Consider the following 121,896-nt stretch of genomic DNA (forward strand, 5'->3'; position numbering starts at 1 on the left):
ATGTCTCATTTTCCTCAATAAATTGTGCCTTTGACCTTATTTTTGCAGCGGTTGTTTGATTTTCATAAAATTGTTTTATTTGAGTCTTTAGATTTTCTATTTCGGGATCATTTGTGTCACTATTTTCTTCTTCTGGGATTGAAGTTAAAAGTGTGAACAATTTAAAACTGGTCATTTTACTCATGAAAATCAGTTTATATCACATTGTCATTTCTGTCATAATTATAACCATAAAACCTAAGACCTTGTGTGGAATTGTTTTAATGTTTAAATTGCTGTGGGTGATTAAATAAGACTGCAAAATGTAAAGACTGTGGTTAGTTCCAAATTGAGAGTCCGGAAGGTCATAAGATAAGATTTATTTTGAATCGGCAAGACAGTTACAAGTAACATAAGCTCTGATGAGCTTTTTTTAACAGACTATATAACAAAATATGTAGGTTAACAAAAGTAAATAGGCTACAAATTTAAATAAGAAAGGATTATTTACAATAACATCTATGAGAAGCATGCTAATCATACCAACTTAGGTTTAAAACTGCTTACAAGAAGAATTTATGACAGTGTGACCAGGATTATGGGGCAAAAGTGCCATACTTGAAAAATATCTTACAACATCAGAATATCACTCAAGTCAGAAAGACAGAAATGTTACACTGTGTTAGTCAATTGAAAGAGTGTTTTCAAATTTTGGTATTATTCAGACAAAACTCAGAAACAGACTTGGGGATAAAAAAACTGCAAAACTTGAGTTCAGTTGCATAATAAAGAACTAGACTGGTAGACTATCACAATTATGTTAAGCAAAATCTAGTTGTGACTTAGAGAGATCTAACTATAAATGTTGAAAAGTGTTTACTTTCACATAAAAAAAATGTTTTGTTTGTTTGTTTTGGGTTTAACGCCATTTTTCAACAGTATTTCAGTTATGTAACGGCGGGCAGTTAACATAACCAGTTTTCCTGGATTCTGTACCAGTACAAACCTGTTCTCCGCAAGTAACTGCCAACTTCCCCACATGAATCAGAGGTGGAGGACTAATGATGTCAGACACAATGTCGTCTATCAAATAGTCACGGAGAACATACGCCCCGCCCGAGGATCGAACTCACGACCCCGCGATCCGTAGACCAACGCTCTTACCTACTGAGCTAAGCGGGAAAAAAATGTTGTGTAAATAAACCCTAATTCTGTTAATGAAACTGTTTTGTCAGCTACCTATCACTTCACCGATGGTTTCAAAGTAAGTAAAACTTAATGTAAGAATTAGCTTACACTTTATAACACATAAACTCAATTGTTTTGGTAAAAAAAAAAATAGACAAACTTTTTATTGCCCAGTATTGCCCACTTCATTCATTTTAACGAGTATTGCCCAACCCGGGAAAACCCGGGTTTTCCCGGGCGGATAATTGCCAACCCTGAAAATGAGTACTTTTACCTGCAAGTATATCACAAACCGATATACCTGATATTGCGTATCTCTTAATGCTGCCAGTTGTTTTCTATTCACATAAGTCTTCTCGTACACACTCGAGAGCTCAGTTACAGCATTGGGAACATAATCTGGTGTAGCCAGTTTGTCAAAAAATTCACATTAGCAGGTGTGTCAGACTCATCTTTGACTGCTAGAGTTCTGACAGGTAAGAAACCTTCTTGCTTGAACCGCAGAGAGGAAACCTGTAAATAGTGATTGCATTAGTTAAAATTTTGATTTTCTTTCCTTTAAAATTTCACTTTTTTTTAAATGACAGGGAATGGGTCAGGAGGGTCTGAGTAACAAACGAGCTGTCACTAACGGTGACAAATGCCCCCGCAGCGCCTTGACCTTTGACCTGGTGACCTTGACCTTGGACCCGGTGACTTCAAAGTCAGTAGGGGTCGTGTACTCAATAAGTACTATCAGCATGTGAAGTTTGAAGGTCCTGGGTGCAGTGGTTCGCGAGTAAAGTGCCTTCATGCAAAAAGTTAACGTTGTGACGAACGAATGAACTTAACGAACGGACGGACAGTTGAAAACTAATATGCCTCCCTTCGGGGGCATAAAAAAGTCAACAAATTTTGGCATTAAAGCAGACAATGATAATTGGCCTGCCTTGGCTACTGGTAAAAAAACCAGAACAGACAACATAAAGCTGTGCTAACACATTGGCTGCTACATTACAATTATCTAAAGAAGTACAATAGGTCAATAGACTGAAATTACTTTTTCTTTGACCTAAGGTAAAAATGTTAAAAAAATTATTTTGCGAAGTTGGGTGCTACCAACCCAATACAACCATTCGTGGTGCCGCAATACATGTATCTGAATTGTACCACAATGTATTACAATACATTATCATCATATTGCATTATGTACCACAACATATTGCTTCATGAACTAGAGCAGGTTCTTTTATTACTGTAAAGCCTTAATCACTTCTATACTCTTGAAATAAGTTGTTGAAAGTAAACATAAGCTAAAACAACATACAACAACTTGAACAAGCTAAAAAAAAAGGCTTATGTTTAATTTCTACAACTTCTTTGAAGACTATGGATATGTGTCCTTCTTTCGGATTCACTCTTGGATGATGTTGGCAAATATGCATTTTCAACTTTATGGGCCGGCTACTGTATTTTATGACATCACTGCACAACAGACGGAATGCAATATCATTGACAATTAATTTACTTAGTCTTCAGGTTGCATTTCAACATGAAAAATGAGACCTAAGATTTCTCCCTTTGCCACTTTAGTATGAGACAATTTTAAAGCTGGCACATTTATGTGCAATGTTGTTTATATTTAATCACTGCCATAGGAAGATTAGATCCATGCAGTAATCAATTGCTATAAGCACCTGCATGACTCTGAACGTTTATCTACCCAAGTAATGTTTCTGGCTCTAACAATAAAATGCAACGAACCATGGAAAAATGGCAGTCTACGTTATCATTGTTACGCTAACATTTTGAAGATCACATTGAAAAAAACGCTAATAAAGCTATAACTGCTACTGCCGTGCATTGCATGCAATTGAAAGGTTGAAAGACACCTCATCCTTGATGAAAGTTGCCCAAAACCCCTCTTTAATATCATTTTTAGGCTGGCGATATTCGCCAGACTATTATAACCATATACCGAGTTTCCACAAAGTTAAACAGGTGCTGAGACTGACAACACAAAATATAATTTCATGCGCAATTCAAATTGTCCGCCACGTTTACCAGTTTTGCCATAGAGTTGTATAAATATTGTTAAATTTACCTGTTTCAATAGATCAATTTGTTCAAACATGTTATAATAATGTTTTATTTTTCTAACGGTAAATACTTGAAAGATAACATTAGAAAATATTACATAATGATGGTAAATTAATTCGCCTCTATGAATGAAATGTTCGTATGAATGAAACTTTTTCGTAACTCAACACTTTTGACCGCTTCATTATAGATTATGACCCCGGTCTATAAATGCTAATAAAACAAACGATGAGTTATACTGCGCATTATTCGACAAGAAATATGAAATATCAAATAAAATGAGCTTATAGTGGTTTGAGTTATATCAGGTCTTATATTGAGGGCTTTAAGAATCATTTGCTATAGGTACTACGGGACGAAATCGCTGCGTGGAATTGCCACAGTAACGTGAGAACAAACAAATGACCACATTCTACGTGTTATATACCTAAACAGCGTACATGCTATATTTTGCTACAGAAATAATGTTTATATTTACTATAGAAACTATAACATTACTTGATTTAACAGCAGTTTTTAAGGCTATTTTTATACTAAATTCGTTTTAAACATTCTGACGAATACTGAAAGATATAATGTAAAAAGTACTTTATCACCAATTTGCTTAAAGGGTGGGAGCCTAGATGTAAGCGAGTTTTGTTTAAACACACGTTTTAAACTGTTTTCAGGTTATATTAAGATAGTGAACCCGTGTTGGTAATGTTTAACAATTGCATTAACTTGGTACAGTCCTGAAGGTAATATATTTTGCACTGTGATTCATCTTTAAACGACTTTTATCGTGTCGTTGTTTTTCATTTCTTTTTTTTTTTCATTTGTTAATTTTGTATAAATTATGTTGCTTTTTCCTCCAGCTGAAACCGAGACAAATTTAGGGTGAGACCTAGATGTAAGTGAGTTTTGTTTAAACACACGTTTTCAACTGTTTTCAGGTTATATTAAGATAGTGGACTCGTATTGGTATGTTAAACTATTGCATTAACTTGATACAGTCCTGAAGTTAACATATTTTCGCACTGTGATTCATCTTTAAACGACTTTTATCGTGTCGTTGTTTTTCATTTTTTTTTTTTTTTTTTTCATTTGTTAATTTTGTATAAATTATGTTGCTTTTTCCTCCAGCTGAAACCGAGACAAATTTAGGGTGAGGGCCTAGATGTAAGTGAGTTTTGTTTAAACACGTTTTCAACTGTTTTCAGGTTACATTAAGATAGTGGACTCGTATTGGTATGTTAAACTATTGCATTAACTTGATACAGTCCTGAAGTTAACATATTTTCGTACTGTGATTCATCTTTAAACGACTTTTACCGTGTCGTTGTTGTTATTATTATTTTTATTTATTAGTTTTGCATAAATTATGTCTTTTTCCTCCATTTGAAACAGAGACAATCTTAAAGTGATAGCCATTGCGCAAAATGATTGTTACCAAATATTTTTCAAAATGAAACCAACAATTATAAGACACAAAATAAAATTGTCGATAACAATTTTTCTAGGGAGCCTCGAGTAAAAGGATTTAAGCGGACAGAAATTAAGCTCCAACTCTTAAAAATTATGGCCTTGCGCTCTGCATTCATAAAGAACTATAGGGCAGAAGTAAAACCTACCTACCCACATTTCTTCCAAACTCTGTAAACTAAAGAATAAATGTAAAATTAAGAACTGTTACAAATGTAACTAAGTATTTTCAAAGATGTCTAAACATTCACCCTTCAGTTAAAATTCATTTTAAACAGCAAGAAATGGCTAGTCAAATAAAACATTTCCGCTTTTGTACGACAGATAAATGATAATTAATCTTAAAAAAAAAAACAGTTTATCTTACTTGAAAAAAAAATTATAATGAACAAAGTTTGGTCCTAGTGGGGCTTGAACCTACGCCCTCCTGAAAAATTAGTTAAAGTAATCTCATTCTAGGAATTGAATACTCTTCAAAAAGGAGTTCATTATTACGGGTACGTCAATTTTCCTAACCATCGTATTAGGGAAGGAACATGACTAGACAATAATCATTAACAATCCGGTTGGTAGCGGGATTCGAGCCCAAAATTTCTCTCATACAGACAAGAAAATCGCCCCATCTTATCAGTGTTCATACATTCATACAGGATGTGTGTCGTGGAGGGGAGTGGGGATTGCATATCGAAATATAGATGTTGTGTTTGTTACCTGTATATTTTATCTGATATTATCTCAATGTTTATTACCGCTTCTTTAGAAACCTATATAAACGGTTATGGCACGCGAATTGTCCAATAATAACGTGAACCCAGGTTCACGGTTGAAAACCTAGGATTAACAAGCGATAAACTAGGTTTTTCGAACGTAAAACCGGGTTTTTCTTATACTTACCCATATTTTCGAGCGAAAACACGCCCAGGTTTCAACTAGGTTTTTCAATTGAACTCTGAATTTCGTCCGTTATTTTAAATTCACGAGCGTGAACCTATGTTTACGGGAGTTAACCAGGGTTCACGAGTGTAAAGCAAAGTTTACGAACGTGAATATATGTTAACGATCGAGAACTTAGGTTAACGACCGTGAACATGGGTTTACGACCGTAAACATAGGTTCACACTCGTGAACATAGGATAATGACCAAAATTCATAATTTTGTTCGAGAAACCAGGTTTATCGAACGTAAACCTAGGTTCACGTTCGTAAACTATGGTTAACGCTAGTAAACCCAAGTTTATGGTCGTAAACATAGGTTCACGTCCGTAAACAATGGTTTCAGCAATCAAATTATCCAATAATTACATTCTTTGGAGAAAAACTAGGATAATTGAATACTAACATATATTTTCGAGATAACACACAGGATAACGGGCGTAAACTATAGTTTACTCTCCTGAACCCATGTTTACGTCCGATAAACTAGGTTTCTCGATTGAACTTTAACTTGGGTGTAGAACGTGAACCTACACTTACAAGCATGAACTATGGTTTACGAAGTAATCCTATGTTTTTGCTCGAAAGAATAGGTTTACATGCTTCTACGTTCGAAAAACCTAGTTTATCCATCGTTAAACCTAGTTTTTCGACTGTCAAGCTGGGTTCATGTTATAATTGGACAATTTCCATACATGTCACGTCCGTAAACTATGGTTCACGATCATAAACCTAGGCCCAAAGTCGTAAACAGGGGTTCATGTTCGTAAACTCGTAAATATAGGTTCACGGCCGTAAACAAAAGTTGATTTTTTAATTCTAATATATCGACCGTACACAATGGTTAACATTTGAAAAACTAGGTTTTTCGAATAAACAATGAATTTTGCTCGTTATCCTATGTGGTTTGATTGGATTACGTTCTCGGAACATGATTTTTGTAAGATTTTAATTTTTGCGGTTTCAGCTTCCCAAGTGAGAATTATGTGCCGTTTTTATCACTAATGAAGCAAACACAATGTATTTTTTCACCATCTATAGTCTGTAATATCCTTACACTACCTTCACAAGTTAGCCAAGATGGTTCATCACAACAATACCCTGTGCTCCCTTAGTTGAAATGGAGAATCCATAATATCTAAGATTTTGCAAACATCTTTCCCGCACAGTTTTCATTCAGTGTTTAGTGGTAGCCAGCCTTTCTGTACTTTCAGTACTTTGATTTCTTTGTGTTTACAAACAAAGCCAGGCCTCGTTCTGAAAACCGCGCGCAACATAATCACGAATAAGAACGAAAGTGAACGGAAGTCTACGACGGCATATATTTCACATTTTCAAACAATAAAAATATGCAAAAGTTTTCTTATAGCCGAAACATTCCGACAACTAATATATCTTCTAACGAAAGGCCTATACTTGAAAAATAAAAGTGGTAAATAAATCACGAAATTTAATGATATTCATAGGGATAAGTTCTTATATTATTTTTTTTTCCTTTTTGTTTTAAAAAGCTATCTTTTGAGATAATAGATTTCAATTGCACTTTTCAGCTTCTAATACCTCTATGTAGGCACCGTGTAAAATATGGAGTGGAGTCGTGGAGTGGAGTGGTGGAGTGGAGTCTGGAGTCGATTTTGGATGGAGTCAATTTTGAAGTCAAATTTGGAGTGGAGTCGATTTTGGAGTCAATTTTGGAGTCAGTTTTGGAGTCAATTTTAGAGTTGAGTTACTGGAGTGGAGTCTCTGTAATAGAGCCAATTTTGGAGCGAAGACCCTAATTTAGTAAAAAGTGCTCTCTTAACACTTTGATTGATAAAACGGGTCTTACGACAAATGTCAATGGTCTCTAAATACTAAAGTAGGAAACTGAAACTGAATAATTTGATTAAACGCCTTTTTTATACAATGGTATATTAAATGGCGTTGTAAATAATGATGATAATAATAATAATAATTGTAACAATATTAATAATGACAATAATAACAGCCTTATTGTAACAGTCATGACCGCACCCCTCCCCTTGAGGTCATTTTTACCCCTATTGCGAATACCAGTGCTTAAAGCATCACATGGTACGCCCAGACGAGCTGCAAATAGAGGTTCAACCCTCCCTTCCCTTCCCCCCCACCCCCCACCTCCCCCCGTTAATGGTGTCGTCATATACTATTTAAGATAGAAATACTACACACTACCCTACCCATAGAGCCTTGCCAACAAGTGCGTTTAATTAAACAAACCTTGGAAATATAAATGTTGAAATTTAAAACCTTTTACAAAATTTTAAGAACTATCACCTGCTGTTTTCGCATAATAATCAGTTATCAAAACATTTAAAACAATGCCGCGAAATCTCTGAAATACAGTGTCTTAAGTGTCTAGTGATTTACTTTGCGACTAGCTCCTAGACTATGAAATATCTTTTACATTTTTATGATGGAATGTAGTGAACTGAGCCTGTCTATATCCTATGTCCAATATCATAGTCGTGCGACAATCCAAAAGTTCACATTAAATTTTGTTATCAATCAGTGTCATGACGAACTGACCACAACAGCCAGTGGTTTACTGCCATATGTTTATGCATCTGATAGCTGGAATTCACAACTACAGGGGTCAGTTGAGTTGAAATTTGTATCAGAAATGAATTTCATTTCTCTGTACTAGAATGGAGAATCTGAAAGATACACATTTCCTATGGCTTGTCATAAAATGGACATAAGGAATTAAACCGTAATTGAACAATAAAGGAGTAGAAAAGATGCGTTTTCTCCCTGAAAGTTGTTTTATCAAAGTTTTCTCACGACAAGGCACAAAATTGCAAAAATCAACAGTAATTGAACAATAAAGGAATAGAAAAGATGCGTTTTTTTATCCCCCGACGAAAGTCGGAGGAATATAGTTTTGGCGTTGTCCGTCCGTCCGTCCGTCCAGAGCCATATCTAGAAAATGGTTGAGAATATTTAAATAAAACTTCATATACATGTTCACCACTATGAGTTTTTGCGGCCCGCCAAGTTTCAGTCAGATTGCCCTAGTAACACTAGAGTTATGGCCCTTAGAAATTTCTAGTGTTAAATATATAGAGTACTATTAATATGGCAATTTCTGCATCATAACTTTTGATATATTTGACCTAGAACTATGAAACTTAAACATACTTTAGATCACCATAATGTGGTTGTGTACACACAATTTCGTTCAGATTTATTATGTAAATTAAGAGTTATTGCCCTTTAATTGTATAAAAATCCACATATTTGTACATAACAAACTTACATGTACCATTTGGTAGAATTTCATTAAATTTCTTTCATTCTTTTCCGTGGGAATACCAATTCATCAAATTTGCTTGTTTCCCCTGAACTGGTAGTGGAAAAGGTTAGTTTTTGCGATATTTGTTTTAAAGCCTTGAATGTAAAATGACAATGTACATATAATAGTGGTATCACCTCTTGGTGCATTAATGAATGTCGTGGTTCAGGGGCTGAATAAATGCATATTAAAATGGTGTATTTGAAGGACAGTGAAACTCAAGTACAGACATAGCAAGTTACAATAACCTACCATATACGTTTTAAGTCATTTCAGGATCTAGTTTCTTACATTCAAATAATTAGGCTCAAAATTTGTAAAAACAAAATGGCATGAATTATCGCCTGATGTTTTTTATTAAATATAGAAAGTTTCATCAAACAAGTTCAAGCTATTGCATTAATTTTTTGCACACTTACTGAAATAATCAGACGGGCGTTCTGGCGGACGGACTTTAAGCCGCCTAACAGAAGTTTTAGCCACATAATAAGAATTAGGGAATTAACTGAATTTACTGTTATGTATTGTCTCCTGTAGCAACAAAAGTACCGATTTGTATTAAAGCATGGACAGACAGACGGATGAAAGTAGTAAAACCATAATTCCCTCTGTTGAAACAGGTAGAGACTAATATTTTCTTAGTTTTATTGTATATTAATTTTTAAAAAAAAACTTCATCGAAAATAACTGTACTGTCAATTGTTTAACCAGACACATTTTGTTTTAAGAATATAATTGATAAATACAAAATATATATATATAATTACCCACCTGTTAGAAATAAAATAAAACACAATATAAATCTTCTATAAAATATTGGATCCTGTTTCTGCTATGATTAGTAAAAAGGCATAAAGCATGAGGTCAGTAATTAATGTAAGATAAGGTCAAACAGCAGGCAATTAATGTGAAGGTGTCGCTCAACACAGCAGGCAATAAAGATTTATGGGATATTATTTGAAAAACCTCCACTAGATTTTAGTAACCCTCTTTGACATTTTGGTAGAACTGTTTATTTGTCTTAAGACCCATTTTATCAATCAAGACCGTTTCATTAACATATACAACTGTTAAGTGACTCCAGTCATGAGAAATCACTTTAATGACCACTCCAAAATTGACTCCACTCCAAAACATACTCCAAAATTGACTCCAAAATAATAGACTCCACTCCAAATTTGACTCCAAAAGTGACTCCAGACTCCACTCCACGACTCCACTCCACGACTCCACTCCATATTTTACACGGTGCCCTCTATGTAAGCCTTTCACTTACTCCTTCATTTTTCTTCTACTTGCAGCAACATTTCTATTGGTGCATTTTTTTTTTATTTTATTTTATTTACAACAACAGGTAACATAACATGACATGCAAATTATGAAGGGTTTTACGTTCAGCAATGCATCATATATCATATATAGATTACAATGAAATGTCTTACTACCCGTACATATGGATAACATTATATTGTGTATTGTTTTTGAAAAACACACAAAAAAATCAACAACAAAAAATCCTTTCCCTAACATAGAGTTCAAACAAGTTCGAAACAGATCTCTGTGTTTAAGATAGTTTTAAAAAAGTATATTGACCTGGTGCGTTTTAAAGCACCGATCTTACAAATACATATACTCGAAAGAATGCAAGATCAACATAAAATACGGATCTTACAAGTTAGATACATGTGTATATATACCCGAAAGAATGCAAGATCAACATAGCACGCACTCGTCAAGCTGTTTGGGTTGTTCCCCTTTAATCATATCAACTTGATTCTATTGAGAACTTTTATATCTTCTTTGTTTAAAGTCTGAAATTTAAATAAATCTTTTACATTTGATATGATTTTTTTTTCCATCACAGCACTTCCATGCTTAACATTTGAAAATTTTAATTCGTTTCTGTGTTTCCAGATAGTAAATTTCGTTTCAAAAATGAAAGTATTTAAAACGTTAGAGTTTTTCGAATAAATTGTACTTATACCTAGTGCTATCTTGGAATAATCGAGAGTAATGTGCTCCTCGGGCAGAATTAAATGGAATATTTCGTTTACAAAAATCCATAATCGTTTAATATCACAGCATTCCCAAAAAAGATGTTTTAATGTTTCCATCTTCGTTTTACATATGTTGCATAACCCGTTAGATGTGTTCATTAAGAATAATTTGTGTTCCGTAAAAATAACATTGTGAACAAATCTCCATTGAAAATATTTCGTGCTCGAAGGGCAATATGATTTGTAAATGTTCATCCAAATTTTGTCCCAACTGTGAGAGGAAAGACTTAAATTTTGTTCCCATTTCAATTCAACTTTTGATGGTGATTTATTATCACAGTATACTAACTGTTTCATTATATCACATACATGCAAGTTCGAGTAATGTACCAATTTACACCCATTTGTCAAAAGTTCAAGATTTTTAAACTTAAAAAAGGGCTTATTTGCTGTTTTTGAGTCTTCATTTGACTTTAAAATAGATAAATACTTTGCTGGAATACTACTTCTTACAACTGACCATTCAGATATCCAATTTACCCTTCTTTTTAGCTTTTGAAAAATCTGATTACTTGATATAAATTGCTTTTTTTCCAGATCCCATATATGTCTAATGCTTGTAATACCGCTTTCTAAAAAGGATTTAATGAGAATAGGATTCATATGAAAAAGTATATTTCTATTATTAAACAAGGAAGTATCTAAAATATCTTCTACCGTCACTGGTGTTATTTTTTTATGTAGTTTACTCCAGTGCTTTATTGCCAGTGCATAATACGAAGACATTCTTCTTTCATAATCGATATTACTTAAATATGAACATCTGCAAAGAAAGAATGTCTGTGAATAGATGTTATCTAACGACTGTAAATAATATTTACCAATTGAGTTCCAGTTATCTAACTTTGAGTGTATGATTTTATAAATCATTTTAATGTTAAGTGATTCTCGTATATCTGAAATATTATATAAATTTATTGGTGCATTTTAATAACTTCTCTTTAGGGATAAATTCTTATAAGTTCTGATTATTTTTTTCCTATTTGTTTTAATAACCTATCTTTTCAGATAATAGCTCTCTTTTTTCACTTTTCAGCTTCTACGAGGATTGTTCAAATATGAATGCATCTAGAACGTTATCTCGCTAAATAATGCGAAAATCAGGAGAGAATTAAGATTATTGGGTAGATAAACATGTTAGCTTTACATTGATACCACGCCCATTAAAATCATGTTTATTTTAGCTGTGTCTACCGCTCACTAAACATTGCCTACTCGTGTATATTAAACTAATACGAAAATGGTTGGAAGAAGGTCAGCGTACGCCGTTGAAATACGGATCTATATTAAGAATCGTTGTATTCTTGGCATAGGGTGTAAAGACATTTTTGATTATTTGTTCTGTTTATGGGCATAATGAAATGTCTTTTTCGACAGTTATTCGTTGGTTTAAGAAATTCAAATGTGGGTTAGTTTTAACAGAAGATGCCTAGAAAAGACTATGAAAATGCCTGCAAGGATTGGATTAGAAGACTGAAACTTTGCATATCTGTTGGAGGTGAATTCTTCGAGGGGACCAAGTAAAAATTTCATTGAAATCTGTCAAGGATACATTTTTATGTGATTAGATGCATTCATATTTGAACAGTCCTCGTAATACCTGTATGTAAGCCTTTTACATACTCTTTCATTTTTCTTTTATTTGCAGCAAAATTTTTATTGTTGCATTTTAATGACTTATCTTAACCAGTGGCAAAATCCTAAAGCGTATCAAATATAGTCGCCGGTTTCATACCGGCGACTAATAACTTGGTCATTTGAAAAGCAATTTTGCACTTAGTCTAAATAAACGGATATTGTTAGCTATTGGACACACCATTCATTGACAAGTGAAATGAAGCGTTCAATAATACCTTGGATAAAACTACGGAAGCCTTTTACTGACAGAACTTTTTGCAGGGCCCTGGCGTATTAAAGAGTTAACAGAAGATAATATATAAAATATTCTACAATGCCAATTATGTCTCTTTTCGGGTACTATTGTACGGTATGGTATACAGAACAGAAAAGATCATTTAATAAGATATTTACACTTCCAGAAGGAGTGAAAGATGCGGGTACCATGCTAGAGACAGGGTATGTATACCTACAAAACGTCCTTTATATTTTGCACATCCTGTTTTGTGATATTTTCAGCAATGAAATGGCACACAATGATAATGTTATTTCTAAATGTCGCACATTTATTGGCATTACCACATAACATTCTATAAAAATATCCGTTATGTGTCCTCAAAAACAAATATAAACAATCTTAACCAACCGCTCTTCATCTTTTGTTGCCTTTTTTTCTATTTATCACAATGTGCTGATATTTCTGTGAATTGATAAAAATATATTGTTTACTACAAAATTTAAATGGGCCTTTGTCAAGTTTGAATATATATAACGTTAAATTACCTTTTAAAAATTACAGGTGAGAAGTGATATATGTTCACGAGTGGAGCAGACCAAATGAAAATGTAAGGCCAGTTGTCATGAGTGAACGATATTTCGTTCTAAAATGTAGAACACTTTATTGCATGCTGTTTGCTCGCTCAGTGTCAACGTTGAACATTATTTTTAGAAATTCCGTAGTTCACAGACAAATTAACCATGAATTGCACTAGGGCGAAACAACAACATTTTTGTATGTGTCGTTGTGTCGGGGATAAATTTAACAGAATGACATAAAGAGAAAAAAAAGTAAACTGTCAAACTTGCAGGTATAAGCCGCCATAAATTAAAAAATAGCCAAATCTTGTATTGCGTAGCCAGTCACGGGAATCACACAGTGTGGAAGTAAGAACAAATTGTCAGTTTTGGAAGTGAGCTGACTGGTCACTTAATACAAGTGACTGCTTAAGACAAGTGGAGGTAAGAACAAATTGTCAGTTTTGGAAGTGAGCTGACTGGTCACTTAATACAAGTGACTGCTTAAGACAAGTGGAGGTAAGAACAAATTGTCAGTTTTGGAAGTGAGCTGACTGGTCACTTAATACAAGTGACTGCTTAAGACAAGTGGCGGTAAGAACAAATTGTCAGTTTTGGAAGTGAGCTGACTGGTCACTTAATACAAGTGACTGCTTAAGACAAGTGGAGGTAAGAACAAATTGTCAGTTTTGGAAGTGAGCTGACTGCTCACTTAATACAAGTGACTGCTTAAGACAAGTGGAAGTAAGAACAAATTGTCAGTTTTGGAAGTGAGCTGACTGCTCACTTAATACAAGTGACTGCTTAAGACAAGTGGAAGTATATATACACTCGGGCGATAATACGTCGTATAAATAATTTTACTCCGGCTGCGCCCTCGTGAAATTATTACTCCCGACGTATAACCGCCCATCGTGCATGAATAGTGTTAAATCACTCTTTTGCTATAAATTATTTCTTAATTGATAGCACGATTTATAGCTTTGCCGATCCTATTCTGTCGTTCATTTTACATGAACACCGAAAAAAATATTTCATTTCTTAAAATTAATGATTTCCAAGTCTCTACGTTTTACCTCAACAGTTCTGTTTATTCAGCGGAAAAGCCTCATCAACAGTTGGTAAAAACATTTTCAAAGTAAAATGATTAGAACAGAAATAGTAGTAGTCTGACAAGCCCCTGTGGTATATGTGTATACATGCACCAAGTAAACATAAACCGGTTTTGTTTTCAGAAAAGCGGTACACAGGGATATAACACACGGGTTAGTTAGTTTTTTAAACAAGGACTTTCTTTTTTAGCCATGATTTGTATTTTATTTGAAGTAATGGTCATTACGTTTTACGTTAGTGTTCATGTTAAAGTTTTGAAATTCCGAGGGTAATATCAATTTATCATTTCATTCGTTTGTTTGTACAAAACGACAAAGAATCCTTCAATAAATAAATATTTGCGGATATGCAAAAAGGATGTATTGATCGCTCGTTCGTCCGTCCGTCCGTCCTTCCTCAGATGGTCAGTCAGGTTTCAGCAGTTCAATTCCAGTTTACTGAATTTAGTTTATGTCGGTATACATATACAGGTGTATGACCGGCGGTACATAATTTATAGGTATTTCAATGACCTTGACCCCTATTGTCAGCAAAGCTTTTTAAAGTGAAAAGTGTCTTTAGCTTAGTCAGGAATCAATAAATTCATCCAAAACACTTTGCTTATTAATCTTAATAATATTCTGAATTGGGTGATACAATTTTGCAGAAATTCTTTTTATCCAAAATAAGTTAAAAATTAGAAAAAATGTGGCCACTTCCAATAATTCCTTCTTCATCTAGAGATATGAAAATTTCTGAGAAACTTCTAACTCTTGGAATGATAAACCAATGCTCAATATCTAAACACATAATTAGAGGAAAAATACAAGAATTATAATATTTGCTGCTGAAATTAATTAGTTACAACATATTTTATAAAAATAGTGACCTACAAAATATGGGAGGCGAAAGTTGAAAGTGCTGTAGTTTTTTTGTAAAACAATTTATGTGCTAAAACACTGTATTATTATGAAAGATATAATGTTAATGAACACATCTGCATCATTTTTTAAATGAAAAGTCTTTATCTTAAAAAGACACTGAAATACCTAACATAATTGCAAAATGTTGTAGTTTTATGAAATAAAAAATGACAAAAGATGTAATATATTGAACTGAATAGAAACATTTCTGAATTAATAAGTTATTAAATACGCTGTATTATTTTCAGCCTATGCAAGACGTCTTCTTTTTCTAAGACCACAAAATATGGCACAGTACTTCAACATCAATATGTACAAAGTTCTTTTACTGATGATATTGTTGTTGATTGGAAATAAAACCGTTGAAGGTAAGCGTTTTTCATCAGTTGTCTGCCAGTTTCAATAGCATTAAAATCATACATTTGATAAAATTAACATTACGTGCGCTAGAGATATAAAATTATTTCAGGTGAGTTGGCATTCCTCTGCTTTGCATTTACAGGGACCGGAAGTCGATACCCGTCTGTGTCTGAGATAATGCCCGCGGGGCACCAGGGAAATTCCCCCACAACCGAAAGCTAGAATGTCGCTCTCTATATGACTGGTGTAATAATGATATTGTATGAATATGTACATGATCAGGTCGGAGACTTTCCCTGGATTAAGAGACATTCTCTCGATCTAAACATTGTCTCTCGTTCGAAGTACAAAATGTCTTTCGATCGAAAGACTCAAATTAGCATAAGCAATGAAAACCAATGAAAGAGTAATTAAAACTCTCTTTTTAGAATGCGCAAATTTATTTCATATATAGAATATCAAATTTTCTAAATCAAAGTTATTTTGGGAATTATAATGCTTAAACAAACTTCTATGACAATGTGTTTCTTGTAAAGTTTACTTGAAATAACAAGTTGTTTCAATGAATAAATAATGGGACTGTAATGAAATGATTGTTTTAATAATGATTTCATGTTTCTTCAACACTTAAGCTAAATACAGTCTTTCGATCGAAAGACATTTTGTCTTTCAAACGAGAGAGAGTGTTTAGATCGAAAGACTGTCTCTTAATCCAGGGGAAGTCTCCGACCTGATGATGTAAGGATTGTAAAATGTTGAATTTATTCTTCTGCCTGTATAATTTGTATACATATATATCAAGGACATTAAAATTGACACAGACAAATGCTTTGATAGGATCATGTATATAATTCTGCTTAAAAGTAATCACAAAATATACTTTAAAATACATTTTGAACACTTTAAATTTTACGAAATCTATTCATTACAGAAATTAAGACTTTCAAATTACAGTGAGGCGATTCATTGTTTAAAGACATCTTTTGGACCTGTCTGATATTTCGTAAAGAAAACAAATATTTCTAAAACAAAGAAACATTGTTTATGTCTTTTTGAGAGTGAGTAGACAAAGTTCCATTACTTTGTATTGTTCATTTTCAGGGACACCTGGTCATTTTAATCGGACATGTAATTTTGGTTAACGTTTGTGTTTAGCCTCCACTTTTCTTGAACAATCAGAACTGTACTTAAGTACTTGGGATACAAATTGAGTTCGTAGGCCATAAAACACTTTTTTCTTAATGTTGTCAAAACTATGATTTGCTCACAAATAAGCTTTTTAGATTTTGTCTGAATAATTAACACACCCTATAAATGACTGTACAACCCCTCTTCCTCTTTCGATTGATCAAAACAATAAAGTGACAGGTAAAAGTTGAAAAACACCATTTTAAAGTGACGGATATGCTTTGATGGTACGTCTGTTAATATTTTATTTGAAGCTGAACATGATTTGTTTCTGTATACAATGTGTTAGTTTGATTACAGGTTAAATTATGGCAAAAACCTCGGTTGATCACTGATTTTGTCCAGAAATTGTACATTGTCGGCGTCAAAAGTACATATTTTCTTGCTTGAAGAACGATCTACATGTAAATTCCACTCACGGTTTCATGGATAAAGGATTAATACTAGTTTGGTAAAATAAAATAAAATTATTGCTAAAATCAGCTCCAATTTGTTTATAACCGTCAATGAAAGAAGATTCGGTGTGATTTCCTGACTGTATGAATGTTTGCTTGAGAACTTTACGAGTGTTTGCGACTTTAAAAAAAAAAAAAAAAAAAAAAAGACTGTATGCCTGTTTGCAACTGACTTACTTATAAAATATCGGCGTTTCCTATGTTCCTGTAGTATTTCTTCATAATTATAACCCGCAAACGAAGTTCGAAGGAGGGTTGTATATAGGAGTCACCATGCGGTCTGTCTGTTTGGTCTGTTTGTATATGTGTCCTCATAAATTTGGTCATGCAATTACTTGAATACTATTACATCTACCTCTCTCAGAGTTTACACACAAACATCGGCAATATATAGTTAATGCCCGTCTTACTCTTTCCCTTTTCTCTTTAATGTGACACTTAAATGTAAAACAGGGTCTGTTTTTCGTGTTCGTGCCATAACTTCTTTATGCATTAAGAGATTCTGAAATAACTTGGCACAAATGTTCACCATCAAGAGACGATGCGTCGCGCACAAGACTGTACTTTCTAGAATTTCAACCCATTGAAACCGATATATCATCGGAAACTACAATTAACAAGAGCCATGTCAGACATGGCTAATCCCCCCACCGGGCATATCATAATTGAAGGATGTGGTCCGCATCAGGGGTTTTAAGATGTGGAAGAAAGAATAAGTCAGTAGTGAGGTGGTTTACTGCTAAATTTTATTAATTTTCATGAAGAGTATAGCTATGATGTTTTTCTATATGGCTACTGTAAAAAGAAGGAATGGAAAGCTAACAGGGAACAAGAGTGCCAGAATGTCACAATATATGCCCGTCAAAGCAAATTTCTTTACTCTAGCAGCTGTATTTGCAAATGGAATGTTAATTTTGTGGTTGTTTAGTAATCATTGTAAGTCTTTTGTTTTTTAAAGTCCACAAAAAAACTCCTTACTAGGTAGAGATACCTTATATAATAAAATTAATAAAATACACCTAAAACTGGAGAGTAACATCTATGCTGTACCACAGAAAAGTGGTCTTGTTTTTTCCCTAGGGTCAATTATAAAAATGTTACAATATAAGTTATTTATAGTAACAACTAAGGGAAGTTAATCTTTAAAAAAAAATAAAAAAAAATTGCAAGTCCACACAAAAATCTTTATCAGGAAGAGACTGGTCAAAATACACCTCAAAATTGGATTTAGCATGTTTGTTGTACTACAGAAAAGTGGTCTCGATTTTTCCCTACGACTAGTAATGAAAAAGTTACAATAAAAGCTATAACAAAGTAACAACAAAGGGAAGTAATTCTAAAGAAGGGAACTGCGCATGACACTTAGTCTCATGATGGTGTATAATTGTGCCAAGTTACATCAAAATCCCTCTATGCATGAAGAAGAAATGCTTCGGACAAAGTCATTCTTGTATCTGACCTTTGGCCTCTAAGTGTGACCTTGACCTTAGGCCTAGTGACCTGGATCTTGCGCATGACACTCCGTCTCGTGGTGGTGAACATTTGTGCCAAGTTATATCAAAATCCCTCCATGCATGAAGAAGAAATGCTCCGGACAAATTTTTTTAAGAAAATATGATAAAGGGGAATAACTCAAAAAATAGGCAAGGTAGAGTTATTGTTCTTGCACACTGCACTTCCTCCCAATGTGTTCTATCAGTGTATGAAGTTTGAAGAAAATCCCTCCAGTACTTTTGGGGTTATGCTCCGGACAAAATGTTTTAAGAAAATATGATAAAGGGGAATAACTCAAAAAATAGGCAAGGTAGAGTTATTGTTCTTGCACACTGCACTTTCTCCCAATGTGTTCTATCAGTGTATGAAGTTTGAAGAAAATCCCTCCAGTACTTTTGGAGTTATGCTCCGGACAAAATTTTTTAAGAAAATAAGATAAAGGGGAATAACTCAAAAAATAGGCAAGGTAGAGTTATTGTTCTTGCACATTGCACTTCCTCCTAATGTGTTCTATCAGTGTATGAAGCTTGAAGAAAATCCCTCGAGTACTTTTGGAGTTATGGTCCGGACAAAGATCGTTGCGGACGCACGGACGGACAGACGGACGCACGGACGGAGAGCATTTCTAATATCCCCTTCACCTTTGGTGGGGGGATAAATAAGCTGTGAAAATATTAACCGTAAATGGGGTGATTTGTAGTGAAACGGCGCCAGATTGAATCCACTAACCCTTTGTGGATCGCTTTCTTGACATCGTCGCAGTGTAAATAGGTCTATTTTAGTTTTGTCTCTGTATTTGCCATAAACACACGAAATTTAACATGAAACTTGTCTTATTTTACTGAAAATACATTCTGCGAAAGAAATAAGCCCCCATTTTACAAGCAGAAGTGCCATAAAAGGAAAACAATGAGGGTTTATTAGATCACCTGAGAACGAAGTGCTCAAGGTGAGCTTTTGTGAACACCCTGTGTCCGTCGTCGTCGTCCGTCGTCAACAATTTGACTGTTAAAAACACTCTAGAGGTCACAATTTTGGTCCAGTCTTAATGAAACTTGGTCAGAATGTTACCCTCAATAGAATCTTGGACGAGTTTGATATTGGGTCATCTGGGCTGAAAACCTAGGTCACCAGGTCAAACAAAAGGAAAAGCTTGTTAACACTAGAGGTCATAATTTTGACCCAGTCTTAATGAAACTTGGTCAGAATGTTACCCTCAATAGAATCTTGGACGAGTTTGATATTGGGTCATCTGGGCTGAAAACCTAGGTCACCAGATCAAACAAAAGGAAAAGCTTGTTAACACTAGAGGTCATAATTTTGACCCAGTCTTAATGAAACTTGGTCAGAATGTTACCCTCAATAAACTCTTGGACGGCTTCGATATTGGGTCATCTGGGGTAAAAACTAGGTCACCGGGTCAAATTAGACTAGCCTAGAGAGAAAATGGTTTTCTGAGAAAATATCAGTGTCAGTATGAAGAAAGAATAAACTTTATTAGAGATTACTTGATCTCAACAGACTTTGTAAGTTGAGGTCAAATCAAAGGAAAAACTTGTTAACACTCTAGAGGTCACAATTTTGCCCCAATCTTAATGAAACTTGGTCAGAATGTTACCCTCAATAAAATCTTGGACGAGTTTGATATTGGGTCATCTGGGTTCAAAAACTAGGTCAACAGGTCAAATCAAAGGAAAAACTTTTTAACCCTCTAGAGGCCACATTTATAGCAATATCTCTATGAAACTTGGTCAGAATGTTAATCTTGATGCTCTTTAGGGTAAAATCAAATCTGGGTCAAGTGGGGTAAAACACTAGGTTACCAGGTTAAAAGAATCAAAGGAAAAACTTATTAACACTCTAGAGGCCACATTTATGACTGTATCTTCATGAATCTTGGTCAGAAGGTTAACCTTGATGATCTTTAGGTCAGGTTCAAATCTAGGTCACGTGGGGTCAAAACTAGGTCACCAGGTCAAATCAAAGAAAAAAAACTAGTCAACTCTTTAGAGGCCACATTTATTACATTATCTTAATGAAAGTTGGTCAGAATGTTAATCTTAATGATTTGATCTTTAGGTCAATAGGTCAGGTGAGCGATACAGGACCTTCAGGGCCTTCTTCTTTCTAATGTACTTCTTTCAAAGGAGGCAATTACGATGAATTACTACATTATAACCTACATGGGTCCATTTCCTAAAATCTTTTGGAAGCGTATTTTGTGCTGCTCATACTAATTTATGTTTTTACTATTATTAATACTTTTACTGTACTTCATGTGTATTTTAAAGGGGTCTGTGATACAATCTGACGAAAGTGCACAGTCTTCTTGCTACGCGATGATTTAGGATATGATTTTTAAGCGAATTGCAGGGGGTATCTGTATCATAACTTGAACAATCTTGGTAGAGGACCACTAGATTATGCTACATACCAAATATAAAAGCCCTAAGACCTGTGGTTTTGCACAAGAAGATTTTTAAAGTTTTTTCTTTCGGTTACCATGGCAACCAGAGTTCTATATGGAATTAAATTCTTTGAATAAATTTTAAAGAAGACTATCCAAGGAACATCCGTGTGAAGTCTCAACAAAATTGGCCTAATGGTTTTGGAGGAGATGTTGTTTAAAGGAAAGTGTGGACGGACGGACGACGGACGGACGGACGCCGAACGGTGAGCGATCACAATAACTCTCATACATTTATACTTACTAAATAACACACAGCTTTCGATTTAAATGTCTGAATTTGCCGATGATATTAAAACAAAGCGGTAGAACTCACGCCATTTTTATACCAACGGAAGTGAATTGAGCCAGGCTTAGCAATGAAAACGACTAAATCCGCAAGGACAGATTCCCGGCGTGTGCTAGCGTTATCACTATCAAATGTAAATTATTTCAAACATGAGAAATAACGGTTTTAAATCTCGACAGGTAGTAAACACGACGGCCATTCGCAGGGTACATGTAGGTGCAGTTTTGGGGGTTTTTTTAAATCAGAGGATCATTTTGTTGGCAGACGGACAGACAGACGGGGGTCAACCTATAGTCCCCTCCTGTCTCATCTCATCCACATTTTGAAGCCGTCAGGTAACATTTCGTCGCGTGACTTCCATAGGGAATCGACAGACAAGTTGATTTCATGCATGACATAGTAGGGACTCTGTGTATACTTTCAGTTTCTAATTCTGTATTTTATGATAGTTTATGTCTGTAAAACTAACACGGAATACTTGCATGTAAACGATTCTGAAGCATTTAACTCTATATAATTAAGTAGGCTAGCGAGTCACAGACCCTCCATCCCCACCCCCAATGGATTAGTACATGCACAGCACGAGGGGTTCGGCATTAAATGACATTATATACATGACCACTGATAAATAGAGACAATTTGGTACGTATTTTTATTTTATTTACGCCTTTAAAGGACATAAATCACCTACTGTAGTCGCAAAATTGAATACAGTCTCAGTCGCAAATACGCGTTCAGATCAAATATCAAAATTGGCAAGTCGGCATACAGTGAATGTTTTTTACCGACTAGATAAAAATTAATTTCTTTCAAAAACGCAACAGATATGCAACATCTATATACAAATATTTATGGAGTATGCATGCTTATTTCAGAAAACATCATGGATTATTGGATTACCAATCAATTTGACGAGTTATTCACCAGTTTCGTGACTTGGTCCAGTGAATTTTCATGCAATGAGTGTGATCAGTCAACATTTTGTCAGCATTTTGTAAACATTACCTGTCAGTTTCATCTATTATATCACCATATACACATATTTATGTTAGACTTATCGTTAAACTTAAATACACATACAGTGTAAAGCAAAATAATTAATTTCAAGACGATTTCTTACCTTCCGGGTGTCTGTTTATTGTTTTGATCAGTCGCAAGGGGAAGAGGTGGGTACAGTCGTTTATAGGGTGTGATTAAATGTCTTGCTGTTTACAGGTTGCGCAGAAGGCTGGGAATTAAACAATGGAAAATGTTATCTATTCTCAATGAAATATTATGGATGGGAGGATGCTAAGGTAAGTAAAGGTTGCTTGATACTAATTTATTTCCTTCTTTCTTAAATATATACAGATTAAATTACAGGAATCCTGGTAGGGCTAACGTAACGTCATGTTACTGACTAAAGTATCGCATGTCGTACCGTCGAGTATTTTACCATCGCTTAAAAATCGTATCATACGTTCGCGCGTCGCGAACTAAGATCTCGTGCGTCGTATCGTAGAAACGAGCGTGGCGTTTGACTCCTTTTTAATACAGAATCGGAAAACAATAAACGATAAAGGATGACCGATATATTATTGTGTTTACAAACCTTAACGACTGAGATTCTTACTTGCCTACAATTGTACACTTTGTAGAATAGAAGTTATCAAAACAAGAAAAGTGCACAGTTTCTTTTGCGTTTAAGTATACTATAATATATCGATATTTTCTTTTTCTGCGTATGTGATATTAAATTTTTTTCTGCTCATGCGATATTAGTTTTCATGTCTCCCGTTGGGTGATACGATACTTTTGCATTGATTAAAAGACTGCAGCAATCGATTTCGACAAGACGATTATATATATAAGAAATAATATACTCCAAACAGTGATTTGTCGTTATATAAACTCATTGGAGTTTAGATGCGAAGGAATTATATCACGAGGGCGCAGCCCAAGTGATATAATAATACGCATCTAAACGACAATGATTTTATTCAAGAGCAAATCACTGTTTGAGAGATATTATTTCAATTCTAACACGTTATCAAGTATTATTGTGTACATCCTTGACGACATCCATCAAATATTTGCCTGATTTCTGTTGATTTCTTTTCCGGCGCGCCGTATGTCGTCTGACGCTATGACGTAATAATTGCGACGTCAGAAAAACGAATTGTTTAAGAAATAATGTATAGAAAAAACCGTGTTTTAACGTTATTAATACACGGAAAGAGATTATTCTGGCGACGTATAATCGATTTCGAGTGTATTAATTTAAGTAAAACTCGATTTTGCTATGCATTATTTCGATTCTAATATGCCCTTTGTCTAAAACAGTACATAAAATATAGAAGCGCTCTTTCTTGGTCGCAACAAAAAACATTGACGTCATCGCACGTAAGCGTGTTTTAACAGAAACAGGCATATTAGAATGAAGAAATAATATATCCCAAACTGTGATCTGTCGTTGAATAAAATCATTGTTTGGAGTTTAGATGCGAAGGAATTATATCACGACGGCGCAGCCCGAGTGATATAATAGTACGCATCTAAACGACAATGATTTTACTCAAGAGCAAATCACTGTTTGAGATATATTATTTCGATTCTAACAGTTATCAAGGATTTTTATGTACATCTTTGATGGCATCCATTAAATATTTGCCTGTTTTCTGTTGGTTTCTTTTCCAGCGCGCCGCTTTGCCGTTTGACGCTGTGACGTAATAAATGTGACATCAGAAAAATGAATTGTTTAACAAATAATCAAGGCCTTCGAGTAAAGCTATCGTTTAAGTTACCACGGTTCAGAGTTCAGATGCGTAGGAATAGAAGCCGGAGTGGTGAAATACTAAAGCATCTGAACGATGAACCGTGGTAAATTAGACAATAAATCACAAGAAGGTCTTAATTGTTTCTGACATGCCCATTGGCATATTTCGATAAATATTATGCTGGACTTCATTTACCCGAGGAGTAATGTATCGGGCGTCATGCGGCAATTTGACGTCATAATTAACGTCATAATGATCTCTTACCGGTCCGCGCGTCAACCATTGTTTATTGCAGAATATACAGAGATTGATTTCCTTCTTTGTTAATCCCCGCCACGAGTGGTGGGTGGTTATAGGAATGGTTTCCGTCCGTCCTTCCGTCTTCCGTCCTTCTGTCCTTCCGTTTTCCGTCCTTCCGTCCTTCCGTAACATTTTGTGTCCGCTCTGTATCTCCTAAACTCCTTGAAGGATTTTCATGAAACTTGGGTCAGATGATCACCTTATCAAGACGATGTGCAGAACCAATGAGTTAGCTATGTCGGCTCAAGGTAAAGGTCACAACTCAATGTCAAATGTTTGAGCCTTCCATTTCGTGTCCGCTCTGTATCTCCTAAACCCCTTGAAGGATAATCATGAAACTTGGGTCAAATGATCACCTCATCAGCACGATGTGCAGAACCCATGAGTCAGCCATGTCGGCTTGAGGCCAAGGTCACAACTCGAGGTCAAATATTTGAGCCTTCCATTTCGTGTCCGCTCTGTATCTCCTAAACCCGTTGAAGTATAATCATGAAACTTGGGTCAAATGATCACCTTATCAGCATGATGTTTAGAACCTATGAGTCTGCCATGTTGGCTTAAGGTCAAGGTCACAACTCAAGGTCAAATGTTTGAGCCACTATCCATAACAGCGGCGGGGGATATAGCTGTCTTTCAGACTGCCTTGTTTAATTTGAAATCAAATCGAGCCATGTTAAAATGTATGATAATACAAAATCTTCAGCCTTCTTTGATTAATAGGAAAACAAATTTAGTCATGTTAAAACACCGGTTTTCGAATGTTACCGCTGTCGGTTTCGGCATTTGGCGCAGCACTTGAATAAGCGCTTATCGATATTTGAACGTTTCGGCTAAACCAATCATATTGCTTTAAGAAAGGTCTTACATAATTTCGGAGTGCTCTCTAGTAAAGACTCCTACTGTCTTTATTTTTTAGCTCACCAGAGCACAAAGTGCTCAGGGTGAGCTATTGTGATCGCTCACCGTCCGGCGTCCGTCCGTCCGTCCGTCCGTCCACACTTTCCTTCAAACATCATCTCCTCCTAAACCAACAGGCCAATTTTGATGAAACTTCACAGGGATGTTCCTTGGATGGTCTTCTCTAAAAATTCTTCAAAGAATTGAATTCCATGCAGAACTCTGGTTGCCATGGCAACCGAAAGGAAAAACTTTAAAAATCTTCTTCTCAAAAACCAGAAGCCCTAGAGCTTAGATATTTGGTATGAAGCATTGCCTAGTGGACCTCTACCAAATTTGTTCAAATCATGACCCCGGGGTCAAAATTGACCCCGCCCCAGGGGTCACTTGATTTTACATAGAAAAATCTTAAAAAATCTTCTTCTTGAAAACCAGAAGCCCTAGACCTTAGATATTTGACATGTAGCATTGCCTAATGGACCTCTACTAAAGTTGTTCAAATCATGACCCCGGGGTCAAAATTGACCCCGCCCCAGGGGTCACTTGATTTTACATAGGAAAATCTTCAAAAAATTTCCAAAAATAAAGCAGAAGGCCTAGGTCTTAGATATTTCACATGTAGCATTGCCTAGTGGACCTCTACAAAATTTGTTCAAATCAGACCCCCGGGGTCAAAATTGACTCCGCCCCAGGGGTCACTTGATTTTACATAGGAAAACCTTAAAAAATCTTCTTCTCAAAAAGCAGAAGCCCCAGAGCTTAGATATTTGACATGTAGCATTGCCTAGTAGACCTCTACTAAAGTTGTTCAATCATGACCCCCGGGGTCAAAATTGACCCCGCCCTAGGGGTCGCTTGATTTTACATATGAAAATCTTCAAAAATTTTCTTAAAATAAACCAGAAGGCCTAGAGCTTAGATATTTCACATGTAGCATTGCCTAGTGGACCTCTACAACATTAATTCAAATCATGACCCCAGGGTCAAAATTGACCCCGCCCCAGGGGTCACTTGATTTTACATAGGAAAATCTTCAAAAAATTTCTAAAAATAAACCGGAAGGCCTCGGTTTAGATATTTGACATGTAGCATTGCCTTAGTAGACCTCTACAAAATTTCTTCAAATCATGACCCCCGGGGTCAAATTGGCCCCGCCCCATGGGGTTACTTGATTGTACATAGAAAAATCTTCAATATTTTCTGAAAATAAACCAGAAGGCCTAGATCTTAGATATTCGATATGTAACATTGCCTAGTCGACTTCTATAAACTTTGTTCAAATCATGACCCCTGGGGTAAAATTGGCCCCGCCCCAGGGGTTACTTGATTGTACATCGGAAAATTTTCCAAAAAATTTCTAAAAATCATCAGTTTGACATTTGAAACATATTACTCTGGTGAGCGATCCAGGGTCATCATGACCCTCTTGTATTAATTATATATTCAATATATAATTTAATTCATTATGTTGATTTTCCAGTTAATGTTTTGACCTTTTTATATTTTCGGCATAATAAAATAAATATTTCATTTCAAGAAGGTAATATGAAAAATGTTCAATCTTCGAGATTATATAAATATTGCATTCCTGAGATAATAATATCTTTTATTTCCCCCAATTCTGAAGAGCATATATTCATATTTCGAGGGGTGAACATTTTTCATATTACCCTCTCAGGATGCAATATTTATTTTGGATCATATCACATGCGCAGAAATGGAAAATAACGAGTTTGCGCATGATATATAAAATCACTGGGGAATATGATATATTATTCAAGTTAAACTAATAGGAAATTTGCACTGGACATTTATGTGAGGTATAATAAATATGAATATCGACCGAGGCGTCACTTACAGTCAAAAGTTACGTTCTGCATAATCTTCAAGTGGAGTAACTGTTTAACAAGCCCGATCTTCTCTAATATAGAATTATATTAACGTATATATTTCGAACTTTACACACAGATATATTGCGAATATCTTGGAGCAAATTTGGTCAAAATTGACGACGATGAAGAGCACAAGTACATAAAAAGCAGGATTTCAGGTAATAGAAAAATACTGGAGTTTCAGGTAACAGAAAAACTGGATATTTGATATATCTGCTTTTGTGTATGAAAAATGCGTTAGGGCTGTCGCTGTTTCGTCCCTTCACCCTGTAAATTGTTAAGGGCGGCAGTGCGATAATACAAGGATGTGAAGATGCGAAGCGACCAATGCGAAAACTCAAAAACACGATGCGAAGATGTGATATCAAATGGCGTTTTTGCATTGTGATTCCGTGTAGTATCGCCCCCTCGACATAAGGGCAGCCCGCCAGCTTAGCTCAGTTGAGAGAGCGTTGGTCTCCGGATCACCGTGACGATTTGATAAAAGACATTGAGCTGATATCATTCGTCCTCCACCTCTGATAATTCTTGTGGGGAAGTTGGCAGTTACTTGCGGAGAACAGGTTTGTACTGGACCTGTTACAGAATCCAGGAACACTGGTTAGGTTAACTGCCCGCCGTTACATGACTGAAATACTGTTAAAAACGGCGTTAAACCCAAAACAAACAAAAATCGACATAAGGGCAAAATTAAAATGTGAGATGATATCGCGTCTTTACATCGTGTTCAGCATCATATTACAGCGCCATTGCCCTTGCAGATATCTACACGGCGAAGGTGCGAAGCAACAATAGTCCTTACGGAGCTGATTTGATGTTTCTCGAGGAATAACAAGGGTTACTTGTATTGCTATTTTCTGTCACAGTTTTCGCAGATATTCTTTCGTGGATAAAACCTCCAAATTCTTAATATCTTTAAAAGTTGGAAGTGATGTGATAGTTTGACAATTTTAGAAGATCGACCTCTTACAATTTAATAAACGATAATGATAGCATAAACAATATTGTTACTCATATTTTCCATTTCTGTATTTTCAGCGATGGAATTACATTACGCGTGGATTGGTGCCAAGTACAGCCGTGTTCGTCGTAAATACCTCTGGATTGATGGATCCGAAATAACGTTCAGTGGCTGGGCGCCGGGAGAGCCTGGTGGCAGGAGAGGCTGCGTAGACTACCTATATAAATACGACTATTTATGGCATTCACATTGTGACTGCAAGTACACACGCGGACCTTTTATATGTGAAAAAGGTAAAAAAACATTACTTCTAAACAGAATTGTTTGAAAATATATCTAGAATTGCACGGCTTTGGTGGTGCCTTGTGGCGTAGCTTGGTGATAAAATGCGGGTGACTTTGAACCTCTGCCTCTCAGCGCTGTAGATTACCGAATATAAATCCCTCCCGCTAATTTCTGATTTTCTGCGGGAAACAATTACGTTATATTGTTATTTTCAGGTTGCTTTTTTCCTTTTGTAAAATGTTTGGTAAACTATGGTTACATCACTTCAAATGAAAACTCGAGGCATCCGTGGCCGGATGGTTATAATATTTGACTTCTAATCACTTGCCTCAGCCGCTGTGTCTTCGAAACTTCGCTCGAGTTATAGACTTCTTTCATGTTAGCTAGCTGGCTTCCTAAAGGTCGGTGAATCTACCAAGGTGTCTGGCTTTGATGAATAAATGCCTAGAAAAGCACCAGGGGTCTAACACCACCATCAAACCTGCAAAGTCGTCATATTACCTATGATTGTGTCTGTGTGACGATAAACCAACAAAAAAGTTAAATGAAATTTTATATAAGGAGAGGTTCCAAGACACTAGAGTGTCTAAACATTAGGCAGTGGCAGAACATTTTAGTGTGTTCTACGTATAAGTACAAATACATGGATAGTCATTCATATGTATTGATGTAAAGTTATTTACGAAGTGTCGTGTCTTCGACTTTGGTGGATGTGAGATTATCCTCCAGCGCGTTCACATATAAACTATTCACTGATGACTTATCCTAAAAGGGAATTTGTAGTTTGACACGAATTATCGCCCCTTTTCATAATAATTTCGTTATGAAGAACAAAAAATGTTAGGGAATCGGACGTTCCTTTGATGCGTGTGTTTTTTGGCACGGTCATTGTGTTTTCTTTCCAAGTCTCTTCTTGAGTGGTGACTAATGAAAAGAATAATGTTCAGTTTGTAGGACTCAAGTGATCATTAGTGTTCATCGAACGGTGCTCACTATGTAAAGTTCACTGTACTGTTCGCTACATTGTGAGTACTACTGTTGCCTAAAGTGTAGTGTTCGTTGAACATTGCCCATAGAACAGAACTCATTGAACAGTGTTCACAAAGTGGTGTTCAGTGTGCATTGCTCAAATAGTAGTATTCATTGAATTTTGCTCAAAGAGTAGTGTTCAATGATACTTGCTCCAAGAGTAGTGTTCATTGAATATTGTTTACAGAGGGGTGTTTCTTGAACTTTGCTTACTTAGGACTGCTCACAAGTGAGTGTTCATTGAACATTACACAAAAAGTTGTGTTCATTGAATATTTCTTCCGTGAACATTGCTAACTAAGAGGGTTCATTGAGTCATTGATGACAAATAAAACTGAGGAGGCCCCGACTCCAGTTTTTCAGTACATTAGCTTTTATTTGCCCCACCCCCATGTGTAAATTTTGTACCGTAATTCGACGCCTGCAGATACGTTCGAGACATCATAATTCGGCCTTTGTGTTTAGCTTATCAGCTGCACCATATAATGTTTTACAGGTGAAACGAATCGTGGTACATTAAACAGAGGGTTTTCTTTTCAAAAGATTTCAGTTAGGCAGTACTGTTACAGGGTCATATAGATAGAAAAAAATAGTGCTTGAATGGGTAACGAGTAAATTGTCTGCGCGTGCAAGTAGTCAAACATTTTCTAGTGCATATGGAATAGGCAACCAGTTACATACCTGATATTCAAAACATGTATATGTATCTTTTCAGTAGCGTTTTTTTTTTTTGTAAGGGTTACACAGTGTCTCATTGATACAGCAGTTTGTTTTTATATTGGACGAGTAAGTTTTCAATATAGAATAGATCGTGTCACTTTTTCAAACGTATTTTTCGTACATATACATGTATAAATGTGCACATTTTTGCGGCTCCTTAAATAAATCGTCTGTACATAATGTTTGCAATATGATCAGTGTTAAGTGTAACACATGTTTTCAGGACTTGAGTCATAACTGAAAAATGGGGGCAATTCAGAAACGGTCTCCTAAGTTTTTATACTTAATTTGATATTGTTTATTACATATGACATCGGTATAATCAAATTAAGTTATTTTAATTTGTATTCAGTTTTGTAAATGTCCAAAATTTAGGGGTCATTTCCCTATCCAATCCTACATATTGCATATCCCTTTACACTTAGATTGTGTGAAAAGTGCTATTTTTTTCTTTGATAATTTACCATAGATAGTACATTATGAACTTCTTATGAATATGCAACCTGTAGCCACAGATAACTAAGGTCGATGACTTCAAATCACTTGCCCCTGACTGATGTGGTTCGAGCCTCACTCAGGGCGTTAAATTCTTCATGTGAGGAAGCTATCCAGCTGGCTTCCGGAAGGTCGATAGTTATACCCAGATGCCCGCCCGTGATGAAATAATGCACTAAGGGGCACCAATAGGGTCTTTCTGCATCGTCAACGCTAGAAAGTCGCCATATGACCTATAGTTGTGCCAGTGCGATGTTAAACCGAACAAAAGAATAAAGACAGGTCAAACAGTGCACACGGACCGATGACTTATATAAGAAGTTCTATAAGGCGTAAAAAAATTGTTCGTTTCCGGTATCCCGACCTACCCTAAATTTTTGGCCCGACCCTAAATGTTTTTATTGCCTTGGAGAAAATTTTTGACAAAAAGTTGCAAAATTGCATTTTTTCTGCTTTAAACATGGTCAGTGATGTTAGAAATCAACTTACTGATGCTCTAAAGGTATAACCCCCTTATTTGTATTCATTTTTTGACACAAAAATAATTTTCGAAAAGTCCCACTTAATAAAAAAAATTCCAAAAAAAAAATTTCTGACCTACCTACCCTAATTTTTTTGAGCATGTTACCGGAAACAAAGAATTTTTTTTTTAGGCCTAACGATAATATAATTTTGACTTCAGCTCCGAAAGGACACGATGAAAGTATAGTTGATAAGGAAGATGCTGCAGCAACACGCACTGACGGTCCAGAACCAACGCTGAAGCCAACAGATAGCACTGTTAACTTGGATGACGGTATTGTCCGTTATGTACAACTTTCTTTATACATAATAATTGATAAGGGAATTAACACTAAACTGCCTTTGGCATTTGTATAATTCTCAAGGATATTCCCAGACGGCATAAATATTATTAAATCCATAAAACTAATTTTATATGCTAGACATTATAATATTCACTTATTCATTAATTTCTGTATATTGCAGTGTTTAAAGGTTCAGACTTTTGTGGTAAAGAAACAACGGTCACCGCCGACAGTTCCACACAGACGGAAGAATCACGTTTGACACCAAGCTATGTGCAAAAGTCAACAGCTGACGGTATGTTTGTCTGTTGCTGGTAAATAGTAGTTAGGTTGGGAGAAAAGAATGGATCCATATCATTGGTCAATTCAGAAATAGTCTTGACAGGTGCTGGAATTTTAGTATGTCTTGTTGTTGTTGTTGTTGTTGTTGTTGTTGTATTGGTTGCTGTTGTTGTTGTTTAAGACTGGACTCCAAATTCACTTTTATAAAATCAAGCACAGCTTTCATTTTAATACACTCGTTTCAAACGAGATTTGTGTTACGGTAATGCCTGTCCGTCCGTGCGTCCGTCCGTCCGTCCAAGGATCTGTCCGTCACATTACCCGATAGGCTTTGTGTCATATTCATAAATGAGTTTCAAATAAAAAATAATTAGATTACAAAAAAAAATGATGTTCCGAGAAGACTGGTGGAAAATTATTCCGGCGATAATTGAAAAGAAATATCTGTAATGATTAAACATCTTGTTACTTTTAATGAGTTATTTTACTGATGTATAAGATATGATTTCTTTCCGCAATTTTGAGAAAAAATGTGTTTTTGTTACTTCCAGGAATATTCATTCCTGGGGCAAACGTAGATATTACCGACCGACCGGATGTCAACATTTCAACACTGGATAGGAAAGTATTAGATACCACGATTTCGACTGGTATGTAACGAAATATTCGAATTATTAAACTATTATTCCCTGCGAAAAAAGGAGGGATAAAAGTATTCGAATTCTAAAGCTGAGGGATATTCGAATTCTAAGATTATTTTTTCCTGTCACTTTTGAAAATATTTGTATATTAAAACCAAACCCAGTTCTTTCAAGTTTTGCAGTGTTTGAATTGTGTTACACGAGCGTGAGTGCCAATGATTTTATAATGTTCATGAAGTTTGCTTGTGAAATGAAACAAGAAATTTAATGTAAAGCTATGGGAAATTCGTCAATATATGCAATACAGTTAACTAGAATATATAACATTTAATCTACTGCATTGATATTTTATACCAAACAGCACTTAAAGCGATTAATTTCCGTGTCCTACCAAGTTATCTAACCTGCGTATAGAGGAAAGAACTGCTAATGTGTACCTGATAATATTTTATCTCTAAAATATTTGAATAATCTTTTTTTATATTTGTATAACAGAAAAGACAGACGAGGACATAAAGATCGGAAGGGTAGTGTCGGAACCTGGTATGATAAATACTTTATTCACTACTTTTTATTGCGTAGGAACTTGTGATTTGAAGTAAGCGGTCTCAACCACATGGCCGAGAAGCCCCCTTAACGGCGGTCAATTGAAATACACTCCAAATGCCCCAAAAACAGTTAAAATCGAAATATGAGTCCAAAGTTGAGGTCCAGAATTAGTTGGGACAGACTTTAATTTTTGAGTCGGCTAAAGGCTGAAAGCCTTTTGACGAGTCCTTGCTATCCAACGATTCTCTAAATGGACCAAATAACACAGTGAAGGGATGTAGTTCCATTAGATTTCTCAAACTTCAAACAGTTCACTGCATGAATGAAGTTAAATTGTGTCAATTCCCTTTGCTATGACCAATATACGATGTAATCTGTCATATTTATGACTTGTAATTGTGCAATTCTCGAATGTAACTCATTAAGCATAAATGTGCATTTTAAGAATTGCGCAGGCTTACAAAGCTTGGGTAATATCCAGCGAAAGACAAAAAATAGTTCCAGCAGGGCTCCAGATAAGATGCGTATTAGCGTAAATTACGTATAGAAATAATGCAAATACGCATGTCTAATAATTTCTAAGCGTATAAAAACGTATATAAAATTACAGAAACGCACACAATGCTTTTTTAAAAACAAAATCTGAATCGTCTGGATGCGTTAGGTAACATAGCCGATCAGCCTTAATTCTCCCACATTGAACGTAAACACGCATCGTATGATTTCTATAAACTTTGCGTGGGTTGAATTTTGCAGTCAGTAAACGGATAAATTATCGGAAGAAGAAGCTCTTACTGGTTTGTTTAGTTACTACTGATATTAAAAATGATTTTAATTCTTATTTTTCGAGAAATAAACAAATCGGCGAAACATTAAATTGTATTTTCTTGTAGTTTTTGAAATCGAAAGTAGATCGTCTATGTTTGGCGAAACGAAACAACTTTTTTATGAAAAAATTTAAATAAGAGGTAATTTAACCGTAAACTTCAATGTCAGATACTGCCAATTGCTGCTAAATGTCTTCGTATCATCACAATTTGTAAAATATATTGTTCAAACTGGAGAAAAGTGTAATCGTATCCGGATATAATATTTTGGGTAAATATCGAGCTGTGTTATGAAATTTTAAGAAAAAAACTAAAAACAAACTGAAACTGGTAGACTATACTGTCAGTACATCAATCATTAGCCGACTCAGGCCATTCAGGCCTTTGATTATATTTTAATCGTTTATGAACGTCAGTTAGCCAGTAAATAGTCAAGTTCTCAGGGATCCGTCACATGCTATCATAGAGTGGGGAAATTTTATGATACTAGAGTGGAAATTTTTTTAAATAAAATTCAAGAACTTATATGTAAAAAAAAATCACCCCTAGAAACATAAACAGAGGCTGTTTATGCTGAGGCTGTTTATGCTTTTTACGGGTGATTTTTTTTACATAATATTTTTTTATAAGTTCCTGAATTTCATCTAAAAATACATTTTAAAAAAGATTTTTCCCTCTAACATAAAAAGTTTTCTCCTCTATCATAGCATGTGACGGATCCCTGTGGTCCAGTTAGATTGTGCATCAGGAAATAGTCCTGTTAGATTATTTTATGAACCCGTTGCATCAGGAAATAGTCCTGTTAGATTATTTTATGAACCCGTTGCATCAGGAAATAGGCCTGCTAGATTATTTATGAAATCGTTGCATCAGGAAATATTCATGTTTTATTATTTATGAACCCGTTGCTCCAGGAAAAAGTCCTGTTCTGTAAATTATAAACGTCATTTTGTAAGGAACACCGTACGGGTCTTGTGAGCAGATTGTCATTCTACATTAATTATAAATGTCATTATGTCTCCCCCATACATGGGGAGACATACTGTTTTTGCCTTTGCCGTCTGTCCGTCCGTCCGTCCGTTCGCATAAAGGTTGTCCGGCTTTCACAGGTCAAACCGCTGGCCCGGTTTCGATGAAACTTCACAAGATTGATCAGTACAAAGCCTAATTGTGTCACGTTCTGCTTTGCTGCACAAAATGGCTGCAAGAGCTAAAAACAGAAGAAGAAAAAATTCCGGCTTTCACAGGTCAAATTGCTGGCTGGATTTTAAAGAAACTTCACAGATTCTGAAGTGATCAGTACCAAGCTTAGTTGTGCATGTCGCCAGCATGTTCCGCTTCGCTGCACAAAATGGTCGCCAGAACGAAAAATAGAAAAGTCTTGTCCGGTTTTCACAGGTCAAACTACTGGCTGGATTTTGACGAAACTTAATAGAACTGATCAGTACTAACCCTAGTTGTGCATATCGCTGGCACGTTCCGCCTTGCTGCCCAAATGTCCGCCAGAGCTAAAAATAGAAACATCTTGTCCGGTTTTCATAGGTCAAACTGCTGGCTGGATTTCGACGAAACTTTACAGGAGTGATCAGTACCAAGCCTACATGTGCATATCGCCGGCACGTTTCGCTTCGCTGCACAAAATGGCCGCCAGAGCTAAAAATCGAATAATCTCGTCCAGCTTTCACAGGTTAAACTTGATCGACAGATTTCGACAAAACTTCATAGGAGTGATCAGTACCAAGCCTAGTTGTGCATATCGCCGACACGTTCCGCTTCGCTGCACAAAATGGCTGCCAGAGCTAATGGTATACATAGGGCGCCTGAGCACAACGTGCTTAGGGTGAACTATTGTGATCACTCACCATCAGGCATGGGTCCATCCACACTTTTCTCCAAACAACATTTCCTCTGAAACCGTGTGTTGGAAGTTGATTATGCTCCCACACATTTATGTGGGGCAAATAGCGTTGCTGCTGTCCCTACGTACGTATGTATGTACGTCCGTACGTCCCAAATCAACCGGGAACCGGCTGATTGTTAAATTAAGATCTGATTAATCAACCAATGGAAATGGATTTTCAGCTGGTTGGACTTAAGGTTTGTGTCATGATTTTGTACCCCTTAATAAAAAACTTATTGTGTGTAGCGTTTTGACTTTTGCATGTTCCAGATGTATCAAGTTTTACATTTACTTTTAAGTTGTGATTGTTTCAAAATTTAACATACAATCCACAGTGATGTGTTGAACAGCTAAAGGTATCACTCAGCGTTTCCATAAAAACAAGATATGTACTTGAGTTTAAAAAAATGCAGTCAAACCCATCTAGAGAGATCTCCCTTGTAAAATGAAAAAAAAGTGGCGTTGTCATGTTGACTTACCTTTCAAGACAAGTTATGATAACTACCGGTAATAGCTGTTGTCATTATTTGGAGATGGTCTGTATTTTCGGGGTAATCTTTTTTGTAGGTTGTCTTTATTGTAGGTCAGACATTACTTCAAATATTTCTATGAAACAGGTAATTTATGTTTGACATATTTCAGTTTGTGGTGGTGTTTTGACTAGTCGTCAAGGCATTCTGGAGTCTCCAGGCTTTCCCAATTACTACACAAACAACCTACGATGTAGCTACACAATAAATATGGACCTTCAAGATGTTATCCTTCTCAGGTTTGACCCAGACAACTTTGATATTGAATGTAAGTTCTCAATATTTTTGTAATATCAAAAAAAGGTATCTACATATCTTTTCACTGAGCTTGGGATGAGGTTTCATTTTGTAGTTTTGACGGGTAGATTACCTACCATAATATTATAATATAGAGGTTACAGAGTTACCAGTATAAATTAATTCTTCAGGTGACAAAACATAATAGAGGTTGAAAAAAGCAAAAACACCTTGTGCACTTCTTTGAAAAAAGAAATGACACACAACCGGAGAATTTCAGAGCATAGAAAGCGTTTTCATGTTTTGTATAGTCCATGGTTTTGTGTAGATTTTTTTCTGATGAACCATGTGTAGTATAACACAATGTAGTAAAATACATGTAGTGGCTACATTTCCCCAGGCGAGGCGTATGTTCTCCGTGATGATTTGATAGAAGACGTTGTGTCTGAAAATCATTCGTCCTCAACCTCTGTACTGGTACAGAATCAAAGGACACTGGTTAGGTTAACTGCCCGCCGTTACATAACTGAAATACTGTTGAAAAATTGCGTTAAACCCAAAACAAAACAAAACAAAATGAAAAAAACATTTCTACTTGTTTGCCTTTACAAAACTAAACTTTTGTTGAAAAAAAAAAAAAAATCAGTTTTTATACGCCCGTTTAAAAAAAACGGGACGTATAATGAGAACGCCCCTGGCTTGTGTGAGGGCAGGCGGCGTCCACAAACATTGTCCGGGGCATATCTTCTTCATGCATGAAGGGATTTTGATGTAACTTGGCACAAATGTTCACCACCATGAGATGGAGTGTTAACCGCAAGAACCAGGTCCCTGGGTCTAAGGGCAATGTCACACTTAGAGGTCAAATGTCAAATTCAAGAATGACTTTGTCCGAAGCATTTCTTGTTTATGCATAGAGGGATTTTGATTTAACACGGCACAGTTGTTCACCATCATAAGACGGAGTGTCATGCGCAAGGACCAGGTCCCTAGGTCTAAGATCAAGGTCACACTTAGAGGTCAAAGGTCGATACTTTGTCCGGAGCATTTCTTTTTCATGCATGGAGGGATTTTGATGTAACTTGGCACAAATGTTTACCACCATAAGACGGAGTGTCATGTACAAGAACCTGGTCCCTAGGTCTACGGTCAAGGTCACACATAGAGGCCAAAGGTCAAATACAAGAATGACTTTGTTCGGAGCATTTATTCTTCCTGCATGGAGGGATGATGATGTAACTTCGCACAAAATTTTCACGACCGTTAGGCACCCTTGTTTTTAGAATTGTGTCCCTTTGTTATTACTATAAATAGATTTATTGTAACTGTTCGTAGGGAAAAATCGAGACCCGTTTTCTGTGGTACAACATGCATGTTACATCCAATTTTTAGGAGCATTTTGACCTATCTCTACCTGGTAAAGAGTTTCTTGTGGACTTATATTTTTCCCCCTTTGTTATTACTATAAATAACTTATGACACCTTTTTTGATAATCGGGCAAAAAAATGCCATATGAAAACAACTGTAGGTTTTTATATATATATAAATTTAATCCAAGTGTTTTGTTATAACATATTGTATATATAGTACAATATTGTTTATACATCATTGACAAATATCAGTTCATTATGTTGTACTGCAGTAGAGCAAATTAGGTGCCTTCCAGTAGGGGACTTTGTATTGCATGGCAATACTTCATTCACTTATTTCATCTATACTCTCTCGACCGGTGGACCATAAACTACTGATGAAAGAATAAGAGAATTTAATTCCAAACTTGAAAAAGTTTTGTCAGTGATCTTTGTGTAAAGTTTATCAAATCTTACAGACCTTTTTGCTTCAAAGGCGACATCAAAAGATATCTATATGCAAAATTAGATGGTGGATTACACTTGAACAATGAAGGTTCTAATCGTTTAGGACATTTTTTCCATCGAGTCATTTCAACCATCAGCTATTAAAATTTTCATCAGTGGTTTCATATTTATATATAGCTTGTAAAAATAAGTTTTTAAAGCTTCATCTATAAATAAGTCTTTAATGTCTTGATATGTATTTTCAGTGGTTAAATTAGAAAATAATTACAACCAGTTAAAGGTAGGACGTACATGACTATTATAATTAATTAACATGATTGTTATCATTTAACTGGCTTCTTAATTTACTTTTAGTTTGTTTGGCTATAAAGCAAAGTTATATATATATTTTAAAATTCCAAATTTCAATGGTAGTAACTGAAATGTACTACAGTTTAATAATACGGTTCAAAACACATCAGTGGGAGTTGTCTTTGTTGAACTCTTAGGGTATTAGTAAATAAACACTATAAATATAATTTTGCCTAATAATTTTCATAGGTTACATTTAATAAAATTTTGCAATAATAGTTCATTTGCTTTGTTTAGTTTATTTGCTTTATTTAGCTCATTTGGCTTGTTTAGTTCATTCGCTTGTATATTTCATGCTTTGTCTAGTGCATTTACTTATTACAGTTAATTGACTTTTATTTGCTTTTAACATTGGCTTTTAATATGCTTTGTTTGGCGTAGGGTTGGCGGTGTGAATCATAATGTTTATTGATGATTGTTGAAACGAATCGTCTGACTGGTTCAAATAACAAGAGGGCCAAGATGGCCCTAGGTCGCTCACCTAAGAAACACTCCATAACAGTGTAAAACATGTTTGACCTAGTGATTTCATGGAAACAAATATTCTGACCAATTTTCATTAAGATTGGACCAAAAAATTGGTCTCTTGCGATAAAACAAGCATTTTCTTAGATATGACCTAGTTTTTGACCCTAGATGACCCATGTTCAAACTCGACCTAGATTTTATCAAGGCAATCATTCTGACCAAAATTCATGAAGATCAACTGAAAAATACAGCCTCTATCACATACAGAAGTTTTTTCTTTGATTTGACCAAGTGACCTAGTTTTTGACCTCAGATGATCCATATTCAAATTCGACCTAGATTTCATTAAGGCAATCAACCTGACCAAATTTCATAAATATCAACTGAAAAAAACAGTCTCTATCGTATACACAAGATTTTTCTTTAATTTGACCTAGTGACCTAGTTTTTGACCTCAGATAACCCATATTCAAAACCGACCTAGTTTTCATCAAGGCAATCACTCTGACCAAATTTCATGAAGATCAATTGAAAAATACATCCACCCGCCCGCTTAGCTCAGTAGGTAGAGCGTCGGTCTACGGATCGAGGGGCCGTGAGTTCGATCCTCGGGCTGGGCGTATGTTCTCCGTGACTATTTGATAAACGACATTGTGTCTGAAATCATAGTCCTCCACCTCTGATTCATGTGGGGAAGTAGGCAGTTACTTGCGGAGAACAGGTTAGTACTGGTACAGAATCCAGGAACACTGGTTAGGTTAACTGCCCGCCGTTATATGACTGAAATACTGTTGAAAAACGGCGTTAAACCCAAAACAAATAAACAAATAAATAAAATAAAAAAATACATCCTCTATTGCATACACAATGTTTTTCTTCGATTTGACCTAGTGACCTAGTTTTTGACCCCAGATGACCCATTTTCGAAATCAGCCTAGATTTTATCAAGGTAATCATTCTGGCTAAATTTCATGAAGATCAGTTGAAAAATACAGCCTCTATTGCATACACAAGGTTTTTCTTTGATTTGACCTAGTGACCTAGTTTTTGACCCCAGATGACCCATTTTCGAACTTGGTCTAAATTTCATCAAGGCAATCATTCTGACCAAAATTCATGAAGATCAATTGAAAAATACAGCCTCTATCGCATACACAAGGTTTTTACGTGATATGACCTAGTGACCTAGTTTTTGACCCCAGATGACCCATTTTCAAACTCGGCCTAGATTTCATCAAGGTTATCATTCTGACCAAAATTCATGAAGATCAATTGAAAAATACTGCCTCTATCGCATACACAAGGTTTTTCTTTGATTTGACCTAGTGACCTAGTTTTTGACCCGAGATGACCCATTTTCAAACTCGACCTAGATTTCATCAAGGCAATCATTCTGACCAAAATTCATGAAGATCAATTGAAAAATACAGCCTCTATCGCATACACAAGGTTTTTCTTTGATTTGACCTAGTGACCTAGTTTTTGACCCGAGATGACCCATTTTCGAACTCGGCCTAGATTTCATCAAAGTTATCATTCTGACCAATATTCATGAAGAAGAATTGAAAAATACAGCCTCTATTGCATACACAAGGTTTTTCTTTGATTTGACCTAGTGACCTAGTTTTGACCTGAGATGACCCATTTTCGAACTCGCTTAGATTTTATCAAGGTTATCATTCTGACCAATATTCATGAAGATTAATTGAAAAATACCACCTCTATCCCATACACAAGGTTTTTCTTTGATTTGACCTAGTGACCTAGTTTTTGACCCGAGATGACCCATTTTCGAACTCGGCCTAGATTTCATCAAAGTTATCATTCTGACCAATATTCATGAAGAAGAAATGAAAAATACAGTCTCTATCGCATTCACAAGGTTTTTCTTTGATTTGACCTAGTGACCTAGTTTTTGACCCGAGATGACCCATTTTCGAACTCGGCCTAGATTTCATCAAGGTTATCATTCTGACCAATATTCATGAAGATTAATTGAAAAATACAGCCTCTATCGCATACACAAGCTAAATGTTGACAGACGACGGACGACAGACGACAGACGACAGACGCCAGACGACAGACGACGGACGACGGACGCCGGACATCGAGCGATCAGAAAAACTCACCTGAGCATTGCTCAGGTGAGCTAAAAATAGATTTGCGAAAATAAAAATAGCAATATCGGAAATCCAAATATACAGAAAGATGAATGTGAAATAGGTCATCCTCAGATCTTCGTTTAGAAGTCCAAGTACTTTAGTCAGATTGGGAAAAACCAAGACCACTTTTCTGTGGTACAACATAGATGATGTCACTTCCAAATTTTAGGTGTATATTAAGGTATCTACGGAAGAGTATTAGGTGTTTGTTATTAATTAACTCGAAATTTTGAGTTACTAAGTCGAAATTTCGAGTTAATATCTCAAAATTTTGGGTTACGTATCTCGAAAATTCGAGTTACTAAGTCGAAATTTCGAGTTACTAAGTCGAAATTCCGAGTCACGTACCTTTGCCTTTTATCCGCAAAATTTGAACACGTATCTTTCCCATTTATCCGTAAAATTTGAACGTCTCTCCGTCTGGCAAAGGCCAAAATGTAATGGACGGCTTTTGACTCTTAGAAATAGAATCATCTATCTACACATCCATATATTGTACCCAACATGTAGGGACTTGAACGTATACTACCATACATCAATATATGACCTACCATAGCCTTTAGAGCTACTCCAGATATCAAACTGTATCCAGGATATATACCTTCATCATTCGTGTAATGTATAGTATGTTCAGGCGGTAGGGGCTCGAACTAGGTCGAAAACCTTCCAGATATGGTCAAAATAGTGAAATATTCTAAGTTTGAATACTTCCCGGTCACCTTCTATGACCTCTCTTTAAAATCTAGGTCTGTCCAGGTACCCGATCTTGATCAGACTCATCACTACACGTTTTTTTTTTTTATTTATTCATATTTTATTGCTTCTGAACACATAATACATAGCACATATACATAATAAGTAACAAAAGCAAATGGGTTGGGCTACAAGTTATTGCAACATTAGAAGTCAGCCCTTCCCAAATGCGTAACATTAAATGAACGAGTGTATTAGTTAGATTTAGCATTCCTTAAAGATATATGATATAGTAATGATAGTGATAATAACTACAAAGATAAAAAAGATGAAGGAGAAGAAGAAGAAGAAGGGAAATATTATAATGATAATATCAATGAAGTTACAAAATGATAACAATAATAGTATTTAGGATAATAATTACACGATGATAATTAATAAGTTTTAGTATTAGTCAAGTTATGGTTGTAAGCATTATAGATGAGTTAAAGAAAAAAAAGAAACAAATATGCTGCTCCATATCTCCGAGTGTCAACCCAGTAATCACAAACATCCTATCCCAAAGTAACGTAAAAATGACAGGACATAAGAAATACATTATGTACTGTCGAAACGTCTTGTGTGTTTGATATAGTTTTGAACTTCTATGAAAAGAGTAGTGTTATCTTCTGTAGAAATATTATCGTTGCCATATAATAGCTTATTGACATTTAGTGGATGAAATAATCTTGTTTTAGAAAATAGTTCTCTTCTTTGATGTGAAAAAACGAGTGCATTTAAAGAAGTAGTGTTCTGCGTCTTCCGTTTCGGATCCGCAGTCGCAGTTTGGATTTTCTCTGATGTGATTATTAAACAAGTCGGCGTTTAGATTACTGCACTTGTTTCGTATCCTAGCGTGAAACACAGAGTATCGTCTGTCACCGATTAAGTAAAAAGTAGGGAATTGTGGAGGCTTGAAACATTTCTTCCAAGTTTACTTTTGAAAGCCGGAAGAGTTGGTAGCTGACGAGTTTCAATGTTCAGATCATTCCATAACTTTATTGCAGAGGGAATAGTAGACTGGGAGTAAATTTCAATACGCCTGGCTAAAATTTCAAAATCGGCGTTGTTTCTTAAATTGTACTGGTTTAAGTCACGGTCGATGGAAATAAATCTGGTAAATATGTTGGAAGATCATCATTTTTCCTTTGTATATTAAAATTAATTTTTGTATTTTTCTACGGTCAGAAAGAGAAACCCAACCAATTTCGTTAAGAAGTCTTTCTATTGATACTGAACGCGTTAGCCCAGTAACAATACGCGCTGCTTCAAGTTGGATCTTTTCTAATTGATCTTTTTTCATAATTCGCACAGTTATCCCAAACAACAGAGAACTGGTCTCAAGTAAGCTATATAGATTTTGTTGAAGGTGTGCCTTCTAAGTTAAAATTTCAGCGCTCTCATGGATCCTAGAATTTTTGCTGCCGACTTTACAATATGTTCATGCCAAGATCCATCTTTAGTGAGCGTTATGCCAAGATGTTTGTGATGTTCGTCAAATTTTTACTGAGTATTTTCAAACAATAGATTAGGACATTGTATACGCGCGAGGGAAAAGAACATAGCTTCTGTTTTTGTAGGATTAAATGTAACCAGCCATTGTTTTGACCATTCTGATATTTTTATAAGGTCAGAATTTAGAGAAAGTTCAATTTCGTGGCTTCGATTTGAAAGATAGTGAGTAATCCAGTCAATCAGTTTGCCTGAAAAGCCATGTTGTCTAAGTTTAAAAATAAGACCCTTATATCCCAAACTCTATCAAATGCTTTTGATATATCACAAAAGACTATGCATGTTGCTTTTTTTTTGTCAAAAGATTTGCAAATTTGATTATAAATATCTATGAGTTGAAAAAATGTGGAATGTCCTGGTAGAAACCCTGATTGACTTTTGTATATTAAATTGTTTGACATTAAAAAATTGTGCATGTATTTAAAAATAACACGCTCCATGACTTTACCTACACAACTGATTAAAGAGATTGGTCTATAGTTAGATAGGGTGTTACTTATTCCTTTTTTTTAATAGTGGCATAACATTAGCTTGTTTCCAACAATTTGGGTAAATGCCTTCTTGTACGGATCTGTTAAATAAAATATTAAGAGTTTTTTTAACTGTGGATGCTGTTCCTTTTAACATACGATGGCTTATTTAGTTGGGTCCAGATGCTTTGTTTAATTGCAGTTTAGAAATAACATCGAATACATCTTGTTCCGAAATTGTTATATCATTAGCAAAGAGTCTGTCTTGGCAATGAAAGATGGAAGAAAAACATTCGAATCATCTAAATTTGAAATAGACACAAAATAATTATTCATAGTATTTGCCTTTTCAATATCAGACACAGAAAACGTTTGGTCATTATTTACAAGGGCTGGGATAATGTTATTTCCTTCTGAGTTTTCTTTGACTAACATTTTAACAATTTTCCAATATTGACGCGGATCTGTGTTGGTGAGGTCATTCAATGTCAATTCTATATTACTATAAAATAACTCTTTTTGCATGTTTTATCATATTATTTACTTTTTTGCGTGTATATGTATATTTGTGCCAATCAGAATCTTTTCCGGAACGAATTGCGGTGGTTTTCAGTCGATCACGTTGTCGCGAGGTTTTACGTATGTCTGAATTGTACCAAGGCTTGTCATTAGGACGGACAGTAACAAAAGATGGCGGTATACATTTTCTTGCTAATTCTAGAAATTTGCTAACAAAAAGAGTCGCATGCATTATTATGAGTATCGTCGTATAAAAAGGACCAATCAGTTGCTTGTATCAGATTATTAAACATTTCAAAATCGGCGCGTTTATAATTCCATACTTTTCTTTTAAAAGGTATATTATGTTGGAGGTTAATTTCAATATGTGCATATGTACCGTAATGGTTGCTTATATAATTTTCTGTTTCAAAATACCAGCCTTGAACACCGAAATGCCATTTGGAACAGCTATAGGGTCGATTAAGGTACTAGAGTTATTAGAGACGCGAGTTGCTTCTGTAATAAAATTAGTCATGTTGTATATCATGAGCAAGTCGTTGAATTTTGTATTGGTGTCACTAAGTTGATTTTCATTTACATCTCCAACAAGAATAATGCTATTTGATACTTCAGTAGCTTTATCAATACAGCCAATCTGTCCCAAAAGTCAACAGTATAGTGTGGATGCCTGTAAATAGTGCCAATAAGGAAAGTATTGTATGATCTTTAATTTCTATCCAAAGAGATTTTGGTAATATATTTTCTAATTCAAATATTCTTCTTGGTCTCAAAAAGGATGAAAGGTAGACTAGATATCCCCCATAATGAGAGGTGTTGTCTTTACGAAATATTGTATCAAAACCTAATTGTAAACTGTCGTTGTTTATTTCGGCACACAAATGCGTTTCAGTGAAGCATAAAATATCGAAATCTAAGAAATTATCTGAAATATATTCTAATTTATGTCGTATGCTACGTATATTTTGATGGAGTATCGATAAACAGTGATTCGAGTTCTCATCCGGACCGGGGTTCAACTCAACATCTCCTGATAATAGTAAGAATTTAATAAGGGTCAGTATATAATAGATACTGGAATAAAATAATTCTAAAGTTCTATTACCACGTTAAAGTAAGGTGTGTGATTTTTGTCTGTGTGCGAAAGAACTAGAAAAATTCAAAACATACTATATATCGATGGCTTAGCGCAATATTGGTCTAAGTGACATTTTTTCACAAAATCACTTTTTTACATACTTTTATAAACTAAGGACAAATACACAGTCTGTGAAAAAATAGGGTAATTTACCCTTTTTTACCCACTTTTACCCTTAAGAAACATATAGGTCTATCTCAGAATGTTGGTTTTCATCATAAATAAAAATCTAACTTGAGTTGGACTTATATTTCACTGAAAAATTTGTTTTTATGACAAGTCTAATTTGAATTGGACTTATATTGCACTGATAAAATTTTACCAGTATGCTTTAGTTAAACCTATCAATGAACAAAAATGTTGCGATTTCTTTCAAATTAAGTACTGCATATGTAAGTAATGTAATAAAAGCAAGAAGTGCTCGATCATCTTGATCAAGAATTATGTCTCCCCCAGGAGACATATTGTTTTTGCCCTGTCCGTCCGACCGTCCTTCCGTCCGTCCGTCCGTACGTCACACTTCATTTCCGAGCAATAACTGGAGAACCATTTGACCTAGAACCTTCAAACTTCATAGGGTTGTAGGGCTGCTGGAGTAGACGACCCCTATTGTTTTTGGGGTCACTCCGTCAAAAGTCAAGGTCACAGGGGCCTGAACATTGAAAACCATTTCCGATCAATAACTAGAGAACCACTTGACCCAGAATGTTGAAACTTCATAGGATGATTGGTCATGAAGAGTAAATGACTCCTATTGATTTTGGGGTCACTCCGTCAAAGGTCAACGTCACAGGGGCCTGAACATTGAAAACCATTTCCGATCAATAACTAGAGAACGACTTGACCTAGAATGTTGAAACTTGGTAGGATGATTGATAATGAAGAGTAGATGACCACTATTGATTTTGGGGTCACTCCGTCAAAGGTCAAGGTCACAGGGGCCTGAAAATTGAAAACCATTTCCGATCAATAACTAGAGAACCACTTGACCCCGAATGTTGAAACTTCATAGGATGATTGGTCATGAAGAGTAGATGACCACTATTGATTTTGGGGTGACTCTGTCAAAGGTCAAGGTCACAGGGGCCTGAACATTGAAAACCATTTCCGATCAATAACTAGAGAACCACTTGACCCCGAATGTTGAAACTTCATAGGATGATTGACCATGAAGAGTAGATGACCCCTATTGATTTTGGGGTCACTCCGTCAAAGGTCAACGTCACAGTGGCCCGAATATTGAAAGCCATTTACGATCAATAACTAGAGAACCACTTGACCCAGAATGTTGAAACTTCATAGAATGATTGGTCATAAAGAGTAGATGACCCCTATTGATTTTGGGGTCACTCCATCAAAGGTCAAGGTCACAGGGGCCTGAACATTGAAAACCATTTCCGGTCAGTAACCTGAGAACCACTTGACCCAGAATGATGAAACTTTATAGGATGATTGGTCATGCAGAGTAGGTGACCCCTAACGATTTTAGGGTCACTCTGTTAAAGGTCAAGGCCACAGGGGCCTGAACATGGAAAACCATTTCCAATCAATAACTTGAGAACCTCTCGACCCAGAATGTTGAAACTTCATAGGATGATTGTTCATGCAGAGTAAATGACCCCTATTGTTTTTGGGGTCACTCCGTTAAAGGTCAAGGTCACAGGGGCCTGAACATTGATAACCAGTTCCGATCAATAACTTGAGAACCACTTGACCCAGAATGTTGAAACTTCATCTATTAGGATGATTGAACATGCAGAGTAGATGACCCCTATTGATTTTGGGGTCAGTCTATTAAAGGTCAAGGTCACAGTGGCCTGTTCATGTAAAATCATTTTTTGGAAATAACTTGAGAACCACTTGACCTACAATGTTGAAACTTGATAAGATGATTGGACATGCAGAGTAGATGACCCCTATTTATTTTGAGGTCACTTGATCAAAGGTCAAGGTCACAGGAGCCTGAACAGTGACTTGAGAACCACTAGGCCAAGAGTGTTGAAATTTAGCGGGATGACTGGACATGCCAAGTAGATGATCCCTATTGCAGCCAACCATCAGTGTCTCTTGACTTTCGCTCCTGACCCCTATTGACTTCTTGCCTATAGGACTTTGCATTGGGGGAGACATGCGCTTTTTTACAAAAGCATTTTCTAGTTACAGCCAAAACTTCATATACTTGTACCAGGCAAATTGTCTGCCAAGTCCAACTAAAATTTCTTTTTATCTCTCTTTTAAAATTGTACAGAAGCCGAAGTGAGTCCTTCACCATTTTATCGATTTCCTGAGGTCAGAAAGTGGCCAAGACTAACACATATGATATGAGAAAAAGGGCACAAAAGTTTACTTGTGTAATTAGATTTTTACCCTACCAAAGCTGAAAATTCAAACTCACACTTTTTTTCCTTGTTATGCCTTTGTTGTTCCAATTAAAACATTACAAGCATTTTTTTTTTGTGCTACAGCAAAACTTTAGTTTGTTGTAAATAACTGGGTATCATTTACTTTTTAACATAATATATGTTCAGTAAATAGATTTCTAATATACCTTTGTATGGATAACGCACGTTTTTTGTGTTATAACATCTGCAGAATCCCAAGGGATTGGTTGGTACCCGAGCCCGTTAGAGCGAGGATACCAACGATTCCCGAGGGATTCTGAATATGTTATAACAAGAAAAGAACATGCGCTAAAGCTATTCTAGAATAAAATGCGTAAAAACAGGTAAATGAATATACTGTCCATCAACGTCATTAAATTTCCATGAAATGCGCGGTAAAGTCGACGTTGTTTTTTCACGTTGACATCATTTCCTTTTGAATTATCCGTTTTCAGGCCGTAATACGTTGATGCTTCGCCACGGAACGCGCATATATAAAAAGGTGTTATAACAGCACGTGAGCGCGAGAATCTCTCTGTTAACACACGCTTTCTCTCCTGTAAAAATACCCCCGAAAAGTGGCAATAACAGCAGTTTTATGCTAGAATGTCTGTTAAAACACTCAAGCTAAAATGACGTCACGTAACATGCAGCGACGTCAATGTTTTTGTTGCGACCAAGAAAGAGCGCTACTATATTTTGTCTACTGTTTTAGATTAAGGGCATATTAGAATTGAAATAATTTATAGGAAGTTTTAACACTATTTATACACTTGGGCTGTACCCGCGTGAAATTACTGAGCCCAACGTCTAACCGCCCATCTTGCATAAATAGTGTTAAAACACTCTTTTGCTATAAATTATTTTTTAATTTTGTTCCATTTTGGAAAAAAATAATGGTGCTAAGAATATTTTTCCTGGTGTGAACATTTGACTGTCTCAATTAAATCAAAACCATTTTCATTGGTTGCATTATTTGCTAACAAAGTATCTTCTAATAGATTTGATTTATTACATTAGATTAAGATTGTGTTGCATAAACATTTAGCTACACAAAGATTTTCTTGCTAGCAAAAAAGATTGGTCCTATTGTATTTAAAAACTGTCACTAAAACGAATTATACAAAACATAACGTAACATGAGGCAAAGCATTATCAGGCACTACTGCTATGACTATGTGCCATTTTTAGCTCATCTGATTTTTGCTAAAACTCTACCAGGTTTTGTCGTCACTTGATCATTGGCGTTGACGTTTGTTAAAATTTTTGTTTTAGGTGCGTCTTTTCTCAAAAACCGTAAGAGCTACAGCTTTGAAACTTTGCACATATGTTTGTCATCACGCGGCGACTCAGTAGGCCAAGAACAATAACTCTGATATGCATTTTGTCAAAAGAATGGCCCTTTGTGTACTTAGAATTGAGGGGGTTTTTTTGGTTAAAATTTTTGTTTAAGTCCACCTTTTCTCAAAATCTATAAGAACTACAGCTTTGAATCTTGGCACACATGTTTATCATTATTAGATGACTATGTAGGCAAAGAATCATAATTTTGATATGCATTTTGTCAGAATTACCAGTGTATACCAATTTTCTTAAATAATTTCTGCTAAGACTCTTTTTGTTTGCAAAAATAGGTAGTATGCTCACTTCAATCATTAATGAAACAATTTCTTGCCTTATGTAGAATTTTCTTAGAAATCAATACTTTTTACAAAAATTTCAAAACAGCATGTTTTCACAATTTGTTTTTACCATATTTTGCATATTTTAACAACTAATTTCTAAAAATTAAAAACTCTGCAAGAAAATGTGCAGGAGGCCAAGTAATTTGGTCAGCAAAAACCCTAGGTCTGAGTCAAAGTCCTTCTGCATATTTATCCGACCTTGTAACATACATGTATGGTATCAAACATATGACTTTGACTTGGTTACGACACCTGTTATAAATACATACGACTGCAATTTGAGGCTGAATTTCAATATAGTTTAGACACATGTAATTTAAATATGGAAGAAAATTTGTAAACAGCCTGTAGCTCAGTCAGTAGAGCATAGGAACAGTATTCCAAGGCCACAAGTTTAAGCTTCAGTCTGGTTGCATAGCTTTCTCACATAACATCTTGCCATAGCTGCACCGCAGAAATGATGACAGCTCCATTTCCCTAATGAATTAAAGTACCTATGAATAATTTGTTTGATTTGCAGACTTGGTTTTATATATTAGGTTTTATTGCAGTTGTTAAATTCTATGTTCATTGGTTGGAAGTAAACTGCTAGTAATTGTAGGATATGTAATTAGATTGAGTTTTCATACAAATTGGAATATTCTGTTACTTTCTCTGAAATACAGTAATAATACTTGGGGTCCTTGTCTGTATGTATAATGTGCAACACCCATTTCCCCTATTTTAGTTGTACTGAAGAACTTATTTTCCCTATTCCAGGTTAGAGACCACCAATTGTTTTCCTATAGACTTACATGGGGGGCCTCCGTGGCCGAGTGGTTAGAGTCGTTGACTTCAAACCATTTGCCCCTCATCGATGTGGGTTCGAAACCTCATTTGGGGCGTAGAATTCGTCACGTGAGGAAGCCATCCAGCTGGCTTACGGAAGGTCGGTGGTTCTACCCAGGTGCCCGCTCGTGATGAAATTATGCACGGAGGGGCACCTGGGGTCTTCCTCCACCATTAAAGCTGGAAAGTCGCCATATGACCTAAAATTGTGTCGGTGCGACGTTAAACCCAACAAAATGAATAAATATAGACTTACATTGTAACATTATGGCGTGTACGGCCTTCCATACATCGAAACATGTATATCTAATTACAAGTTTTTCAAGAACTATCTTAGTTCTACCAAAATATCGGACGAAAAACATATGAATAGTGATACTTTATTTAAGTAATTTTCGTGTGAATGAGATGACCCCCTGTTTACAACATTGACATGGCGGGAGAAATTCGTTTGATAAAACTTTTTTTCAATACACATAAAATGTAGCAAATTTTGTCAAAATGTATAATAAAATACTGTAAATGCAGTGAAAAAATATCAATTTTGAAAAAATAATCACTTCCTGGGTTTGTTTACATGACTGACCAATCAGAACGCACAGATGTTACCTTATTCCCAGGTATACGCTTACCTCATTCCCAGTAAGTGCCCTGAACTTTTTTGAATTGGTGGTCTCTGACCTATAAGGTTAAACTAAGGTTAAAACCGGAAAATACCCGTTGTGATATAGAATGTAAACTAAATATATCATTATTCTTATTAGTACTATCATGAGTTTTTACGCAGTGTACCTCAAGTGCCTAGAAATTTATTTTGCTTGGCGCTGCGAGTGTAATAAACGGCAGCTATAAAAGATAAGTTGTGCATACACGTAACAAGATATCAATTTTTGATACGCATAAAGTTAGTACTATTGACTCTTGTAACTATTATATACAGACAAAAGGCCTCGGCATTTACATAAAAAGTACTCGTACGACAGATTCGAAACTCAGCTGTACCAATTTCTAGAAACAGCTCAAAATATTATCATTTTTTTAAAATAACGCAATAAAGATTTTACCTTTATTTTTGTCGACCATTATTCAACAGCGTTTTGTTTACAGTTTAATGACCTGTGACAAAGGTTGTTCACATGTTTATTAGCGATTGATACATATCTAACTATAGGTGGATTGCATGTGATTACAGGATCAGCCATTCAATAAATACCTAATAAATACACGCAGATGAACATCATACACCCCTACGTTTTGGTAATAGAACTTTAGAAGATCTTTACTATTTTACCCAACAGGTAAATGACCTTTGCGTGGCAGGTCAGTTTATGAAGCAGGTCAGAACATGCCAGCAGTAGGAAGTTCCTGTTGCGTCATGGTGTCCCACAAGGCGGAGTCTTATCCCCTACACTCTTCATGCTTTTCATCAATGATCTGGTGTCTGAACTACCGAAAGGAGTTAAGGCTGCTCTCTACGCTAACGATCTGGTGTTATGGTGTAAGGAAGACGTGCCACTACAGCCACATGCAGGATGCAAGAAGCCATCAACAAACTTTCAGCTTGGGCTGAAGATTGGTGTGTATCGATCAATACAGAGAAATCGTCCACCACACTATTCTCCCTGTCGTCAAAGCAGAGGGCGGGTAAAATCAAGATGGGAAATATTCCGCTGATTGAAGCAGACGAGGCAAAATACCTCGGAGTGACCTTTGACAAACGGCTAACCTGGAAGCCCCACATTAGTCAAGCAGAAGGGAAGGCCCGTAGGAAGCTTGCCATGATGCGCAAACTTGCTGGAACAACATGGGGAGCAAATGAGCAAATACTCAAGACAGTATATCAGGGAACAGTGAGACCCCATTTAGAGTATAGCTCAACTGCCTGGTCCACTACTGCCAAAATTAACCAACAGGCTTTAGACAAGGTTCAGAACCAAGCATTGCGGATCATGACAGGTGCTACAAAGTCTACACCAATCTCCTTCATGGAGAAGCTAACAGGCACACAGCCGTTACAAGACAGAAGACATGCAAAGGTTCTGCTTCAAGCAGAGAAGTTCGGGTCTTTTCAAAACCATCCTATGAAAGCCAAGCTAGATGGCTACACTAAGAATCGGCTCAAACGTAGCAGCTTCGTACATGACGCAAAGAAACTCAACCGAGAGTTCAAAACTGAGCTGAGCATACCAACGACTCCCCTAGGTAGTGAAGACATTATAAACCCGCTAGCGAATTATCTGTCCTCAGTGACTGCGAGACTTGCTGTTCCTCGTCTTGACCGCGGGAAGCAAGAGAATGAAGGCATTCGGAAGAGCCTCACACTTGCTATGATCAATGAAGACTATCCTCCGGAATCATAGACTGGTGCCACATGCGCCGTCAAAGATGGAGAAGCAGGAGTTTTCATTCAATACCCACCTGGCAAGAGATAAACACTACATGCAGCCACAGGAAAACACTGCAGCAATTACAAGGCAGAGACTGAAGCACTCATGAAGGCCGTCTCAATGGTTGAAGACTCGGCAGAAGAAAGCTCCTCAGTCGTCTTTCTCACAGATGCGCTGTCTGTCATGGAAGCTGTGATCAACAATAAAGCTCCGCAGCTAGCCAGGAGAATTCAGAGCCTGAGTATAACCTGCAAAGTAGCACTTCAGTGGATTCCATCCCATTGTGGACTTGCAGGCAATGGAGAGGCAGACAAACTGGCTAAGCTAGGAGCTCAGTCAAAACAACCAACAGAACCTGTGAGTTACAAGGAGAAAGTCACCATCATCAAGGCACTAACGAGACCAAGGATGGAGGAAGATGCTTTTCATCTCCTTGATCGGTCTGAACAAGTGATGATGGTCAGGCTCCGCTCAGGGCACAACAAGCTCAATGCTCACATTTACAAGAAATACAGACTGACATCATCGCCAACGAGCTGCGACTTGGTCGATAGATACCTCAGTCCACCAGAAACTGTATGGAGGCATTAAGGATCTGCGGCAAACCACAAGTTTCATCGAGGCTACTGGTCTTACAGTGTAGTGGCGAACGGCAAGAAGAAGATGAAGTAGACATTTGACAGAATAATTTGACATTAGTGTATCAACTTTAAAAATAATCTAATTCATTACACTTACGCGCAATTATTAAAAACTATGGATATGTGTATTTGACAACATCTGACAACAACAAAAAATCTTGTCAATGTACTTAAAAACTTCAGAAGGTGGACCAAATTACATATAAACTGTGGAAAGCGTGCGGGAATACGATTATTTTTCTGTATTACGCGGTTTATAGTGATGTATTGCAAAATGTTATATTAGAGAATGGTCAAAAAGCAAATAACAAATAACCCATAAAGCTAAATGGTCAAAAAATACAAAAATGGTGATATTAATAAAGTGTTACAAGTGAAATAAAAGGATGGAATATAACTTGTGTCGTCTGCTTGGATTAACAGAAGACAGGTGATAACACGTCGTCATCAGTAATGTAAGTAGATTTAGATCTATCAGCTTATTGGAGTTATTCATGCACTAAATAATTATAACACAGTAGGTCAGAAAGTAGTACACTTTTGTTGATAAACATTGATGATGCTTCAGTTCAGTTCTGTCCTTTGTAAACGGCTTTATCCTCCTGTATAGCTTCAATCACTGACATGTCTTTAATGTGAATAACACGATTTGAAACTGGCAAAGAAGCAAACACTTTGCAACCAGCAATCCAAGTCATTGAAAGTTTTTTTGCTCGGACAAGCTGCCTAGCTTCGTAGCTGAGTTTCTCTCGGAAACGGGTGAAGTTTTCTTGAACGAATATTCCATCGACGATTCTTTTACGTGCTGCGTACACCCTTTGTCTAGCCTTGGAATTAGTAAACTTCACTATGACTGTACGATTCGTAATTCCCTTGGGCTTTCCTATCCTATGGCACTTATCTATGTCATTACTTGTCAGTTCGATACCCACATCGCTAGCATGTTTTACCACTTCCGCCTCAACATCCTCTGATGCAGTGTGGGTGTCTCCTGGTATGCCGGAGATTTAAGGCACATTCTTCTACCATATTGTTTTAGTTCGTCTAGTTCAAGTTGAGTGGCCGTCAAGCTCGTGGAAAGTTCCATGTTAGATCTTTGAAAAGAAGATATTTTCTCGTGCAATTTTGCAGTTTCAGTTTTACATAGCTTTTTAATTTCTAGCTGAAGTTCATTTTTAATTTCTCTCACAAGATCATATTTAATTTGTTCCAAAATTATTGCACCAATCTCTGAAGTACACGTTCATGTATGGTATCTCTATATTTCATTGCCATATGGGCTTGAAATTTCGAGTTAATTAATAACTTACACCTGGCACTAATGCTCTTCCGTAGGTATTTCTTTCTGTTAAGGAGCGGTTTTTTTTGTGGACTTAGAAAAACAATATATAGATTTCATGTGGACTTTCTTCCCTTTGTTGCTACTATAAATAGCTTATTCTTGAAACTTTTTAACCTGGTTGTTAGAATTGGATATGTCATTGTTTGGTCTTAACTGTCTACAAATAAACAGGCAAAATCAGCAACATACCGTGTAGGGTTTGTTCAGAGATTATTATTAACTTCCAACGTTACGGCGTTAAGCCTTCATCAGGGAAGAATTACGATAAAAACAACAGACGTGACGACGTTAAAATAACGTCGCGTAAAAAAGGCGGTAAAATGTATACATAGTTTAGGTCTACATTATTTACACTGTTAAATGAATTCAAAATACGTTTCTATAGCCGAAAATATAAGTATTTAACAAACATACCGGGTAAATCGTCGGATATGTTTATACATAATTTCTTATACTTATTTATATAAAAAACAGAAATAGGTAATACTAATCTAATAGGTAAAATAGATATACTCGGCATTATACAGATCAGTACAAATAGTTAATTGGTCAATTAATATCAAATAAAACTTATGAATTTAAACCATTTTGATAAAACGTTTTCAGTTTATGTATCCACACAGTTTCTTTACAGAGACGATCAATGACGACGTCCGTTCGATTGGGATTTTCTTCTTAGCTTTTTTAAAGCTTCTCGGAAGCTTTTCTCTAGGGCCCAAACGAAAGGGGCAGTGTTAGGTGAGGCTCTCGCAAAAATGGTAAGATGCTTATTTGGCAGCTTTCACCAGGGCCAAGTTCAGTGTACAATTATTGCAGTGGTACCTTTTGAACATTTTTAAATGAAATTCAGTAACTAGGAAAGTCCTCGGATTGGCGGAGGTTGCTCATAACCTTAAGATGACTAATTGATTTTGAGGCCATTAGGTCATGGTCACAGTGACTATGACCACTAATAGGTCACAGTGACCTGCGACAGGGAAACTGATTTTCGTCAACAGCACAACCTTATCATATAACCAGAGACATAGATAACAATTGTTATCTGTGTCTCTGATATAACTTTAAAAGGAGCAACACTTGATCTCTTCTAAGTTTCTTTTTTAAAAGAAGCCTACTTGTACAGAATATGTTTTACTGTAACGTCTACGTGACGGGCGTATATTGTGACATTCTGGTACTCTTGTTATTCAAATAAGAAATAGATAAAAATAATTTAAAAATATGATTAAAAAGATAAAACATGCATCTAGAATAATTATGAGATACAGCAGCATGTTATTAGAAATCCAAGACTTGACGACTTTTTTATGCCCCTGTGAAATTTGAAATTGACTAGTATGATCATCAAAATTTCTGGTATGTTACTTGGATATGGGCCTATCAGGTTATAAAACTCAGTTTGGAGTCCATTATTTAACTGAAACCATACCATTGCTCAATTTCAGATTAAAACAGCCAATCAAATGCTTTGGTTTTAGACTGGTCACTAGACTTCAGTTTATAAGGTTGGTTCAGCAAAGAGACTGGTTTGAAATCCAGAAGAAGTCGTGGAGTGATGTAAACACTAGTCAGTAAAAGGTCTTTTTCTGATATTGGTGTAAACAGATGGTTATTAAAAGAAATGATATTTGTTTTTAGTTGCCAGTAACTGTGTGTATGACCGGGTTGCAGTATATGCTGGTTACAATTCCAACTCTCTACTACTTGGTAAATACTGTGGTACTACAGCACCTCAGCCTATCAGTTCGCTTGGACAGATGCACATACAGTTCTGGACTGACGGTTCTGTAGTCCGTACTGGATATATAGCCCATTACACGTAAGTGTATTATTTTACTGTTTAAGTTGATAAGGAAAATGAGAAGTAGAGTCAGGAAAAAATTAAACAACTCAAAGCAAATACTCTGTTTTAGGTACTGTGTTTTACTTAAGTTTATTGAAAAATTGTCCCGAACTTAGGGACATCGATTCAGCCAGAGATGATAAGAAATGAAAACAAAACACCAGCTGTTGTCACATATGTCCTCAGGAATCATGATATATGTGCTTGTAAAATTAGTCGGATTCAGATTACTCCACACTGTAGAGAGATCAAAAGAAAAATGCGACTTTTTATGCCCCCCGAAGGGAGGCATTTTAGTTTTCAACTGTCCGTCCGTTAGTTCGTTCGTTCGTCACAACGTTAACTTTTTGCATGAAGGCACTTTACTCGCGAACCACTGCACCCAGAACCTTCAAACTTCACTTGCTGATAGTGCTGTTTGAGTATACGACCCCTACTGATTTTGGGGTCGCTAAGTCAAAGGTCAAGGTCACAGGGGCCAATGTTAACTTTTTGCATGAAGGCACTTTACTCGCGAACCACTGCACCCAGGACCTTCAAACTTCAAACGCTGATAGTACTTATTGTGTACACGATCTCTACTGATTTTGGGATCGCTAAGTCAAAGGTCAAGGTCACAGGGGCCAATGTTAACTTTTTGCATGAAGGCACTTTACTCGCGAACCACTGCACCCAGGACCTTCAAACTTCACAGGCTGATAGCACTTATTGAGTACACGACCCCTACTGACCTTGGGGTCACCAGGTCAAAGGTCAAGGTCACAGGGGCCAGTGTTAACTTTTTGCATGAAGGCACTTTACTCGCGAACCACTGCACCCAGGACCTTCAAACTTCACATGCTAATAGTACTTATTGATTACACGACCCCTATTGACTTTGGGGTCACCAGGTCAAAGGTCAAGGTCACCAGGTCAAAGATCAAGGCGCTGCGGGGGCATTTGTCACCATTAGTGACAGCTCTTTTTCATATGAAAGATCAAAGTCTCTTGTTTGAAATGAAACAAATTAAAGCTGTTTTTTAAGGTAGCGGTAATTACATCAAATATATCTTATTATGTCTCCCACCATACAGTGGTGTGGGAGACTTATTGATTTACTCCAGTCTCTGTGTGTGTGTGCCTGTCACAAAGCTTGTCCGCACTCTAAGTCGAACATTTCTCATCCGATCTTCACAAAACTTCAACAAAATGTGTCTGCCAGTAAGTGTTCAGCCAAGTTCGATAACTAGCCAAATCGGCCTAGGCACTTTGGAATTATGGCCCTTGAATTACCGAAAAATGCTCAGATTTTAGGCGCATTCCTGTAGCCAAAGGACCCCTATACTACTCATGAGTAGTATAGGGGTCCTTTCGGCATGAGTAGTACAGGGGTCCTTTTGGCTCCAGGAATGCGCATGCAGTCTATAGGAGTCCTTTTGACTTGATGAATGTGCATGCGCTCTAGTAGGGCAAGTTCGATAATGAGCCAAATCGGTCCAGGCACTTTGTAGTTATGGCCCTTGAATTACCGAAAATCGGCCTTTTTACTCTTGTCCGTGCTCTAAGTCGAACATTTCTCATCCGATCATCACCAAACTTAAACAAAATGTGTTTGACCATAGGTCCGCGGCCAAGTTCGATAACTAGCCAAATCGACCCAGATACTTTGGAATTATGGCCCTTGAATTACCGAAAATCGGCCTTTTTATTCTCGTCCGCGCTATAAGTCCAACATTTCTCACCCCATCTTCACCAAACCTAAACCAAATGTTTTTTACCATAACTCCTTGACCAGGTTCATTAACTAGCCAAAGCGCCCGAGGCACTCCAGAATTATGACCCTTGAATTACCCAAAATCGGCCTTTTTGCTCTTAAGAGTATATTTGTAGTGAGTAAACAGTATATAAAGACTGACTTGCTATTTAGATGATTAGGCAGTTGTGGGAGACATGTGCTTTTCTCAAAAGCAACTCTAGTTATTAGCTCGACTATTCGAAGAATAAGTAGAGCTATCCTACTCACCACGGCGCCGGCGTCGGTGTCGGCGTCGGCATCGGCGTCACACCTTGGGTTAAGTTTTTCGTACCAGTCCACATTTTGACAAAGTCTTTTGAGATAAAGCTTTGAAACTTTCAACACTTGTTTACCATCATCATGGCCAGTTATAGGCAAGAGCACATAACTCAATCAAGGATTTTGGCTGAATTATGGCCCCTTTTGACTTAGAAATCATGGTTAAGTTTTTCGTACCAGTTCATATTTTGACAAAGTCTTTTGAGATAAAGCTTTGAAACTTTCAATATTTGTTTACCGTCGCCATGTCCAGTTATAGGCAAGAGCACATAACTCCATCAAGGATTTTGGCTGAATTATGGCCCTTTTTGACTTAGAAATCTGGGTTAATATTTCGTACCAGTTCATATTTTGACAGTCTTTTGAGATAAAGCTTTGAAACTTTCAACACCTGTTAACCATCACCATGTCCAGTTATAGGCAAGAGTACATAACTCCATCAAGGATTTTGGCTGAATTATGGCCCCTTTTGACTTAGAAATCTTGGTTAAGTTTTTCGTACCAGTTCATATTTTGACAAAGTCTTTTGAGATAAAGCTTTGAAACTTTTATTACTTGTTTACCATCACCATGTCCAGTTATAGGCAAGAGCACATAACTCCATCAAGGATTTTGGCTGAATTATGGCCCTTTTTGACATAGAAATCTGGGTTAATATTTCGTACCAGTTCATATTTTGACAAAGTATTTTGAGATAAAGCTTTGAAACTTTCAGCACCTGTTTACCATCACCATGTCCAGTTATAGGCAAGAGTACATAACTCCATCAAGGATTTTGGCTGAATTATGGCCCATTTTGACTTAGAAATCTTGGTTAAGTTTTTCGTACCAGGTCATATTTTTTGTAAAGTGTCTGACATATGGCTTTGAAACTTTTATCACTTGTTTAGTATAATAGTCTCTATCTGTAGGAAAGAGAACATAACTCTGTCATCTATTTTGGCTGAATTATGGTCCTTTTTGGATTTTGAAATTGGTTCTGTTTTCATACAAGTCCATGTTTTGTCAAAACTATTTGACATATGGCTTTTAAACTTTGAACACTTGTTTATCATTATGATTTCCATCTGTAAGCAAGAGTACATAACTATTTTGACTGAATTATGGCCCTTTTTGGACTTTGAAATTGGCTCATATATTGCCATTTAGTGCAAGACTTATCGAAATCAAAGTAATACAGGAACATTGTCTGTCTAATCTATTTATTTCTTTTGTCTGAATATCCGTGGAAATATTTTGACCCCATTCTTCAATCAATTCTTCGAATAGTCGAGCGCGCTGTCATCAGACAGCTCTTGTTATAAATTTCAACACTCCTGTTAAATGTAATACATTTAACAGCTAGGTGTTAGGACTGATAAAAGCCTTTGATATAATATTCATTTATGACTTTTTGATAAGAACTGTTTAAACATTTGTTAACATTTCAATGCAAGTTTTCATGATGGTGTATGGTGACAGCCCAAAAATAATTAGAACTAGTTCTTACCAGTTTACAACTTTTACAATTTCAGGGTCACTGAGTGTGGTGGTGTGTTCACAGAACCTTATGGTATCATTGAAACCCCAAATGGGCACACAGATTACCATAACAATCAAAATTGTACATGGATCATAACAGTAGTGCCCAATAGGGTTATACAATTAAAGTAATGTTTAATTTATATACAAGCTTTTAGTGAAAATTATGCTTTTTGTTGGGTTTAAAGATGCATCAAAACAATTGTATGTCATATGGCAACTTTTCTAGCTTTTGATGGTGGAGGAAGACCTCATTGCCCCTCCAAGCACTATTTTAATCCACCGCCACGAGTGGTGTGGGGTTATAGGAATGGTCTCAGTCCTTCCGTTCTTCCTTCTGTAACATTTTGTGTCTTCCCTGTATCTCCTTAACCCCTTGAAGGATTTTCTTGAAACTTGGGTCAAGTGATCACCTCATCAAGGCGATATGCAGAACCTATATGTCAGTCATGTTAGCTCAAGGTCAAAGTCACAACTCGAGGTCTAAAGTTTCAGCCTTCCATTTTGTGTCCGCTCTGTATCTCCTAAACCAACTTAAAGGATTTTCATGAAAGTTGGGTCAAATGATCACCTCATCAGGGCGATGTGCAGAACTTATGAGTCAGTCATGTTGGCTCAAGGTCAAGGTCACAGCCGTAGGTCAAGTGTTTGAGCCTTCCATTTTGTATCCGCTCTGTATCTCCTAAACACCTTGAAGGATTTTCATGAAACTTAGACGAAATGATCACCACATCAAGACTATGTGGAGAACTTATGAGTCGGCTCAAGATCAATTTCACAACTCGAGGTCAAACGTTTGAGCTCTGTATCCCCAAAACCCCTTTAAGGATTTTCATGAAACTTTGGTCAAATGATCACCTCATCAAGACAATGTGCATAACTTATGGGTCAGCCATGTCCGCTCAAGGTCAAGGTCACATCTCGAGGTCAAATGATTGAGCCTTCCATTTTGTGTGTCCGCTCTGTATCTCCTAAATCCCTTGAAAGACTTTCAAATTCATTGATGTCGTCATACATGGACTACCGGTATAAAATATACTTTACAGCGTCAATGCTTCAGCCGCCTCGGTAGCCTAGTAGTAGAGCGTCCGCTTCGAGTGCGGGAGGTCGTGGGTTCGATCCCGGGTCGCGTCATACCAAAGACGTAAAAATGCTACTAGTAGCTTCCTCGCTTGGCGCTCAGCATTGAGAGGATAGTGCTAGGACTGGTCAGCCCGGTGTCAGTATAATGTGACTGGGTGGGGTATCATGCCACGTGTCTGTGGCGTGATATTCCAATGAGGCAGCACAAAGTTGGGAATTGTGCTCACTGCTACAAGTAGACACCGTCGTTTATATGACTGAAAAATTGACGTTAAACCCGAACACACACACACACACACACACACACACACACACACACACACACACCACACGCACACGCACACGCGTCAATGCTTCAACCCAATACCATCAACCCTTTCACTGTCCATAACAGCGTCGGGGGATATAGCTGTCTTGCAGACTGCCTTGCTTGCAAATGCTTGCACCTGGATAGAAATGCTGACCTTTAGGTAGCCACCTAGAACCCACAGCAGCGATGGACAAGAGGCTCAAAGGCAGTGACCTTAGTAACTCACATAGGGATGCCCCACTGATAATGATGTTCATTGGCATACTAGTAAATGCCTGTAGCAAGTGACTTTGAGACTGCAGGTTCAACTCCCTGTAAAAATGAAATGTGTCGATGATTTGCAAAAATTAGGAGCAAGTACTGTTGTGAAATTCAGAAAGCATTCAATGAGAGTATTTGTTAAATCATTCTGTACTGTTGATTAAAACATTTTGCTTTGAGAAGTTTGAAATTTTTGTCACCCTGATTTGAATAAATTATTAAATAATTAATGTCTCTAACTCCAAGTATGTGTGTCAGACTTCAAGAAATGTGTCTTTAACTGCAAGCAACATTTTCCAAATTGCAAGCAGTGTGACTTAACTGCAAGCAACATGTCTCAAACTACAAGCAATGTGTCTTTAACTGCAAGCAACATGTTCCAAATTGCAAGTAGTGTGAATTAAATTGCAAGCAACATGTCTCAAACTTCAAGCAATGTGTATGTCTAAAACTCCAAGCTGTATGTCTTGAAATGCAAGCAGCATGTCTCAAACTGCAAGCATTGTGTCTTAAGGTGTTAGACCCGTAATAGAGTACCTCCTTTTGAAGAGTATTCAGTTCCTACCATAAACCTACTTTGACTAGATATTTTCAGGGGGCGTAGGTTCAAGCCCCACTGGGACCAAATTTGTTCTTCATTATTTTTCTTTTTGTTCTAATAAGTTTTTACTTTTTTCAAGACTTAATATTGATTTATTGTACAAAAGTGGAAATTTTTCATTTGATAAACGATTTCTTGCTGTTCAAAGTGAATTTACCTCTGAAACAGAAGGGGGCAGAGTTAGACATCTTTAAAAATACTGAGTTACATGCGGTAAAAGTTTGCTTTTACTCTTTAGATTACATATTGTGGAAGAAATGTAGGTAGGTTTTACTTCTGCCCTAAGGTTATTTTTAAATGTAGTGAGCAAAATTTAAAACAGTCCCACAGGACTTGACCTTAATTTTCAATGTTGGAGTCTGAATTCTGTCTCATTAAATCCGTTTACTTGAGGCACCCTAGAAAAAATGATATTGACAGTTTTATTTTGCGTTTTATTATTGTTTACCAAGAGTTTGATGTTTCTTTATCAAAATTAATGATATAATGAATTCTCTGGACAGTGGCCATCACTTTGAAATTTGTCTCAATTTGAGCTTGACCGCCTCGGTAGCCTAGTGGTAGAACGTCCGCTTCGAGTGCGGGAGGTCGTGGGTTCGATCCCCGGCCGCGTCATACCAAAGACGTAAAAAATGGTACTAGCAGCTTCCTCGTTTGGCGCTCAGCATTAAGAGGGTAGTGCTAGGACTGGTCAGCCCCGGTGTCAGTATAATGTGACTGGGTGGGATATCATGTCACGTGTCTACGGCGTGATATTCCAGTGAGGCTGCTCTATAAAACTGGGCATTGTGCTCACTGCTACAAGGAGACACCGTCGTTTATATGACTGAAAAATTGTTGAAAAAGACGTTAAACACACACACACACACACACACGCAGACACACACACACACACACACACACAAACTCCAAGCAATGTGTATGTCTCAAACACCAAGCTGTTTCTTGAACTGCAAGCAGCATGTCTCAAACTGCAAGCATTGTGTCTTAAAGTGAAAGAAACAAGTCTTGAACTTCAAGCAACATGTTTCAAACTGCAAGCAACCTATTTCATTTTGCTTTCACCTTGTTGGTTCGCTTTTTAGCTCCGTTATTTGGAGAATAGGGGTGCTATTCTACTCGCCCCGGCGTCGGCGTCGACTTTCCTGGTTAACGTTTTTCGGCAATCTGTTTTTCTTTGTTACTTTTGCTTATATATTACTGTAACTTCACATTAACATTGTTCAGCATGCAAACAAAGTATGTGCAGGGGATGGGCCAATTACTTCCAAGGTCAAGGTAACCAAGGTGTTATACTTAGTTTTTTTTAAGGTTAGAGTTTTTCGGCAACCTTTGCTTTTCTGTTATATCTTTACTATTGCTTGTCCAGCATACAAACAAAGTATGTACAGGGACTGGGCCCTGGTGTATTTCTGTCATATCTTTGTTACTATCGCTTATATCTTACTGTATTTTCACATGAACATTGTCCAGCATACAAACAAAGTATATGCAGGGGCTGAGCGCATTATACCCAAGGTCAAGGTCATCAAAGTATTATACTTAGGTTATTTTTAAGATTAATGGTTTTCGGCAACCTTGGTTTACTGTCATATCTTTGTTACTATTGCTTATTTCTTACTGTTACTTCACAAAAACATTGCCCAGCATACAAATAAAGTATTTGCAGGGGCTGGGCCCTTTATACCCAAGGTCAAGGTCTCCAAGTTGTTATACTTGGAATTATTTTCATGTTATTTTTTTCGAAAGCTTCGTTTATAGACATACCTTTGGTACTTTAAAAGATAATGACTTGAAATTAAAAATATTTCTTATAATCATCATCTGCATGTGTGGTTACAATCCCCATAATTCTACTTGTATCTTTGATAGAATTATGCCCCTTTCATACGTTTATTTTTTGGCAATCTCCGCTTTTTGGATCAACTTTAGTACAATATAAGATAATGACTTGAAACTTAAAATGTATGTTTATCATCATCATCTGCATGTGTGGTAACAATCCCCATAACTCTTATTTGTATTTTTGACCAAATTATGCCCCTTTCGTACTTAAATGTTTTGACAAACTTCGTTTTCTGGACATAACTTTGGTACTATGTATATATAGATAGAGTGAGACATAAATTAATTTTACTGTCAAATCGCCGAATAGTGGAGCGCGCTATCTTACGGACAGCTCTTGTTTATACAGACAACTTAATGCTAATAACACAGTAGGAGACTTAAAGGTAGTTGGCCTTTAATAAGAGTAACAATTTCTGTTCCTAGGATGTGTTCTCCGTAGTCAGTATTAGCTTCTGAGACTGATACAAAAAGCAATGCACTTATATAATAGCACACAGGAATATGTTTTATCAAAGGAAATTTGACTCTTCCTACCTTTGCACTAATTATTAATTGTGTTTCAGATTCCAGATGTTTGATCTTGAAGAACATTCAACATGTAACTATGACTACTTGGATATATATGATGGGCGATCCCTAGCATCCCCTCTGATTGGTCGATATTGTGGTGATGCCATACCTTCTGAGCAAATAAGATCCACTTCAAATACAATGACAATCAACTTCATAACTGACTCCTCTGTAACGAGAGCAGGGTTTAGAGCAGCATATAATACAACGTATGGTAAGATGTTTGTTTTCATTCTTACTGATTTGGATTGTTTAAAGTTTGAGATATTTAGATATAATATATAAAACCAACAATGATTAACTTAAGTGCCACTGCTTTTTAGCTCACCTGTCAGGTGAGCGTTTGTGATCGGTTCGTCCGTCTTTCATTGTCCGTCCATCCATAATTTTTTGTGAACACGATAGAAACCATATTTTGCCATCAGTTAAGATCTTGCACACAACTTGCATTGGCATAATATCTCGGTTCCATTCGAAAACTGGCAAGATCCCACAATGATATTGCCAGAACTGTAATTTGTTTGTGTAAAGAGGTAGTTGCCTGGTTTCCTTGGGTGAATGACGTGAAAATGTTTTGCCTGCAGTGGCAACATCAACTGGGAACCGACTGATTGTTAAATTAAGATATGATCACTCAACCAATGGAAATGGATTTTCAGCTGGTAGAACTTCAGGTTTGTGTCATGTTTTTGTACCCCTTAATAAAAAAAACTTAGGGTGTTTAGCGTTTTGACTTTTGCATGTTCCAAATGTGTCAAGTTTTACATTTACTTTTAAGTTGGAATCGTTTCAAAATTTAACTGTCGATCCACAGTGATGTGTTAAACAGTTAAAAGTGTCATTCAGCGTTTCCATAAAAACAAGATATGTACCTGAGTTTCAAAAACAAATGCAGCCAAACCCAGCTAGAAAGATCTCCCTTGTGGGATGAAAAAAGTGGTGTTGTCGTGTTGACTTACCTTTCAAGACAAGTTATGATAACTACCGTTAATAGCTGTTGTCATTATTATCCCCCGCCGATAAAATCGGGAGGGGGTTTTGAAATGGCGTTGTCCGTCCGTCCGTCCGTAGCCATTTCTCAGTAACTAGCTTGTAGAATTTCATGAAACTTGAAATAAACGTGAACCAACATACTGCGATGATGCCCGTCAAGTTTTTTTTTTTTTTTTATTGGTCAATTTCCCTTAGAGTTATTGCCCTTGATTTAATGAAAACTGCCAAAAAAATGTCCGTCCGCAGCCATTTCTCAGTAACTTTCAGGTAGAATTTCATAAAACTTGAAATAAACATGCACCAACATACTGCGATGATGCCCGTCAAGTTTTTTTTTATTATTGGTCAATTTCCCTTAGAGTTATTGCCCTTGATTTAATGAAAAATCCATGTCTGAAGCCATTTCTCAGTAATAAGCTGGTAGAATTTCAGGGGTGTAAAATTCCACTCGCCCGCTCGCATTGGCGAGTTAAAGTCTGGATAGGACGAGTGGACCTCACTGTATACTCGACCGATCGGGCGAGTGGTTTTTACGCAGTAGCTTTAATGAAATTCAGAAATTACATCTCGAAAAACGTCATCAAACTTTGAGATGGTTCAGTTGCTACTTTGATTTACTGGAATTTACCCGCGAATCGTAAAGATATCAGAACGTCATACCGGAGCACGTGCGACCTATAGTAATATCTAATTCACATCGCCGTTGCTTTTGTTTATCAACACGTACACAAAAACGCGCGTAGTGCATTCATTTTTTAACATTATCGCTTCAATTTTTCAACACTGCTTGAGAAGTAATACAATTTGAATTCTATTAAGATTTCAAGAAAATATCGACGGAAATGTAAGCAAATTTGTATAAAAACGGTCGAATTTTCATATAATCATTTGTTAAATTTCAAACAGCGCGATGTTAATTACTTATTTCTTTCTAAGAGAAAATAAGTGATACATACTATGGGCATAAAATTCAGACTTTTGACCAGAAAGAACAAAAAAAACAGAATAAAAAAATCTTAAATAATGATAAAGCGGCAGTAATTTAAATACATTGAGTAAAACGATTTTTTTGGTAAAAAGGTTTCTGTTAGTGCGGCGGAATAGGTTACGTGACCTCGTGGAAGTAAATAGAAATGTGGTTTTAAAATAAAACAAAATGATGTTGTTGCGGTTTTTAATAAGTTTTAAATGAATCTTTGTACACGTATTTTTTGATAAAATATTCGTAAATTCCTTGAGGGCAAATAGATCACAGAGGTAGGATTTCCACTATTATCGTTTGAGACATTTACTTGTCAGTTTATACGCGATATTGCACATTCGCTTTTAATAACAAATTAAGGAAGAAACTTTTATATTGATTACTGCTTCTCATCAATTTAAAGAATCGGGGCGGTACGATCAGACAGTGATGTGTCACTTGGCGCGAAAACTGTAATATGACGTAATGCCATGACAATCTCGTGCAACAATACCGCTTTGATCTCCACTTCAGATGTCATGATACCGACACACTTCTTTTAGCTTTTTGAGAGGATGTTAATTGATGATGAAAACAAGGCCAATTTCTTAGTTTATCAACAGAATAATTACCGATGATCGTCAACTTATTTTTTTTCGCTTTCAAGACCGGTAGGTGGATGATGATTATTGTGTCCATATTTTTAGGACACTTTTCAAAATAATTATTTTTAGGGAAATAAGTCTTGAGAAAATGAAAATAACTGATATTTAATACTTTCCTGACACTTTGGGAAACTACGGCAGGGGTTAGACTGTGATTATTATTACTATCGATGCAGTTATTATGGAGAGCAACTTGATGATGGAGATGACAAAATTAGTGAAAGAAAAAGAAAAATGTCTTTTGTGAAAAGGAAATTTAAGAGTAACAAAAAATGAATAATAAAAAAGGAAACTTAGTGTACGAGCTATGTGTTATATTTGAAATTTGCTTGTTGTACATAATACTCATTCCATAAAACGTGACAGTATTAAAAATGTCAATTATTAGGGCGAGTGACTGTTTACTAAGGGCGAGTAGGTTTTACTAGCTACTAGTCCTGCAGGGCGAGTGGTGTGAAAAAGAATTTTACAGCCCTGCAGAATTTCAAGATAACTTGAAATAAATATGAACCTACATACGTCAATGATGTCTGTCATTTTTTTTCAATTCGTCAATTTTCCTTAGAGTTAATGCCCTTTAATTGTTTAAAAATCTACAGATTTGTACATAACAAACCAACCAATTGGTAGAATTTCATTAAACTTCTTTCATTCTTTTCCATGAAAATTTATTATAAACATTTGAAGTTGTGTACCCACACCTGGTCACCACCTTGCCTTGGTCCCCCCCCCCCCCCCCCCCCCCCAAAAAAAAAATATATATATATATATATGTATAAAATTCATAATTTTTAATTTTCCATCAATATTTGTAATTAACATGTGAAATTTTGTACCCTCACCTGGTCTCCCCCGCTGCCCCCACCCAAACAAAAACATTCATATTCTGTTAAGGACGTATGCTAGAATTTGGTGCGAAAATTTTCCCAATAACAGAATTTCTTCAAACTTTGGATATTGAAGGACAATCATCTAAGAAACAAAAAAATGCAATAAAAATCATAGGTCACCGGTATCGAAAAAGAGTTATCTGCCCTTGAAAACGGCATTTCCCCCAAAAATGACGTTTTCAAGGGCAGATAACTCTTTTTCAAATCCGGTGACCTATGATTTTTATTGCATTTTTTTGTTTCTTAGATGATTGTCCTTCAATATCCAAAGTTTAAAGAAATTCTGTTATTGGGAAAATTTTCGCCCATCTCATATACAGGGAATTCTAGCGTACGCCTTTAATATGATTTTGGCTAATGAAATTATTTGCTTCTTAGTAACATCCTTAACTTCTTGCTGGATATATTTTTTGGCCATTCCTCACCACAAGCCCTTTCGGCGGGGGATACCAATTCGCCGAATTTGCTTGTTTGGAGATGGTCTGTATTTCTGAGGTAATCCTTATTTGGAGGTTGTCTTAATTGCAGGTCAGACATTTCTTCAAATATTTCCAGGAAACAGGTAATTTATGTTTGACATATTTCAGTTTGTGGTGGTGTTTTGACTAGTCGTCAAGGCATTCTGGAGTCCCCAGGCTTTCCTAATTACTACACAAACGACCTACGATGTAACTACACAATAAATATGGACCTTCAACATGTCATCCTTCTCAGGTTTGACCCAGACAACTTTGATATTGAAAGTAGGTTCTCAAAATATTTGTAATATCAAAAAATGTATCTATATATATTTTCGCTGAGCTTGGGAAGGGGTTTCATTTTGTAGTTGTGAAGTGTAGTTTACCTACATAATATTAAATTTGTTTATTTATTTATTTGGGTTTTACGGCGCACCAACACAGTATAGGTTATATGGCGCCAAACAGGACTACAAATTTTGGTTTCACATCTCATTTACATCGAAATAAAAACATGAGGTATGGAATCAAAAACATAATATTGAAGATTTAAGATTTAATATAGAAGTTACAGAGTTACCAATATAAATTAGTAGTATAGTATAAAACAATGTAGTATAATACATGTAGTGGTTACATTCCTACTTACCCGCCTGTTTAGCTCAATAGGGAGAGTGCAGATCTACGGATCGCGGGGTAGTGAGTTTGATCCCCAGGCGAGGCGTATGTTCTCCGTGATGATTTGACAGAAGACGTTGTGTCTGAAAATCATTCGTCCTCCACCTCTGTACTGGTATAGAATCAAGGGACGCTGGTTAGGTTAACTGCCCGCCGTTCCATAACTGAAATACTGTTGAAAAATGGCGTTAAACCCAAACCAAAATAAAATAAGAATTATTTCTACTTGTTTGCCTTTACAGAACTGAAATTTTGTTGAAAAAAGTCAGAATCAGTTTGTATACGCCCGATAGGTCGATACTTTGATCGGAGCATTTCTTCTTCATGCATGAAGGAATTTTGATGTGACTTGGCACAAATGTTCACCACCATAAAAGGAGTGTCATGCACAAGAACCAGGTCCATAGGTCTAAGGTCAAGGTCACACTTAGAGGCAAAGGTCAGAATGACTTTGTCCAGAGTATTTCTTCTTCATACATGGAGGGATTTTGATGTAACTTGACACAAATGTTCACCACCATGAGACAGAGTGTCATACGCAAGAACCAGCTCCCTACTGTAGAATAACTTTCTTTTGTTGTTACTATTAATAGCTTATATTATAACTTTTTTATTACTGGCCGTAGGGAAAAATCGAGACCACTTTTCTGTACTATAACATGCATGTTACATACAATTTTTAAGTAGGATTTTTGTGTGGACTTAGAAATTTTTTAGTTTATTTTTAGTTTTCTTTTAAGATTACCTTCCCTTTATTGTTACTATAAATAACTTATATTGTAAAATGTTTATAATTGACCGTAGGGAAAAACCAAGAACACTTTTCTGTGTACAACATGGATGTCACTTTTAATATTTAGGTGTATTTTAAGGTATCTATGGAAGAGCATTAGTGCCAGGTGTATGTTTGTGCCCCCCTTGAGTGGTGGGGGCATATAGATTTGGTCTTGTCCGTGCGTCCGTCCGTCCGTCCGAAGTTCGTGACGCGCCTAGCTCAAAAACTATTTGAAATGAATTGATGAAACCTTGCAAGAGTCTTAATCATGATATGAACTTGCGCACCTCCTATTTTTCGTCTGGCTCCGCCCCCTATTTTCAGAGTTATGGCCCTGAAATAGTCAAAAATGCACATTTTCACATTGTGACACGCCTCGCTCAAAACGTAATTGATATAGATTCATGAAACCTTGCAGGAGTCTTAATCATGATATGAACGTGCGCACCTCCTATTTTCCGTTTGGGTCCGCCCCCTATTTTTAGAGTTATGGCCCCTGAAATAATCAAAAATGCACATTTTCACCTAGTGACGCACCTAGCTCGAAAAGTATTTGATATAAATTGACGATACCTTGCATGAGTCTTTATCATGATATGAACTTGCGCACCTCCTTTTTTTCGTCTGGCTCGTCCCATATTTTTTAAACTTTTGGCCCCTAAAATAGTCAGAAATGAACATTTTCACCTTGTGGCACGCCTAGCTCAAAAAGTATTTAATATAGGTATTTTATGAAACCTTGCATGAGTCTTAATCATGATATGAACTAGCGCATCTCCTATTTTTCATTTTGGTCCGCCCCCTATTTTCAGAGTTATGGCTCCTGAAATAGTCAAAAATGCACATTTTTACCTTGTGGCGCACCTAGAACAAAAAAAGTATTTAATATAAATGGTTGAAAACTTGCATAAGTCTTTATGTCTATATTATATAAACTTGCAAACCTCTTATTTTTTGGCTGGCTCAAGTTATGGTCCCTGAAATAGTAAAAAAAATGCACATTTTCACTTAATTATGTGCCTAGCTCAAAAATATTTGATGTAAATTCATGAAACCTTGCTTGAGTCTTTATCATGATGTGTCCTTGCACACTTGGCATTCTTCTTGAGAATCTTGGCGCTTTTTATGGCAGAGTTATGGCCCTTGAAATAGCCAGAATAGTGGATTTTTTTTGTTTATGATGCTTGTAGCTCAAAAAGTAGAATAATGAATCTTTTTTCATAAAATGTTTGTTGAGGCTATACCCAGTTAAGACTGCAAACATTTGAATTATTGCCTCTTATTTGTGACAAATGTACCCGTGGGGGCACACCCTGTGTGCTACAGGCACATTCTAGTATTAATTAACTCGAAATTTCGAGCTACTTACTCGAATTTTTGAGTTACGCAGTCGAAATCTGGAGTTAATATCTCAAAATTTCGAGTTACGTATCTCGAAAATTCGAGTTACTAAGTCGAAATTTCGAGTTACGTATCTCGGAAATTCAAGTTACTAAGTTGAAATTTTGAGTCACGTATCTTACCGTTTTATCCGCAAAATTTGAACGTCTGTCCATCTGTCAAAGGCCAAAATGTAATGGACGGTTTTTCACTCTTAGAAATGAAATCATCTATCAATGTATGACGTATCCAGGATATATAACTTCATTTACATGTACAGAATGTTCAGGTGATAGGGGCTCGAACTAGGTCGAACACCTTCCAGATATGGTCAAAATAGTGGAATATTCTAAGTTTGAATAATTACCGGTTACCTTCTATGACCTCTCTTTAATATCTAGATATGCCCAGATACATGATCTTTGTCAGACTCATAACTACACGTACATGTATGGTATCTCTATATTTCATTGTGATATGGGCTCAAAGTAGGTCGAAAACCTTCCAGACTTAAACATGGTTTAAATAGTGATATTTTATGAGCAAACTCTGCCCGGTCATCTTAATCATTTGACCCTGTAGGGCTACCCAATCGAAACACCAGGTACATAATCTTGGCCAGGACCTGTACATGAACGTAAACTATTGTGATTAGTAACTCGAAATTTTGACTTAATAACTCGAAATTTCGTGATATTAACTCGGAATTTGACTGAGTAACTCGAAATTACGAGATATTAACACGAAATTTCGACTTAGTATACATACACCTGGCACTTATGCTCTTCCTTAGGTACCACTTTCTGGTAAGTAGTGTTTTGCTGACTTAGAAAAACAAAATATAGATTTCTTGTGGACTTTCTTCCCTTTATTGCTACTATAAATATCTTATTCTTGAAACTTTTTAACCTGGTTGTTAGAATTGGATATATCTTGTTTGGGCTTACTGTCTACAAATAAACAGGAAAAAATCGACAAAATCACGTGTAGTGTTTGTTCATAAATTATTCATGAGGGAAGAATTACGATAAAAACAACGGACGTGACGTCGTTAAAACAACGTCGCGTAAAAAAGGCGGCAAAATGTATACATAGTTTAGGTCTACATTATTTACAATGTTAAATGAATTCACAATACGTTTCTATAGCCGAACATATAAGACTTTAATAATCACACCGAGTAAATCGTCGGATAGTGTTTATACATAATTTCCTATACGTATTTATATAAAAAACAGAAATAGGTAATAATAACCTAATAGGTAAAATAGATATACCCGGCATTATATAGATCAATACAAATAGTGAATTGGTCAGTTAATATCAAATAAAACTTTTGAATTTAAACCATTTGGATAAAACGTTTTCAGTTTATGTATCCACACAGTTTCTTTACAATGACGATCAATGTCATTTCTTACAACATCAGTAGGCATAAAAGAGAAATCCTTTGTCCTTTAGGCAACGATCTTGTAAATTGAAATGCGATGCCACGGGAGGGGATCCAACATATGTATTCCCAAATGGGCACCGCTTAAAATCATATGTTGTGCTTCCGGTAGTACATATGTGGTAAACATTTCGCAGATAAATACGTGAGTTTTTTATTTGTGATTGAATACTGTGAAAATGACATTGTTTTGCCAAAATATCGCGATGCAGTGCAACCGAGTATACATTAACTAGCATGTAAGTGCATTTACCTTACCTGTATTTGTAGAAATGACAGAGAAAAACGTATCCTCCGTGAAGCGGTATGGCTGAAAATTCGCAACATTTTTATAAACAGAAGAAAATATGTTGTTTAGTTGCCCTGCGCCTACTTAATTTTGCCCTCGCAACCTTCCGTATCACCGTGTCCAACGTATACGTTGCATTTACGGCGAGTACGCTACATACATGGTATATTGTACAGAAAATACAGTACAGAAGCTTTAGAAATTTTGATATTGACTCTTTCAACAATGACCTTTCAAGTATTATTGTACATGAGCCATCACATATACCGGAATCAAATGTTGATATAAATACCATATATAATGATTTTGAATCTAGAGTTTCTGAAGTTATTGATAAGCATGTCCCCACCAAACAGATGTATCGTAAATCAAATCAGTTACCATATATGAATAGAGAACTCAGGAAAGCTATTTATGATAAAAAAAAATGTATTATAATAAGTATTTGAAGTATAGAACCTCTAGAAATTGGGAAAAGTATAGGAAATGTAGGAATTTTGTAAATAAACTTAAAAGACAATCTGTTAATAAATATTTTCAAGAGAGGTGTTTAGGTGGTAGCAAATCTGCTGACTTCTGGAGCACAATTAAACCATATATGTCTAAAAAATGTTTGTCTGAAAAGCCTAAAAAAATCTTGAATGAAAATGAAAAAATGGTCTCAGATAATTTGGAAGTTTCAGAAATTTATAATTATTATTTTACTACTGTGGCTGAAGATATTGGTAAGGATTATATTTTTAACCCAAAAAATCATCCAAGTCTACACAAAATCAAAGAAAGAAAATTTAAAAGTTTTATCTAACAGCTCACTGTCTATTTTGATCATATTTTTGATAATTTCCTTTGTGCTTTCAGAAAAGGATATGGTTGCCAAACAACTCTTTTAAGACTGTTGGAGGATTGGAGACAGGCTCTTGATAATAACGAATACGTTGCAGCAATTTTAATGGATCTTTCAAAAGCTTTCGACTGTTTGCCCCATGATATTTTATTGTCAAAATTAACTGAATATGGATTATCAGAGCCGGCTTCAAACCTTCTTCAGTCTTACCTGTCAAATCGTAAACAGCAAATTAAAATTGGTAATATTGTTAGTTCTTGGGCAAGTATAAGCAAAGGGGTACCACAAGGCTCCATCCTTGGTCCCCTTCTATTTAATGTTTTTATAAATGACATCTTTTATTTTATCCATAACAGCACTCTTTATATTTATGCTGATGACAATACTCTGTCGTTCCATTCTCCAAATTTCAGTGAAGTTATTCAGGTCCTTCAAAATGAAAGTAATGTCCTTATTGACTGGTTTAGAGTGAACAAAATGCAAGCAAATCCAGACAAATTCCAAGCTATAGCAGTTGGCAAGAAATCCTTTCTTAAAAATCCTGTTTTCCAAATTGGCAATAGCAGCATAACCTGTGAAGATACGGTAAAACTCCTAGGTATAGATATCGACTATAAACTAAATTTTGAGATACACATTGGTAACATTTGCAAGAAAGCTGGTAAACAATTGAATATCCTTAAAAGAATAGGCTAAAATTTAAACAAGCTCAACAAATTGACCATTTTCCACACTTTTATCTTATCAAATTTTAATTTTTGTCCAATGGCTTGGCATTTTGTTCTGAAAACAGTACCAAGAAAATGGAAAAACTGCAAGAAAGGGCACTGAGATTTGTTTACGATGATTTTTCATCATCCTACTCTGATCTATTATATAAAGTTAAAATGCCTTCCTTACATATAAGAAGAATGCGTACAATGGCCATTGAAACATTCAAAATCCTAAATGGTCTTGCCCCTGTGGTTCTCTCTGATTTAGTTGTAAAAAGAAATTCTTCCATTAACTTTAGATATTCTAATATTTTACAGGTACCTAGAGTTAACTCTACAACTTATGGTAAGCACTCCTACAGATATGCTGCTCCTGTGTTGTGGAACTCTCTCCCAGATGATTTTAGATCTTGTTCTAATTTTAGCCAATTTAAAACCCTTATTCAGTCTTGGAATGGCACAGTATGTAAATGTACCTCCTGCTCTAGTGGCGTTTCATAACACAGACTCAGCATAAAGTTAAGTGCATGCTTGGCTAAATGTATTCTCAAGCTTAAGATTGCTTTTGTTCCTTTTTTTTGCCTTTTAGTTTTGCCGCTTTATATATATTTTTGTTCAAGCTTTGAGTTTCATTTTTGCCTTTGTAGTCTGCTTACTGCTATTGTGTCTACTGTAGATGTGTGTAGTGTGATTTTTGTCTTCCTGAATTGTGCTGTAGCAAAATGTTTGTTTTGTATGTAATTGAGACCTGCTTGTGTTTGTTTCTCAAATGTTGTATTTCTGCTTTAGTTCATGTTATATTCATTTTGTGTTTACTGTAATTACATCCCTTTGATAGAACTAAATAACATGTCTGTGTACCTATTAACTGTGAAGTACCTTGTTGCTTGCAACCCTGCCTGTCTATTGGAAAACCTAATGATAGAGTTTATATGTCATGTCTGTATGCAAATTCTTAATTAAACAAAGTAAATTTTTTAACCATAATACAATCTATATTCCTATGTTATTTAATCATGTTCATTTTAATGATTATTGATTTACCCTATGAAAAAGATGCTAATCAGGTCACTTTCAAATCTGATTTGAGTGATATTCTGATTTTTTAAGATATTTCTTAACTATGGCACCTTTGCCCCATATTTTTGGTCAACTTGTAACTAATTTCATCTTTTTAAGCATTTTTAAACCAAATTTGGTAAGATTAGCATGTTTCTCATAGATTTTATGTTGTAAATTATCCTTATTACTTGTAGCTTATTTACTTTTGTTAACATACACTTGTTATATAGTCGGTTAAAAAAGCTCTTCAGAGCTTATGTTATTTGTAAATGTCTTGCCGACTCAAAATAAATCTTATCTTATCTTATCTTATCTTATCTTATCTTATCCATTACCGGTATTTCCTGTTGACTTTGTCAACATCCTATGTGGAGCGGTAAGAAAAACTACTTATTTTCATCGAAGTTCAACGTGTTCAAAGAAGCGATATATTCAGTACGAGCTGCAGATCATTCAAGCTCCCCGTGGTAATGTGATTTTGGTCAGTAATTCTCTAGTTTCTTCAAACATTCGAGTAAACTGACGTGTGAAATCGGTTTAGAACTCGGACGTTCACTTTCAGGTTCATTTTCTGTCTCTTAAGATCATTCTGTTGACTTTTCATTGGTTTAACGCGAGAATAGTATAACAAGCTACAAATAAAAATATATATCATGGCGTAAGTTCATGTTTTAGGGGAGCTTTATGCCAAAATTAACGATGTACGCCCCATAAAACGGCGCGTCTACAGAAGTACGCCACATAAAAAGGCCGTTATATTTATAGCAACTGATTACGAATGTCTTCACTCGCATCTATTCTTTCATTTTATTTACACTTTTTAACAATTATAAACGGTTTTGGAATTACATAATGCAATAACAGTAATATTAATTATTCGAAAGATAAAATAAACATGCTTGTTTTGTATAAACAGTCCGGTATAGAATTGCCCGTTAAAGTTTTCACTTGGGGAATCATGAACATTCCATCTATTTTCGTAAAGTAATCTTAAGTGTCGGAACCTAAAACGAAGTAAAAACGTATTTCACAAGTAACATAATGTCGTATTTTCAGGTAGAGATTGGACAAAACGAATACTGTTAGTCTGAACATGGCCTGTAACTTCACAACCTGCCCCGTGTCTGGGGTAGGTTGTGACAGTATGCGGGGTACACTGCGGGATACACCCTTACCTTTCAGTATGGTACAGCAGTATGAAAGTACATGGCATTTAACCTTATGGAAATGCTGAATTTCATAATATATCTTATGACGATATATCTACATGATAACGAACTGTCAGAACACAAACGTCAAAATCGGTATTTCAAACAGTTCCGTTGTCCTTTTATTTACAACGCTTGTGCTTTCCAAGAAGAGTATTTGAAAAAAAATGGCGTTTTTAAAATATTTGCAAATGACGTCTAAGCCCTTCAATTATAAGTCACATATGGCACAACCAACCCGTGACACATTCAACAGCGTTCTCCCCTACCTATCTGATCAAACTAATAATCATCATTTCTTGTTCATTTCCTGAATGAAAAACACTTGTTTCCAAGATAACCGTGGCAGAAATTGTCGATTTTTCTTTTAAAGTATCTATTAGTAAGAAGAAAGAAAGACATATTTTCTGTTGTAAGTGTTTCCAGAAAGTAAAAATGAGCCACGCTATGAGAAAACCAACATATTGGCTTTCAGCATGGATCAAGACCAGCTTGCATATCCGCGCAGTCTGTTCAGGATCCATGCTGTTCGCTTTCAAAGCCTATTGCAATTAGAGAAACCATAAGCAAATAGCGTGGATCCTGACCAGAATGCGCGCATGCGCAGGCTGTCTGTATCCATGCTTGTCGCAAAGCCACTGCATGTTTGTTTTCTGATGTTGCGGCTCAAATCTACAAATGAAAACAATTAAAATTAGTAAAATTTGTTACATGCACTTGAAATAATATAAGAATAAAATCAATGTCAATAACAATTGCGTAATACTGAGACACCACTACGCCATCTTGTAATGTGTTTTCTTCATATGTAATTATTTTCAGGATACGATTCTTTCGTAAGCTAACGTAAACGCCCGAAAATATTGGCGAAGATTAATGAGTGCCAGGTAAATGCTTATGGACAACTGACTGAAAATTATTATACATGATATTTAATTGTGAATGTAGCTTTCCAAACACACTGGTTATTTCATATATTTAGTCAAGTTTATTTGATAACATTCGACATTAAAATTAATATTTTAAAGAGACTTTTTGCTAGGAATTTATCATAGTACGCAGTAGTGGGGTTTAGGTATCCTCCCCGGAAATTCCTTACAATAATAACAGTGACTGTTGCATTTTAGATAAAGAAATCGGCCTTTTTATGTGGCGTACTTCTGTAGACGCGCCGTTTTATAGGGCGTACATCGCTAATTTTGGCATAAAGCTCCATTTAAACATGAACTTACGCCATGATATATATTTCAGATTGTAGCTTGTGATACTATTCTCGCGTTAAACCGATGAAAATTCAACCAGAATGATTTTAAGGGACAGAAAATGAACCTGAAAGTGAACGCCCGAGTTCAAAAACGACTTCACACGTCAGTTTACTCGAATGTTTGAAGAAAATAGAGAATTACTGACCAAAATCACATTACCACGGGGAGCTTGAATGATCTGCAGCTCGTACTGAATATATCGCTTCTTTGAACACGTTGAACTTCGATGAAAATAAATAGTTTTTCTTACCTAACTGTACGGGATGTTGACAAAATCAACAGGAAATACCGGTAATGGAGCGTACAATATACCATGTATGCAGCGTACCCACCGTAAATGCGACGTATACGTTGGACACGGTGCATATGCTAAACCCCATCCAGAAGAAAAAATATTTAGCGATCACTTTGCTAGTAAAATATTTTTGGGCGAAAAACCGAATGGGATACATATGTTGCGCATGGGCTACATATGTGGTCGTTAGACTTTTTAGAACTCCACAGATCTTGAGCTTAAATGGTACCCGGATAAAGAAACGAACAGGAAATACGTGCCAAGTATATGTCACATCAGTCCAAAAAATATATACATGTGTATGAAAGGGATAACTTATAAGCGAGCACAGCTTTAAGCTTATATTAGATGTTGTAGAACATTTTCACTTAGGAGACAACGCATCTCTCCTAAATCCGAAGGCGTTAATGTGTTGATTATGTGTGTTGACCTGTGAATGTCGGAAATATGCATGTATAGTTTGGTGTATAGTATATTAATTGCCGATACGGTCTGCGTAATTATATGTTCTTGAACCTAGTGTTCTTTTCGTGTTTGTTTTACCCGTTCATGTGCGCCTCTCTATATATCGTCGGCGGTATTTTGCATCGTTAACTGTGGAAATTGTCTGTCCATAAACTGAGTTATAGAGCAAAATATCTGTCTCGGCGAACGAACTCAAAAATAAAATGTAAATAAATACTTTACGGTCAGTGTGTTTCAGGAGGTATTTTGGTTTGCCCGATACAGAACTACTGGCCCAGCCTCTCCAATACATGTACATATGATATTGTGGACCTGGCACTTAATTACTTGTGTAAAACTAGGTGGTTACATGTATACCGCAACTCCACATTCTAGGCCTATCATAGTTTGTGGGAGGATATACTGCAAGGTACTCGGTCATATAAACAGAACATAGCTGCGTCTGGTAGGTAACTTAATCAAATTAAGGGCCCGGGGCGTATTTCATAATTTAATGACCATGCTCAGGTATATTCACACAATTTTTTGACCGAGTACCTTGCAGTATATCCTCCCTCCTATATTGCCACAAACTATAAGGTCTAGCTTGAAAAGTTACTGCGTAGTTCAACACATAGTTCTGTATCGGGCAAACCAAAATTACTTCCTGAATTGAAATCCCAGACCCTAAAGTATTTATTACATTTTATTTTCGAGTCCGTTGCCCGAGACACAGATATCTGGCTCTATAACACAGTTCCCGTACATGATTCAAAGACAGACAATTTCCATAGTTAACGATGCAAAATACCGCCGAAGATATATATATAGTGGCGTATATGAACGAGTAAAACAAACACGAAAAGAACACTAGGTTCAATAACATATAATTACGCAGACCGTATCGGCAGCTAATATGTTATACACCAAACTATACATGCATATTTCCGACATTCACAAGTCAACACACATAAGCAACACATAAAAGCCTTCGGATTTAGGAGAGATGCGTTGACTCTTTAGTGGAAATGTTCTACAGCATCATATGTAAGCTGAAAGCTGTGCTCGTTTCTAATATGTTATCCCTTTAATATACATGTGTATAATTTTTGGAAAAATGTGGCATATACTTGGCAAGTATTTCCAGTTCGTTTCTGTACCCAGGTACCATTTAAGCTCAAGATCTGTGGAGTTCTAAAAAGTCTAATGCACCACATATGTAGCCCATGCACAACATATGTATCCCATTCGGTTTTTCGCCCCAAAACATTTTTCTAGCAAAGTGATTACCATAATTTTCTTTTTCTGGGTGGGGTTTTGCATACGGAAGGTTTCGAGGGCAAAATTTAAGCAAGCGCAGGGTAATTACAACATATTTCCATCTCTTGATAAAAATATTGCTAATTTTCAGTCATACCGCTTCACGGAGGATACGTTTTTCTCTGTCATTTCTACAAATACAGGTAAGGTAAATGCACTTACGTGCTAGTTAATGTATACTCGGTTGCACTGCATCGCGATTTTTTGGCAAAACAATGTCATTTCCGCAAAATTCAATCACAAATACAAACCTCACCTGTTTTTCTGCGAAATTTTTACCACATATGTACTACCGGAAGCACAACATATGAATTTAAGCGGTGCCCATTTGGGAATACATATGTTGGATCCCCTCCCGTGGATGCAACCATTGAGGAAAAAGCAGGGTCAGTAAAACTATTAAATCAAATATGTGACTGTTCATGCGTTTTGATACAGGTTGCTTAATAATTTGTCCCACATACTGTTTGTCACATTTTTTGCAAGCAATCAATACTTTTACAGTTAACGTTATACGATGTAAACTGTATGTTTGACCAGTCATTTTGGCTGGTAAATTCTGAACCTGTTTCGATATTGATACAATGAAAACGTCGGCTACCATAACATCTCTGTGACAGATAAGCTTTATCACCTTGCTTATTGAACGTTTGGCGTACTGTCTACCAAACTTGTACAGAATATGTTTTACTGTAACATCTACGTGACAGGAGTATAATGTGACATTTTGGCACTCTTGTTGTTAAAATAAGAAATAGATAAAAAAAATAAAAATATGATTAAAAGATTAAACATGCATCTAGAATAATTATGAGATTATGATACTTGACGACTTTTACATGAGTTCATGCCCCTGTTAAATTTGAAATTGACTATGATCAACAAAATTCCTGGTATGTTACTTGGACATGGGCCTGTTAGGTTATAAAACTCAGTTTGGAGTCCATTATTTAACTGAAACCATACCATTGGTCAATTTCAGATTGAAACAGCCAATCAAATGCTTTGGTTTTAGACTGGTCACTAGACTTCAGTCTATAAGCTTGGTTCAGCAAAGAGACTGGTTTGAAATCCAGGAAGCAGTCATGGAGTGTTGTAAACAGTAGTCAGTAAAAGGTCGTTTTCTGATATTGATGTAAAAAGATGGTTATTAAAAGAAATTATATTTGTTTTTAGTTGCCAGTAACTGTGTGTATGACTGGGTTGCTGTATATGCTGGTAACAATTCTAACTCTCTGCTACTTGGTAAATACTGTGGTACGACAGCACCTCAGCCTATCAGTTCACTTGGACAGATACACATACAGTTCTGGACTGACTATTCTGTAGTCCGTTCTGGATATAGAGCCTATTACACGTAAGTGTATTATCTTACCGTTTAAGTTGATAAGGAAATTGAGAAGTAAAGAGTCAGGAAAAAAATAAAACAATTCAAAGCAATCACTCTGTTTTTAGCTCACCTGAGCACAAAGTGCTCAGGGTGAGGTATTGTGATCGCTCACCGTCCGGCGTCCGTCCGTCCGTCCGTCCATCGTCCGTCCGTCCGTCCGTCCACACTTTCCTTTAAACAACATCTCCTCCTAAACCAACAGGCCAATTTTGATGAAACTTCACAGGGTTGTTCCTTGGATGGTCTTCTTTAAAAATTGTTCAAAGAATTGAATTCCATACAGAATTCTGGTTGCCATGGCAACCAAAAGGAAAAACTTTAAAAATCTTCTTCTCAAAAACCAGAAGCCCTAGAGCTTAGATATTTGGTGTGAAGCATTGCCTAGTGGACCTCTACCAAGTTTGTTCAAATCATGACCCCAGGGTCAAAATTGACCCTTCCCCGGGGGTCACTTGATTTTACATAGGAAAATCTTAAAAAATCTTCTTCTCAAAAACCAGAAGCCCTAGAGCTTAGATATTTGACATGTAGCATTGCCTAGTGGACCTCTACTAAAATTGTTCAAATCATGACCCCGGGGTCAAAATTGACCTCGCCCCAGGGGTCACTTGATTTTACATAGGAAAATCTTCAAAAAATTTCTAAAAATAAACCAGAAGGCTTAGAGCTTAGATATTTGACATGTAGCATTGCCTAGTGGACCTCTACAAAATTTGTTCAAATCATGACCCCCACGGGATCAAAATTGACCCCACCCCAGGGGTCACTTGATTTTACATAGGAAAATCTTCAAAAAAATTCTAAAAATAAACCAGAAGGTCTAGATCTTAGATATTCGACATGTAGCATTGCCTAGTAGACTTCTACAAAATTTGTTCAAATCATGACCCCCGGGGTCAAATTGACCCCGCCCCATTGGATTACTTGATTGTACATAGAAAAATCTTCAAAATAAACCAGAAGGCCCAGAGCTTAGATATTTCATATGTAGCATTGCCTAGTGGACCTCTACAAAATTTGTTCAAATCATGACCACCGGGTTAAAATTGACCCCACCCCAGGGGTCACTTGATTTTACATAGGAAAATCTTCAAAAATTTTCTAAAAATAAACCAGAAGGCTTAGATCTTAGATATTTGACATGTAGCATTGCCTAGTAGACTTCTACAAAATTTGTTCAAATCATGACCTCCGGGGTCAAATTGATCCCACCCCATGGGGTTATTTGTTTAGCTTTAGCAAAGAATTTTTTTCAAGAAAGCAATTAAACTCAGGTGAGCGATATAGGGCCATCATGGCCCTCTTGTTAAGGTACTGTGTTTATTGAAGTTTTAGGACACAAACAAAATACTAGTATGTTTTAACTGTTCCAGGACTTTTATTTTCAAAAGAAGTTTTATTGAAAAGGTGTCCCAAACTTTAGGAACATTGATTCAGCCAGGGATGATAAGAAATGAAAAAACACCAGCTGTTGTCAGATATGTCTTCAGGAATCATAATATGTGTGCTTGTAAATTAGTCACATTCAAATTACTCCACACTGAGAGAGATAAAAAAAAATGCGACTTTTTCATATGAAAGATCAAAGGCTCTTGTTTGAAATAAAACAAGTCGCGAGTTCGATCCTCGGATATGTTCACCGTGACTATTTGATAAACGACATTGTGTCTGAAATCATTAGTCCTCCACCTCTGATTCATGTGGGGAAGTTGGCAGTTACTTGCGGAGAACAAGTTTGTACTGGTACAGAATCCAGGAACACTGGTTAGGTTAACTGCCCGCCGTTACATGACTGAAATACTGTAGAAAAACGGCGTTAAACCCTAAACAAACAAACAAACAAACAAACACTATGTTTATATAAAACATTCTTTCAATTATTCACTTATGTTACTAGTAAAAATGTATTGTACATAAAACATTCGTAACACAATAAAAATGATTTATGTGATACTGTTGCGTCCCCTCCCCCCACCCCCCACCGCGTTAAACCCAAAACAAACAAGTTAATGCTGTTTTAAGGTAGCGGTAATTACATCAAATATAATCAAATATAATTTATTATTGTAAATTTTAACACTGCTGTTAAATTTAGTACATTGGCAGCTAGGTGTTAGGACTGGTAAAAGCCTTTGATATGATATATTCATTTGTGCCTTTTTGATAAGAACTGTTCAAACTTTGTTAACATTTCAATGCAAGTTTTCATAATGGTTTATGGCGACAGCCCAAATATAATTAGAACTATTTCTTACCAGTTTACAAATTTTACAATTTCAGGATCAAAGAGTGTGGTGGTGTGTTCACAGAACCTTATGGTATCATTGAAACCCCAAATGAGCCCACAGATTACCATAACAATCAAAATTGTACATGGAGCATAACAGTAGTGCCCAATAGGGTTATACAATTAAAGTAATGTTTAATTTATATAAAAGGTTTTAGCGACAATTATGATTTTTGGTGGGTTTAAAGATGCATCAAAACAATTGTATGTCATATGGCAACTTTTCCAGCTTTTGATGGTGGAGGAAGACCCCATTGCCCCTCCAGGCACTATTTTTAATCCCCCGCCACGACTGGTGGGGGTTATAGGAATGGTCTCAGTCCTTCCGTTCTTCCTTCCGTCCGTCCTTCCGTCTGCCTGTCCGTAACATTTTGTGTCCACCATGTATCTCCTAAACACCTTGAAGGATTTTCATGAATCTTGGGTCAGGTGATCACATCATCAAGGCAATGTGCAGAACTTATGTATCAGCCATGTCGGCTCAAAGTCAAGGTCACAACTCAAGGTATAAGGTTTGAGCCTTCCATTTTGTGTCCGCTCTGTATCGTTTAAACCCCTCAAAGGATTTTCATGAAAGTTGAGTCAAATGATCACCTCATCAAGGCAATGAGCAGAACTTATGAGTCAACCATGTCGGCTCAAGGTCAAGGTCACAGCTCTAGGTCAAGTGTTGGAGCCTTCCATTTTGTGTCCGCTCTGTATCTCTAAAACCCCTTGAAGGATTTTCATGAAACTTGGGTCAAATGGTTACCTCATCACGACGATGTGCAGAACTTAAAATCACCTATGCCAGCTCAAAGTCAATGTCAGAACTTGATGTTAAGTATTTGAGCCTTCCATTTTGAGTCCGCTCTGTATCTCCTAAACTCCTTGAAGGATTTTCATGTAACTTGGGTCAAATGATCACCTCATCAAGAAGATATGCAGAACTTATAGGTCAGCCATGTCGGCTCAAGGTCAAGGTCACAACTCGAGGTCAAAGGTTTGAGCCTTCCATTTTATGTCCGCTGTGTATCTCCTAAAACACTTGAAGGAATTTCAAATTCATTGATGTCGTCATACATGGACTGCCGGTATAAAATATACTTAACAACGTCAGTGCTTCAACCCAATACCATCTCACTATCCATAACAGCGGCGGGGGATATAGCTTATTTTTAGACTGCCTTCTTTGCAACTGTTTGCACCTGGATAGAAATGCTTACCTTTAGTTAGCCACCTAGAACCCACAGCAGCGATGGACAAGAGGTTCAAAGGCAGTGACCTTAGAAACTCACCTAGGAATGTCCAACTGATAATAATGTTCATTGGCATAAATGCCTGTAGCAAGTGACTTTGAGACTGCAGGTTCAACTCCCTGTAAAAATGAAAATTGTCGGTGATTTCCCAAAATTAGGAGCAAGCACTATTGTGAAATTCAGAAAGCGTTCAATGAGAGCATTTGTAAGAGCATTCTGTACTGTTGATTGAAACTACACAGTTCTTACTTTGAGAAGTTTGAAATTATAGTCACCCTGATTTGAATAAATTATTAAATGATTAATGTCTCCAGAACCAAGTATGTGTGTCAGACTGCAAGAAATGTGTCCTTAACTGCAAGCAACATGTACCAAATTTCAAGCTGTGTGACATAAACTGCAAGCAACATGTCTCAAACTACAACCAATGTGTCTGTAACTGCAGGCAACAAGTTCTAAATTGCAAGCAGTGTGAATTAAATTGCAAGCAACATGTCTCAAACTGCAAGCAATATGTATGTCTCAAACTCCAAGCTGTTTGTCTTGAACTGCAAGCAGCATGTCTCAAACTGCAAGTATTGTGTCTTAAAGTGAAAGAAAAAGTCTTGAACATCTAGTAACATTTTTCAAACTACAAGCAACCTATTTCATTTTGCTTTCACCTTGTGGGTTCGCTTTTTATCTCCATTATTTGGAGAATAGGGGTGATATTCTACTCGCCCCAGCGTCGGCGTCGGCTTTCTTGGTTAACGTTTTTCGGCAACCTTAGTTTTTCTTAGTTAATTTTGCTTATATATTACTGTAACTTCACATAAACATTGTCCAACATACAAAGAAAGTATGTGCGGGGGCTGGGCCCATTATACCCAAGGTCAAGGTCACCAAGGTGTTATACTTAGTTATTTTTAAGGTTTAAAGGTTAATGTTTTTCGGCAACCTTTGTTTTTTTCTGTCATATCTTTATTACTGTTGCTTATATCTTGCTGTAACTTCACATAAACATTGCCCAGCATACAAATAAAGTATGTGCAGGGGCTGGACCCATTATAGCAAAGTCAAGGTCACCAAGTTGTTGGAATTATTTCTTGTTAATATTTTTCGAAAGCTTCGTTTATAGACATATCTTTGGTACTTTTAAAATAATTTCTTGAAATTAAAAATATTTCTTTATAATCATCATCTGCATGTGTGGTTACAATCCCCACAACTCTACTTGTATCTTTGACAGAAATATGCCCCTTTCATACATAAAGTTTTTTGGTAATCTCCGGTTTTTGGATATAAATTTAGTATAATATAAGATAATGACTTAAAACTTAAAATGTATTTTTATCATCATCAACTGCATGTGTGGTAACAATCCCCATAACTCTTATTTGTATTTTTAACCAAATTATGCCCCTTTCATACTTAAAAATAGTATATATATATATATTGAGACATACATTCATTTTACTGTCAAATGCCCGAATAGGGGAGCGCGCTGTCTTACGGACAGCTCTTGTTTATAAAAACAACTTAATGTTGTTAAAGACAGTAGGAGACTTAATGGTAGTTGGCCTTTAATAAGAGTAACAATTTCTGTTCCTAGGATGTGTCCTCCGTAGTCAGTATTAGCTTTGTGAGACTGATACAAAAAGCAATGCACTTATATAATAGCACACAGGAATATGTTATCAAAGGAAATTTGACTGTTCCTACTTTTGCACTAATTATTAATTTTGTTTCAGATTCCAAATGTTTGATCTTCAAGCACATTCAACATGTAACTATGACTACTTGGATATATATGATGGGCCATCTCTAGCATCCCCTCTGATTGGTCGATATTGTGGTGATGCCATACCTTCTGAGCAAATAAGATCCACTTCAAATACAATGACAATCAACTTCATAACTGACTCCTCTGTAACCAGAGCAGGGTTTAGAGCAGCATATAATACAACATATGGTAAGATGTTTGTTTTCATTCTTACTGATTTGGATTGTTTAAAGTTTGGAATATTTAGGTATAATATATAAAACCTACAATGATTAACTTCAGTACCACTGCTTTTTAGCTCACCTGTTACGTAGAGCCAAGATGAGCTTTTGTGATCACCCGTCGTCAGTCGGTTCGTCCGTCAATAAGTTTTTGTGAACACGATAGAGACCACATTTTGCAATCAATTTTAATCAAACTTGCACATAACTTGTATTGGCATAATATCTCGGTTCCTTTCGAAAACTGATCCCATGATGGGCTCTAGAGTTATGGCCCTTTAAAGGGCCAAACTTTGCTATTTTGGCTTTTGAACACGATAGAGACCACATTTTGCGATCGATTTTAATCAAATTTGTATTGGTATAGTATCTCCTTTTCTTTCGAAAACTGGCCAGATCCCACCATGGGTTCTAGAAGTAAGGCCCTTAAAGTACCAAAATGTGCTATTTTGGCTTTTGCAGCCATATAGAGACTTCATTTATGGTTGTATTTGATACAAACTAGCAAAATATCTTTAAGAACAATAGATCTTTGATAACATGATGAATCCGTCAGATACAATCATAGGTTCCGGAGTTACGGCACCTAATTGACACCTGAAAGAGCCAAAGTTTGTTAATTTTTAGCTTGTGAACACTATAGTAGTGACATTTTACATGCGATTTTAACCACTCTTACACAGAACTTAAGTCACAATAAGATCTCGGTTTATTTTGAAAACCGGCTAGGTTCCTGTTTTCTATTTCTATAAATTTTCTGTTTTGGCCCTTTCATCCATAATTATAGAGAGGTTTCGTTTCTGCTTTGATTTTATACAAACTTGCACAGAATGTGTATCTTGATGATCTCTTAGAAACTGGGTTACGTGGGGTCAAAAACTAGATCACCAGGCCAAATCAAAGGAAAAACTTGTTAACACCCTAGAGGCCACACTTATAATCCTATCTTCATAAAATTTAGTCAGAATGTTTATCTTGCTGATTCCTATGCCAAGTTGGAAACTGGGTCATATGGGGTCAAAAACTATGTCAACATGTCAAATCAAAGGGAAAGCTTGTTAACACTCTTGATGCCACATTTGTTACCCTTTCTGCATGAAACTTGGTCAGAATGTTTATCTTGATGATTTCTAGGCCAAGTTTGAAACTGGATCATGTGGGGTATAAAACTAGATCACCTGCCCGAGTCAAAGGAAAAACTTCTTAACATTCTAGAGGCCATATTTATGACCCTGTCTTCTTGAAACTTGGTAAGAATGTTTATCTTGATGATTCCTAGGCCAAGTTGAAACTGGGTCATGTGGGGTTCAGAAACTAGGTCGCCACTCAAAGGAAAAGCTTGTTAACACTGTAGAGGCCACATTTATGAACCTATCTTTATGAAACTTGGTCAGAATATTTATATTGATGATTCCAATACCAAGTTTAATAGGTGAGCGATATAAGGTCATCATGACCCTATTGTTATTTTATTTCAATCTGATGCAGAGCCTTTACTGTAAAACTAGTCTGGGGAATACCCCCATATTTTCCAAGAGGGATTTAGCAGTGGGGACACCAGTCTATAATGCAGCTTTGTCATTGATGTTTAAAAACAACTTCTCTGAATCTGATGCTTGAGAGCGACAAAGTGGTCCAGTGTTAACACTGTCAGACTATGAAACCAGGGGTTGTAAGTTGGAGCCCCCGTGCCTCCAAGTAAAAATAACTAACATTGGGATAAGTGTCCCATGTATGAGTGCTTTACCTCTGGCACGTTAAAGAACAAGGGAGGCTGCTGGATTTGGAGTGTCCTTTATGTATTTCACTATCCTCCCACTAACAGTCTTCTGAGAGAGTCTCCTTTACGGGGTATTGGCGGCGGCTATAAATAAGCTAAGATACAAACAAACGCCGCTTAGCTTAATACGGATCGCGGGGTCACGAGTTTGAGCCCTGGGCGAGGCGTATGTTCTCCGTGACGATTTGATAAAAGACATTGTGTCTCAAATCATTCGTCCTCCACCGCTGATTCATGTGGAGAAGTTGACAGTTACTTGCGGAGAACAGGTTTGTACTGGTTCAGAATCCAGGAACACTGGTTAGGTGAACTGTCCGCCGTTACATAACTGAAATACTGTTGAAAAACGGCGTTAAGCCCATGCAAACAAACGAGTGCTGAGACACAGTTTCTAGATCACCTAAGCTCTAAATGTTCAAAGTAAAATTCTGTGATTACTCTCTAGCCATCATCTGTTGCAGATCTGTTGGTGAACATTTCCTTCAAACAATAAAACAATGTTTTGCTCTAAATTTATGGATTGGAAATTGATGAAACTTGCTTTCTTCCAAACGGTTTAGCTTGGTAAAACATAGAGGCTGCTAAAGTTAAAACTGACAAAAATCTTCAAAGAACATCTTAAACCCTGGTCCGATTTCTTAGAAATGCTCCTTGGATGATACTTTGTTAAGCCTGTTTAAATTATTCTGATTTGTGAAAAAAAACATTGCCACTAGGGGGCATAGTTAATTTTCCCTATTTGTATATAATGAAATCTTGTCAGAACATGCTGGCTTTATAGTAAAATGCTTTCAAACAATTGTTCCTTTGTTGACTCGCTAACAAAACTTTTTATTCTCAAGGTTTGATATTCACGAATACTTTACTCGAGGTGTGTGATCTTATTTTATTAATTATAGATACATTAAGAAGACGCATCGGCAAAAACGTATGGTGTACGAATGCACAAAAGTTTGATAAACTTAATATACGCTCAAAATTGCTGGTTTTAGATTAATTATGTACATATATTTTGCATCATCGGGGTTACTTTTCGTATCAAGAATATATAATTGTTGAGACTCAAGGGATTTGAAAAGATATATTGGAAGTTGAATGTTAGCACAGTTGCGTCAGCTTTAATCATGTTCTTTGTGACAGGCATTACAATTTGTTTAAATGTTGCCTTTTGCTTTATTTGTCAAGTTATTATATTTTGCTTTGTTTTAGTTCGAATATGCCACGTAACAAGAAAATATCTAGACTAACGCTATACTTGAAATAATAAACATGAGCTGTGCCATGAGAAAACCAACATAGTGGGTTTGCGACCAGCATGGATCCAGACCAGCCTGCGCATCCGCACAGTCTGGTCAGGATCCATGCTGTTCGCTTTCAAAGCCTAATGGAATTAGAGAAACTAATAGCGAACAGCATGGATCCTGACCAGACTGCGCGGATGCGCAGGCTGGTCTGGGTCCATGCTGGTCGCAAACCCACTATGATGGTTTTCTCATGGCGCGGCTCATATCATCAGGCAGTTACATTTTGAAGTATCAAACTGACGCAACGTCTTAACAATAAAATACAGTGATAAATAGACAGTGTGGTAAATTTAACATGAACATTCATGACAATGCTGTGAAATGCATCTTAAGAATATCGCTATGAACATACAGAAAATCCTGAAGCAGGTAAAAACAGATACCGTTCCAATAAAAGGGAGAAAACAACAGTTACTATAACTAAGTAACTTACATTTGCACGACGCAAAAGTTAATAAGTAAAATTTCAATAATTAAATCATATGAGCCATGCCATGGGAAAACCAACATAGTGGATATGCGACCAGCATGGATCCAGACCAGCCTGCGCATCCGCGCAGTCTGGTCAGGCTCCATGCTGTTCGCTTTTAAAGCCTATTTGAATTGGAGAAACTGTTAGCGAACAGCATGGAGCCTGACCAGACTGCGCGGATGTGCAGGCTGGTCTGGATCCATGCTGGTCGCATACCCACTATGTTGGTTTTCCCATGGCATGGCTCAATATTATGTAATAAAAGTTTAAAATATCAATACTAAAAACTGCAAAAAGAAAAATTTACTCAATGGACTCATTAGTCCTTTATGCAAACGGTGATATAAGTAAAATTCAAAAAATTCACCAAACGTTCAACAATATCAGTGGCCATCTTTCACTATAATATTTAACAATTGAGATATTAACTTCACATGAAGAAAATCCTCAGCAAATGTGTTTAAGAAATAATTTATAGCAAACCGTGTCTTAACACTAGTTTACACGATGGGCGGTTATACGCCGGGCGTAATAATTTCACAACGGTGCAGTCCAATTTAAAATATTTCGAACTACCACCCGAGTGTATATTTCTCGATGCGTACAATATGGCACTAAATATAATTTAAGTAATGCAGAATTGGTTTATTGTTTTAAAATGAACTGCTACTACTATTGGGAGTGCACACTTAAAGTGAAATTATACGCTGAAATAGACGTGTGTGTAAAACGGGTGGAGGAAATTATAGCTTTTAACCCTACATACCAAACTATTCATGTTATCAGTACGTTATAATAACTTTCCAAATATGACTTCTTATTTTGACTGGGGCAGTCTTTTTAAGAAAAGTCAAACTGCACGCAGGAGTTGCTTCCCTTCAACTTAAGAAATCTCTACCTATAGGTAAGAGAGATAATTGCGTAGATTGAAGAAAAGAATTCTGATTTCTTTATTGTACTCCCCGAACAGCGAAGTTGTAAGGGAGTATACTGGTTTCAGGTTGTCTGTCTGTCTGTCTGTCCGTCCGTCTGTCTGTCCATAGACACAATCTCTCCTCATCCCTTTGACACAATTCAATGAAGCTTCACACAAGTGATCAGTGACAACAGTAGTTGTGCATGGGGATGTTAGGTTCTTTCAGGAAAAACAAATTGCATAGTTATGGGACTTTGTTTTTGTTACTATACTACTAGTATATACATAGACACAATCTTGTGTGCACCATCTCTCCTCATCCCCTTGACACAATTTAATGAAACTTAACACAAATGACAAGTGATTTTTTTACTGTACTATATACATAGAGGCTGCTGCATATGCAATCTTGTGCGCGCGTAAACTCCTGAACACATGCACACAATTTAATGAAACTTCACACAAGTGATCAGTAACAACAGTAGTTGTGCATGGTGCATATTAGGTCCTTTCAGAAAAAGAATTGCAGAGTTACGGGTCTCTGATTTTTGTTACTATACTATATACATAGAGTCTGCATACATGTATGCAATCTTGTGCGCGCCTAATCTCCTGCACCTATGCACACAATTTAATGAAACTTAATTCAAGTGATCAGTAGTAACCCTAGTTGTGCATGTTGCATGTTAGGTACTTTCAGAAAAAAATCTGCACATATATGGCACATTGTTTTTTGTTAACATATTATATACATAGAGTCTGCATATGCAGTCTTGTGCGCGCCTAATCTTCCGAACCCTTGCACACAATTTAATGAAACTTCACACAAGTGATCAGTACCAACCTTAGATGTGCATGGTGCATGTTACGTTCTTTAAGATAAATATTCTGCAGAGTTATGGGACTTTGTTTTTTGTTACTATACTATATTCATATAAATTGAAATTCTAAAATGCACGCCACCAAAAACAAACAGTTAAGTTTTTAAAGCCCGCCGAGTGTGCGGGCTTAAAATATGATTGCAGTCTGATTAGTATATATATATATATATATATATATATATATATATATATATATATATGCAACAGTTTGGCGGGTTGATAACCTAACCAGGCTGGATTTTGTACTACCTGTTCTCCGCACGTAACTGTCAACTTCTACGCAAGAATCAGAGGTGGAGGACGAATGAGTTCAGACTAAAATGTCTTTTTTATCAAATATGTATATTAAACTAAGCTTTTTCTTGAAAGTCAAGGTTTAAGAAGTATGGGAGCTAAATATAAAATCTAGTTTTTAGCTCCATTATTCGGAGAATAGGGGGGCTATACTACTCGCCCCGGCGTCGGCGTCGGCGTGACCCTTCTTGGTTAAAGTTTTTCGGCAACCTTTGTTTTTCTGTCATGTCTTTGTTACTATTGCCTATATCTTACTGTAACTTCACATAAACATTGTGCAGTATACAAACAATATATGTGTTTGGGCTTAGCCCATTATACCCAAGGTTAAGGTCACCAAGCTGTTATACTTAGGTTATTTTTTAGGTTAAAGTTTTTCTGCAACCTTTGTTTTTCTATCATATCTTTGTTACTTTTGCTTATATCTTACTGTAACTTCACATAAACATTGTCCAGTATACAAACAAAGTATGTTTAGGGGCTGAGCCCATTATACCCAAGGTCAAGGTCACCAAGGTCTTATACTTAGGTTATTTTTAAGGTTAAAGTTTTTCGGCAACCTTTGTTTTTCTGTCATAACTTTGTTACTATTGCTTATATCTTACTGTAACTTCACAGTATACAAACAAAGTATGTGTAGGTGCTGAGCCCATTATACCCAAGGTCAAGATCACCAAGGTCTTATACTTATTTTTAAGGTTAAAGTTTTCCGGCAACCTTTGTTTTTTATGCCCCCGGCATCTACTGATGCGGGAGGCATATAGTGATCGTCCTGTCCGTCCGTCCGTCCGTTCGTTCGTTCGTTCGTTCGTTCGTCCGTCCGTACGAGGTTAACCAAATGGGACCGTTTCGTCTAGCATCAATACCCCTTACTAGAATGACTTGATACTAATGCAGATGTAACCTGTGACCATTCCTCATCTTCAGACATCACCTGACCTCAGTTTGACCTTGACCTTGACCTCATTTTGGACTTAGGTTGCTTTATATGGGCCATCTCTTGGTTAACCAAATGGGACCGTTTCGTCTAGCATCAATACCCCTTACTAGAATGACTTGATACTAATGCAGATATAACCTGTGACCATTCCTCATCTTCAGACATCACCTGACCTCAGTTTGACCTTGACCTTGACCTCATTTTGGACTTAGGTTGCTTTATATTGGCCATCTCTTGGTTAACCAAATGGGACCGTTTTGTCTAGCATAAATACCCCTTACTAGAATGACTTGATACTAATGCAGATGTAACCTCTGACCATTGTTCAGACATCACCTGACCTCAGTTTGACCTTGAACTTGACCTCGTTTTGGACTTAGGTTGCTTTGTATCGACAAGGATGCCACCGGGGGCATCAAGCGTTTATTGAACGCAGCTTCTTGTCTGTCATATCTTTGTTACTTTTGCTTATATCATACTGTAAGTTCACATAAACATTGTCCAGCATACAAACAAAGTATGTACAGGGCCTGGGCCCATTATACCCAAGGTCAAGGTCACCAAGGTCTTATACTTAGGTTATTTTTAAGGTAAAGTTTTTCGGCAACCTTTGTTTTTCTGTCATATGTTTGTAACTTTTGCTTATATCATACTGTAAGTTCACATAAACATTGTCCAGCATACAAACAAAGTATGTGTAGGGGCTGGGCCCATTATACCCAAGGTCAAGGTCACCAAGGAGTTATACTTTGAATTATTTTCATGTTAAGTTTTTTGGAAAGCTTCGTTTATAGACATATCTTTGGTACTTTAAAAGATAATGACTTGAAATTAAAAGTATTTGTTTATAATCATCTGCATGTGTGGCTACATACCCCATAACTCTAATTGTGTTTTTGACAGAATTATGCCCCTTTGTACTTAAACCTTTTTGCAATCTTCGCTTTCTGGATACTACTTTAATGCAATATAAGATAAAGACTTTAATCACCATAACTCTGATTTGTATTTTTGACCGAATTGTCCCCCTTTTATAATTAGATTTTTTACAAACTTCGTTTTCTGGACATAACTTTGGTACTATATAAGAAAATGACTTGAAACTCAAAATATATCTTTATCATCATCATCTGCATGTGTTGTAACAATCCTAATAACTCAAATTTGTGTATTTGATGGAATTGTGCCCCTTGGTGTATCTTCCTTTTAAAGTAGAGGTCTCTTATTCAGACATATATTCATTTTACTGTCAAATCCCCGAATAGTGGAGCGCGCTGTCTTACGGACAGCTCTTGTTATAAATTCTACATCAGAAACGATTTTATCAGATATATGTTGAAATATATCAATTGCTTGTTATTTGTACATCTTTATTCACCATTTATCTGCCTAAACAAACCATACTTTAGGCGTACAGTTACCAACATACACTTTGTGAAAGTGGTTCCTTGATACAATGCACAAGTGTGTGTCATTTTTAAGTAATTCATTTTGTCATATAACTTGTTTGCAGCATTTCTTCAATAAATCATAATCCCAGAGTGTCATTTAACGTAATATTTCATGATTTCAGACAGCGTGTCCGCGTGTTGTTTACAAACACACCAACTTATGCATTCAATAACTTTTTAATACGTTTCATCGCGCATTTAAAATTTGTAACATACTTACCAGTGTACTTAACATACTTACCAATGTAGTCGTCACACGATGTACGGACGACTTTATTCTTTAAATTAGCAAAGTTGAGATGAATTCGGTAAATTGTGTATTTACCGACTTTCACTTTCGCTGATATCCGCCATTTTAGTTTAACTAACCTTTTGCTCTCGCTTAAAATTTAAAAGAACCAAAACACGTTCGACCCCCTGTATTGAGTCAGCTTTATTTACCAGGAAGTAGACTAGTCTGGTAAGATAATACATGAAAACGTGGCTATCCTTCGAAAGAAATTGAACATGAATAGGAGAATGTACGTCTGGATCAGTTCCAGGGAAGCCGCTAACGAATGCACGAATATAAACTCTACAAACTTGACTTAATCAAATTAGTAATAACAAACAACAAAACAACTTCGCAGCTGCTTCTAAAATATATTTAAGCCTATAACAAAAATGATTTTTCGCACCTTCTGTTTACTGTTTCTAATTGGTGTTTTACTTAACTGAAAAGGGCGCGAAAGTTTCTAAAAACACACAATGTGAAATGAACCTTTATCTTTTATATTCCAGACAAGCCAAACAAGCCAAGCTATGTCTGTTACCCCAACAACACGATAATTGTCCATGATTTACCAGCAAACTCGTACTACCTTGCAGTGCAGAAGATACCTTCTAGTACTGACATCAGATGTACAGTCTCAAGATTAAACACGACAACAATAGAAATCACAGGATGTTTAAAGGTAATTTTAATTCAGAACGTCGTCATTAAGGAGGAATTCAAGACAGGGTGGTTGAAGACGCTGACTTGAATCTGTTGCTTCACGCCTCTTGGGTGTAGAATTCTTACATGTGAGAAACCATTAAGCTGGCATTAGGAAGATCGGTGCTTCTATCCTGGTGCCCGACCGTGTCTTGAATGATGCTAGGAATAGCACCTAGGGTCTTCCTCTACAATCAATCCCTAAGGATGAAAGGTAATTATACGCAACGCAATTAAAACGCAAGTTGGATACAGTACGGTAATCAATAAATGTGAACAGAAAAAAAAAATCAATTGTAAGATTATTGTATGATACTTCTGTAAACATTCATGAATGAAATTGTTTCATTTTATCAGTAAAACTGAAATGTTTTCTTAAAATGCAGCTTTTATAAGTTCATGCCCTTAAGGTAGATGTGGGCGTTTGGTAAACCGGAAAATATGGCGTAACGTCATTTATAATAAGTGACCCGGTGGTCTAGTGGCAACACAGACTCTCATCGTTAAAGCTTGCTTGAGGTCCACGCTTTTGAAATCAGTTTACCAAGAGGAATCAAGCACATGAGCCTTTCTTTCTTTCATTTGTCGAATTTCCTGAATTTATTCTGAAGTGTTTATCAAATTCTACATTGTAGAAAAAACGTTATCTGAACAGGCATAACTACCTTAATTACGTATCAAGTATTGTGAATACAGTTTAAACGCGTCTGTAAACTATATATTCTTTGATTTATTTTAATTTTGTTCTTGTTATACCATGTGTTCGTATGTGAAAATCAAATCTCTTCCGACTTGTAGTTCGCATTGTCGAGTTTGCAGGCAGCGTCAGCTAGAATGCAATGTTTTAGCAAGATGTGTATGTCAGTTCGACTTCAAACCAGAACAAAACTGTGTTCTATAGATCTAAATATTTTCTTTGCAGGATGACCCTATTGTATTCACATATGGTTCCTATGCTGGGATTGAATCGTACAAGATACATGTAGGACAATCTGTTAACATCAACATCACATGCCATGAGATATCTGAAGACGGCGTCTCTGTTGTTATTAATAACACCTTTGCCGTTAAGTAAGTTTTGTGTTTGTTTAAGAATTAATGTTGTTTGGTATATATTTACGCGGGTATACATCCCACTGGGACTTGTAAATCTAGGAGTTGTGCTAATCCTTATATTTATCTCAACAATTGATTTACCTTTAGCCTGCTGGCGGCATGTGATTTTGCCTTTGCGACCAGTGCAGGCATATCGACGTCCGTGCAGACTGATCATGATCTTCACTGTTCGCTATTCAGTCTGTAAATTTTCAGTGAACACCCCTTCAAATAATAAATGGTACTCCCCAAATTGAATGATAGACCAGTGCATTGTAGAAATTTAGTAAGCTAAAGGTTAAGGTATTATCAGTTCATGGAAATAAAGAAAAGGGGTCAGTAAGTATTTAGCAATTACGCTTCAACTTCTTAGAGTTACTCGCCCACAGTTTGAGTGAAATTTTTCAACATGCTCGAATATATGGGTTAGTCCCTGTAAGAGGATGCATAATTCTATCTATTCAGGTATGTTTCAGCCGATATGAAAATTAAAAGCTGGTGCAGTGGCCCAGTGGTAAAACTGACTGAGTACGAATCCAGGGAACGCGAGTTTCAAATACAGTTTAATTATACAGTTTGCAGGTTGACAGCGAAAATATGGTCGATCCCTCATACAATGTGACATCTTCATTGAATACAACATCTACTAACGTTAATGAGCCGGTAGCTTGGACCATCACTTTTCCAGGTGACTGTTTTCTATGCATCTCTTTGTTACTGAAACACACACATTATTTACTTCATATATACCACCAAAACCGAATATTAATATGTGTCGGGTTTTTGTTGTATAGTCCTTCCCTTATACCTTGGTATTATTATTGAAATCATTATCATAATTGTTTTTATAAAAGGAAATCATGTTACGCGCAGCTGATATGTTTTTCTGGATGTCTTTGTGTGTGTGCGTGTGCGTGTGCTTGTGTGTGTTTTCATTCAAGTAAGAACACATATGCATAGTACAGACATTTCCAAGAAAGGATAAACATAAATTTTAGAAATAAAAAAAATAATCCTTGCAGGAAATTTAACAATGTTTTCTATAAAATGCACTGAAACGTTTAACGCTCAGTATTTACTGAACTTCATTGATTAAGAAATAAAGTATAGAAAACCGTGTTTTAACGTTATTAATACACGGAAAGATGTCCGCGGAATAATTTCACGAGGGCGTAGCCCGAGTGAATTATTCTGGCGACGTATAACCGATTTTGAGTGTATCAATTTAGGTAAAACACGATCTTGCTTTAAATTATTTCGATTCTAATATGCCCTTAATCTAAAACAGTAGATAAAATATAGTAGCGCTCTTTCTTGTTCGCAACAAAAACATTGACGTCATCGCACGTTAACGTCACGTCATTTTAGCGTAAGCGTGTTATAATAGAAACAAAAATATTAAAATGAAGCATATACAAACTTAATTTGATATTCCATTTTCTGTCTGGAATCCGTGTCCGAGTGGTTCAGGCTATTGGCTTAATTTCACTTGCCCCTCTCCGTTATGGGTATTGATTTCCGCGTGGGATGTATAATTATTCATGTGAGGAAGCCATGGAAGGGTGGATGGTTCTATCCAGATGTCTCAGCGAAAAAAAGGATTTGCCGTTTATGTTTAATCGGTGGAGGTTACGTTTTGATAGAAACAAATCTAGTTCTCTGCTTGACTATTTGAAGAATAGTCCGAGCTATTCTACTCACCCTGGCGTCGGCGTCGGCGTCACACGTTGGTTTAAGTTTTGCATGCAAGTATGTATAGCTATTATTTAAAGGCAAAGGCATATAGCTTTGAAACTTATTTTTCAGCTCGACTATTCGAAGAATAATTAGAGCTATTGGACTCATCCATGCGTCGGCGTCCCGATTTGATTGTTTCTGTATGTAAGCTGGTATCTAAGTAACCCCTTGTGGGATGGATTGAAACTTCACATACTTTTTCACTGTAAAGAACGGACTTAAAGTGCACATGTTTCATAATACTGTTCTGCTTTATTAGCTCCCCTGAGCAGAAAGTGCTCAGGGTGAGATATTGTGATCGCTCACCGTCCGGCGTCCGTCTGTCCGTCCGTCCGTTGTACGTCCGTCCGTCCGTCGTCCGTCCACACTTTCCTTTAAACAACATCTCCTCCTAAACCAACAGGCCAATTTTGATGAAACTTCACAGGGATGTTCCTTGGATGGTCTTCTTTAAAAAAAATTCAAAGAATTGAATTCCATACAGAATTCTGGTTGCCATGGCAACCAAAAGGAAAAACTTTGAAAATTTTCTTGTCCAAAACCGCAAGGCGTAGAGCCTCTATATTTGGCATGTAACATCATCTAATGGTTCTCTATGAAGATTGTTCAAATTATGCCCCTGAGGTGAAAAGAGGCCCCGCCCCGGGGTCTCAAACTTTACATAGACATATAGGAAATATTTTTTAAAAATCTTCTTGTCTGAAACCACAAGACCTAGGCCTTTGATATTTGGTATGTAGCATTGCCTTGTGGTCCTCTACCAAGATTGTTCAAATTAGTACCCTGGGGTGAAAAGAGGCCCAGCCCCGGGGGTCCCAAGTTTTACATAGTCTTATATAGGAATTTTTTTTTTAAATCTTCTTGTCTGAAACTGCACGGCCTAGGCTTTTGATATTTGGTATGTTGCGTTGCCTAGTGGTCCTCTACCAAGATTATTCAGATTATGCCCCTGAGTTGAAAAGAGGCCCCACCCAGGGTGTCCCAAGTTTTACATAGACTTATATATGAAAAATTTAAAAATCTTCTTGTCTGAAATCACAAGACCTAGGCCTTTGATATTTCGTACGTAGCATTGCTTTGTGGTCCTCTACCAAGATTGTTCAAATTAGGTCCCTGGGGTGAAAATGGCCCTGCCCTAGGGGTCCAAAGTTTTACATAGACTTATATAGGAATTTTAAAAAAATATCTTCTTGTCTGAAAGTTCAAGGCCTAGGCCTTTGATATTTGGTATGTAGCATTGCCTAGTGGATCTCTAACAAGATTGTTCAAGTTATATCCCTGGGGTGAAAAGAGGCCCTGCCCTAGGGGTCACTTGTTATATGAAAATACTTCAAAAATTATCAGACCATATTTCCTAGACTGTTTAATTATAATTACCTGATGACCCCAAGTAATTAGGGGTCACCTGACTGTGACCTTGACCTACTGACCTACTTTCTTGGTTTTAGCTCACCTTTTGTGCTCAGGGTGAGCTATTGTGATCGCTCACCGTCCGGCGTCCGTCCACACTTTCCTTTAAACAACATCTCCTCCAAAACCACCAGGCCAATTTTAATGAAACTTCACAGGGATGTTCCTTGGATGGTTTTCTTTAAATAGTATTCAAGGAATTGAATTCCATACAGAATTCTAGTTGCCATGGCAACCAAAAGGAAAAACATTGAAAATCTTCTTGACCAAAACCACAAGTCCTAGGGCTTTGATATTTGGTATGTAGCATCATCTAGTGGTCTTCTACCAAGATTATTCAAATTATCCTCCTAGGGTCAAACATGGCGACTAACAAATATATTTTACCACAAGCATGTATGTCTCTGAAAGTTTAGTGTCATCTGTGAATGTGTTGATAAGTTTAAAATGTTAAATTGTCTATAAATAAAAAAAATATAAATTGATAAATGAAGTTTGTCACATTTGAGTCAAAAAGGTCTGCAATGTTTAAAATTTTGCTTGCCATAGAAATGATATACTGTTGGTTATGAACAGTCACCCTCTGGATTATCACTGAGCACAGTTATTATTAGCAATAATACAGATCTGATTAAGTATTGCATATGTTCTCTTTCACTCGGGTGAGCGATATAGGGCCATCATGGCCCTCTTGTTACAAAATTATGCCCCTTTTTCGACTAAGCAATTTTTGGTTTAGTTTTTATATGTAAGCTGGTACCTCTGCACCCACTAATGGAAATAGAGTGAAACTTCACACACTCGTCCACTGTCATGATTTGACATGCAGTGCATGGGTTGCATAACTATACTTTGCATTTTCACACACTTGTTCACTGTTCATAATCTAACATACAATGCACATGTTCCATAACTACTTTGCATTTTTTACAAAATTATGCCCCTTTTTCGACTAAGCAATTTTCGGTTTAGTTTTTTATGTAAGCTGGTATCTCAGTAACCACTGATTGGAATGGATTGAAACTTCACACACCTGCTTCCTATGATGATCTGAAATGCATTTTGCAGACTTCATAACTCTGTTTTGATTTTAACAAAATTATGCACATTTTCGACTTCTATTCATTCAACAGACAAGACTGTTGAATAGTCGAGCGTTGCTGCCCTCCGACAGCTCTTATTTTTTTTCTAGGTCAATTACCAACCTCTCAGGGTCAAGTCCCATAACTATGACATTTATTTTGACATAGTTATGCCCCCTTTTGGGCTTAGAAAATCCTGGTTAAAGTTTTACATGCAAATTACTATCTCCAAAACTAATATAGATATTGATTTGAAACTTCACATATATCTTTGGAGTTCCAAAACTAGGTGATAGCAGCAGGTTCCATAACTCTGACATGCATTTTGGCCAAATTATGCCTCCTTTTGGTTTTGCATCCAAGATAGTACTTGTTCTCGAAACTAATACAGATGTTAAATTGAAACATGTTTCTTCGGGCTTATGAAACTAGGCAATAGCATCAAGTCCCATAACTCTGAAATGTATTTGCAAAATTTTGTCCCCTTTTGAACTTAAAAAAAACTTCTGGTTAAAGTTTTGCATGCCAGTTACTATCTCCAAAACTAATGCAGTTACTGGATCGAAACACAAAGATATTTTTACATTAAGGGTGATATGCTTCTGTGACAGCAATTCGAATAGTCGAGCATTTGCTGCCTTACGGACAGCTTTTGTTCCTTCATGTGAATGAACATGTGAGAGCTAATGCAAGTTACGTATTTTCCGTAAAGAATGTCGGTATTTTCCGGATTTTACGGAAGCGGTTACGCCTGAATAACGCAGGAATTGCGAAAAGAGATTACTAGTATGTAGATCTACTCATACGGAAATTGCCGGGTGTTATAACGGGTCCAGTACCTTCAGAAGGAAGGCATCAGAATGGAGAGTTCTAATTCATTAAAGACGGAAGATTTTGAGAACATGTATATAGGTTGTACAACATTCATTATGAAATTACCAATAGTATTATCTACCTTGTATCACTGATTAGTTATGTCTCCCCCCCCCCCCCCCCCCTCTGAGGGAGACATATTGTTTTTGCCCTGTCCGTCCGTCCGTCCTTCCGTTCGTCCGTACGTCACACTTCATTTCCGAGCAATAACTGGAGAACCATTTGACCTAGAACCTTCAAACTTGATAGGGTTGTAGGGCTGCTGGAGTAGACGACCCCTATTGTTTTTGGGGTCACTCTGTCAAAGGTCAAGGTCACAGGGGCCTGAACATTGAAAACCATTTCCGATCAATAACTAGAGAACCACTTGACCCAGAATGTTGAAACTTAATAGGATGATTGGTCATGAAAAGTAGATGACTCCTATTGATTTTGGGGTCACTCCATCAACGGTCAAGGTCACAGGGGCCTGAACATTGAAAACCATTTCCGATCAATAACTAGAGAACCACTTGACCAAGAATGTTGAAACTTCATAGGATGATTGGTCATGAAGAGTAGATGACCCCTATTGATTTTGGGGTTACTCGATCAAAGGTCAAGGTCACAGGGGCCTGAACATTGAAAACCATTTCCAATCAATAACTAGAGAACCACTTGACCCAGAATGTTGAAACTTCATAGGATGATTGATCATGAAGAACAGATGACCCCTATTGTTTTTGGGGTCACTCCGTCAAAGGTCAAGGTCACAGGGGCCTGAACATTGAAAACCATTTCCGATCAATAACTAGAGAACCACTTGACCCAAAATGTTGAAACTTCATAGGATGATTGGTCATGTAGAGTAGATGACCCCTATTGTTTTTGGGGTCACTCCGTTAAAGGACAAGGTCACAGGGGCCTGAACATTGAAAACCATTTCCAATCAATAACTTGAGTACCACTTGACCCAGAATGTTGAAACTTCATAGGATGATTGTACATGCAAAGTAGATGACCCCTATTGATTTGGGGGTCATTCTGTTAAAGGTCAAGGTCACAGGGGCCTGAACATTGAAAAACATTTCCGGTCAATAACTTGAGAACAACATGACCCAGAATATTGAAACTTAATAGGATGATTGGTCATGCAGAGTAGATGACCCCTATCGATTTTGGTATCACTGTGTCAAAGGTCAAGGTCACAGGGGCCTGAACATGGAAAACCGTTTCCTATCAATAACTTGAGAACCTCTTGACCCAGAATGTTAAAACTTTATAGGATAATTGGACATGCAGAGTAAATGACCCCAATTAATTTTGGGGTCACTGTTTTAAAGGTAAAGGTCACAGGGGCCTGAACATGGAAAACAATTTTCGGTCAGTAACTTGAGAACCACTCAACCCAGAATGTTGAAACTTCATAGGATGATTGCTCATGCAGAGTAGATGACCCCTATCGATTTTGGGGTCACTCCGTTAAAGGTCAAGGTCACAGGGGCCTGAACACTGATAACCATTTCCGATCAGTAACTTGAGAACCTCTTGATCCAGAATGTTGAAACTTCATAGGATAATTGAACATGCAGAGTAGATGACCCCTAGGCTATTGATTTTTGGGTCATTCTATTAAAGGTCAAGGTCACAGGGGCATGCAGAGTAAATGACCCCAATTAATTTTGGGGTCACTGTTTTAAAGGTAAAGGTCACAGGGGCCTGAACATGGAAAACAATTTTCGGTCAGTAACTTGAGAACCACTCAACCCAGAATGTTGAAACTTCATAGGATGATTGCTCATGCAGAGTAGATGACCCCTATCGATTTTGGGGTCACTCCGTTAAAGGTCAAGGTCACAGGGGCCTGAACACTGATAACCATTTCCGATCAGTAACTTGAGAACCTCTTGATCCAGAATGTTGAAACTTCATAGGATAATTGAACATGCAGAGTAGATGACCCCTAGGCTATTGATTTTTGGGTCATTCTATTAAAGGTCAAGGTCACAGGGGCCTGGTCATGTGAAATAATTTCCGGAAAATAACTTGAGAACCACTTGACCTAGAATGTTGAAACTTAATAGGATGCAGAGTAGATGACCCCTATTTATTTTGGGGTCACTTGATCAAAAGTCAAGGTCACAGGAGCCTGAACAGTGACTTGAGAACCACTAGGCCAAGAGTATTGAAACTTAGCAGGATGACTGGACATGCCAAGTAGATGACCCCTATTGCAGCCAACCATCAGTGTCTCTTTGACTTTTGCTCCTGACCCCTACTGACTTCTTGCCTATACCACTTTGCATTGGGGGAGACATGCGCTTTTTTGCAAAAGCATCTTCTAGTTTTCTATTTGTTTTTAAATTTTAACTTCTATTTTCCAATTATTGCATGAACAGTTGAGTACATTGTTGAAGTGACCAGCTGCACAGCGGAGCCAGATACCACGGACAATACAGATCTAGTAGTTCAGCTGATCTCAGAGGGCGGGTGAGTTTTTTTTATCGCGTGAGTGACTTTTTTTAATTAGGATATACCAGGAAATGCCGATGTTGCAAGCAGTCATGTACGGAATTATGCACAGGTCACCATGCTATCTGGAGCAACTAAATGCTCTATTATATATAATATATATAGTTATTTTTACATAAGAATGATACAGATATAATAATTATCACAGATTTAACAAAAACTCATTTAAAATATTTATGTAATCACCAAGTGCAGTTGGAAAATATTACATTCACGATTTGCGTGCTAGGAAAAGGATGCATAATTAGAATTATACAAGAAGTGGCGATTTCGGGCTAGAATACAACGAAACATAGGGGTGTATAGTACATGCCTGGTCGGTTGTATTATTTTTATCAACACGTACGTGTTCAATTTTGTGTCTCGTTACCAGCAGCCTGCAAACAAATGTCATTTAAAGCAGTTTCCGGTACAGCTCAAAACACACATTACTTGGAAAAAAATGAATATGGTAATTATTGCTGAATTTATAGAGGCAGAATATGTTTTAAGATTAAAATTTACAAGTACCTACACACTTGTAAACGTATCTTTTTTACTGGCAGAAATGATTCTTTCGGAAGTCGGGCCATTCAGGGTAAAATTGATAATATAAAAATAATTTGACATCAGTGCCATAAAGTTACTCAAAGACTTTGTGTTCTAGACCTGAAATAATGCTGGAAAGTCACCATACATTCTGAAGTGTGTCGATGTAGCTTAAAACATTGTAAAATCCAACCAAAAATGTTGAAATGGTAAATAGTCCTTGCTTCTATTTGATTTGTATGCATATTTTGCATAAATTGCTGACACACATGGTACTGTAGCATTTGCATTTTACAGATGTACGGTTGATCGTGAACTGATCAGCAATTTTGAAGACAATTTAGATGGAACAGCTGTCGCAACGTTGTGGTCATTCAAGTTCAATAATTACGACACCATCTTGTTGAAATGTGACGTCATAATTTGTCCTGGTGCGTCAAACGCTTGTTATGTAAGTACTTTAGTCTGCTTATAAGACCCTTTACACGTGCATGAAATTATGCATGTAAAATCTACAACTTCCAGGCAAAAATGAAAGTATCAAATTTCACATTTTTAATAATTTTAACATACATGTCACTATGTCATATATAGGCATACTTTATCTTCGGCCATTTATTTTTAACTTAAACGTCGTTACGGTAGATATTATATATATTTTCTGTACGATATGATAGGGGCAACAGACAGCAATCATCACGAGAAATATTCTTCCGGCCATAATCGATATCGGTCAGATTTTCTATACAGAAATAAGAGGGGCATGTACACATTTTACTTAATAATAAAAAATACTAAAAAGAATCCTTGGCTGCAAAAAGTTTAACAATTTTCAACATTTGATTCATCAAATGCTGATTTTATCTGATTCGCAACTGAAGTAATTTTACTGCATGCATAATCCATAGGCTTACTCCAAGCAAGAGCCGTAGGTTATTGTTACAGAATAAAATGCCTCCCCCCCCCCCCACCCCCAACCCCGAGATTCATGATCACATCTTCGCATATGAGACACCAGTACGGTATTGTCCAAGAAGCGGACATGCGAGCTTCAATTATTCTTCTTAGTCGAGCTAAAATAAATTGGATCCCATGCAAGAGATAAATAAACTGAGAAATACATCATTTTAATAATAATCACATTTTTCATGCAGACGATATGTTCACGACAGAAAAGAGATATTCCTGACCGATCATACAGGCAAGCAGACGACAGCTTTTCAACAGTTGTACAGAGTCGTCTACATGTAATAGATCACAAGTCTAGCGGAACAATGCCAGGTAATCTTTTATGGAGTTTTTGTTTTTCTTGGATAACAAAAATTGGGGGAAATATTTAATTATTTTTAGCTCACCTGAGCACGAAGTACTCAAAGGTGAGCTTTTGTGATCGCCCTGTGTCCGTCGTCGTCCGTCGTCCGTCCGTCCGTCGTCTGTCGTCAACAGTTTGACTGTTAACACTCTAGATGTCACAATTTTGGCCCAATCTTAATGAAACTTGATCAGAATGTTACTCTTAATAAAATCTTGGACGAGATTGATATTGGGTCATCTGGGATCAAAAACTAAGTCACCAGATCAAATCAAAGGAAAAGCTTGTTAACACTCTACAGGTCACAATTTTGACCCAATCTTAATGAAACTTGGGCAGAATGTTACCCTCAATAAAATCTTAGATGAGTTTGATATTGGGTTATCTAGGGTCAAAAACTAGGTCACCAGGTCAAATCAAAGGAAAAGCTTGTTAACACTCTAGAGGTCACAATTTTGGTTCAATCTTAATGAAACTTAGTCAGAATGTTACTCTCAGTAAAATCTTGGACGAATTCGATATTGGGTGATCTGGGTTAAAAACTAGGTCACCAGGTCAAATCAAAGGAAAAGCTTAATAACACTGTAGAGGCCACATTAAGACTGTATCTTCATGAATCTTGGTCAGAATGTTAATCTTGATGGTCTCAAGGTCCAATTTTAATCTGGGTCATGTAGGATTAAAAACTAGGTCACCAGGTCAAATCAAAGTAAAAGCTAGTTAACACTGTAAAGGCCACATTTATGATCATAACTTAATGAAACTTGGTCAGAATGTTGATCTTGATGATTTATAGGTCAAGTTCAGATCTGGGTCAGGTGGGGTCAGAAACTAGGTCACTAGGTCAAATCAAAGGAAAAGCTTGTTAACACTCTAGAGGCCACATTTATGACTGTATCTTCATGAAATTTAGTCAGAATGATAATCTTGATGATCTTTAGGTCAAGTTCGAATCTGGGTCATGTTGGTTCAAACATTAGGTCACCGGGTCAAATCAAAGGAACAGCTAGTGACCACTTTAGAGACCACATTTATGACCATATCTTAATGAAACCTGGTCAGAATGTTAATCTTGATGATCTTTAGGTCAATAGGTCAGGTGAGCGATACAGGGCCTTCATGGCCCTCTTGTTAAGCTTTAGACCCGCCAAGTTTAGCTCAACTATACGAAGTTTGGAGAGCTGTCCTACTAGACCTGCTTCGGCGTCGACGTCCTTCCGCGTCCGCATCTTGGTTAAAGTTTTGATGCACTTTCTCTTTATCACTGTAATTACTTGATGGATTTGTTAACCAAGTTTCCGTAGAAAACCAGTTATTAGATTGGGGTATGTCGTCGGGCGGGCGTCGAACTTGGTTTCCGCACAATAACTTTAGTTTGGAACAAGCTATAGACAACAAACTTGGCCTGTAGATAGATGTTAAGGGTCATTTGGGTCAAGGTCAAGGTCGCGGTTGCTAAAATTAGAAAAAAATGGTTTCTGCATAATAACTTAGTTTGCATTGATGTATTGAAATTAAACTTTTGGCCTATAGGTAGCTTATAGAAAAAAACAAGGTTGGGATTGTATATAGGGTCATTGGGGTCAAGTTCAAGGTCAGGATAACTAACTTAATCTTCACACTTAGAAAATTCTATGTTGGCGCAGTGGTCTAGAGCGTTGCGCCAAAACTACCTTTTAGTCAGTGGGACGTAAGGGCGTTGGTTCAAATCCTACTGAGATCCATATAAATATCTTTATTTTTTGGTCAAGGTTAAGGTCATAGTTACTAAAAATAGTTTTTTTCTCTAAATAGATAGATTTTTTCTCTAAAAATAGTTTTTTTCTCTTTAAAAATAGACATTTTTCTCTAAAATTAGATTTTTTCTCAGTGTGAACATCAAAAAGGTGGTTTCCGCTTTATAATTTTAGTTTGGACTTACTTACTGCCATTAAACTTTGTGTACAGCAAGCTTATCTGAAAAATTAGCTTTGAATGATATTTGGGGTTACTGTTACTAAAAATTTGGGGTTACTGTTACTAAAAATAGAAAAATGGTTTCCACTCAATATCTTTAGTTTGGGTACACTTTTTGTCAGTATACTTGGTGTGTAGATAGCTTTTATCAAACACAAAAGGTTGGGAATGTATTTGAGGTCACGCGGATCAGGGTCAAGGTCAATGCAGCTAAACATAGAAAAAATGTGGTCATATTTGAAATAAAAAATAGATCATACCCAGAAATCTAAGCCAATTTGCTGGCTTATTGGCAAAATTGTCTCCCCTGAAAACAGCTTATCGAGTGTATCGATTAGCCATTATCGGTCAATTTACGCCTATTGAAATATAGAAGGAGAAAAACTTTAACACATCAAATGACATCAAAAGCATTATCTGACAATATTTATTAAGTTATTGAAGTAATCTGCAATATTTCCACTTTCTTTCAATATAATTTTTAATAAAATATAATATGATCTTCTTGCTTCCCTATGCGTTTGAAATAAGTAACTAATTTTGATCCCGAGTCCCACTGATTTCTGTAGGAAATGACAGATTTTATGCTTTACATGGTCTTTTAAAATGACATATTCTTATATTTATAATCATCTCACAACATTTATTAAGTTATTGAAGTAAACTAGAAAAGTTAATCTTTCTTTCAATGGGTTTATTTTTAAGTTATTTTTATGTCTTATTGCTTCCCTAAACGTTTGAATATCACTGATTTTACTAATTTGGAAAATTTTGCCCGTCACAGTACACGTGTACTGATGACACCGGATAAACTGGTACACGTCTCTGAATTAGATAGACATATGTGTCAATCTAATTCCGTGTTTAATGTCATTACTTTGTCAGATTTAATAAAAAATAAAGTTATTTTAAATTACATGTTTAAATAAAAAATATTCCATTTCTTAATGCAAATATGGGCAAATATGAAAACATATTATTCGGCTGAAGTTATTGTATCACTGATAATTAACTAAAATTCATTTATTCAAGTCTTCATTCAAAGGGAGAGCTTCATTTAATTGTTTTATTCTACGATTGTTCCGAATATTGTTATCGCCATTCTTAGATATACAAGTCCATTGGGTCGGGTGTAAATTTCATGTTTCTAGTTTGTAAGTATCATAATAGTGTTGTTATTAATTTCTTATCTTTTCTTTTTGTAATGATTGCATATAATATGTATGATAAAGTCAATGATAAAGTCAAATAACGCGTTTGACAATAAGTTAACCGAATACTTTCATTTCATTTATTGGTTAATCGGCACATAATACTGACATATTTCTGTTTATTACCGTTACTAACTGGATTAGTGTCTGTTTGTCTGACATGCCCCGCGGCAAGGGACAATTATTACGGCTCTTGTATAAACAAAAATTTAAATTATGGATATGAAGTTATACATTTTGATCATTTATCTTACCGTTCAAAATCCAAATTCACATTACTGTAACGTAAAATGCATATATAGACCACGGATCCGTAATATTAAAAAACTTTTTAAACTGAAAAGACACATTTTCAAGGAGACCCGAGATACATATATATTTCGCCCTCAAAAAATATTATAAAAATGAAAGGGACCGGCCTCCAGATCGTTCGACAACAAGAAAAAATACTTTTATAGATATCTGGAAATAAATGCTATAATTCTTAAGAAGGCTTTAAAACTTAATTACTGGCAAATTATATGTTACGGAAATACATGAGAATTTGCTGTTTTACTACTTTCTATGATAAAAATCGAAAAGCGATTGTAACGTATTACTTAAGGTAAACTGTCTCGATTATAAAAAATCTTTATTTTGAAATCATAATTCACTTATTCCGCTATAGCGCTATTGGTTTCGACGAAATATTTTAGAAACAAAAACTCATTTTCTGGTATTAACAAACTTCAATTTGAGAGAAAGATTATTTTAGCCAAATCTGGAGGTCAGTGCCTTTAAATACATATTTGAAAATACGCTGAGTAATGGGAATAACATGCTTCCTGACAACTTTTAAACAAATACCAGATTATTATTCAAAATCACCAGTTTCAAGAAATAACAATGTTATGTATATCAGATAATAAACATGTACGTCGAACTAATTCCGTCTTTGTCAAATTAAATTAAAATTGTTATTTTAAATTACATGTTTGAATAAAAATATTTAAATTTTAAAAATCATTTTTTATTTAATTAACTTTTAATTTATGATTCACATATATTTTTGCCCTTAAAAGATATAACCAAAAGATTAAATACATATCTAAAAGTTACGCTGAGTAATGGGAATATCCTTCCCGACTCTCAATTTTGAAACAAAAACCCGATTATCATTCAAAAAAACTAATTTGAAGAATATACTGCAAATAGCCTCGGGCAAGGTATAAACTCCGCTTGTGTAAAAAGTTTCACAATGTCGTCACAATACCCCTAATTAACAAAACCAGTGTAAAGTCAAGATTATCAAGATAAGAGAGATTAACAAAAATCGATACTCGCGTTAAGATGGTATAAAGGGAAACAATCAAAGTTAACCATGCTGGCTTAATAATCAAGGGACAATACTCTTCAAAACACGGTCTCATTTCTGGACATGTTTTGTGCTGTGGAATGGAAGGGTGTTGTTTCAAATCTCACTGAGATCCAAACATTTTTTTTTCTTTTTTCGTTTTTTAGCTCACCTGTCACGAAGTAACAAGGTGAGCTATTGTGACCACTTGATGTCGTGCGTAGTTCGTAGTGCGTAGTGCGTCGTGCGTCGTCCGTCAACAATTTCTATAAAAATCTTCTTCTTGAAAACCACTGGGCAGAATTATACCAAACTTCACAGGCATGATCCTTGGGTGGCCCCCTTTCAAAGTTGTTCAGAGAATTGAATTCCATGCAGAACTCTGGTTGCCATGGCAACCGAAAGGAAAAACTTTAAAAATCTTCTTGTCCAAAACCACAGGGCCTAGGGCTTTGATATCTGGTGTGTAGCGTCATCTAGTGGTCCTCTACTAAAATTATTAGTCCCCTACTGGTTGAAAACCAGTTTCGGGGACTATAGGAATGCACTTTTCCGTCATTCCGTCCGTCCGTCTGTCCGTCCGTCCGTCCGCAATTTCGTGTCCGGTCTATAACTCTGTCATCCATGAAGGGATTTTAATATTACTTGGCACAAATGTTCCCCATGATGAGACGACGTGTCATGCGCAAAACCCGGACCCCTAGCTCAAAAGTCAAGGTCACAATTGGAGGTCAAAGGTCAACAGGGCTTTTTTCCTGTCCGGTCCACAACTCTCCCATCCTTGAAGGGATTTTAGTATTACTTGGCACAAATGTTCCCCATGATGAGATGATGTGTCATGCGCAAATCCCGGACCCCTAGGTCAAAGGTCAAGGTCACAATTGGAGGTCAAAGGTCAACAGGGCTTTTTTCCTGTCATGTCCATAACTCTCCCATCCATGAAGAGATTTCAATATTACTTGGCACAAATGTTCCCCATGAGGAGACGACGTGTCATGCGCAAAACCTGGACCCCTAGCTTAAAGGTCAAGGTCACAATTGGAGGTCAAAGGTCAACAAGGCTTTTTTCCTGTCCGGTCCATAACTCTCCCATCTATGAAGTGATTTTAATATTACTTGGCACAAATGTACCTCATAATAAGACGATGTGTCTTGCACAACTTTCAGACCCCTAGCTCAAAGGTCAAGGTCACACTTAGCAGTCAAATGTTATCATAGCATGAACAAGGTCTGTTTCGTGTCCGGTCCATAACTCTGACATTCATTAAGGGATTTTAATATCACTTAGCACAAGTGTTCCCCATGATAAGACGACGTGTCATGCGCAAATCCCAGATCCCTAGCTCAAAGGTCAAGGTCACAATTGGGGGTCAAAGGTCAACAGAGTTTTTTTTCCTGTCCCATACATAACTCTGCCATCCATGAAGGGATTTTAATATTACTTGGCACAAATGTTCCCCATGATGAGACAACATGTCCTGCGCAAAGCCCAGACCCTTAGCTCAAAGGTCAAGGTCACAATTGGAGGTCAAAGGTCAATAAGGTTTTTTCCCTGTCCGATCCAGAACTCTGTCATCCATCAAGGGATTACAATATTACTTGGCATAAATGTTTCCCATGATGAGACGACGTGTCATGCGCAACACCCAGTACCCTAGCTTAAAGGTCAAGGTTACACTTTGAGATCAAAGGTCAAGAGGATTTTTTTCCTGTCCGGTCTATAACTTTGTCATGCAAAGCAGGATTTAGATATCAGTTGGCACAAATATTCCCCTGGATGAGACAACATGTCATGCGCAAGAACCAGGTCCCTAGGTCTAAGGTCAAGGTCATATTTAGAGGTCAAAGGTCAAATTCAAGAATGACTTTGTACAGAACATTTCTTCTTCATGCATGGAGGGATTTTGATGTAACTTGGACCAAATGTTCACCACCATGAGGCACCCTTGTTTTTAGAATTACGTCCCTTTGTTGTTACTATAAATAGATTTTATTGTAACTTTTTTATTACTGGCGGTAGAGAAAAATCGAGACCACTTTTCTGTGGTACAGCATGCATGTTACATCCAATTTTTAGATGTATTTTGACCTATCTCTACCTGGTAAAGAGTTTCTTGTGGACTTCTATTATATAGATTTCTTTTTTTTTTTTTTTTTTTTTAAAGATTAATTTCCCTTTTTTGTTACTATAAATAACTTACATGATAACATTTTTATAATCAGCCAAAAAAAATTCAATATGAAAACAACTGTGGGTTTTTATATATGCACATTTTAATCCAAGTGTGTTGTTATAACATATTGTATATGTAGTACAATATTGTTTATACATCATTGACAGATATCAGTTCTTTATGTTATACTGCAGTAGAGAAAATTAGGTGCCTTCCAGTAGGGGACTTTGTATTGCATGGCAGTACTTCATTCACTTGTTTAAATTATCCCCCTAGGGTCAAATATGGCCCCGCCCCGGGGGTCACATGGTTTATATAGACTTATATAGGGAAAACTTTGAAAATCTTCTTGTACAAAACCACATGGCCTAGGGCTTTGATATTTGGTATGTAGCATCATCTAGTGGTCCTCTACCAAGATTGTTCAAATTATTCCCCTAGGGTCAAATATGCCCCAGCTCCGGGGGTCACATGGTTTATATAGACTTATATAGGGAAAACTTTGAAAATCTTCTTGTACAAAACCACATGGCCTAGGGCTTTGATATTTGGTATGTAGCATCATCTAGTGGTCCTCTACCAAGATTGTTCAAATTATCCCCCTAGGATCAAATATGGCCCTGCCCCGGGGGTCCCAGATTTACATAGACTTATATAGGAAAAAAAGTTTAAAAATCTTCTTGTCTGAAACCACAACACTTAGACCTTTGATATTTGGTTTGTAGCATTGTCTTATGGTCCTCAACCAAAATTGTTCAAATTGTACCCCTTGGGTGAAAAGAGGCCCTGTCCTGGGGGTCCCAAGTTTTATATAGACTTATATAGGAAAAAGCTTTAAAAATCTTCTTGTCTGAAACCATACGACCTAGGCTTTTGATATTTGGTATGATGCATTGTCTAGTAGTCCTCTACCAAAATTATTAAAATTATGCCCCTGGGGTTTAAAGAGGCCCCGCCCTGGGGTTACTTAGTTATTATGTGCGTTAAATAGGAAAAATACTTAAAAAGTCATCTGATCCTATTTCCAAGACTGTTTAATTATAATTACCTGATGACCCCAAGTAATATGATGTCACTTGACTGTGACCGTGACCTACCGACCTACTTTCTTGTTTTTTTAAGATACAGCCTTGAAATTTTGATGACATACACAGTTTTGCACACAAATCGTAAAACTGAATTTCATTGACCATGAATATGACCTACTGACTTTCTTAATATGTTATCATCAGTTTGACATTTGAAACATGTAGCTCATATTACTCAGGTGAGCGATCCAGGGTCATCATGACCCTCTTGTTTTTTTTGTTTTTTGTTGTTTTTTTTGGTGACAAAAAGGTCATTTTAATGCTATTGGGTAACTAAAGATAAAAACATATGGTCATAGTTATAATAAAAAATACATGTATAATAGAATATGACCATTTTTAGCTCACCTGAGCACAAAGTGCTCGGGGTGAGCTATTGTGATCGCTCACCGTCCGGCGTCCGTCCGTCCGTCGTCCGTCCGTCCGTCCACATTTTCCTTTAAACAACATCTCCTCATAAACCACTAAGCCAATTTCATCCAAACTGCACAGGAATGTTCCTTGGGTGAAGCTCTACAAAAATTGTTCAAAGAATTCCATACAGAACTCTGGTTGCAATGGCAACCGAAAGGAAAATCTTTAAAAATCTTCTTCTCAAAAACCAGAAGCCCTAGAGCTTAGATATTTGGTGTGAAGCATTGCCTAGTGGACCTCTACCAAGTTTGTTCAAATCATGACCCCGGGGTCAAAATTGGCCCCGCCCAAGGGGTCACTTGATTTTACATAGGAAAATCTTCAAAAATCTTCTTCTCAAAAACCAGAAGCCCTAGAGCTTAGATATTTCACAGGTAGCATTGCCTAATGGACCTCTACTAAAATTGTTCAAATCATGACCCCGGGGTCAAAATTGACCCCGCCCCAGGGGTCACTTGATTTTACATAGGAAAATCTTCAAAAAATTTCTAAAAATAATCCAGAAGGCCTAGAGCTTAGATATTTCACATGTAGCATTGCCTAGTGGACCGCTACAAAATTTGTTCAAATCATGACCCCGGGATAAAAATTGACACCGCCCCAGGGGTCACTTGATTTTACATAGGAAAATCTTCAAAAAATTTCTAAAAAATAAAACAGAAGGCCTACAGCTTAGATATTTCACATGTAGCATTGCCTAATGGACCTCTACAAAATTTATTCAAATCATGACCCCACCTCAGGGGTCACTTGATTTTACGTAGGAAAATCCTCAAAATTTTTCTGAAAATAAACCAGAAGGCCTATATCTTAGATATTTCACATGTAGCATTGCCTAGTAGACTTCTACAAAATTTGTTCAAATCATGACCCCTGGGGTCAAATTGACCCCGCCCCATGGGGTTACTTGATTGTACATAGAAAAATCTTCAAATTTTCTAAAAATAAACCAGAAGGCCTAGAGCTTAGATATTTCACATGTAGCATTGCCTAATGGACCTCTACAAAATTTGTTAAAATCATGACCCCGGGTCAAAATTGACCCCGCCCCAGGGGTCACTTCATTTTACATAGGAAAATCTTCAAAAAATTTCTGAAAATAAACCAGAAGGCCTAGAGCTTAGATATTTCACATATAGCATTGCCTAGTGGACCTTTGTTCAAATCATGACTCCCGGGGTCAAAATTGACCCCGCCCCAGGGGTCACTTGATTTTACATAGGAAAATCTTCAACATATTTCTAAAAATAAACCAGAAGGCCTAGAGCTTAGATATTTCACATATAGCATTACCTAGTGGAACTTTGTTCAAATCATGACCCCCGGGGTCAAAATTGACCCCGCCCCAGGGGTCACTTGATTGTACATCGGAAAATCTTCTAAAAAAATTCTAAAAATCATCAGTTTGACATTTGAAACATGTAGCTCATATTACTCTGGTGAGCGATCCAGGGTCATCATGACCCTCTTGTTTTAAAGAACCTGTTGGCATGATGCAATTGAAAACCTGGTTTTCGTGGAATTTCCACGTTTCTTGTTTCAAACTTAAAATAGTTATTCCTCATCACCCACATCACATGGCACAAGGGCCATAACTCTTGCACCAATATTTCATAAATTATCCCCCCTTTTTACTAGAATTTCAGGTTAAAGTTTTGATGCACTTTCACTCTATCTCAGTTATTACTAAATGGATTTGATTCAAACTAAAAGTAGTTGTTCCACATCATCTCCCACATCATATGACACAAGGTCCGTAACTCTGGTACCAATATTTAATGAATTATCCCCCCTTTTACTTAGAATTTCAGGTTAAAGTTTTGATGCACTTTCACTCTATCTCAGTTATTACTAAATGAATTTGATTCAAACTTAAAATAGTTGTTCAACATCATCACTCACATCATATGACGCAAGGGCCATAACTCTTGCACCAATATTTCATGAATTATCCCCCGTTTTTACTTAGAATTTCAGGTTAAAGTTTTGATGCACTTTCACTCTATCTCAGTTATTACTGAATGGATTTGATTCAAACTTAAAATAGTTGTTCCACCTTATCACCCACATCATATGACACAAGGTCCATAACTCTGGCACCAATGTTTCATGAATTATGCCCCCCTTTTACTTAGAATTAAAGGTTAGTTTTGATGCATTTTCACTATATCTCAGTTATTACTAAATGTATTTGATTCAAACTTGAAGTAGTTGTTCCACATCATCACCCACATCACACGACACAAGATGCATCACTCTTGCACCAATATTTTATGAATTATGCCCCTTATTACTTAGAATTATACTTATTTAATGTTTTGATACACTTAATCTTTCTTTTTACTTAATACTTTTGACACAGACTCAAGCTATTGTCCAATATCTTCATCCACATTGGAGTCATTAAACACTCCAGCTTCCTCAGATGTGTCCAGTTTCACTATCCAACATCGAAATAGTCGAGCGCGCTGTCCCCTGTGACAGTTCTTGTTATAGTTATGAAACATATAGTCTCAAATGTTTTCTATAATCCTTCGTTTATTTACTGACAAATGGCAAAACAAATGATATTTCTAATAGCTTCACCAGTTGTACAATTCATTTTTTCATATACAATTTACATACATGCTTGTTTCAGCCCCTCAAACTGTGGCGGTTATGATGTTTCAACTTGTCGCAGTGCTTCTGATAAAGTAAACAACAACAGAATTGTTTTGATCTGCATTTCGTAGTGGCATTCATTAACATTGTTTACTTTTCCTGAACGGTATGTTCTGTTAAAATAGAATGCATTTGAGCCATTTAGCTGCATTTTCATCATGTGTATTCTGTTGCCATTATATACATATTCTGTGCTGTCGTGTTGAGTTTACAACACTTGTATTCTGTTGACATTATTTGCAGTTCTGTGTTGTCATGTTGATTTTTCAACACTTGTATTCTGTTTACAATTTTTGCAGCTCTTTGTTGTCATGTTGAACTTTTAACCATTACATTCTGTTGAAAATGTATACATTTACTTCGAACCTTTCAACTACATGTATATTTTTCAAGTCAGTTATAATCTGTGTTGATACTGAATTATCTCCCTCTATTATACAAAAAAGGCTTGTCCGGAGCATTACTTGAAAAGTATTAATGACATTTCATTGAAACTTCACAAAATGATAGAGGCCATTGACGGAAAAATACGTTATTCCCCATATTGGGACAAGCACATACATCGGGGAGCATCATTCGGTTTTACCGATTCCTTGTTGACAATGTTTAGATTTATGTGCAGTCTTGTTGGACTGTCAATGTATATGTTCTGTTTATACTGTATGAACTTGCAGCCAATATAATCTATTCACATAGTGTGTATATTTGTGATGCCGTGCGAAAAGTTCTTTCAATCGATACGTGGTCTTGACATTGCATGCAATTTTATATGGCAGGCAAGCCGTTTTTACTGTTTTAGTGTCAACAGGAATTACTTGAAATACATGAGCCGCGCCATGGGAAAACCAACATAGTGGGTTTGCGACCAGCATGGATCCAGACCAGCCTGCGCATCCGCGCAGTCTGGTCAGGATCCATGCTGTTCGCTTTCAAAGCCTATTGCAATTAGAGAAACTGTTAGCAAACAGCATGGATCCTGACCAGACTGCGCGGATGCGCAGGCTGGTCTGGATCCATGCTGGTCGCAAACCCACTATGTTGGTTTTCCCATGGCACGGCTCAATAGATATCTCAAGTTGTAAAGCTGTCACTTTAAGATAGTGCGAAGCCTAGAACTAGCATTGTGTCACTACAAATGTAAAAGCTATGTGTATAAGGGCGTTTAGTAGATATTTCTTACGAAAAAGTGACATATCTTTATGTTGGCACATGTACAGAAAAAGAGCTCACTCGTGTTGAAAGAGGTGGCAGCTGGCGGCTTTTAAAGTTAGCTCTTTAAGCAAAACTGCTAGCACTTATTTGAAAGAGAATACTTGAGAACTTAAAATGCTAGCAGTATTTTCCTAAAGATAATGCAGAAAAAAACAATTTAAGATAGAAAAAAAAACTGACCCCCAATAATAACTTTGGACGAATCAAAAGTGCTCAAATTAATTTGATTTCGTTCGCAGAGGTTGAACAGAAATACTAGTAGCTCTTTTTGAATATTATCTCTCATTGCTGATAATAAAGTTTTGTCTATAGTAATTGAACAAGTGGTAAAACGGCTTGCCATTACTTTGTCATGAACTTTCAACCGACGTCTGCATTTTTGTGCTACCGTGCATTATTTAAAATATAATATATATTATCCTGTAAACTTTACAGAAAATTTTAATACATAAAAACTATGTTAGTATATTGCATGCATATTATCCTGTTTCTTTATAAAAATGTTAGTATATAGAAATACGTTAGTATATTGTACGCATATTATCCTGTTGCTTTACAGAATATGTTAATATATAGAAATGCGTTAGTATATTGTATGCATATTATCCTGTTTCTTTACAGAAAATGTTAATATATAGAAACATGTTGGCATATAGCGTTTTACAGAAAATGTTAATATAAAGAAATACGTTAGTATTTTGCATGCATATTATCCTGTTGCTTTACAGAAAATGTTAACATATAGAAACATGTTAGTAAACTGCATGCATATTGTCCTGTTGCTTCATACAGAAAATGTTCATATATAGAAACATGTTAGCATATTGCGTTTTACAGAAAATGTTAATATAAAGAAATACGTTAGTAAATTGCATGCATATTATCCTGTTGCTATACAGAAAATGTTGATATATTGAGACCTGTTGGTATATTGCATTCATAATGTCCTGTTGCTATACAGTAAAATTTAATATACAGAAAAATGTTAGTATATTGCATGTATATTATCCTGTTGCTTTACAGAAAATGTGAATATATAGAAACATGTTAGTATACTGCATTCAAATTGAAAATGTTACTATAAAGAAATATGTAAGTATATTGCATGCATATTATCCTGTTGCTATACAGAAAATGTTGATATATTGAGACCTATTGGTATATTACATTCATATTGTCCTGTTGCTATACAGAAAAATTTAATATATAGAAAAATGTTAGTATATTGCATGTATATTATCCTGTTGCTTTACAGAAAATGTGAATATATAGAAACATGTTAGTATATTGCATTCAAGTTGAAAATGTTACTATAAAGAAATACGTAAGTATATTGCATGCATATTATCCTGTTGCTATACAGAAAATGTTGATATATTGAGACCTATTAGTATATTGCATTCATATTGTCCTGTTGCTATACAGAAAATTTTAATATATAGAAAAATGTTAGTATATTGCATGTATATTATCCTGTTGCTTTACAGAAAATGTGAATATATAGAAACATGTTCGTATATTGAACAATTGAAGAATGGCTATGCCATAAGCACTAAGTACGTTCCGGAGAAAAAAGTGTTCCAACCACCTGTTGTTCTGGTTTTGAGCAACCATTTGCCCCAGAAGGAGGAGTTGTAACTCTGGATCGATGGAACGTAAATCAAATCATGGACTACAATACACTTGAACGTTTAACATATTTTAATCAGTAACATGTAACTGTAACTTCTGTATAACATTTAACATTTTGATTAACATATATTTTGATATGACGTTTAACATTTAAAAACTGATATGTATGACATAAATGACGTTTCTAACATGACAAAAACTGATGAAGTATATGTTATTATAATATGGTATTTATAAAAGCCCTAGAAGCTTGTTTTTGAGTTTAATATGTATATGCATAACATAGTAAATGTCATCTTTACGATTTGTGTTCTGTTTTTAATCAGCAAATACGGTTCTACCTTGTACGTCACTTAAAGACGACAGAACAGATAAATGTCCTTCCAGAATTATTGGAGGGTCTTCACTGCTTGAAACTGGCTGTGTCATTTCAAAATCTACCAAATCAGATACAGTAATATAAATGTCTATTTCATCTTTACAAAGCACCGAATAGTCTGTAGTATCACCATGGATGTGATGTAACTTATTACACAAGAACTGAGCAGCGTCCTGAACGTCCTTGTCATATGAACTTTCTGATAACTGACAGGTGGAAACTCCGTGGTAAATCTTAACTTATTGTAATACAAAATCCGTTTCTTGAAATATTTCCTTGGAATAAAAAATTTGTAATACTTCCTCAGGAAATGCTTGTTATACTTCTTATAGTCTTTCTTTGATGCTAAGTAAAGATTTAAATAGTCT

The 121,896-nt window shown here is 36.4% G+C and overlaps 1 protein-coding gene across 2 annotated transcripts; it reads left to right on the plus strand.

Moving 5' to 3' along the window:
* Positions 1 to 14,631: 14,631 nt before the first annotated feature.
* Positions 14,632 to 121,444, plus strand: LOC123536160 (deleted in malignant brain tumors 1 protein-like). 2 transcript variants are annotated; one of them, XM_053528038.1, is made up of 24 exons: positions 14,632 to 14,687; positions 15,686 to 15,805; positions 22,906 to 22,985; positions 27,612 to 27,693; positions 28,574 to 28,789; positions 31,708 to 31,821; positions 32,013 to 32,126; positions 32,665 to 32,763; positions 33,250 to 33,297; positions 36,673 to 36,828; positions 56,870 to 57,050; positions 60,642 to 60,776; positions 65,315 to 65,535; positions 69,418 to 69,573; positions 82,188 to 82,368; positions 84,682 to 84,816; positions 87,657 to 87,877; positions 96,728 to 96,900; positions 97,843 to 97,991; positions 98,591 to 98,703; positions 105,496 to 105,586; positions 106,454 to 106,607; positions 107,311 to 107,437; positions 118,283 to 121,444. In XM_053528038.1, the coding sequence occupies exons 2-24, from the start codon at positions 15,724 to 15,726 to the stop codon at positions 118,339 to 118,341; spliced, it is 3,087 nt and encodes a 1,028-aa protein (XP_053384013.1). In that variant the 5' UTR covers positions 14,632 to 14,687; positions 15,686 to 15,723; the 3' UTR covers positions 118,342 to 121,444. The 2 variants fall into 2 exon arrangements, with proteins under 2 accessions (XP_053384013.1, XP_053384014.1); XM_053528039.1 differs by lacking the exons at positions 69,418 to 69,573; positions 82,188 to 82,368; positions 84,682 to 84,816; positions 87,657 to 87,877.
* Positions 121,445 to 121,896: the final 452 nt, after the last annotated feature.

Source organism: Mercenaria mercenaria, chromosome 17 (genome assembly GCF_021730395.1).
Source record: "Mercenaria mercenaria strain notata chromosome 17, MADL_Memer_1, whole genome shotgun sequence".
In the NCBI taxonomy this organism is placed as follows: Eukaryota; Metazoa; Mollusca; class Bivalvia; order Venerida; family Veneridae; genus Mercenaria; species Mercenaria mercenaria.

What these genes read in the sequence shown, in the direction of transcription:
- LOC123536160 (XM_053528038.1), top strand. Translation starts at nt 15,724, where the DNA reads ATGGCACAGTACTTCAACATCAATATGTACAAAGTTCTTTTACTGATG. An exon ending in TGGAAATAAAACCGTTGAAG is followed by an intron (nt 15,806 to 22,905) that starts GTAAGCGTTTTT and finishes TGCTGTTTACAG; the next exon opens with GTTGCGCAGAAGGCTGGGAA. An exon ending in AATAACACCTTTGCCGTTAA is followed by an intron (nt 97,992 to 98,590) that starts GTAAGTTTTGTG and finishes TTAATTATACAG; the next exon opens with TTTGCAGGTTGACAGCGAAA.